The sequence below is a fragment of the Vulpes vulpes genome, chromosome 14, assembly GCF_048418805.1.
Source record: "Vulpes vulpes isolate BD-2025 chromosome 14, VulVul3, whole genome shotgun sequence".
NCBI lineage: Eukaryota > Metazoa > Chordata > Mammalia > Carnivora > Canidae > Vulpes > Vulpes vulpes.
This window is the reverse complement of record NC_132793.1, coordinates 30,402,938-30,547,116: the sequence shown is the minus strand read 5'-3', so window position 1 is coordinate 30,547,116 and position 144,179 is coordinate 30,402,938. Positions and strand designations below refer to the sequence as shown.

General features: G+C 47.8%; 2 protein-coding genes and 1 long non-coding RNA gene across 8 annotated transcripts; 2 read left to right on the top strand and 1 right to left on the bottom strand.

The window, feature by feature from the left end:
• The first annotated feature begins 65,713 nt into the window (after positions 1-65,713).
• ADRA1D (adrenoceptor alpha 1D) lies at positions 65,714-84,483 on the top strand. The gene is made up of 2 exons (XM_026012262.2): positions 65,714-66,973; positions 83,350-84,483. The coding sequence occupies exons 1-2, from the start codon at positions 65,851-65,853 to the stop codon at positions 83,952-83,954; spliced, it is 1,728 nt and encodes a 575-aa protein (XP_025868047.2). The 5' UTR covers positions 65,714-65,850; the 3' UTR covers positions 83,955-84,483.
• Positions 84,484-86,443: 1,960 nt separating this feature from the next.
• Positions 86,444-93,118, top strand: LOC140595383 (uncharacterized). The gene is made up of 2 exons (XR_011996960.1): positions 86,444-88,639; positions 89,102-93,118. It is a non-coding gene; the product is annotated as an uncharacterized lncRNA (long non-coding RNA).
• Positions 93,119-93,343: 225 nt separating this feature from the next.
• Positions 93,344-143,280, bottom strand: SMOX (spermine oxidase). Of its 6 annotated transcripts, XM_072736293.1 has the most exons (9): positions 143,118-143,267; positions 117,556-117,789; positions 113,500-113,726; positions 109,167-109,340; positions 108,247-109,006; positions 107,367-107,527; positions 105,438-105,527; positions 104,821-104,977; positions 93,344-93,823 (listed from the first exon to the last, which is right to left on the bottom strand). In XM_072736293.1, exons 2-8 carry the CDS (start codon positions 117,761-117,763, stop codon positions 104,840-104,842), a joined length of 1,758 nt encoding a protein of 585 aa, XP_072592394.1. In that variant the 5' UTR covers positions 117,764-117,789; positions 143,118-143,267; the 3' UTR covers positions 93,344-93,823; positions 104,821-104,839. The 6 variants fall into 6 exon arrangements, with proteins under 6 accessions (XP_072592394.1, XP_072592396.1, XP_072592397.1 ...); XM_072736295.1 differs by lacking the exon at positions 105,438-105,527 and having other exon boundaries at positions 143,118-143,280; XM_072736292.1 differs by lacking the exon at positions 93,344-93,823 and having other exon boundaries at positions 104,516-104,977; positions 143,118-143,268.
• Positions 143,281-144,179: the final 899 nt, after the last annotated feature.

Here is a 144,179-nt window from a genome sequence, read left to right as displayed (position 1 = left end):
CCCATGACTAAGTGAGTGTAGCAGCTGAGCAAGCATTTTGGAGCTTCCTAGCAATCTGACTACCTAATTTTGTTTTTTGAATTTAATTACACAAAAACTAATGCTTTGTTCTGTGCATTTACTTTTATATTTCATCTCCCTAATAATTCATTTTTATCGTCTTTTACAAAAGCATTGATCCATGGCAGACTGGGCAATTTAAAATCTGGTCCCTCACCACAGATAGTTTGAAAAGCTCTGCTCTGCAGCACTGAAAGGTCAGAGGCCCCAACTGCCCAGGGCTAAGGACAGCACTTTCCAGAAGCATGTCTGGGAAACATGCAGCCCAGTCTCCCCACTGGATATTCAGAGGCTTGCCCCCATCAGTCAGTCAGTCCTTCAGCATGAGGGCAGCAGGGCTCTCCAGAAAAGACCACCAGGAATAAAGGGCCATTACAGTGGGGCTTGCAAAAACTGGGGCAGATGGCATCTATGCTTCACACAGGAGTTCAGGTACTTGAGTCTCTGCTGAGCCACTTGCCAGCTGGGCAACCCTGACCAAGACACGTTCCCTCTCAGAGCCTGTTTCCTCATCTGCAAAATGGTATGAGTACCAAACAGGATAAAGCATATGAAGTGTTCAGCCTACCCAGCATCATGAGGTCTTAAGAATCTGCGGACTCAGAACCAGCTTCTCCTGCTGTGCTCACACCCAGGATGGCAGGATAGATGCTGGATAGGGGAGCAGACCTCAATAGGCCGGATCCTGACCCATATGCCCTCTACTTAGGAACATGATCTTCAGGAGTCCTCAGCCCCACCAGCCTCCTGGATCCCTACAGTCACAGGGCCTGCTAGCCACTCTGCAGGGAACACTCCCACCCAGAGGGACCTGAGCCATTGCCCCTGCGAGCCCTCAGAGAGGCAGGAGGGTTAGCAGGAACCTAAGATCCCACTAGGAATGTAGACATTTAATGGTTCCCATATGGTGAGCTCTGGAGCAACAAATACTCAAAATATTACTCAGCCCCCACAAGGCCCTTTACCCAGAGATGGAGTGAAGGGGAGGTCAGAAAAGCTGAGGTCCAGTTCTGACCACATGGCTCACAAGCTGTGTGACTTCAAGCTAGTATTCTGCAAGATTCATGTTGGGTCATGTTTCCCAGAAACAGAGCCTGGGGCAGGGTGTACATGGGTTATTACATGGATGGAGGGGTTCTCAGGTGAGAGTAAGTAAGGGATGCAGGATAGGGCAGGGGAGAGAGCTGAGCTGGGATGTGGTCTCAGTTGGAACTTAGCTTTGGCCAGACCCCACGTGGAGCTCTGGAGCATGAATGGCATCACAGAGTTGTCCCTCCCAGAGGCAAGGAGGCTGAGCTATTATACTCCCAAATCAGTAGGCCATTGACCAAAAAATGCCCTCAAGTGTGCTCATACTCTCCCATGCTTCTTCCACAGGGCAGCTCCCATCAGCCAAGATTAGTCTCCTGGAGAAGATCCTGGGGGGTGAGTTCTCAGTAGCCAATGCCTGCAGCTTCTGGGGGGTGGGTCCTGTGGCCTGACACCTATAATATCCACTGCAGAGTTATTGTAGGAATTAGTGACATGGTTGATATGAGCACAGCAGTGCCTACACACATGTGGTACTCAATAAATGCCGGTCGCATTGTGTCACAAGATCAGAATCCTAATATTGGCTGTGCATTTTGCTAATGTTCAATATTGTTAATATTGGCAAATATCCTCTTCAGGTACCTTTGCCAAGTCCTTTTCCCACCTCATCCCTCTTGGCCTAAAGCACACCACACAATGGGCAGGGTCTCATGGTGTGCTCTGAGGTTCCTTCCAACTCTCAAGTTCAGATTTCAGGGTTCTATGCATTTCTGGATTGAGGACCCTATTCTAGGACCTCTTAATCTCCCAGATTGAGCATGCCAAGAAATATAGGGAAAGCTTTCTGATAATATGGGAGATCTCACAGAATGCCACCACCACCACCCCCGACCTACTTGCCCCAAATTACCTGCATCCTCCTTGGCCACCCATGTTGTCTAATTTCCCATCATTCCAAAGAGTCTCACTCTGCTTGTAAGTTCTGTCTCGTCCAGGTTTATTTATATTTCAAATGCCCTTGAGAGGGGCAGTGTATTTGATATGTGATGGCTCAGTGATTAAAAAAAAAAAGAAGTTAAAATGTGGGATCACCGGGTTCCTCCACAACTGGAGAGTCCTGGGAACTAGTTGAGAAGGAATCAAAGAGGGGTGGAAGTATTGTTGACAGTGGGGCCCAGGAGGAATGTCTGGTGGAATATGAATCGTGGACCATTCTCAGCATTATCACCACCACTTACATCCAGCCCACAGCAGTGCGCTCTGCTGGACGCCAGGCAGCACTCTTAGAGCTTCTTTCCTCCCCATCCTTTCCCGCACACCAAAACTTACCTCTCCTGTGTACCATCGTCCAACCATGCAAGGTTCTTTGCTCTCTACCAGGGACTGAAGGTAAATGGGCAGATGGGTTAACCCAAGATGTGGCATGAAGAGCAGCACAAGGCAGTAACAGGATCCTGGGGATTGAACTGGGGGTACACTTGCACTCTATTCCCTCCCCTCACATGGTCTGGTGGGCCACCACACTATTTGTTACCATGGTCGATTGCAAAAATGAATGGAAGTTTCTCCCTTCCCTGTACTTACTCTCTTACAAAGTGACTTTGCTGCTCCTGCCACCAAGAGGTGAGGTCTTCCTCCACCCCTGGCATCTGAGTTTGGCTACGTGCCTTGCTCTGACTAGTGAGACAAAAGTGATGTAAGCAGTGACTTGAAAAGGGCTGTGAGGTGCGATTATTCCTCTTGCTGCCCTCCGGAAAAGTATAGCCACCAACCTGTGAGCAAGCCTGGGCTAGCCTTCTAGAAGAAGAGAGACCATGGAGTTCAGTTACCCCCATCATCATGCCAGCCAACAGCCAGCCAATCACCAGTCACGTGAGCGAGGCCACCAAACTTCAGCTGACTGCAGACTCACAGGTAAGTTAAGCAAGATCAACAGAGCTGCCCAGCTAAGCCTGACCAGAATTAGCAACTCATAGAGATCATGAACTAAGTACATGGTGTTGTTTTAAACCACTCAGTTTTGGGGTGGTTTGTTATGTGCGGTAGCTAATTGACACAATAGCAAACTTGCATGGTCAGTGGAGGCAGAGAGGTATGGGCCTGAGTCCTTGGACTGGACTTTACATTTCTCTCTTGGTTGTACCACAGTCTTGGATAAGTCATCACACACACACACACACACACACACACACACACAAAGCCTCAGTTTCCTTATCTTTAAAATGGAGACAGAGTAATGGCCCCTCTTTGAGCTGTGTTGCCTGTCCCTACATGGCCACAGAGCATTGCCCATCTTCAACCTTCCAGGTTTCCTGTACTTGTCCCAAAAACCCCTCCTTCCCTCACCCCCACTGAACCCCAGGGGACTCCAAGAGAATGTGTGACTTCCACCACAGCCCAAGCACCCACCCTTCATGGCCAATCTAAGAAGGGTCAGAGGGGTTTGGTATCTGGTGGGTGTGAGTGTGGGAACAGTTTCTAGAAAAATTTATGAAAAGCAAAACACAAGCTTCTCCCTTGGGAAAGTAACAAGGAAACACTCAACCCTAGTTGAAAGAGAAATTTTTAAAGAAGGAAAGTTTATTTAGAGAATAACCAAGGCCCTAAATCAACAAACTGTGGCCTTATCTCTGAGTATGTGGGTCATTCTGATTCTCTCTGCTCTGCTGACCACTCTTGGCCAGACTGGACCTTGGGGCAGAGCCCTTGGGCCCAAGGTGCCTGAGGAGGCAGGGCCCTGGGGACTGAGCCTTGGGTCCTGCCATGTGCTGAGAGCCAGGGGTGGGGAGGACGAAGTGCCAGCAAGTGGGATGCTGCAGGCTGCTCTGCTGGCTTTTATTTTTAAATCTCCTTATCGTTTCTCTGGAGATTTTTTTTTTTTTTTACTGCCTGGGGCTGCATGCTGAAGGAGGTCCAGGCTGTGTGCCACTATCATCCTTCTGTGTCCCCTGGGGCCCCCACCCCACACATCATTGCTCTGTGAAGACAGAGAGATCATAGGCACTGTGCTTGTTTTCAGGAGGTTTTTAGGACTGTCCAAATGCAGGCAGGACTCTTTTAAACAAATCTTATGTTTGAAAAGTTGATAAACCCAAACAGTAGATTCAAGGTGATTATTCCATTTTCTGAAGAATTTGTAGTTTGACAAAAGGGCCAGATATTTATTCTTTTTCATGGGATGTAAGCAAGAGCACCTTATTTGGCATTAGAGACTTTAACAAAACTAATCTGTTTTTTGGAGCCGACCTTGGGATTGAAAGCAAGGATCTCAGTTGGCAGCAGCATAAAAGGACAGCGCCTCAGATGCAAAGATCTGAGGGTATCCAAGATCCCTTAAGACAAGGATTCTGGAGCAAATAGTTTATAGGAAAATGATTCTAGTAAGCACTGGGGAGTGGGGAAGTGACATGGAGAAAGTTAGAGAAAGCAGTCAATACTGCTTATTATTATGGTTTACAATCCAATCATGAAATGGGCAAAAGACATGAAGAGAAATCTCACAGAGGAAGACATGGACATGGCCAACAAGCACATGAGAAAATGCTCTGCATCACTTGCCATCAGGGAAATACAAATCAAAACCACAATGAGATACCACCTCACACCAGTGAGAATGGGGAAAATTAACAAGGCAGGAAACCACAAATGTTGGAGAGGATGCAGAGAAAAGGGAACCCTCTTACAATGTTGGTGGGAATGTGAACTGGTGCAGCCACTCTGGAAAACTGTGTGGAGGTTCCTCAAAGAGTTAAAAATAGACCTGCCCTACGACCCAGCAATTGCACTGTTGGGGATTTACCCCAAAGATTCAGATGCAATGAAACGTCGGGACACCTGCACCCCGATGTTTCTATCAGCAATGGCCACAATAGCCAAACTGTGGAAGGAACCTCGGTGTCCATCGAAAGATGATGGATAAAGAAGATGTGGTTTATGTATACAATGGAATATTACTCAGCAATTAGAAACGACAAATACCCACCATTTGCTTCAACGTGGATGGAACTGGAGGGTATTATGCTGAGTGAAATAAGTCAATCGGAGAAGGACAAACAGTGTATGTTCTCATTCATTTGGGGAATATGAATAATAGTGAAAGGGAATATAAAGGAAGGGAGAAGAAATGTTGGGAAATATCAGGAAGGGAGACAGAACATAAAGACTCCTAACTCGGGGAAACGAACTAGGGGTGGTGGAAGGGGAGGAGGGCGGGTGTTGGAGGGGAACGGGTGACGGGCACTGAGGTGGACACTTGACGGGATGAGCACTGGGTGTTTTTCTGTTTGTTGGTAAATTGAACACCAATAAAAATTAATTAAATATATATATATATAAACATTTAAAAAAATGATTTATACTGAATATAAATAGATCTATATATTATACAAATATTAAAAACAATGGTCCAATCCTTCTCTAGCCCACTTGTTGAAGAGAGAGATTCATTCTAGAGCACAAGTCAGGGAAGGATGAGGCAGTAAAAGTAGAAATGTCACTTTGTGCAGGAGATATATCACTAGACTAGGAGACAGAGTCATGGTTCCAGTCCTGGCTGTACCACTGACTTGTTTGATTCTCTTTCCAGACCTTGGTGTCCTCAACAGTGAAATGAACTTATTAGATGAGAACCATTTGATCTTCCAATCTTTTGCAAACCTACTGTATTAATCAGGGGGCAGGTGCAGGAAATGGAAACTACTTGAACTGTATTAAGCAAAAATGGATTTAATGAAAGAAACTAGGTACTTAGAAAACTTGTGGGAGGATTGAAGGAAACATGACACTCAAAACAACGTCGCTAAACTAGCTCAGCAGAGGAGCTGCTTTCTATGCTACACTCATAGGAGCACAAGACCTCACTGATATCAGGGGTCACAAGCCCCCTGTACAATGCTTGTTCTAGAGTAAGGGCATGTTCTCTAGACCTCCACCAACAAAACATGGATGCCTTGAACTCTGCCTCTCAACACCCATGAAATTAGTGGCTAGCCACTGGAATATACTGCAGAAAACCCCAGCATAACAGCCAAAGCTTGCTATCCAGAAGAACCAATGGAAGCAGCAGAAAGTTGGCCTCTGTTTCAATCTCGTTCAGAACCCTAGCTTCATGGGAGTCTGGCAAATGTGGATTTTGATTTTTCAGCCCTTCTGTATAAAAAGAGCACTAGAAGGAAATTGACATGGATGGTGAGTCCAGGATACTGTATCCCTCCCAGGTGCTTTGTGCCGGATCCTGTACAGCACACCTGATATTCAAAGAGGTAGGGGACACAGCCCTGCCCCCCAAATGCTTATATAGTCCAATGATGTAGCCTAGAGGTGCAATACAATGGTGCTGTTACCAGATAAAAGTCAGGACTGAATGATGGGGGGGGGGGGGGAAGATAGGCAGGAAAGGGCCCAAAGCAGGGGGGTGGGCAGTTGCCTCCAGGATGACAAGGAAAAGTTCAGAGAGGAAAAGCAGCTTATATCACTCGTGGAAGGTCAATTAGGGAGAGAGGCTATCTAAGGGGAGGGAGCAGTAGAAGCAAGGGCACAGATGGATAAACAGTCATTTGAGAAACAGAGCTATCTGATATGCAGAGCCAAGGCAGGAGGTGCACAGGGTTGGGGGGGATTGGCTGCAAAGGTGGAGAAAGGTAGACCAAGCAAGGTGTTGCAAGCCATGCAGAAGACCTTAAAGTGTGTGGGACGCCAGTGAATGATTTTAAGCAGAACAGAAATATAGGCACAACAAGACTGGTATCAGGATCTCTGTAAAGATAAACCAGAATTCCAGAAATCCAAAAGGCTAGACCAGGAGATTCCAGAGAAAGACAAACTAAGAGAACAGGGATAAGACCATAGGGAACCGGGGTCATGCAGGACACTTCTGGTCAAGGGGGTAGTTTTTGCAAGCACAGCTGTGCTTACTGTCTCATCTAGCTGAGTCAAGCTGAGAGGTCACAGGTCAAAGTCAGTGCCCAGTGCAGTTTCACTAAGCAAGAATACCCTCAGGGACTTGTCCCTTCATGGAACCCCTGCCTCACCTAAAGTTCTAGAGGTGAGGAATGAATTGGGGAAGAGAGAGAAGGGAAGTAGGACAAAGAGAAGGCAAGAAAAACAAAACCTGTGACTGAATGTGTTTTCAAACCATGCTGACTTGTATCAGGACATAGTCCCAGTTCAGAGCTTAGCCCACATGCCTTCTTTGAGAGCTGACTTTGGCTCCTCAAATTGTGAGTCGTTTCCTGCAGTCCCCTGGGACTTGTACAGAGAACCTTTCAGGGACTTTCACTCCCCAGTCTTTGGGAAGCTTTTTTCCATCCATGAAGAAAGAGATCTGTGCCTTCCTCCTCCATATTCCCCATCTCACTGTCCAGGAGCTTTTGTCCTTTCTTCACCAAACACTTCTTCAAGCACGCAAGCAGAATGAGCATGCTCCCTAGGAAAAGCATCTGAGATGGAGATTGGGTGTACATAATCTAGTGGAGGAGGGACATCAGGAGAATGGGAACAAGAGAAGAAAATAGTGCAGAGCACAGAGCCAAGCAAGCATGTGACCTCAGCTGGAGTCTAGCAGAGAGCTCTGGGCATGAATGGCACCACCAAGCAGACATACCTTGAGATAAGAGGGCCAATCTTTTGTACCATGTCAGTTGTTGGATGACTTTGAGGCAAACAAGTGAAGAACACAACTGGTCCCATGGGCCTCTTTCACATGGCTGTGGATATGCCATGAATCCAAGGAGATCTTCTGGAACACAACTTCTCCCATCTTCCACCCTCTGGCTGAACCAGGGTCTCGGGAACCTGTACAGCAGCTGCTCCACAGAAGAGTTTACTGAACTTGCTCTGTGGTCCCATGAGTATTCAGCTTGGCTGCCCCAAGCACTGGGAGAGATGTGCCTCCCAAGTTGAGAGAGCTCTCAGATAGCTTTACATGGACATGGCTCTTCTGGCTAAGCTGAAGGGTAACCATATGAGCTGCTTCTCCAATTCAGCATATGCTATAGAGCACTGCCTTTTTTTAAATAAAGATTTTATTTATTTATTCATGAGAGACACACAGAGAGAGAGAGAGAGAGAGAGATTGGCAGAGACACCGGCAGAGGGAGAAGCAGGCTCCATGCAGGGAGCCCGACGTGGGACTCAATCCTGGGTCTCCAGGATCACGCACTGGGCTAAAGGCAGCGCTAAACTGCTGAGCCACCCGGACAGCCCAGAGCACTTTCTTTCATATTGTCTTAATCAAACAGGTCCTATTAGTAGAAGTCCAACATCTCTCTGTCTCAACCAGGCTCCCCCTTGCAAATTTTCTAAGGAAACTGGAGCCTGAATCAGTTTGAAGAGGGTTCATTCTTGCCTCCAAATGATGGAGAGAACTGGAGTCCCACCAATTTCTAGAACTATAACTTCTCATTTTTTGTCAGTGTCCAAGACGGGGCCTTTGCATCTTTGTCCCTGGCTGACGGACTTCCCCGGCCCAGATGCAGTGAAGGCCTCATGTTTGGGATCCAAGGCTGAGCCATCTTAGTTTCCAGCCCATGCTCACTCACCAGCTCCCAGAGTTGATCATTATAGAGGGTTCCCAGCTCCACACACATTGGGCAGAACAAGTTTTCCCTCGCCAACTCCTCAATCTTCATACTGAGTCCCATTCTCAGCTTAGTGAATTTCAATTCTGGAACCTCATTGCTCTTCCCCCGGCTTGGTCCACCCCCACAGATATCCATAACTTTGAATTTCCAGGAGCAGACACTGAAATCTTTGTTCTTTTCCTCATGAAAGATCTTGAGACCCTTATGCAAATAAGTTCTTCTACCAGGCTAGAGCTCTGCATACAAAGAAGCAGTTTTCCCTCAGTTTCACAAAACAAAAGACTTAGGATAGGTACTCTGTAGTCCTCTTCCATGCTGTTCATTAAATGTTCTGGCTCTTCCTCTTTCTGCCTCAAAATAGAATGAGGGCACTTCTCTGCCCTCTTGTCCAGGTGGGACATGTGATCAGTTCTGGCCAATGGTTCTGGTATAAATATAAGTGACACATATCACTAAGGCTGGCTACATAATTTATAGGGCCCAGTGCAAAATAAACATGTGTGTTCCTGGTTTTTAAATTATTAAGAATTTCAAGATGGCAACAGTAGAGCATTAAAACAAGCGTGAATGGGTACCTGGGTGGCTTAGTACATTGAGCATCTGACTCTTGATTTCAGCTCCAGTCCTGATCTGAGTGGTGAGATCAAGCCCCCCATCAGGCCCCACACTCAGTGTGGAGTCTGCTTGAGATTCTCTCCATCTCCCTCTGCCCCTCCCCCACCTCTCATTCTCTCTCTTTCTCTCTCCCTCTCCCTCTCTCTCTCTCCCCCTCCTCTATATAAATAAACAAACAAATAATAAAAATAAAACAGGCATGGAGCCCTTTGACCCTGGACTCCTATACACAGCCTACATGCCCACAAAGGTGGCTCTACATACCACTTGTGAGTTGAAGCTTTCAATTACCTAGGTGAAACACTGCAGAGATCTTTCTTTTTCTCCAAAAGACCAACAACACTTAAGACTGTGGCTGCTCCGATAACCTGGGTCCCTGACAGCTAGATGGAGCAGAGATCCTCCCCCTGAACCCAAACTATGATGGACATGTAGCATAGCAGTCAATAAGCCTTTATTGTTGGAGATGTTTGTTATTGCAGCATAAGTACCCCATCCTACTTGAGGCACACTCTAACCCACAACAATAGGTTTCTACTTGCCATATATTCAGCCCAGTAACACAGCCATTCATTTACCCTTCCTGAGACCACAAAGATAACAACCTGTCCCATCCTGTCAATCTAGTGAACAGCCAGCAGCTTCACTGGATACAAATCCTTACCTGGTTGTGAACTACTTGCATAACTTTAGCAAGGTGTCTGACCCAGGGTAAGCCCTCAATAATTGGAATTCTGGACATTCTAAATATCTTAAAGTTTTCCCATCAAAATATCCTTAGACTCTTTTTTTTAAAAGATTTTATTTATTCATTCATGAGACACGCACACAGAGAGAGAGAGAGAGAGAGAGAGAGGGAGAGGCAGAGACACAGGCAGAGGGAGAAGCAGGCTCCATGCAGGGAGCCCAACTTGGGACTCGATCCCGGGACTCCAGGATCACGCCCTGGGCCAAAGGCAGATGCTCAACTGCTGAGCCACCCAGGGATCCCTCCTTGGACTCTCACACACATTATAAATGCCAACACAAAGGGTCCTAAACAAGAAGTACCACCTCACATAACTGGAAGTACAGAGCTAGGGGAAGCTCTGGCTCCTTCTCACAGAGATTCTCTCAGCTCTGTCCTCCTCTGTGGGGCTTTGTTCTCGGGCTAGCTTCATGAGGCGGCAAAATGGTGCCCAGCAGGAACAGGGGCAGTGCACTTCTTTGTTCAAAGTAGTGGAAAACACAAAGAACCTTTCATTTAACCTTAAAAGTCCTTCTCTTCAGCCTCATTCGACGGAGCTAGGTCATGTATCCATTCCTGGACCAATAACAATTGCTAGGGGAATGCCAAGTGCTGCTTGTTTTCATTCATCAACATTTATTGAGCATCTGTTGAGTGTTGGGCATTATTCTAAATTCTGTGATTATAGGAGCTTAAAGCTGGCTTCTGGAAATATATATTAAGAGAGGTAGGACAGACTTTCCATAAGTGGCTTAGACTAGTCAGAACTACCCCACCCCCCTTCTATTCCCAGCTGGGGCTGAGATGTGCTTTCTTTACTGACATGGACTGGGGAAGTGGGATTGGGGGCAGGCCACCAGCACAATCTCGGGGTTCTGCCCCGGAATGGAAGAGGGAGTGGATGCTGAGTAGACAACCAACTGCGATTACTCTTTTTTCTGAAAAGATTTATTTTGTGAAGCACGTCAAGACCTAACTTTGCAGTGAAACAGCCTTTTGCATAAATTGCAAACAGGAATGTCAATAGTGTGAACTCTTGCAACATTTTCACCATTATGTAGGAAAAGCCATAAAAATTTTATATCTAAGTGATTTTATGCCTAGTGATTCCAAATCCCCAAATTTGCTAACCAGTTGCCATAGCTCTTTCTCAGATCAAAGCCAAATTCCCCTCCTTAACAGGCAGTCACACTTCACTGCTGTACCACCCTCACTTCCACCAGCCAAGCCCTTAATACACCTGCACTCCTCTTCCCTTCCTTTCTGCCTTGTCCCTAAACAATCTCTTCAGGGCTCCTACTTGCTTCAAGGTTTTGCCATGACACCAACCTCAAGATCCAGGGCTCTTGGTCTCCATTTCTAAAGGGACCATTACTGATCTTAATTATTTCAGTGTGGAACTAATACCCACTCATAGAAAATATGAAAAGATAGAACAGTCAAGTGAATAAAAATCATTATCCACATCCAGCCAATATTTTAGTTTATATTCTTTCAGTCTTTCTCTGTATTTTTACACAGTTGAGATTATGGTGCGTATATGCTATGTCTTGACTTTTACTCTTATGTAATATTTATGCAATACAACATTCCCCGTATTTTCACAAAACCTTTATAAAGATTTTATGCTTTAATGGTAATCTGTCCTCAGATAGTCTGTAGTTCATTCAGTCTTTCCCTTTCTGTTGAATTTGTTTCCAGTTTATTGCTATTATAAAGATGATGAACATTTCATACAAGAGCCTTTTACCAAATTGCCTCCTTAAAATAGGTTCCTAGATCCAGAATGACTAAATCATTAGATATAAAATTTGTATAGTTTTTCCCATGTATTGTGAAAATGTTGCAAAAGAGGTTGCACTGTTGACATTCCTGTTTACAATTTATGTAAAAAGCTGTTTTATTGCATGCATTAGCTTCCTATTGCTACTGTAACAAATTAGCACACATTTAGGGGCTTAAAGCAACACAGATGTGTTCCCTTATAGTTCTGGAGACCAGAAGTCCAAAATCAGTTTGAATGGGATAAAGTCTAGGTGACAGCCACACTGGAAGCTCTAGAGGAAAATCCATTTTCTTTGCCTTTCCCAGCTTTTGGAGGCCACTTACATTCTTTGGCATGTGACCCCTTGCCTTGAATTACTCCAGTCCCTTGCCTCCATCAGCACATCTCCTACTTCTCTTCTGCAGACAAACCTCTCTCCCTCTTATAAGGACATTTGGGATTACACTTAAAGCCAACTTGAATAATCCAGGATAATGTCAAAATCCTTACTTTTATCACATTTTCAACACCCCTTTTACCCTATTAGATAACATTCAAAGGCTCCAGGGCTTAGGACATGGATCTCTTTGGAGGTTACTACTCAGCCTACCACACTGCACTCTTGCCCACATCAAGTACTCCTGTTTTTATTTTACTTTGGACTAATTTGATAGGCAGGACATTAAAATACCAATGATGAGTGAGTTTGCATTTTATTATTTTAGCCATTTATAATTTCCTCTCTTATGACTTATCTGCTCACTCATGTGCCTGTTGAGATATTAATATTATGCTTACCAAATTCAAAATTATTTTTACACATTAAGAATATTGACCCTTGGTTTGGTTTATGTGTGTTGCCAATATTTTAATGCCTGTGTGCTTTCAGCGCCTATTTATTTTCTTTTATATCTCTTTTGCAATTTGTGTTTTTGTTTACGTAGAGGAAGGTTTTCTCTGTTGGGGGTACAGTTCTGAGTTTCAACAAATGCAGAGTTAATTGAACTGCCCTCTCTCTGGATATTGATGATGTGCACACGCTTCCATTACTATCTTGATTTTTGTTTAATTATGATGGGGTGGGAGCAGGAGGAACTAGAGACAGAAATTTTTAATGTTGTATAATAAAATTTGTAACTTTTATTACTTCTTCCAACTTTTTTAACCTGATTAAGTATTCCCCGTCTAGAGATTCCTTCATGCTTTTATGGTCTTTTTTGTATTATATTTGGTTCTTTAATCCATTGAAATTTATTTCGGTGTACAGTAAGATGAGACTGTAAATTGATTTTTCCCTCAAGTTGTAAAACTATTGTCCCAGCACCATTTATTGAATAATCCATTTCTTCCCTACTGCTTTATGAGTCCTCCCCAAGGAGACATTTAAAGGTATAATTTCAGGAGGCTAAATAAACTCTTATAGTTTTTTTAATTGAATTTCTTGTCCTAAAATACAAAAGAAACATACGCTAAATTAAAGAATATTTATATTAATTTTTAACATATCCCGGATTTCCATGCCCAAAATAAATTAAAAGTAGTTGGTTGTTTTAAGTCATTAGTTTTTTTTTTTCAGCTTTATAAGTGGAGCTAAGTGAAAAAGTGACAAGTTTAGACAACAAACTAGTGGTTATCCGTGGAGTCTCAAATAACTTCTGTGTAAAATTTTGTAATTGATGATGGTTGAGGTGTGTGTGTGCGTGTGTGTGTTGTTTGCTTAAGCTCTTGCTTCTCAAACCATGATCCCCCAACCAGCAACATCAGCCTCAACTGACAACTCTTAGGAAGTTAGGATCTCAAGCCCCACCTCAACTTCATGAATGGGGATGTGCATTTTAACAAGACCCCAGGTGCAAGATATCATATGCATGCTAAAGTCTGAGAAGCACTGGCTTTGGCATGGCCTTACTGCTTAATTTGGCTAGGGCTTCCATTTTGTTATTAAATTCTGTCTGCAAAGCAAAGTCTTTTAACCATGGCAAAGAAACAGAGACCCGGGGATCCCTGGGTGGCGCACAGGTTTGGCGCCTGCCTTTGGCCCAGGGCGCGATCCTGGAGACCCGGAATCGAATCCCACATCGGGCTCCCGGTGCATGGAGCCTGCTTCTCCCTCTGCCTATGTCTCTGCCTCTCTCTCTCTCTCTCTCTCTCTCTCTCTGTGACTATCATAAATAAATAAATTTTAAAAAAAAGAAACAGAGACCCACCCAGGTAACTACATTCAAGGGAACCAAGAAACATCAAGGCAGCTCCAGGGACTGAGTTGTATGGTGTTCCTCTCAACCTGGAGAATTCTCTGTTCATCACTTCTGTTCTCCACCATGAATGCAACTCTGCCACTGACCTATCTTCTTATTTTAAAATCACAGTCTTGTCCATGACATTCACCATTTGAGCCCTAAAACCAATCAGATAGAAACGTTTCATCTACTTCTTTTGCCATGGTCCTTCTCCCCTCGCCCTGTGTGTTTGATTTTTAAGCCCAGTCCCTGGGCACTCTTGTCTTCACTCCACATGTAGGTTAATGTCTCAGCTACTCTAAGCTGCTTCCATATCAAGGACATAAGAGCGAGCTTTCCAGGTGGCTGGGGAGGGCAGAAGCTGATACTTCCAACAGCTCATCTCAGACCTGGCCTCTGCTCTCTCCATGCCAGCATTCAGGAGTCATTTTGGCCAAATAGGACACAATGGCTAGTGACCATTTACTGAGCATCTGCCAAGCTGAAGGAAAGACAGGAGATCTAGTCCCCACCCTTGGAGAGTTCACCATCTGCTATGAAGATAAACCAACCTACAGTGAACAGAAAAGCATTTACAGACAAATAGGAGTTTTACTTAAAAGTAGTTAGAAAGGAAAGATCAGGAAGTCTAGCCAGAGTGTTTACCTTAACATTACAATGCTCACAAATAAACTGGTAAAGTCCCACCCTTCAGCTAGCTCATTCATTTTACACGTCAGTTCATTCATTTAGCAACACGTGCTGAGTACTCAGTGTCATTTAACATTGATGATACTGAGAAGCAGACATGATTATTCCATTTTACAGATCAGGAAACTGAAACGGAAAGAGGCAAAATGACTTGCTCAAAGCCACACATTGTAATAAACCTCAGCCCAAGTCTCAGCAGGATAAGTGACAACAAGCACAGGGACAGAGGAGTCAGAGGGCTATAGAAATCCCAGTGATAGGACTGGGATTCAGACTTAGGTCTGCTGTCTGATTCCCAAGCTCCCACTCTCAGCTGTTGCACCCTTGGCTCCTTATCTGGGCTGGGATTCAAAATAACAGGGAAAGAGGGCACTCCTGGAAGGGAGTGGGTTAAGAAAGCTTGCTATTGGAAAAATAGGAGATACTTTCTCCAGATAGATTAACAGCTACACTTGAGCACTTACTGACTCCTATACAAGAATCTGGGAGGTAATAGACATTGGGGCTATTTGTAGGGATCTGAAGTCCAAGTTAAAATGGTACGAACTTGCTTGTGAGTCCCGCCAGCTTAGGGTGGAGGCCCACAAACTCCTTGGGACTTCCTTGGGGGGTGAGGGATGGGAAGAGAGGAGGAGGGGGACCCAGCCTACACAGGTGAGCTTTGGCAGGGATGAAGGTACCCCCATGCTAAGTCCAGTCCCTTAGCCAAGGACAGAGCTGGATGAAAGGCAGAGGCAAGATCAAGCTGTATTATAACAAACCTCAGCCCAAGTCTCAGCAGGGGAAGTGATAACCAACATAGGGACAGAGGAGTCAGAAGGCCATAGAAAGACCTCACATGGACCCAGAATCCTCATCTTCTCTGGGATTACAAAGGCTCATGAGCTCCTTGCCCATATATCCTAATACATCTAAGGAAGAAGAGGTGAGGTAGCTGAAGGTGGAAGCAATTTTATCCCAAAGATCTCAAGCATTCGTAAAAGAGACTGGCTAAAATATTGTATCATAGTAAGTTCTAAAACAGGGGTGGGGGGGATCAGCTTCCTTCAACCATTACTGCATAGACGGGGGTTGATATACAACAACAGCAGAGTGATTACAGACAAACCACTTTTTTCCTGATAAGTGAGTTGCTGGGGAATGTTTTATAAATCTGCCACACACACACATTAGGGTCACATCTAATGCAGGGATTGGTCTCTAAAGAAAGGTGAAATCATATCCAGTGTTTTAAATGCTGTTTAAAGTCCCTTCAGAGGTCACTACACTGGCAACCAGCCTAGCCAAACTCTGGAATAGGAAGCTGGTTCTACAATCGAGCACTGGAAAGAAAAATGTACATCTTTAAACCTTCCACTTGCTGTCGAGTGGCTGGATCCCAGGAGAGGTCATGAGGATCTGAAGGTCACTGAAGGCCAGCAGGGCAAGTGTTCCCATTATGACAGGGAACACTGTCATGGAAGAAGGAGGAAATAACATCTGTTATGAGTGTGATATCCTCATAGAAGATGAGCCCAGAGGTTCCTGGCACTGACAGCATCCCACAGGCTGAGAAGAAAGTGTCCTTGCAAGGAAGTTTCTGCTCCTACAGACATTTATAAATAAGTTCAACAGCCATCTGCCTTGACTGCTTTGACCAACCTGCTGTCTGATCAAGAAGGCATGAAACAAGAGGTCCAGCCTACGCTTCTCCCAGCCCACATATCACAGTTAACTTCCATCTCTCCACTGTAGTGTCTGTGTTCCCTGCAGCACCGATCCGAGCAGCAGACATCGCCCACTCTTCTTCTCCTGGAACTAAGGTGCTGGAGCTCCACATTTAACACCGGAAAGGAAAGGAAAGCAAAACGTGACTATCATCTTCCACTGATGTAAGAGTCATGGTCTTCCCCCTTCATCCATGTTTTTCTCTAACAAACAAAGTCTTGCTGCACAAAGAGCGAATTGCTGAGGGCATCAGAAAAAAAGGATCTGCCAGAGATTAATCAGATTCTTCTATTCTATAGGGATTCTAGAAGCAGGAGGGGCTCCACGGGACTATGTAAATCTCTGGGGCTCAGGGGTAATTCAGCCCAAAGAAAGATACTGGACTGCCATTAATCTGGGTAGGTAAAGACTAAGGCTTAATTTAAATGCTAAAGAGACATAGTCTCACTTGTGCTCTCAGACCAAGCAATGAGTCTTACCCATTATAATATTATTGTGTTATCTCTGTAGATCAAAGCTCAGGAGCAGCCCTAGGAGCTCCAGACTTTCTCAAGGTTGAAATTCATTCATTCATTCAACAAATATTCTGTGTTTGGCACGAAGATTATAGTATTCAACAACAACAACAAATTGCTGTATCTCAAGAAGGTTATATACTGGCAAAGAGATAAACAATAAGCCAATTATTTCACTTTTATATGCAATTAATACATCAAAGGGATGAATAAAATAGAGTAAGGCACTAGAGAGTGCCAATAGGGGGTGATATTTTATATGAATGGTCAAGGCCGTTCGTTCTGAGTAAGAATTCCACATGAGTGAGGATTGAATCAAGCTGACATCTAAGGAAAAACATTCCAGGCAGAGGGAACAGCACGTGCAAAGGCCCTGAGGTGTGACCTTTCTTGGCAGGTTCAGAAAACAGCAAGAGGGAAGTGTGGCTAGATCAAAGTGGGCAGAGAACAGTAGATGCTCAAGTCAAAATGGTGAAGAAAGCCAACCCCTGCCTTGTGTATCATGGAAAGGCTCCATATTTAACTCAGAATGATGAGGAGCCTTTGGTGGGTTTTGAGCAAAGAGGAGTTTATATATGATGTGGCCTACAAGTTTAGAAAGATAAATCTGCTTCTAGTAAGGAAAACTATATTGGCAATCATGAGACCTGTGGGGAAGCTATTGCACTCATCAGGGAAAGAGAAGATAGTGGCTCAAGCTAGGGTGGTGGCAGTGGAGAGGTAAGAGGTGCTCAGATTTTGGATGTATCATGAAAGTTGAGCCAATTAGTTTTGCCACCATATTGGATTTGAAGGATGAGAGAAAGAAGGGGATCAAAGATAACTTCAAGATCAAGCTAGACTTCAGTTTTTAAGAAGGGCAAATATTTATTTATTCCAATTTCCAAAGAGCCCTGGAGAAGGTTGGCCAGCCCAGCAGGTTTTCCACCAAGAAAGAAGATTGAACCAATGGTTTAGGGGCAATCCCAATGAGAAGGGTCCTCTGGAAGGAGGTATTGCTCAAGGAGATATGGCCTCAGCAGCATGAGAAATGGCTGTGGGATGAGAGATAGGATTACTTTCATAGTTTTCCAAACCTTTCCTAAAATTACCAAACTATCAAAATGTTGTATGTGATCAGATCTCTGTGGCTATGGGCTTTGTGCCCAGTCTTCTGTTGGGAATTTGAAGACATTGGTAGGAAGTCTCTGGATTCTCAGCAACCATAAAATTGGGGATTCTGGCCAAATTTAGCCAGATACCCCCAGCACAGGTCCCCTGCCTGCTAACATCAGAGTTCTGAAAAATATTTATGCAAGTGTTTTATTAGGGAGTCTTATCTTCTCACCAAACTGGTAGCTCTCTTGAAGGCAGTGATGACTTTATACTCATTTAGACACTCAGGGACTTACTCAAGCTCCATACAGAACCCTCAAACTGAATCTGATTACATTAGATTAACTTGAATTCCATAATGCTTATGGAAATTTTGGCTTAGAGTCCAGTTCCTTCATTATCTTTGTTTGGGATCTCCCAAAAGCAGGCTGTGATACAAGAATTGCTATGCAAAAGGTTTATTTAGTAGATGATCTAGAACACCTGGGTGGCTCAGCAGTTGAGCATCTGCCTTCTGCTCAGGGTGTGATCCCAGAGTTCCGGGATCAGGTCCCACATCAGGCTCCCTGCAAGGAGTCTGCTTCTCCCTCTGGTTATGTCTCTGCCTTCTCTCTGTGTCTCTCATGAATAAATAAATAAAATCTTTTAAAAAATAAAAAGGAGATGATCTCAGGCAGCACCAAGAGAGGAGTGAGAAAGTGAGACAAGGCAGGGAAGGCAGCCCATGAAGGGGCATCAGTGAACAGGTCACCACGTTGAAAAGCTGGGAGCTCACTTATGCTGGAGAATTCTTAGGGACTGTATAGAACACATCAAGGTGTCCCACATAAGGGAGAGGAAGCTAGTGTTTATCCACCAACTTCTATCTGTCATTAGTTCAGGGTTACTTCCAGGACTCCTAAGCCCCAGTATTCCGGCCTTCCCTACACAAGGAGATTCCAAAGACTAGGAAATATCCTCAGTCTCAAGTGCTTGTGAGCAGAAAGCTATAGGTAGGAAAGGGAATAGTGAGTGCCAAAGAGATAACATGGGCAAGGCATCAATAGCAATCACAAAACTAATTTTCTTCCTTTTAAGTGATAAGGAAAATGCTGGCTCCCAGAAAAACTAAAAAGGGTGGTTTCATCAATTCTCTCTCTCTCTCTCTCTCTCACACACACACACACACACACACACATTCTCTCTCTCTCTCTCTCTCTTTCCATTCTCTGCTCTCCTTGGTGTTGGTTTCACTTGAGCAACTCTTCATGTTTTCATGGGTCAATGGCAACAAAACCTAACATCATCTAACATCATCCTCACATCCAGAAATCCCAGAAGAAAGAACTTAATCTTCCCAAAATATTCAACAAATGTCTCATTGGACCAGCCTGAGTCATTTGCCCATAACAGAGAGGTGTCATGGACTTGAAATAAGCTTACTTGAAAGTCCAGGATTGTGAACCCTACCCCCAGAACCTTAGGGAATAATAATACATAAGGTGAGGAATCAAAGGCCTATACAGGGGTAGAGATTTGCTCAAAATCACACAGCCACTGTGGGCAATGAATAAGAGAATGACAAACCACCCAACAGAAAAATGGGCAAAAGTTTTGAACAAGCTTGTTTTGAACAAACACTTCACTACAGAGATATCCAAATAGTCAACAAACATGAGTATGAGGTGCCCAACCTGATTAGTCATAAGGAAAATGTAAATTAAAACCATAATGTGGGGAAGCCCAGGTGGCTCAGCAGTTTAGCACCACCTTCAGCCCAGGGCCTAATCCTGGAGACCGGAGATCAAGTCCCACGTCAGGCCTTCCTGCATGGAGCCTGCTTCTCCCTCTGCCTGTGTCTCTGCCTCTGTGTGTGTGTGTGTGTGTGTGCGTGTGTGTGTGTCTCATGAACAAATAAATACAATCTTAAAAATAAATAAATAAATAAAACCATAATGTGATATCATTACATAACCACCAGGATGGGAAGATGAAAAATACAAAAAGTATCAAGTATTGGCAAGAATACAGAGCAATTAGAAATTTCATTCATTGCTAGTGAGAGTGAGGTTGCTGAAAATATTTTGGAAAACTACTTTGTAGTATCTAAAAATGCTAAATAGATGCCTACTCTGTGGCCCAGCAATCCTACTCCTTGGGGTATGTGCAATGGAAACGCAAGCATTTATCTGTTAAGACATGCACAAGAATGCAGTAGCAGCTTTATTCATAACAGCTAAAAACTGGTAACAATTCATACATACATCCAAAGCAGAATGAACAAATAAACCATGGTATAGCAATAAAATGAAATACTATACAGCAATGAAAAAGAATGGCCTGTTGTTACACACCATATGGATAAATTTCACATATGTGATGTTGAAGGGAAAATAAAAGACACGAAAGAATATGCACTGAATAATTCCATTTATTTGACTTTCAAGAACTGGCAAAATTAATCTATGCTGTTGGAAGTCAGGATAGTGGCTATCCTTGAGGAGGTAGTGGCTGGGAAAAGAGCACAGGGTAGGGGCTTTGCAGTACACTTTTGTTCACTTTCCAGAGTGAATGAGAGTTCAATTTTTTTTTAATTTCATGAAAGACAAAAAATTATCCATCCTGTTAATGAAAGAACCAGAATTAGTAAAAACAAGGCCTTTCTCTCCCAATCAGAAGATTTTCTACCAAACAAATTCCTCAGCACATCTTCAGGGTCCCCTTTAACCAGCCCCAACAAAGCTGATTGCTTCTGTGTTGTACTTCATTAGAGAATGGAGTCCCATTGCCTCTCTCATCCTTAGCCATGTATGAAGGCAGCTTCCCAGCCTGGCCTGGATCTTTCCTTTGGCAGCTTTACTACCCTCCCTGCTCTGGGTAGGAGGTAGCTGCCAGGATTCCAGGCTCCCTTTTCACCAGCTCTTTCTCTTCTGGAATTTCCTTGAGCCAAATGTTCTTTGAGTCTTTGGCTGGTCTTGCTGAGCTTTTTCCAACTCCTGTTTAATTCCTTCAATGGGTAAAAGTGTTCCAGATTCAGGATGAACAGATGGATGCATGAGAAATGAAATTCACATAGTCACGAAGGCCTTTGGTACTCTTTGCCAAGGTCACATTATAGAATCACCTAGAATTCAGGCCCTAGGAGAGCTTCTACCCCATAGGAGATTTGGGATTATGTGCCCTCAGAGCTCCAGCTATGAGTTGGCTGCACTCAAGGACCCACTTTCTCTTTGCTAGTCTCCTTGAAGTGACAGCATCTGTTTCTGGAGCAATATCTGAAATTGGACATATAGGTTAGTCTAATGGCTTAGGGGTAGTGGAGGAATCAGCCTAGGGCAAGTATGAGGTTTTTTTCTGAAGCCAGGACTGGAGGTAAATCTGAGATGGGGTTAGAGGTCCATCCATGACCCCAAAGGGTAGGTCATAACCACCAATTCAAGTTTCTCTTGGTGGGGAACAGATCAAGTACTGTGTCAGGACAAAGGTATGCAGATGCCTTGGCAAAAGGTACCCAAGCAGCCTCTCAGAAAGAAGATGTGGGTTTTGGCTGGCAAAAGTGGTACTTTCTCCCAATATCCAAACTACTTTGTAGTAAACTTTCCAGTCAAAGCACGTCTTTTGGCAATGCTCAGGGCCTAACAAGCTTCAGGGTCACTGCAAGTTCATCAATCTCTCTCTTCTTTAGCAAAGAGCTTACATTGAGAAACTCTGCTTCCCATGCCCACCTGATCCTTCCCTTGACCTCAGACCTACCCCTAAGTACAACACCTCAGGTCCATCTGGCCCCTAACACTCATTGTCTCCCAGCCCTCATCATAGGCACGTGAACTCCAACAATCTCAGAATGCTTCACAGACCTATACCTACTTGATCTCATGTTGAGGCCACCCACATGGTTTGGGTGACCCTGAATGCACACTTTGAGAAAAGGATTTGAGTGCAAGTTTAATATGGGGAGAAGTGACTGCAGGAAATACTCATGAGAGAGTTGAGAACTGAAAAAAGAAGAGAAAGTAGCCCCAAAACAGGAGTACATTTTCCAGCAAGTTACCCCTGTGGGCTTCTGGAGCTGTTCCTCTGAGCAAGACTGGGAACAAGTCTGGCTGTGTATAAAGCTGGCAAGGCAGGTCCAACCCTGGGAGAACACCCAGCATACCCTTCAAAGTGATCTCACCTGAAGATGAGGAAGTGGCCAACTGCCAAAGGGTCCTTCCTGCTCTGTAGTTCATTGTGGGGGTATGTGTGTTAGTCTAATGTATGCAAGAAGAGGTGATACACACCTCTTCTTGCCCTACATACAGGCCATACACACTCCCCAGCCAGAAAAGGAAGTCCTGGTGCTTGTTCACCACAAGCAGCTTTAGGGTACAGAGTGAATGCTGCAGGGATGTGTGCAGGGCACCAACAGCATCCGCTATCGTCCTCATAATCCTATCGCCAACTCCCATCACAGCAGTGTTCACAAAGGACTGATCAAGAAATTGACCCTGTGCATGGCTGTGCCATGTGGACAGAGAAGAGACTCAGGCCCCAGCCTTGGGCAGACAAAGCTCACACCTGCAGCAAAAGCCAACACTCAACCAGATGGCAAATAGCCCCTGGCCTGACAAGTGACCCTTGCGCACATACACTATGAAGGAGCAAGGGTAGGAAGAAGACCCAGTGGAGGTGCAACCACAACCAAGCCTTGATTAATACACAGGAACTGGGCTGGCAAAAGGTGAAAAGTGGGCTTGCAGGCTCAGAAGGGGTGAGGGGGTGAGCGAGGCTGGGAATGAGTATACAGCTAGCTGTGTGTAGGGCTGGCAAGGCAGGTCCCAAACGGTCTAATCCATCAGCCAAATGTTCATTAGCTCCCACTGCACACATGGTGTGGAAAGCCGGAATGTTAGTTTGATTAATTATGCATTCTGTATGGTTATAATTATTTATGGATTAGAGGGTAAAGAATTATCAGGTGGCGCTGGAATGGCAAGAATTCGGGAAGTTAGCTCAGATGAAATAAGTAATAGGGATCCATGGAAGCTGGTTGAGCAGGGGAGTGGCCTGATGAAGGAGTTATTCACATTTGTGGCTGTGCCCCACCCCCACCAGGGCTTTCAAGCGGCTTCCGTTGCCTGTGTATTCCTGGTAGAGGGTCTCCTTCCATCCTCCAGTGAGCTCTCATAGCTGGTTTCCCTCAGCCCCAGCCAGCAGGCCTACCTGAGTGCACTGACAGGGGAGGGGCTCCCCTGAGCAGAGAGCACATTGGAAGTGCCTGGGAATTTTAGCTCCTCAGCAGCAACCCTCACCCAATGAAGTGGGGGTGGGGGTGGGGGATATGGGGGACAGTACTCCAGCTTCCTCACTCCTCACCCCTCAGGGGACATTCAAGCAGGACAGTTTCCAGAGGGCCCAAACTAACCCATTAATGTGCCTTCCACTGGTGTTTCCTCCCTTCCCTGTCTGACATCCCTACTCCACAGAGTGACTCCTGGGACTATCTCCCAAATAACCCCCTTGGGTCCAAATTGTTCTCAGGGTCAGGTTACAACACATGGCACTAGACAGAGAAAACGTGTGTGGTGTTCACATATGAAAATTGCCTATGAGTAGGAATGTTTAATAATCTTTCTCTGGATCTGAGAGGACTGGTGGGGAATTTAATAGCAGGTGAAGCAGGGTTGAAGGCAGAGAACACTGGAGAGTAGTCACATATTTTCTTGGCCCTTTTTGATGAAGCAAAAGTGGTAAAAATGCAAAGTTATCCATAAATCACCAAGTTAAGGGAAGAGCATCTTAAACAGAACACTTAAATTGTCCAGGGCACCAAATCAGACTGCTCATTGAGGCAAAGCATAAATGCCAGAGGCAGATGCAGCACCTGTCCCAATTCTGTCTGGCCTCAGACTCCCTTCCTGTCTCCCTGGCACCCATCTCCGCTCATGCAGTCACTCAGTTCCCTAGCCACAAGACCAGGGAAAGAGATACTGATAGTGTCCTGTTGAAGGCACCCCCCTTGCCACTGCCACATCCCACACCCAGCTGCCAGCATCCACCTGCTCTCCGGCCACTACAGTCTACTATGCAGCCTACAAATGCCCCAGGATCAGCTCTCAGCCACCACTGGAGTTGCTGGATAACTATGCAGCATTCCCCATGGTTGGGGTAACCTTAAGGCATGCGCTCTACACTGCCTCCCAGGGGGTTCCTGTGGAACTGAGCTCACTGCCCATGGTGGTAACTAGACTGAAATGCCTCCTGCATGGGTTGACTTCCCTTCTCAGTGTTTCTTTCCCCTTTCCTCAGATCACCTCCCAAGTAAGATACTTGTACTCACATGCTCGTTTGGCATCTCCTTCTTGGGGAACCCAACATAAGGTAAGAGTGGGCAGGTCCTCTCTTCTCTCTGAGTCTGTAGTCCAGGGTATAATATCTTCTATCCTCTCAAATGAGGGTGCATAGGACAAGATGAAATTCATTCAACACTTGAACACAGTAGGAGAAGCATCAACATTCATTTGATGATGATAATAATTAAAAGTTTGCTGTGAGAACATCATAGCTATAGCTTCTCAAGTGCTTTGTACAAGTCAAGAATTTGTTCCTCTCATTTGAACTGGATGGCCATCCACTGAGGCGAGGTTTATTATCCCAATTCACAGCTGAATATATTGAGGTTCAAAGAGCTTAAGGAACTTGCTCAAGGTCACAAGGGAAGTGATAGTGCCAGGATTTAGATCCCACTTGACCCCAAACTCTGTTCTCATGACCCTATGCAAAACTCTCTCCAAATAAAAAAGTATCATCTTTAAATCTAATGTTGGTTGTATGTTGTATTTGGGGGAATTACCTTTTCCTACCTTGGAAATTCCTATTTGCCTTCAACATTCAGCTCAGGTTTCATTTCATCATGGAAACATTTTCTGCTCTCCTCCCCAGCAACATTGGGCTAAATGCTCAGGCCCCCACTGGACTCTACAGACATACCTCAAACCCTGCTGTGAGTCTCCATTTATTTCACTGCCTATACTCCTCTCCCTACCCATATCTATACGTTGAGAGTATAGCTTGGAACATGAGACATGGGGCCTCCCTCTCTTCAAGAAGGTTTCTAATCACATGTGCCAAAGGCCTGAGGCCCCTCAGGATACCACAAAGCATTATTATTAATAATAATAATAATAACAACTCAATAAAGAAATGACTATCATGAGGACACAATGTCTCCCTGCACATCTTGGTCAGGAGAAAAGGAGAAAGGATCATTTATTCAACAAGCCCCTTATCTTTTCTGGGGCTTTGTTTCCTCATCTGGTCTCAATGATCCCCACAGCCTTCCACCTCTGACAAGGGGTGATCCTAGAGATGTCCTAGTGCCTGCATTAGTGCCTGCATTAGGACATTAGGATATTTCAGGAGGGATTAGGAGTTTAAGATACCCTCTAAGGACTTATTCTAAGGTCAGGAAGGCAAGGCTCTGAGACATGATGACAAATGACAATATGCAACAAGTATCCAATTGATTCAGACTGAGGGGAAGTTAGAAAAAGAATGAGTCAGAGACATTGCTTTGTCTTCCCCTGTGATAAGAATTCCTGTGAATGGTGGGGGGAATGGTGGGTCCTGGCAGGTGGTGAAGAAATGGGAGTAGGGAGAGGGCCAGGCAAGGATATGGAATCAACCAAAGTGCCAGGAGGCTAACTTTGGATCAGTACTACAGAAGGTTACATCAGGAACAGGGGAGCTGGGGTATTGATACTCCCACGTCTGTCAGTCATTAGTTAAGAGCTGCCCCCAGGGTGTAAATTTCCAACTTTACTTTTGCAAGGTGGGCTCCAGCACCAGGGAGCCTAGAAAATGTAGTTCTCTACAATCTAAAGCAGAAAAGGGAGAAGGATAAGAAATGAATCTGTAAGCAAACCAATGATAGGCATGTCTGATGACTTAGGACTCAGTCTTAGAGTTTGAGATGCTGTTCCCAATTTCTATTTCATGTTTTCAAAAAATAACTCAAAGTTACTCAGTGAGTTCTTAGAATTTCCTGAATTTAGAACCTGATTGCCTATGGTTATGAGATTCCAACATAAATGCCATTCTTTGCAATAGGACAGCTGGCTCAGCCAGGTGGTATGCACCCAGGAACATCCAGCCCCAGAATTTTCAGTTCTCTGAAGTCTCAAGGCCTGGCTTCTTGCCTTGTAAAGGGGACCAGGAAAAGATGTTTCATGCAGAGACAGCTAGAGAATATGGCTAATTATTGAAGACAAACCAAGGTAGACTTTTTTTTAAAAAATTTTATTTATTTATTCATGATACAGAAAGAGAGAGAGAGAGAGGTGGAGACACAAGCAGAGGGAGAAGCAGGCTCCATGCAGGGAGCCCGACGTGGGACTCGATCCCAGGACTCCAGGATCATGCCCTGGGCCAAAGGCAGGCGCTGAACTGCTGAGCTACTCAGGGATCCCTCCAAGTTAGACTTTTATGGTAACAAAAAAAGTGGGCCTTGCTAAAGCTTTTCTAAAAATTATTAAAACCAAAGAAATGTCTGGGTTTTTACTGAGTTCTTTTGGAGCATCAATTTCCTAGGATGCAAAGCAACCTGGTGTCTCTACACTAACAGCATACTAGGAAAAGAAAAACTGAAAGTAGGCAGTAGGGAGCCAGAGGAGCCTGAGCAAACCCAAGACTGCTTGGAGTCCCTACAGACAATGGACCTTGCTCACCTACCATGCTGGTTACCCCGGGAAGCCCATGTCTGTCATGAATTGTGTCATGGGATTTGGCCCCACCTTCCAAAGGCTTAACTAGCTCTGGAGAGTGATGGCAGGGCACAGGTGAAAGGAAGGGGCTCCCAGTACATCCACAGGGTCTCCGATCTCTACCCCTGCAGGGTCTCCCAACTGATGCCTTCAAGCAAACAGAGAGCCACTGCTTTCATTCACTTCTAAACCTTGCTCAACCCAAAGTCCCAGGCCAACTTTAGGGCATTTCCCCCACCTCCATCATCCACAGACCCCACCTTCAGGCCTCATAGTCCCAAAGCTGTCGACTCTTCTGCCACACATCCTTACCCAGTCCTGTTCATTGAGAAATGGCCCAGACATTAATCAGTTCTTCCTTCCTTCCCATCATTAAAGTACAGTGGTCCAGGAAACAGTGACCTATAAACTCTGTTACTGGGATGTTTGAGAGTGATAACATCTTGATATGATCCTTCTTCATCTTTGCCTGGAGATACAAGACCTAGGCCAAAGAAATGATGTGGTAATGGCAAGACTCCAAACATACAACAGGCTCTCTCTCTCTCCCATTGGAGAGATATTTCGGAATGAGGAAGCCCTTCTGGAATAATCAGTCACCAGGTCCAAGGGTTCTAGAACTGGAATAGTGTAGGAAGTACAGCTCCATTTTAAATCTTCCCCAAGTTCTCTGGACACAGCACAGATGCTCCCTTGGCACCCAGGCACATGGAGCTATAGATGCTGAATCAGAGAGCTTTGCAATAAGGAGAGGCGGGATGGAGACCAGATGTCCAACATCATTGCCAGCTGATCAACTAGTAATTAGTGCAAAAATTCCTTTTCCTCAGTTCTTAGTGACTTTTTATTCAGATTAAAATCAAGTCAAGGCCAGTTGCAAGAATATCTCTTTATGATCCCAGAGCAGGCAAGTCCCTGGAAGTGAATAGCCAGAAAAAAAATATTATCTTTATGTTCTGCTTGCAAGCCAAGTGAATGTCAGGGTTCTGAATGCTTCTTAATTCATTAAGAAAAAGGCACAGCTAAACTATACCTTAATCACAAGCCATGACTATCAGAGGACACATGAAATCAGGCAATGAAGCTCTCTGGACTGTTTTGGGATGGCCCATATCAGCACCCAAACTATTACCAGCAGAGGCACTAAGGTAGGGTGTCTTCCACAGCCCCATCATATCCAACCATCCTGATGGAGTCTTCTTGGATATCATTACCACCTCAGTGAGCTTCAACATCTTCTTCTCCTTTATAATGACCAACATCATCACTGGTGACATCAGTCATCTCCCTCATTCCACTTAACTTTGAAGTTCAGTCCAGGGTCACCTTCGCTGGATAACTTTCCCAGCCTTCTTTGCAAGCACAATTGGTTATTCTTCCTCGGTGCCCCCAAAATGGTATACTGCTATGGGGTTGATTTATAGGTCTGCCCCTCCTATCAGCCTGTGAGCTTTCCAAACACTGAGCTGAGTTTCAATCTTTGTTTATCTAACATCCAACAAGAGCCTAGAATACAGTAGGTTCACAATATTTATGTATACAATAAAAGATTGAGAAGACAATTCAACAACATGGTGCATAGTTCTGCTTCCATCTTCCACTTGCCCTGTCTACACAGCTCTAAGTGGGTCCACTCCTCCCTCTCTACAGCCCCCACTATAGCTGCAGGGCCCAGACAAACCATTGTGTTCATTTGTCCTCTCTTCTGGATCTTCCCACCCCCAGCAAGTGGTATGGTCTGCGTGGGTTACTGGAGAAGAAAGGGCTGCTATTGGAAGAATTTGAGAATAAACATCAGCAAGGCTTGATAGCAGACTGGGTGTAGAAAATGATGATGAGGGAAGAGCCAGGTGATCAAGAAGGCTGCTTATTGCTGACAGCAGGACAGCAGATCACCTTTAGGTGATCTGAGAACAGAATGGGGGGAGGGATGAATTCAGTTGAGAATGAGGTGTCTTTAGGAGGTCAACAGCATTCAGCAGGAGATTCTGATAAGTCAATGGAAATACAAGAAGCACACCTAAGGGAAGTCATATGCCTGGAGCTGGGCATGAAGGATTTAGAGTCCCCCACATTGAGATGGAAATTGAGGGCATACAAGATCATCCATTTGTGGTTCCAAGGAACCACTGAGAGTTCCAAGGAAAAGAGAGAGCAAAGAGCAAAGGAGAGCAAACAGGCTTAACCAAGACTGGGCTTTGGAAGCACCATCATGTATTGGGAGCAGGTCTTGGGGATGAGGATCCCAGGAATAAGTTGACATAACAGTGCTATATTCTAGCCTGACGCAAAAGGGAAAATCAGTGATGCTGATCCTGTCTTTAACATTTTAATATTTTATTCATTATGAATTTCTGTATTTTCATTTTTTAAAACATTTCATTAAAATGTTATCTTAAGAGACAGGCTCGAGTATAACAGTCCAGCAATGTCCTTCTCAAGAAAAGGAGAACTGAGGCAGCTGAGCTCTGTGGCCAGAGCCCAAAGGCTGGATCCCACTGCCCAGGATTCAAATCCTGGCTCTAATATCTCTTAGGTTTGTGATCTCAGGCAAGTCACTTCCATTCCCTAAACTTGGCATCCTCACCTGAAAAATACCTTCCTAGCAAAGCTATCATAAGAGTTGTCCTCACCCCCCGGGCACTTAAGATGGTGAGGAACGAAATAAATTGGCTGAACAGGGAGGGGATAGTAGGAGTGAGGAGTCTGGGAAGGAGAGAGGCAGTGCAGCCAGGAAACCAGGCTCATTCTTCTCCACATCTGACAGATGGACACAGCCAGACAGAATTGGAACACTCCATCCACTGTCCACATTTTATATGTTGCATTACACTCTTTTAATATCTGTGACTTCCTTCCATTTGTGTGGGGGATGGAGAATTAAATCCTTCCCACAAGACAGCAAAGGCCCAGTGCTCAGAGTGAGCTCAATACTGGCCGCTATCTGACCCAGTCCATTCACCCACCCCTGTCCTCCAGAAACATTGTCACAGACCCTTTGATCAGTGCCCCCAAGGTGACAACACATAGCCACTACAGCGCTACAACATAGCTCCTGGAGGACTGGGGAGAGGCTGGGTTGGGGAGGGGGCTCTGCCATCATTTCCTTCCCAACCCTCTTTTTTCAGAAGCCTCTAACTCCCCAGCATGTTTTTCCCTGGTGGAAAATGTCCATGTTTGGTGTCTGCCCAAAGGAGAATCTCTATGGAAAGTTTGAGAAAGATTCCCTCTGGCTGGGAATGTGAAAAAAAGCCTGTGCCTTTCCCATTTGGAAAAAAAAAAGGAAAGAACATACTTGAGACGTGGTTATTTTTGTCTCAGATTCAGAAGGAACTGACTTGGACAGTACTCACTTGGCCTGCATTCCCATCGCTTTGTTGGTAAAGGCAGATGGACCAAGCCACACTGAGGTGATGCCGACCCCAAAATACTCACGTCTCTTCTCAAGAATCTTTTTTGTTTTATTCTTTTATTAGATACAGTCTACAAATAATAATGTGGGCACATCTCAAGAATCTTAAGCACACAGCTTCATGAATTTTTACATAGGTATATAACCACATAACCACCGCCCCCATCAAGATCTAAAACATTTCCAGTACCCCAGAAGGCTCCCTCCTGCCACTTCCCAGCCAATACTCACACCCTAAAGTTAACCAATTGGTTTGGCTTATTCTTAAATTCCATATAAATGGAATTATGCAGTATGTACGCTTGACATCTCGTTTCATTCACTCAACATGACATCTATGAGGATCATTGGTGCAGTCACATATTTATCAGTTTGCTAGGGCAGTGGTAATAAAGTACCACAGACTGGGGGACTTAACAACAGAAATGTATTTTCTCACAGTTCTGAACCTGGAAGTCCAAGAGCAAGCTGTTGCCAGGATTAGTTTCATCTGAGGCCTCTCTCCTTGGCTAGTAGAGCCCATCTTCTCCCCATGTCTTCACATATCTGTGCATATCTGTGTCCTAATTCCATCTTCTGATAAGGACACCAATCATAATGGATTAGCAGCTGTCCTAACAACCTCAACTCAATTGCATTTTTAAAGACCCCATCTCCAAATATAGTCACATGAGGTACTGGAGTAGAAGACTTCAACTTATGAATTTGGGGAGAGAACACAAGTCAGCCCATAATATGTATAATACTGAATGCTGGAGGTGGGGTGGTGGATTTTATTGCTGAATTGGATTCCATTGTGTGACTCTGTCACAACTTATGTATTCATTCTCTTATCAATAGACATTTGAATTATGTCCAGTTCGGGACTATTACAAACTTTGCCGCCATCAACATCTCTAGCACATGTCTGGTGTACAGGAGCTCAATTGTTATATCACAAGATATAGGGATGAATAGCTTCAGTAGATACCACAAAGGCTCTACACCTTTGCCAACTCTAGTATTATCACACCCTTTTATTTTAGCCTCTCAAAGAGTCTTAACGATGGTTTCAGAGCAAGTTCACCTGCAAAATCTATGTTCCTGCAAATTGTGGAGGGCATTGGCTATATACATGTACAGATAACCCCAATTTCTTTTGTGCCAAGAACTCTGGTCTTCTGCCTCCACTCCACTCCTGCTCAGGAGTCTGGAGGTTTTTAGTGGAATGTGTCCCTAGTTGGGACTGGCACAGCATAGGATCTGGGGAATGTCTAAGGCCATTGAGTAACTGACCAGAGGAAGAGGAGAATGAAAGAAGTGAAGAGCAAAACGCAGTTAAGAGTTGTTGGCAAATCAAATTCCAATAAAAAATATACAAAAAAAAAAAAAAAAAAAAAAGAGTTGTTTCTGGCCACCTGGGGAACAAAGGCTGTGTTTGTGTCCCAGAGAGAGCTTCGAAGAGCCCCTGCAAGATCTACTGCTTCCTCAAGGACAGTTTCAGCCAGCTTTTTGTGAAAAGGAAATTCTCAGAGTCCCTCACATCCAGGCCCCACTAGGAGGCTTTTCAAAGCAGATCCTTCAAAACAGTCTTTACTCTGAAGGTCGTGGATTCGGGACAGATATTCCACTCCCCAATTGCTTCCCCCACCTTGCCTGCCCTCATGCTGGAAATTCTCACAGAGTGCCACTCTCCTGTGTTACAACATTGTCTTTCCTGGTGTCTTCAAACCTCCGAAGACTGTCCGGTAAGAGAAAGACAAATACTATAGGAGTTTACTCATATGTGGAATTTAAGAAACAAAACAAATAAGCAAAGGGAAAAAAGAGAGACAAATAAAGAAACAGACTCTTAACTATAGAGAACAAACTGATGGAAAGGGAGTGGGGGATGAGGAGAAAGAGGTGATGTGGATTAGGGAGTGCACTTGTAATGAGCACTGGGTAATGTATGGAAGTGCTGCATCTGAAACTAATATAACACTGTATGTCAACTATACAGAAATTAAAATTAAAAAAAAAAAAAACCAACTCCAAAGACTGTCTAGATCTAAAGGGAACAGGAAGGTAACCATGACTTATGCAGGTCGCCACATGCAAGTCTGGCTCCTCAGAACTGGCAGCACAGGGACTTTAAGAAAAATTAAAAATCCTTATCTTGTTCCTTAGGCCAAAATAAGATCCAATTGAAGCAAATATTTCAGCGTAGAAAAGAAACCATAAAGGTACTAGGAGGGAAAATAAATAAATATATATGCTTGTAATCCTGGAGTGCAAAGTCCTTTCTATTTAAATAAAATAAAAACCCAGAAGCCATTAAGGAAGTGATTATACATACAACTACATAAAAATTTAAAATTGTTTGAGGGATAAAAAATACCATTAAAAAAGTCAAAAGATAAACAGCAGACTGGGGGTAAAGCTTGCAACACATTTGTCAAAGGCTAATTTTCTGAAGTCACAAAAAAATATTTGTATCAATTAAAAAGGGCTCATAACTCCACAGGAAAAGTGGAGAAATGGGTAAAAGGAAGTGACAAAAGAAGAAATGCAGATGTCCAACACACATAAGAGAAAATTCCCCATCTGAATCATAAATAAGTAAATGCAAATTGAAATAGTATGATACGGGGGATCCCTGGGTGGCTCAGCAGTTTGGCACCTGCCTTTGGCCCAGGGAGCGATCCTGGAGTCCCAGGATCCAGTCCCACGTCGGGCTCCCGGCATGGAGCCTGCTTCTCCTTCTGCCTGTGTCTCTGCCTCTCAATCTCTCTCTCTCTCTCTCTCTCATGAATAAATAAATAAATAAATCTTAAAAAAAAAGAAATAGTAAGATACCTTTTCAAAACTGATCGTACTGTCAGGAATACAGACACTTAATGGCAGGTATTTGATGAGAGTTTGGGAAAACAGTCATACCTGTGCACTATTAGTGAATGTGTTTACTCATGGAGCCCTTCTGCAGGATGATTTAGTAACACCATCAAGTTCTACAGCTGACATAGCATTTGATCCAGCAATTCCACTGTAGCAACTTAACCTCTAGATATACTGACAAAAGTGTCCAATACATATGTTCAAGATGTTCATTACAGCTCTGCTCTGAAGAAGCAAAAACTGGAAGAAATCTAAATTTCAACCAATGGGCAATAAATTGTAGTATATTTATTGTAATGGAGTATAATATGCTTGTAAAAAGAAAAAATGAGGCAGACCTGTATGTAGATATAAATAAATCACTAAGATATATTAAGTGGAGAATGCAATCCACTGAATAATGAGTGAGCCTTTGTATAAAAAAAAAAAAACTCAAGAATGTAACAGGAATGTTTTTAGCTACAAATACTCAGAAACATGAGTAACAGTGGCTTAAATAATAAAGACAGTTCATTATGTCACATCATAAAAAATCTGAAGGTTGGGAGTCCAGGGTCGGTAACAAAGTCATAAAAGACCTATCTTTCGGCTTCTCCATTCTCTGGCTATTTGATCTGTTATTGTCACTTGCTTTTGCAAGATGGCTACCTATTCTCTAAGTTACCCTCCACATTTAAGGCAAGAAAGGGGTAGAAGAAGTAGAGAAGTGTCTCTTACATTCTTTGACCAGAACTGTGTCGCATGAGTTCCTCCACCATCCAGTTGCAAGTCTGGGAAAGTGAATATGTAGCAAAAAAGGAAAATATTACTATGATTGCCTTAGCCAACCATGATTTGTTTTTAGAGACTGGGCATATTACGACTCTAACCTGACTCCTCAACAGGGATTATTTTGATGATAAACAATATTTTATTATAATAACAATTATTTTAAGTCTAATATAAAAATGTTTTAAATGAATGGGTAAAAAAATCATCAGGCAAGCTAGAGACATGGCTATCGGGTTGGTTTTATTGAGAGCCAAAGATAGATGGTGATAATACATATGTTAGTGACCTTAGGTGGTGGCAATTTAGAGCATCTGCCGTGACAGAAGGGAACAATAATTCTCTAAAGGGCACAGGGTCTAGTTTAAGCAACAAGACCACTCCGAAAAGGCTACTAACTGACAGAACCCCAAATTTAGCAATATCTTGATCATTTTTAGAACATAAATTGGATTTATCTCTCCGCATTCAGGAGACTGGGGACTCTCCATGCAGGACCCAGGGAAGTTGCTTTGTCAAAGGTGCTGACTGACAGGGGAGTTCCGCTTAACCCAAAGTACTCACTAGCGCCCCTGTTGGAGAAAGGAGTGATCCCACAAAATGCCCTGAATCCAAGCAGGATCTGGGTTCTTGCAAGCAGCTCACATTTTCTTCCATGTTTCTTCACTTTAATGGTATTCGGTTTCCTCACTAGTTAAATGGGGCAAGAGGACCCATAAACTCAAAGGCCCTATTCTCCCTCCACCACAACCTCTATGGGATTCACTATCAGAGGTCCTGGAGGTCCAACACACAGGGACTCAAGTCCCAGCGCTCCCCTTCCAAGCTCTGTAAGCCTTAAGCTAGTTATTTAACGCCTCTGAATTCATTTACTCATATAAATTTAAAAAAGAAAAAGAAAGAAATACTTTGCAGGAAATGAGGTTCTACTGGTTTCTACTCCAGCTAAACCTGCTGGGGTCCCTTCTAGGGTCCTAAGTGGCCTCTATGTTGCTAAGCCCAATGGGCATTCTTTAGTCCTTATTCTTCCTTTTTTGCAACATCTGATAGTGTCCCTTCCATCCTCCTCTCATCCTTGAGGCTCCTCTCTCCCCTCTGGGAGCCCAGCTTCTCCTGCTTTTCTTCTTCCCCACTCCATGCTTCTCATTCTCCCTTATGGGATTTTCTTCTCCTCTCAATGCCAATGTTTTTAAGAACATATAATGATGCTCTACCTCACAGCAAAAGGAATGCAAATTAGAACAATGAGAGGTCATTTTTCGCCCATCAGATTAGCAAAACATAAAGAGTTTGGCAATAGTCTGTGAGCAATGATGCAGGGAAACAGGCACTCCTGCACATTGTAGAGGTACAATTGGTAAAACAAAACAAAACAAAACACAAAACCACCTTTGGAAGGCAATTTGGCATAATCAAAATTTTAAATGCATAGAAGGATTTAATCCAGCAATTCCATTTAAAAGAATTCGTACTACAGATAAAATCTACCATACGTCTACCCAAGGCCCATTTTCCCCTTCTTTACAACAGACCCTGATTTTGTTGGCAGAGCAATGAGCCAAACTAACAGATATTTCCCAGCTTCCCTTGAGATAGAGATTGTTGCTTGACACAAGTCTGACCAAGGAGATGTAAGAAAATAATGTCTGGAAGGCTTCTAAAATATCCCCTTAAAAGAATAACAGACTTAGCTCACAATGCACCATTCTCCCCTTTTTTGTCTGCCCTCCCACCTCTTGCCTGGAAAGAGCATGTGGTAGCTGGATCTGAAGCTGCCACATTGTAGCCACAGGAAAGGAACATGGAGACTTTGCTGTGATGTCATTGTGCCACTAACCCAATGCCAGCATTTGCCTACTCCAGATTTCTCATGACATGAGAAAAAATATGCCCTTATATTATTTAAATCTGTTGTTTGAGTTCACTCTTACATGCAGCCAAAATTAATCCTTAAATGATGTTTGTATGTTCAAGGGTATTTTTGCTATATTGTATATAAAGCAAAAGCCTGAAAACATACTGAATTCCCACTTATAAGGAACTGATTAATTAGGTCATGGGACAGGCACATGATGGAATATTATGCAGCTATATTTAAAAACTGAGATAGATTTTTAGTGCTAATAAGGAATAATTGTGAAGATATTTAGTTAAGTTATTTTCTCTAAGTTTTTATTTATTTATTCACGACACACACACACAGACACACACACGAGGCAGAGACACAAACAGAAAGAGAAACAGGCTCCATGCAGGAATCCCGACATGGGACTCAATCCTGGGTCTCCAGGATCAAGCCTTGGGCCCAAGCCGGCACTAAACCACTGAGCCACTGGGGCTGCCCTGTATTTAGTTAAGTTTTAAAAGAAAGATGGAAAGTAAATATAATGTGCTAACATTTGTATAAAATAGAGTTATAGGCTTAGAACACTTCCAGAATACATTAACAAACTGGTTTATCTCTAGAGATAGGATCCGGGCTGTTAGGGATTAGGAGTGAGAGGGCAACTCCCCATTCACTATATATACCCTCTTGCACTGTTTGAATGTTCACCGTGTGCATATTTTATCTTCCCAAAAAGTTAATTAGAATTATATTGCTTTATCAAACAGAGAGAGGGAAGAAGGAAAGCCAATTATTTCCATGACTCATTCTTTACTCTTCCTTTCATTGAATGATCCCCATCCCATGGCCTCAATTGCCACATATATGTGAATGAACGCAAACCTAAATTATTCAATCGTGAGTTCTCAGATGAATGCCACACTTACTTATTGGACCACCCTCTAGACATCACCACATGGAGGCCCTGTACACACCCAGATTCAGCGAGTCCATACCCACAATGCTGCTCCTCCACCTGCGTTCTCGGTAAAGTGACCAGCGGTACCCATTCAGTGGCCCTGCCATCTGTGAAAGGAAGAATCACTCCAAGTCTTGCTTTCCACCCTCTATCTCAAACCTCCCCCCCGCCATCTGACTTCCTTGGGATGCTGCACTAGTCAAAACCTTCCAAGAGCATAGCCAGGTGCCCAAACCCCCTTTTTTGCCTGTCTTTGCATGTACCACTCTATCTGCTTCTTGTTCACTGTCTTCCCTCCTGGACTGGCATTACCATTAAAAGAGACCACATCTATCTTCCTCTGCTGAATTTCTCATGTTGATAGCAGGCTCTGACAGGAGGGGTCACACACTGATTGCATGAGCCAAAACATGTGGCCAGCACCTCATTCTCCCCTTCCAATCCTGCCCCATCTTCCCCACCAGCCCCAAAACCAAAACCATCTCTCCATCTCTGAAGCTATCATCCTAATCCAGACTTTTCCACTTCTTCCCCCAATCACGGCCATGCCCTTCAACAGAACTCCTTACTTCCAAAGTGGCCCCTTGAACACTAATGTCAGAATTGAATATGTAAAATGTGGCATTGTCATGTCACCCATCAATAAATAATAATAATAAGCAAGTATTGCAAAGCTCACTGTTGTGTTCAGACCCCATAACAGCCCCTGGGCCTCCAAGGTGGAGGACAGAATGTGTATGCAGGCATGGAGATTTGAAGCATTGACATTTTCAAGGAAGTGTAAATGGTTCCATGTGGCTGAGGCCAAAGCTCTGAGACAGGCCTGTCCTCCACATGGAACACTACCACCATATCCAATCATCACTCTTCAATCTTCCTTTTAGTTAAGTCCTTCAAACTCAGCTCAAAGGTTACCTCCTCCAGGAAACCATGACTATCCAGCCTCACAGAAGGCCCCTCCCATCAGGTCTGTGAGCTTTTGAGAGAGGGCTCCTCTCTCATTTGACTTCCATCTCTACCACCTAGAAAAGTGTCTAATATATAACTGTTTGCTGAATGATGAAATAATTAAAGTGAGTGAATGAATGGGTTTTGTTGGAATGAAACAAGGCATGTGTGAATTACCTAATACTGTGCCAGGTGCCTAGCTGCCCAGCAAACTTAGTTTCCATTCCTTCCTTCCCCTCTCCCATCACTCAGTTTTTCCCAGGTCTTCCCAGCCCATGCACACCAGTGAGGTCCTCTCGATGGGGAGGACATGCTTGGCCCCACCTGCTTGTGAAGGACACCCCCTCCCACCTTGCCTGCTCTGTGACTCTGAAAGGCCCCAGAGGATCTTGGGAACTAACCCATCAGCTACTTTCACTGCACCAACACCTGCCACATGTGTCCTCCTTCTCCCCAACTCCTCCTCCCAGACCCATGGAGCCAGTCTCCTGGGCCCCGTGCAGGGTGCTATGTCCCTTGCACCTTAGTTTATACTCATAGACCCTCCATGCATGAGATTCAGCTGGTGAGAGGTCGCCAGGCCACACTGTCTTCTACACCCTGCCTTCCCTGCTGCCCCGAGTAGGTCCCTCCCTCTCATACCCACTGAGGGGCTCCCTTTCCACCGCTGGCCCTCCCCAGCAGGGGCAGCACCCTTCCTCCCTGTCCAGATTCCTGGGGCCCACTGGGGCCTCTCGGGCCTGGCCTTGCTGCTGGCCCTGCCTGCACAGCTGGGAGCTTGATCCCTCCAGCCGCCAAGAGGCCAGAATGGACACAGTTTATTCCCATCATTGCTTCCCTCTAAATCTGAACCGTGACCAAAAGGAAAAATAAAAAAATAAAAAAACAACAACAACAAGAGAGAGATGAAAAACCATAGGAACAGGACGTCCTTTTCAGCTGCCTCCCCAATTCTGTCAGGGGCTTAGTCCAACAGAGGCTTTAATTGGTCAAACTATGTGTTTTTCCCTGAAAGAAACTGCCATAAATGAAATATGATTCACATTTGGCATGAGGTGGAGGTAGGGGAGGGGGAGAGAGACCTCATCTTTGTCAGGCCCTTCCAAAGGAAATTGGGATGGGGTGGGGAGGGCCAAGAACCCCCTATGATCCCCAGGGGCCAGGACACATCCCCAGGGACACCCTGGAGCCTGTGTCCTGCATCAGGCCACAGTGGCCAGCACAGCCTGCCCTCACTTCCCGGCTGGGTGCCCAGCACTGACCTCACACCAGCTGCCTGAGTGCATGGGAGGGGAAGGGGCTGCAGCCTGAGAGTTTGTGGCCCATGAGCAAAGGAGGTCATGAGGGAGATGCCGACCCCCAAGCCCCCAAGCAGATAAGTCATCCAAAGGCCTGTGTGGTGTGCACGAACAGGAACAACAACCTATCCTTTGCCTACACTCGCTCTCTTGTCCCATGTCCACACTCGACAGCATCTCATTTAGATAGATAGTTGCATGAAGTCCCTGCAAAAGAGGGGAGAAGCTCCTGTCAGCTGAGAGACAAGAGTTAGACACAGATCTGTCAAAATGACAGAAAAGTATTTCATTCAGTATAAGACACTAACTCATGGCCCCACTTCTTCTGGCAAGTTTCAGGAGCTCCCAGGTAAACTCACCACATCACCCAAACCCACCCCAACAGAGGCCTGGAGTTCCATTAGAGCTCTACTCGACCAACTTGAGATCTGAACAACCTGGGAGAAGGGCATATCAGTTCCCTGGAAGATTTCTGTGAGAAGAGTAGGGACTGATCACAAGAACACAGGAAATCCACTGTGTGTGTGATGACAGGGAGAGAAGGAGGGAGGAGGGAGGGTAGGAGAGGGTGTGGGAGAAAGGAGAGTTCCAAAGAACTGGGGGCAGGGCCCTGGGCCAATCAACCCAGTTCTCCAGGTCTCAGCTGCCCAGGATTGGGGTGGACTGGAGCAGCCAAGAAAGCCTTCCTGAGCGGGCCAGTGTCACCCTTGACCCCCTCACTTATAGCAGGTCTTAGGCCGGTGGGTTGTCTTTTGTTGGAAAAGTCACCTTCTCTGGCTGAGAAGATCCTGGAAGGCCCCCACATGAGTTAGGAAGAAAGAAGGAGATGCCCTCAGCAAAGGTGCTGGCACCTCCAAGAGAAGACCCATGAGAAGCAAACATCTCAGATTGTCCACTTGGACCAAGACAAGAAGAGGGAGCACTGTCCCAAGAAAGTGCCAGTAAAAATAAGTGTATTTCACCTGAGAAGGGAGAGGACCATAAGGTGTCCTCTGGTAAGCAGTGTGTTACCTCTATGAGCAAAGGGAGCTAAATCCTAGAAAGGAGGAGGTGAGGCAGGGAGTTCCCCTGGGGTTGAGGAGGATGGAAATAGTGGACTGGATGAAAGGAGAGGCCAGCAAGATGAAGCCAAGGGAAGAGAGCCAGGGGGAAGGAGGAGCAAAAATGTGCCTAGAGGCCAGTGGGAGCTGCTAGAAAGGTTTGCATGATAGAGCTGGAAGCCCAGCAAGGACCCTGAAGGCCAAGTATGTTCACCTCACAGCTGTGCCTGGCACCAGCCCTCAGAGATGACCAGGCAAAGTGCCCTGGGGACTTGTTAGTGTGCCTGGTATCTTTGGGTCCCCTGAAAGTCCTGGGACTTGCTCAGACCCCATCAGGGCCTGCCTCAGGCTGGCATCCAGGAACCCGATATTTGTTTTCCTCTTTGCAACCTGATTTCCTGAATCCTAACTGGCCCTACTACCCAAGCTAATGTTCCGAAGAGGCCTTGCCTAGCCTCTTGCTATGTAGACCCCACCAGGCAGCTTTCGCATGTGCTCTCCCTCTCTCGTTTCCCCCAAAAGAGAAAGAACCCCAGACAAGGAATCCAGGTCTGGTCAGGCCAGAGGCTAAGCTGGCACCCACATCTGGGCCTCTCTGCCCTTCATGAGGGAAATGAGAGTCGTGATATCGGCCCTGTCTGTGTCCCAGGGCATGTCAGGATGGAACGAGGTAAATGCACGGGAAAGCTCTTGGCAACTTTCAAGTGTTGTGAAGGTTTATTATGATTATTATTCATGTCTGATTTCACTGCCTCTGTGGGGCCCCAGCTCAAGTGTGTGCCTCTTCGATGCCAAAACAACCAGTCAAATCCATCAAAAAGTCACTCAATTGAGTGGGAAAAAATGCAGGCGGCTCTGTTGCAGAGCTATCAAAAAATAAAGCCACCAACATCTCACTGGTGTTTTTGGGAACCTGCAAGTGGGTTGTTCTAGGCACTATTTCTGAGTTTCTCTAAGGCTTTCATCTCCTGTGAACCAAAAACTGATGATGGAAAAAAATCAAGCCCGTCAATAGTTTCCCAGGAGTCAGGATGGCTTCAAGACACCAGACTTAGGGGAGCGAGGGGGACACCGAAATTCTTGCAGGGAAGGACTTGTGTCACTCTTGACGCCCTCTCTCACAGCAAGTCTTAGGCCGGTGGGCTGTCTTTGATTTGCAAGGTCACCTTCTCCAGCTGAAAAGCAACTTTGGAGGTCCCTGCATGGGTTAGGGAAACAGAAGGAGGTACCTGGATGGTGAGCCAAACCAGCAAAGGCTGAGCGACCCCAGACTCTGACCACAGGGGCTGACACCCAGGAGATAGAGACCAAGAGTAGGAGGGGTTGGCATCTGGGAAGAGAGAAGATTCTGAGATAAGATGTTTTTAAATCAGAAATATCCCAAGAGGGTGGCTTCAGAGTGGCAAGCAATTCAAGCCAGTTTGTTTTGCTCCATGTGAGCAGTTCCACTAAGTATTTTGCTGGGACAAAAGATGGAATCCAATTTTTAAGAAGAGGCTTGGCTGTCATCCTTGAGTTTTATTTATGCAGGCCTCTCCAGCACCCCATTCTCATCAGAAGGTATCTGCCTCTAAAATGAAGTTTCTGGATGGAATAGTAATATATGTGAGTTAAAAAATCAAGTCCCATCTTGGATTCAATTTTATCAGTTAGGGACACCTGGGTGGCTCAGTGGGTTAGCCATCTGCTTTCAGCTCAAGTCATGATCCCAGGATCCTGGGATCGAGCCCATACAGGGCTCCCTGCTCAGTGGGGGAGTCTGCTTCTCCCATTCCCTCTGTGTGCTCTCTCTCTCTTGCTCTCTCTCTCAAAAATAAATAAATAGGGATGCCTGGATGGCTCAGTGGTTGGGTGTCTGCCTTTGGCTCAGGGCGTGATCCCAGGATCCGGGATCGAGTCCCACATTGGGCTCCCTGACAGGAGCCTGCTTCTCCCTCTTGTCTATGTCTCTGCCTCTCTCTCTCTCTCTCTCTCTCATGAATAAATAAATAAATCTTTAAATAAATAAATAAAAATCTTTTTAAAAAATTCTGTCAGTTGACAAGCTCTCCCTTCCCAAGCATCTGTGCATTCCCACTCCCTTGTTAGTGGCCGGTTGAGGTAGAGGGTGGGGAGGGGGAGGGGACGAGAAGAAGGTGTCAGGGAGCACCAGATGTACTAGATAGAAGGGCCATACTGTGGGGTGGTAGGAGCTCAGAGGCAAGTATAGGCTGGAGCCGTCCCCCACAAAGTAGGTCTTGAGATAATATTTGGGAAAGATTTTGGGAAACATTAAAGTGTCTATCCAAATATGTATTTTGATCATTATCAGCATATTGCTTGAAATGAAACTTGAAAGATGATTACTGTGGTAGACACTGTCAGAACTCCACCAGTATCCCCTTGGAACCACTCATTTCCATAACATCAGCTGCCAGTACCTGCAACTCTCTTCCTGGGGTGGGGGTGGGGAGTTCTCGAGGACAGCCAGAGCTTGAGTAGGGGGCAGGCTACCAGTGACAGCAAATTACCTTACACCCCGCAGCCATACCAACAGTGGGTGGGAATGGGCAGGTAGATCCCCTACCTCCCTCACCCCACAGATAAGATAGCTCTCTGGTTCTTTTTCTTCCCGGTGGCCCAGAGCTCCCAGAGAGAATAAGCCCTACTTGCCTCCCCATAACTAGCCTGAGAACTCATGTGTATGGGCTGCCTTTCTTCCTCGGTCTCCCCTCACCACTCCTCAACAAGGGCGTCCCAGCATCACCTCCCAGATAAATTCCTTATACATGAATCCTTAGCTCAGAGCCTACTTCTTGGGGAACTCTAATTCAAATTCACATATATTTTTATCACCCTTTCAAGTTTAATTTCATATTTTTTATCCTATTTAATCCTCCAGTTGCCTATGAAAATGGAATTATTTTTTAGATAATGGATTAAGATCCTGAGAGTTAAGATAACCAGCTGAAGATTACAAAATGAGTAACTGACACATCTTGGGCTATGTTTAATATCCAATATGCTGACTCCTGGCCTAGTACTCCCTCCATCGTACCCCAACCACCAGAGTCAACCACCAGGTCTACATCTCTAAATAAACTTTGAAAAATCATGTAGCCTTAGAGTACGTGTTGGCAGTGTCCTGACAGGAGGGGTGTGTGGAATGATATATTTTCTGTGACTTTGCGTATCAAGGCTGAAAATAATATGTTCCTGTTACCTTTACATTTGAACAACTTAGCGGAGCCAAGAATTCTTCGGTAACAATCCTAGAACCCTGCTGATAAATAATTTCCTAAGTACTATAGTGGGAATTATCTATGGACATTAACAGAGGCATAACGTTTGTTTTTGTTTTAAAGACTTTATTTATTTATTTGTTTATTTGTTTATTTATTTATTTATTTATTTATTTGAGAGAGAGAGCATGAGTGAGAGAGAGAGCAGAAGCAGGGAGGAGGGGCAGAGAGAGAGGAAGAAGGGAGCTGAGCAGGGAGTCCAACACAAGTGGGACTCAATCCCAGGACCCCGTTATCACAACCTGAGCCAAAGGCAGACACTTAATTGACTGAGCCACCCAAGCACCCCAAGGCATAACATTTGTAATTGAGAAATATGGGTAAACAAAGATAAACAAAGACAAACCTTATCTTTTTTACTAAATTAATGGACTTTTTAAATTTCGAAAAGTACATAGTCCATAGCATTCCCTAAGCATGTGGTTTTCAAAGCATACCTGTCACAGTCTCCCACAACAATAATGGACATGACATCTGCTTAAGAAATTACTCTCTAGAGGGACCTGGGTGGCACAGCCAGTTAAGCATCCATCTCTTGGTTTCAGCTGAGGTCGTGATCTCAGGGTTGTGAGATCAGGCCCTAAGTAGTCTCTGCGCTCATCTCTGGAGTCTGCTTGAGATTCTCTCTCTCCTTCTCCTTCTGCCCCTCCTACTCTCTCTTGCTCTCTAAAATAAATAAATATATCTTTAAAAAAGAAAAAAAAAAGAAATGATTCTATAGCATTTACCCCACTTTATCAGGGAGAAATCTGAGTCCAGACTGAATTACTTTTCTCGATTTACCCAAAGTATGAAACCTTCACCTGGAATACCAGATTCTTTATCATAGTTCTTTTATTGAAACACAGTTCAGGGGATCCCTGGGTGGCGCAGTGGTTTGGCGCTTGCCTTTGGCCCAGGGCGTGATCCTGGAGACCCCGGATCGAATCCCACATCAGGCTCCCGGTGCATGGAGCCTGCTTCTCCCTCTGCCTATGTCTCTGCCTCTCTCTCTCTCTCTGTGACTATCATAAATAAATAAAAATTAAAAAAAAAAAAAATTTAAAAAAAAAAAAGAAACACAGTTCAGCTCTTTTCTTTCACCGTAATTTTCTCAGTTTATTTAAATTTTTATGGAAATTATTTTCTGTAACTACCTATCTGTAAGAAAATTATTCAATAATTAGAATATTTCATTTTATATCCCATACCCTGGTCCCTGAGATTCTCCAGCCTCCTTTTCTTTTCTTCTCAGAAAACTACATGTTATTTTGAAAATATTGAAAATATTTGGGATCCCTGGGTGGCGCAGTGGTTCGGCGCGTGCCTTTGGCCCAGGGCGCGATCCTGGAGACCCGGGATCGAATCCTACATTGGGCTCCCGGTGCATGGAGCCTGCTTCTCCCTCTGCCTGTGTCTCTGCCTCTCTCTCTCTCTCTGTGACTATCATAAATAAATAATAATAATAATAAAAATATATATTTAAAAAAAAAAAAGGGCAGCCCAGGTGGCTCAGCGGTTTAGCACCGCCTTCAGCCCAGGGTGTGATCCTGGAGACCCGGGATCGAGTCCCACGTCAAGCTCCCTGCATGGAGCCTGCTTCTCCCTCTGCCTGTGTCTCTGCCTCCCTCTCTCTCTCTCTGTGTCTCTCATGAATAAATAAATAAAATCTTTTAAAAAAAATATTTGAATGCAATATATGAAAATATATGCAATATATTCAATATATTTCAAATATGAAAATATTTACATGAAATATATACATATACATTTCAGTAAAAATATTTAACACTTCTGAAAGTATCTCTGTGGGTTAAATAAAGACACACCTATATTCGGTCTAGTTATATTTTACTGGACTTGGTGATATTGTCTAATCACAATTCTTAATAATAATGAAAGAAATGAGGAGATAGATGACCTAGCAAAATTCTCACACTTTTTTTTCTACTACCACATGAAAAATATTTTCTCTTGTATATTTGTACCTTATTATTTAGGGTTGTACAATTCAGCTTTTTTTATCTTCATCATTTATGATCTCAGAAAAACATCCTTTTATGCCTTTAATTCTTGCTTCTGTTCCATTTTCGTGATGGGCTCTATGATTTCTCTTCAGAATTGTCATCTTCTTTCTCGTCAGAATTGTCATCTTCTCTCTCATAAATTTCATCTCTTGACCTGTTGCATGGCACTCTAAATTATCTTAAGTTTACCTGATCCATCACTAATTTTATTTTCTGCGATGTCATTTAGGTTCTTCGCTACTTTCAATGTATATTTTATGCCAATTGAGTTTTTGTCTTGCTTGAACAGATAATGCACACATAGGATGCAAAATTTAAAAGGGAAAAAGCAAACCATGAAAAGTAGATCTCCCTTCCAACCTTGCCCCTGAGGCATTTCTCTCCACAAGGTAAGCACTACTATCTGTTTCACAGAATCCTTTGAGAAATAATCTATACACCTACACACACACACATCCCTATCTACATATCTACCTCTTAGTATGTTCTTAAAGACAAATCCCTATACTGTTGGGAAGAGTAATATGTCTTGATAAATAAATACATTTCCCAACCTCTTCAAGCATCATGTTATCCGTTATGACATTTTGGCATCAATGGGTGCAAAAAAAGAAGATAAAAAGATAGAGCCCAACTAACAGTAGCATATGAGGAAACTAATAGTTTCCAATATGGCAGCTTCCAGAGTAGTTGATTGAGCAGCTCACACAGTCATCAAGGATCCAGATTCCTTTCATCCTTTTGTTGTACCAACCCCAGCATATCATCTTGCTAATCTGAGTCTTCATGGTCCCAAGATGGCTGCAGGATTTCCAAGCATTTTACCAGGAAAAATAACATCTGGAAGCATAAGAGTGCTTATCTTTTCCTTGTGTCTTTTATGAAGAATTAGAAACTCACTTCCAGGAGATTCCAAAAGACAGTCTCTTGCTCCCATTGAACAGAATTTCATCACTTGCCAATGCCTAAACCAAACATTGGATATAAAAAGAGGATTTCCAGGATGGCTTTAACCAATTAGGACCCACTCCTTAAGACTAGGGAAGGGGGGACGCCTGGGTGGCTCAGCAGTTGAGCACCTGCCCCTGGCTCAGGGCATGATCCGTGGTCTCAGGATCGAGTTCGACATCAGGCTCCCTGCCTGGAGCCTGCTTCTCCCTCTGCCTACGTCTCTGCCTTTCTCTCTCTGTGTCTCTTTCATGAATAAATAAATAAAATCTTAAAAAAAAAAAAGACTAGGGAAGGGACAAGCACAAGGCTTGAAGATAGATAGCTAAACCACTACAAAGGAAGGAGAAATAGAGGGGAGGTACAGTGAGGGATGGATGTTGAGTAAGCAGCTAACTATGTCTCTATAGCACACATTCTTCATCATATCCCTTACCATCAGCCTTCCATCAGCTCCCAAATCCCCAGTTCAACAATTTCTTGTGCCTCCTTTTTGGTAATGCAAACAACCACCTCTCCCTGCCCTTCCAGACACATCCAGTGTGTCCCTCCCCTCCATGAGAAGCACTGTGAAACTCCTCTCAGGGCATTCCACTCCCCTCCTGCTTATCAAATCTAGCAACCCCCAAGAACACTCTTTTTGTGAGGCCCTTTCTAGTGGTTCCCTGCTTCATCTCTCACATCCCCAGCATCTCAGGCTGGGGTAATTGCTATGGACTGAATGTTTGTGCGGCCTGCCCCCAAATTCTTATGTTAGAATCCCAATTCCCAATGGGATGGCATTAGGAGGTGGTAATTATGTCAAAGGTAGAGCCCACATGAATGGTATTAGTGCCCTTATAAGAAAAAACAAGAGACAACTTCTTCCCCTCCCCACCTCTGCTTTCTAATAGGAGGATACAACAAGAAGATGGCCATCTGCAAATCAGGAAGGGGTCTCTCAGCAGACAGATCTATTGGCACCTTGATCTTAGACTTCCCAGCCTCCAGAAATGTGATAAATAAATGTTTATTGTTTAAGACACTCAGTCTATGGTAACTTGTTATTGTAGCCCGAACTGACTCTTTGCCTCTTGATACTGATGTCCCCTATAGCTAGTTGAAACTCCAGATCCTTTGAGACTCTGGGCCATATGGTTTTGTCACCCTTTCCTGCTCCTCATTGGTCCCATCCATCCACCTCCTAGTCACTCCTCTCATCTGTTAATAATCATAACACCTAATGACAACATTCATTTCCAGTTCTTGTGATTTTTAACATCCACATGTATATCCCCACTCAAAATCTTTTTCTTAACTGTGATACTTCCTCTCCTTTATTCTTCTTCAGCCAACTATTTCTAACATCACACTCTGGACTTGGGCATCACATAAATAATTTCTGATAACTCTCTATTCTTTTTAAATCTCTTTCACTGACAATACCCAGAAAAACTCACATATGCATTTACTTTTGATGCAGCTATCTCACTTCTAGGAATCTATCCCAAGCTGTGCTAGCAAAAATATGACAAGATATAGGAATAAAGCTAGTCATAAAGCATTATTTGTAATAGTGGAAGGCCAGAAACAATCTAAATATCCAACAACAGGAATGTGGTTAAACTAATTACAGTTCAGCTATATAATAGGGTACTATGTCACAGCAAAATCAACAAGGAAGATCTGCATATACAATTAAAAAGCGATCTCTGAAGTATCTTACATTAAAAAAAAAGAAGCCAAGTACAAGATAATGTGTATCATTTGCTGTGTGTGTATAAGAAAGGAAAGAAAATATCACAGTGGTGGTAGTAGTAGTAGTAGTGTGTGTGCATTTTTATACAAAAAGAAGGTATGTTAGTTCAGGTTCTTCTAACAAAAACATAATTCACTGGGACAAGCATTTATTCCTTACAGTTCTGGAGGCTGGAAAGTCCAAAATCAAGGTGCTGGTAGAGCCTGCATCTAGAAAAAGCCCACTTCCTGGCTTATAGACAGCTGCCTTCTTGCTATGTCCTCACATGGAGGAGAGAGACAGGAAGCAAGACCTCTACCATTTCTCCTTATAAGGGCACTAATCTCACCATCAGAGCTCTACTTCATGACCTAATTATCTCCTAAAGGCCCATCTCCAAATACCATCACATTATATCCATATAATACATACATATGAATTTTGGAGCAACCAAACATTCTATCCATAACAGAAGATACTCCAAAAACTAATTTTTTAAACAGTTAACAATAAGGGAAAAGAAAGAACTTGGGAGATGGAATGGAATTTTGGAATCATATCAATGTTTCATATAATTTTTAAAAAGCAGGGAGCACCTGGGTGGCTCAGTCAGTTAAGCATCCAACTCTTGATTTCATCTCAGGTCATGATGTTGGGGTGGTGGGATCAAGCCCTGTGTTGGGCTCTGAGCTCAGCAGGGGGTCTGCTTGAGATTCTCTCTCTCTCTCAAATAAATAAATAAAACTTTTTTAAAAACTAAGTTAATTCAAAAAGAAAGAAAAGCACTTCTAAAAATAAAAAAGAAGTTTAAACAAATGACTTTACCGTATATAAGGTTGGTGGAATAATCATACAGAAGATAAATATTTCAAGTGACTTAGAAACATAGTATTTTGACCATGTGTCCCTAGTGAGCGATATTTTAAAGGCAAAATGAACAACAAAGAAATCTTAAACTGTGCACAGCAGTCTCATTGTTGGCAGTAAAGTTGGAGTATTTGTTTCCTATTACTGCTATAACAAATCACCACAAATTTAGTAGTTTAACACAACACAAATTTCTCATCTTGTACTTGTACATCTGGACACAATTCCTCTCCTCCATCTGTGAACCTATGAAATTCAAGAAGCAAGTTATCTGCTCCTAAAGTATAATGCAGGGACAGACATAAAATAACAATTATAGACATTTGGTTCAAAGGAGAAGAAAATGGAAGGGAAAAAAAGTCACCTGTCTCAGGCAATTTCAAAATCCAGCCAGAAGTAATCCATTTGGTTCCATGGTCTGGGACTAACCCTTTCCGGGGGGTTAGATGACCCCTTGGAGTCATCTTTTATTTCTTTTACAAAAAATAGCACATGTTTGCAGTCCAGTGGTTTTATCAGCTTGGGTTTTGCCTGTAGAATTTTGGAGGGGGGGGGTCTAGCAACTTTCTTTCATTTTGTCCTTTCTCTGTACCTTTCAGTCTAAGCTGGTGGTGTTTCTGCTGGCATAAATTTGCAAGAACCTTGTGGATCTCCTGGGTCTACCTCAGGGATTTGCTCCAATAGAAAAGAGGCTCCCCTACTGAAATTTCCTGGATAATCCCATCTCTATTCCTGGCTTCTGCTGAAGCAACTGAGGGGCCCATGCGTCACACACCTGCAAGGAGCCCTCCTCATGACTGAATAGTCTCAACAGTGATCCCTCCCAGGCACTAACAAAAGGCTGTCCATCCACACACTTCAATTTCTCTCCAGAGTGTGTTTCCTGACAGTGAATCTTCTAATTTTAGCTTCTTTTGCAATCTGGAGAAACTGAAAACTTCCCAAATTATCAAGCTCTGGTTCCTTTTTGCTTAACAATCCTTTCTCAACCTGGCTCTTTCCTCTTACATCTCACCATAAAAAGCAAGAAGAAACCAGGCCTCCTGTTGAACCCCTTGCTTAGAAATCTCACCTAAATATCTAAATTCGTCATACAAGTTTTGCTTTCCACATAACTGCACAACCCAATTCAGCGTACTTTCAGCTGATTCCCTTTCCATCGGCTACCAAGAACGTGTTTCTCATTTCCATCCAAGCCTTGCCGACAGCTCTTTTAATATCCATGTTTCTATCGACGAACTGCTCACGATGTACCCTCTAAGGCAATTACATTGCTTCTCACTTCCTTCTGAGTCAGCACTAACAGTCTCATTCACATCCATATTTCTATTAACAATCTATTCAAGGAAATCTAGTTTTTTTTTTCCTTATCATGCTCCAAAAATTCTCCCAGCTTCCAGCCATTGCCCAGTTGCAAAGCCGCATCCACATTTTTAGGTTATTCATTTCAGCAGCACCATGCGTCCAGGCCCCAGAATCTGTATGAGCTTTCTAGTGCTGCTATAATAAATTACCATGGCCTAAAACAGTGCAAATTTATTATCTTACAGATCTGGAGGATAGAAGTCTGAAATGAGTCTCATTGGCTTAAAATCAAGGTGTTGGCAGGGCTTCTTTCCTTTCTGGAGGTTCTAGGGGAAACCTATTCTCTTGTATTTTCCACCTTCTAGATGCTTCCCACATTCCTTGACTCATGGCCCACTTCCATCTTCAATGCTAGACCTGGCCAGTCTAATCTTTCTCATGAGCTCTCTCTTTCTGGTTTGGACTCTTCTGCCTCCCTCCACATCATTTAAGGACTCTTGTGACTACTTTCCGTCCACCTGGATAACCCAAAATACTCTCCTTGTTAAGGTCACCTGATTAGTGAACTTAATTCCACCTGCAACCTTAATTTCCCCTTACCATGAAACATAACAAATTCCGTTTCTAGAGATTGGGACACAGACATCTTTGGGTAGTAGGGGGTGTATTATTCTGCCTACCATAGTCAGTATTGTTAGTTTGAAATGTACACACATCTACATATACACACACATACATATACATATTGAAATAAAACAAATAATTTTGATAAGGTTATAAGGAATCAAACTGATTTTTAGCATATGATATAAGAGCTACAAATATAAACTCAAAGTTAAGTAAAAACTCTGTATGGCCAATAAGCATATGAAAAAATGATCAGCATCACTAATCATAAGAGAAATGCAAATCAAAACCACAGTGACATAATCACATTACACCCATTAGGATGGCTACTATTGGAGCACCTGGGTGGCTCAGTGGTTGAGTGTCTCCCTTTGGTTCAGGTTGTGATCCCAGAGTCCTGGGATCGAGTTCTACATCCGGCTCCCCACAGGGAGCCTGCTTCTCCCTCTGTCTATGTCTCTGCCTATCTCTGTGTGTCTCTCATGAATAAATAAATAAAATCTTAAAAATTAAAAAAAGGATGGCTACTATTTAAAAGAAAGAAAATAACAAGTGTTGGTGAGGATGTAGAATGATGGGAGCCATTGCACACTATTGGTTGAATTGCAAAATGGTGCAGCCTCTATGGAAAATGGTATGGGAATTTCTCAAAGAATTAAAAGTAGAACTACCATATGATCCAGCAACCTCACTTCTGGCCATATTTCCAAAAGGATTGAAGGCAGGATCTTGAAGAGATATTTGCACACCCATGTTTGTAGCAGCATTATTCATAACAGCTAAGAGACAGAAACAACCCAGTTATCTGTCAACAGATAAGTGGATAAACAAAATGTGGTATATCCATACAATGAAATATTCTTCAACTTTAAAAAAGAGGGGCACCTGGGTGGCTCAGTCTGTTACGCTGCTGCCGTCATCTGAGGTCATGATCCTAGGGTCCTGGAATCAAGCCCTGTGTCCAGCTCCCTGCTCAGTGGAGAGTGTGCTTCTCCTTCAAACTCCGCCCCTCTCCCCGGCACCCGTGTTCTGGTCCTCTCTCTCCCTCTCAATTAAATAAATAAAATCTTTAAAAATGTTTTAAAAACAGAAGGAAATCCTGTCACATGCTAGAACATGGGTGAACCTTGAGGACATTTTGTTAAGTGAAATGAGGACATTCTGTTAAGTGAAATGAGACAGTCATAAAAAAACAAATACAGGATGATTCCTCTTATAATAGGTATCTAAAGAAGTCAATTCATAAAAAGTAGAATGGTGGTTACCAGGGCCTGGGAAGGAGAGGGAATAAGTAGTTGTTATCTAGTAAGTATAGAGTTTCAGACTTGCAAGATGAAAAAAGTTCTGGATCTCTGTTTAACAACAATGTCAACATACTAACACTCCTGAGCTATACATTTAAAATGGTTATGATGGTAAATTTTGTGTTAGGTTCAAAAAGGTTTATGTTATCTGTAAATATCACAATAAAAATACAAAAGCAAAAGAATCAAGTTTCTATCCTTCTAGTAAATCATATTTCAGAATAACCAAATAACTGATGACAGTTCTTCTTCATAAAGAGATCATAGCTCATAAATGCAGAAGGAATGACAAATTTTAAAAATCACAATTTCATAGCCCCAGAAGAAATAACAAATCTAGACAACAAATGACAACACAAATCTTCAAGTGAAGTTTTGGGGAAAACTTTGTAACAGACAGACCAGGCTGACAGCTCCTGAACCCAGAGTTTATTCTTAACATCCCAAGAATGTGACAACTGGATATTACATAATCCCCAATGTGATGCAATAGGAAGTATACAACACAACCTGTGAAGTATCTAACACAACCTATAAAGTACACTTGCTAAAGAAAAAAAAAAGAAAGAAAAGCACAGAAAACAGAAACACAGAAAAAGAAAATCTAAAAATGCCTAGATGAACATGTTACACAATATCACGAGGAGGTAACACCAGCAAAAATGGCAGAGGAAGGATCTCTGAAAATTCTCTCCCCTATAAAAGCAAAAATCATAAGAATCAACTTTTTCAGAACTCTGCAAATTAACCTGAGTGTATTATTAACAGAGCATTTATTCAAAGAAAACTGGCTGAATCTCATTAGGAACAGTGATCTATGTGGCCTTATAACTTGCCTTCATCCCATCCCCCACTCCACACCTCCAAAGTAGTCTCAAAAAACAACAGCCCACACTTGCAGTGAAAAGTAGCAGCCTGGCAGCCACCAGAAGGAACAGAACAAGGCTGGAGCCCTTTCAAAGCCACAGTCCCAAAGAATTATCATTATTTGACCTGTCTGGTTAATTTTGGAAAATCCCACTTACAAGGCTAGCTGTATTTGACTTGACTGGGTGCTTTCCTAGTGAAAAGCTTTTCTTCCCCTGGGGGGACACTGAAAACAAATAAAAGCAAATGTTTAACTTCAACACTATGTAGGGTGGTGGATAACAGTTGGAACAAACGTTTTAGGCTAACCAAAAAACTTGAAAAGCTGGGAATGAGATATCCATAGGTACTTCGAAAATCTCTGATATATTCCTGGAGGTCTGGAAGATCACATGCATGTATAAGGCTGTGCACAGGCTCGGGAAAGTTCTGAGGAAGCCCCAAGCTCTTGCCTCTGACTGACTTTAAGAATCTAGTGAAGGCTAAAGAAGGGGTGTCAAGGGTCTAGCTGAGCGTTGAAAGTGAGCCCCAATATGCATCCAGAGCTCCTTGGCAAAGACCACAGAATTCACTGTTTCCAGGCCTTTAAAATGCTCTGTCCAGTCTGTCCACTAACCTATCCACAGAGACTTCAGCAGCCACACATGACAAAGAATACAGACTCTCTTGAATTAGTTCAGAAAGGTTACTAAACAAACAACAGCACCTACAACGAATAGGGACAAACACTAACACTGCGGGTGGGAGGTAGAATGCAATTTTCAGACCTGCCACGTTGTATTATTTTAGATGTCTAGCTTTCAACAACAACAAAAAAAAACTATGAGACATGTCAAGAAATATGAAAAACGGACCCACAGACAGAAAAAAAGGCAATCAATAGCAACTACCCTGGGGGAAACCCAGATGATGAACTTATCAGAAAAGACTTTAAATCAGTGTCTTTAAATGGAGTGAAATAATGTTCAGACACAAAAGGAGTGAAGTACTGAAACACATCAAAACACAAATGAATCTTTAAAATATTATGTTAAGTGAAAGAAGCCAATCCCATGATTCCATTTTAATGAAATGTTCAGAACAGGCAAAAATCTATAGAGATAAAAAGTAGATGAGGGGCACCCGGGTGGCTGATCAGTTAACCATCTGACTCGTGACTTTGGCTCAGGTCATGATCTCGGGGTCCTGGGATCGAGCCCCACAGTGGGCTCTGTGTTCAACAGGGAGTCTCCTTGAGGATTCTCTCTCTCTCTCTCTCTCTCTCTCTCTTTCACTCTCCCTCTACTCCTCTCCCCTAGTCACCCTCTCACTCTCTAAAATAAACAAATCCTTAAAAAAAAAAAAAGTAGATGAGCCATTGCCCAGAATGGGGGAGAGTCAGTGTGGGGGAATAGGGAGAGGCCACCTATGACAAGGGGGGTGGGGTTTCACAGTTAAAAGAGTAGCCTCTACCTCAGATGGTCAGTGGGTCAGTCGTGACAAATGGCAATCCCAGAGTGGGAACCCAAGGGTGAATGGAATAGATATGCGCCTGCCCACAGGCAGCCTCAAGTCTAGTAAAAGAGGCAACCACGAACCATCAGCCCAAGGGAGGACCCTAAGGAACAGTAACAATCCTGCAGGCACTCCTGACCAAGAGGCCACACAAGACCAGGCAGTTGAGAAGGTCCAGATGCCACCTGCCTGGAAAGGAGCAGGGGTAACATACTGTTTCCTCATCTGAGTGATGGTTACACAGGTATGTTTATTTCATGAAAATTCATCAAGATATTTACCTATGATTTATGCATTTCTCCATGTGTTATGCTTTAATATGAAAGTATCCCATTGATTCAAATATTCCATTAGAATTAAATGTAGACACCTTTCTGCATCTCTCTCTGGCCCCTAGCTTCCTCTCCAACTGCAACTCATGCCCTCAATCCTCATTCTCTGTGCTCTAAGATCGCCAATCTTCATTTGGTGGCAGGAATGCCAAAATTGCCCTAGCCTGAGAATTTTCTACATGCTTTACTTCTACCTGAAGTGCATTCGTCTGTTCTTCACAAACTTGGTATTTCTAAAAATCCAGTCTCAGTTGAAATGACATTCAGAGACGTTTGACCTCACCACTCCACCTGTGTTGCCCAGTGCCCCACATGGTCCTGTCACAGTGCCCTGTGTGTGTTCTTCATTACACTAGACTCATTGCACTGTTGTGTTTTACCACCTGTCTACCACAATAAACTATGGTATCCAAGGAAGTCAAGGCTGTATCTTACTCAACCTTTTACCCCCATGCCCAACAAAGTGCTTCATGTATAGTGTACACTTGTAATAAATATTTGTGAGTGAATGGGGAAATGGAAGGCATGATCAACCCAAGAGTGGAGCAAAGATGTGACTCTTCAGGCACTGTGGCAAGACAGTAAGTGAGGTTTTGTTGGCTGAATCTTGTGGCCTCCATTCAGTCACCCTTGATTAGCAATAACTGGAGATTACGAATTACAGCTACTCCTAGAGTCAAACTTTCAAGGCGGAAGGAAATGTGTTAAATTGCACAATGAAAGGAACAAAGCCCCTATAATTCCCACCATCTCCTCACACCTACCAACCTAGGAAGCCTGTGGCATCACAGAATCTTGATTCTTAACACAATGGCACAGGGGCAGTTCTGGCTTGTCAAGGGATGTGACTGTGAAAGCATCTTTGTGTGCAGGTGTGATGATACATTTCCCTCACAGCAGGGAGAGATGGCAGGCTGTAATTTAACCCTGCCCTCTATTATCAAAACCATTTTACTTCCTCCCCAACCTTAGAATGTACCTAAAAGTATTCCCCCCAAAGGTACCAGGTACAGCTGGGGATGGTCTCTTAATGTCAAAGGAGATGTTTAGAAAGTTGGAAGAGCTTAAATCAGGGTCAGAGGTAAGGCCAGTATCCCTGGGTCAGCCCTACACCGGTAACATACTCTCAGAAGAAAACCACTGACCAACCCCATCGGCCTGCCCTGACCAGCCACCTGCCCACCAACCCCTTCCCTGAGTACAGCCTAACCCGCACTCCACCCACAGCCTGACCTCCAGCATGCCCACAGCCTGATCCCTCAGCCTGGCCTCAGAAGGGTCCCCCCTCCCCCGCCCCCAATTCCAAACACATAGTCCTGTCCTTCAACGTACATCCTATTTCCTTACCCATACTGTGAACTTGCTGAGGCGAGACACCAATATCTCCTGAGAATCTGAATATACAAATGGACATTGGCCAGACCATACATGACAATAGAACTTTTACCCATGGTCTGCAGCAACCCCCCTGGGGAAGTCAGATGCTCACAGCAATTGGCCTGGAATGGTCAGGAATTGTTCAATGACTTCCAGCTTCTTGAATTTATACACCTGCTTCCAACCCAGGCACCACCAAAAGAAGGCAAAGATGCACCCCCACCAATCACATAAGATGCTCTTCTTCTAGTTGCGTTCCCTCCAGTGTCCCTGTGCCAACCACCTCCAATCACAGCACACCTGAAACCTTCCTTTGTCTTTTTGCTAGAACACTTTCCCAGTCCCTGCCTGCCTTTAAGTCCCTGACCAATGCAAGTAATGGTGGCTGACTCCCTTGCTATAATAGGCTCTGGATGAACTGCTTCTGTTTGTTCTCATCTAGAAGGTCTTTGTTTATGTCCACAGTTTTCCTAAAGGTCCCAACAAGATAGAGTTTGCACTGTGACCCATGGCTGCTGACCCCAGCCTTCGGCCAGGTGTGTTCTACGCAGACCTCATATGAACCCTTTGTGCCTTGCTACTCGCAACTTGTCAGATCTACACCAGTGTAGTAAATCAGTGCTTGGTCTGAACTCCCTCCCTTTGCATTGAGTCCTTGGCCACTTATTATTGGTTTAGTGGGTCTCCTTTGTTTGAAACTATTTTTTTTTAATTTTTATTTATTTATGATAGTCACAGAGAGACAGAGAGACAGAGAGAGAGGCAGAGACATAGGCGGAGGGAGAAACAGGCTCCATGCACGGGGAGCCTGATGTGGGATTCGATCCCGGGTCTCCAGGATCGCGCCCTGGGCCAAAGGCAAGCGCCAAACCACTGCGCCACCCAGGGATCCCGGGTCTCCTTTGTTTGAATCCTTGGTGGAACTAGGCCATTCCCCTTTATCTCTGTTGCTGTCTTTTGTGTTTCCATTTAGTGCCCTTTTGTCAAAATTATTGGCCACAAGATGGAGAATCACAGGGCCCCCTACAGGCAGAGCCCCCCTGTAGACCTACAGGTCAAGCCAGCCTCCTAGAGTGGTTTGTGGTGCTCACTGCATCGGAATCCATTCAGATGAACTGCTGTGGATCACCAATAAAGCTGAGGGAAGATCTTCTTTCATCTCAACACCTTGCCTGGAGAGCATCTTTTCTCTGGTTTTCCATAGGGAGTTGCCAATTGTCAGGCCTACATTGGAAGACAGCCAACTGTCAAGCCGAGGTCCTAAGACACAGGTGTCAATGCACCACCTTTCTACAGACCATTGCCAGCTTTCATGAGTCATCCAAGTCCCCTCCTCCTCCAGGAAAAACTCCTGCCTTCAACAGATTATTCTCATTAGAATCCAAATTCTCATACCTGTCTTTCTAAATAACCTAACTTCACCAAGAATCATTTGGACCTTCAGTAGCCACTCCAGGAAACAAGTGACTTGAACACAATTGTTCATTTGAGAGATACTTTGAAAACAAAAGAAATAAGAAAGATATTTGGATCAGCGTGCAAAGGTCCCCAAAGGAAATTCTGATTTAAAAATCGCTTCACTGAAAGATCCTTTGGCCAAAGCTAATGAGCAATTTGAAAACTTAAGTAACATCAAACTAGACTCATTGCCCTTCATCTTCCCCCTCCTTGTCCTCCAGTTACTGCCCTGGATGCAGCCCTGCCTCTCCCCCTCTTACCCATCCACTGCTCCCCCCTCCACACCGCTAGTGACTCCAACCTCCTCCTCCCTATCCTTTCTTCAACAACTCCTAAGGTCCTTAAATGCCAGTTACCTCTAAAGGTGGCCCATCCATGGGCCAAGGATGCTGACAAATGTAGAATTAACTAATTAATTAACTAACCAGAACTGAATAATAACCAGTCATTAATTAACCAGAACTGAATTAATAAGTATAATTAAAGATTTCCTAAACCCAGAGAAGACCAGCAACTATTCAGAAAAGAATTGAGAATATGTTTAGGTGTGTGTAAGCCAGGGTTACCTGAGATATTACCAATTTTACACACATTGGTTAGTCTTGGATGACAGGTTCTAATTAAACTGGCCTGGATCTCCCTAACCACAGTGAACCTGAGGATCCAGACCAGGCCCCAAAAGTAGAACAAGATCCCCTAAAAACCATATCTGAAATTTTTTTGATAAAAATCCATTGGGTCACAACTCAATCATGGAAAAGAAGAAAAGCTAGGCTCTGGTGCCATTATTTGTGTTGCCGTTTGTGTTTCACACACTAATCTAGACGTGTGAGCGTAGGTATTTTGTAGATGTAATAGACATCAACAAGCAGTTCACTTTAAATAAAGGAGATTACCCTCCATAATGTGGGTGGGCTTCATCCAATCAGCAGAAGGCCTGAAGAGCACAAACTGAGGTTTCCCAAAGAAGAAGAAATTCTGCCTCAAGACTGTAACATCGAAACCCTACCTGGGTTGCCAGCCTGCTGGCCAGTGCTCCAGATTTCAGAGTTGGATTGCAACTTCAACTCTCACCTGATTTATAGCCTGCACTAGAGATTTTGGACTTACCAACCCACACAACTGAGTGAGTCAGTTCCTTAAAATAAACATTAAAAGTTTTGTATATATATATATATATTTTTTTTTTTCAGATACATTTATCCCCTATTGGTTCTGCTTCTCTGGACAATCTGTTACATCTCTGAAGATCAAACAGTTAGAAGATAGACTTCCCAAATGACAACCTTTATTAACAAGGATGCATGTAGATACTGTAAACAAGGCACCCTGGTAAAAGATCAGTCTCTTTTCCAAAAAAAAAAAGTCCCTCAATTTAGGTCAATAGGGTGCTCCAGAGAATGAAACCACTCAATATCCTGCTTTATCCATAAACAACTAATGTAAATAACTATACCTACAGATGGTCACCCTCAATGATTCTTGGTAGACACAGCTGCTAGAATGTATATGATAAACTGTCTTTGTTCACCTTCTTCCTCAGAGTAAACATGCCACCCAGGTGGCAGATATTTCAAATAGTTTACAAAATTTCCCTATCCCCCAGCCCACAATTATAACCCTCGGGCTTTGACTGAAAATCTTTCCTTCCTGCCCAATGAAACACCCCTGACAATTTAACAGGGACAGATTTATTTGGCAAACAGAATTGTAACATTACATGTATACCACAGGGGACTACCTCCGGAGGTTCCAGAGGACCTCTCTACTCCTAATCAAGTTGGGTCTGCCCCAGGTATGCCTTTACCTTCTCCTTTGTAGTTGATAAATACACCTAAAAAAGCCCTCGACACCATTTGTGTTGCTCGAAAGGGAATGCTTTGGCAGACCAGAATGCCAATCTCTGGTGGAGGTGTATTCGCTTCCTGTGGCTGCTGGTACACATGAACACAAACTGGTGGCTTAAGACAACAGAAATTTAGGGGCTCCTGGGTGGCTCAGTCGGTTGTACTTCTGCCTTCAGCTCAGGTCATGATCCTGGGGTCCTGGGATCAAGCCCCTTATCAGGCTCCTGGCTCAGCGAGGAATCTGCATCTCCCTCTGCCCCTCCCCCTCCTCATGCTCTATTTCTCTCAAATGAATAAATAAAAATCCTTAAAAAAAAAAAAAAGAAGACAACAAATTGATTCTCTCACAGTTCTAAGAGCAGAAGTCTAAAATTCAAGATGTTGGCAGGGCCACATTCCCACCAAAGGTTCCAGAGAAGAATCCATTCCTTGCCTCTTCCAGCTTCTGGTGGCATCTGGCAATCTTTGGCCTCCCTTGGCTTATGATCACATCACTGTGTTCTCTGCTTGTCTTCACATCACTTTCTCTGTGTATCTATGTCTCACCTCCCTCTGGCTCATTCTTAGAAGGATATTTATCATTGGGTTTCCGGATAATCCAAGATGTTCTCCCTATCTCAAGATCCTTAATTTAGTTACATTTGCCCATACTCTTTTTATAAAGACTTGTAACATTCAAAAGTTCCAGGGATTAGGATGTGGGCATCTCCTTTGAGAAACCACTGTTCTCCCCGCTACACAAGGTTATGATCCTAACTAAACCACCAAAGAGCAGATCTCTGGAGGGATTCAAACAACTCCTAAGATTCTTAAATGCCAGTCACCTCTAAAGATGGCCATTATAAAACGCCAACATTTAGCCTCTGATTTTCAAAAGGAATGCAAAAAAAAAAAAAACCTGTTTGTAACCTTCACCCACATAATTTCACAGTGGCCAGTTGAGTTGGTGGAACCAGATGATTTCAAATGAGTGTTCGCTGAGCAAGAGTCACCAGTGTTCCTCTGCTAAGTATGTACAGACGCAGAGCAGACTTCTGCCCCTATCAGAGAACTCACTGGGTCCTGCAGTGTCCAATGACCACCTTTCTTCAAAGGCCGAAGGCTTTAGACAAAAACCCAAGCCAAAAACTACAGGAACATGTCAAACACATTCCAACCCTGGGCACTTTCAATTCCTTTTTGGGAGCAGGGGCATGCACCACTTAATCCAGGCCCTGCTGGTGCCTCCCAGAAGCACTCCTCCTGGGAGAAAAGTGCCCATTCCTGCCCTAGACAGACCAGGCTCCCTGGAATGTGCGAAGTCCTCCCTAGTTGCCTCTTGCAAAAGGAACTGGTGCTCAAGGACAGAGCTACACATTCTAACCCTCAATGACACTTAGAGGTGTGTGGTCCTTCATGTCTTCAGTTGTTGATTTACATGTTCATCTCTCGACTGAACAAACTCACTGAGTGACTTCGAGCGAGCCCAGGCCTGTACTCACTGCTGGGCACAACAAGACAAATATGTCACAGTCACTGAAAATCCCCAGAAGGCCACTGTCTCCAGATATCACCAGTAAACAATGAAATTACAAAGGACTGCTGAGGAATAAATCAAAGGCAATGGGGACCCAAAGGAGGAGGTAAGTGAGATTTTTGCAGACACTTAATCCCCAAGTGGGACAGTTATTATCACCACTTTACATTTATAGGGAAATGAAGGATCCAAGAATAGTGACTAACCTGCAGAAGAGAGAGGAAGAGGAATTTGGTAGGAGCCCAAGGAGGGATAAGGCACAGAGAAACCAAAGTGAGGAAGGCCAGTCTCACTTCCTAATATTTTTTCCTGGGATACTTGGGATTGTTTTTTTCTTTCTTTCTCTACCTTCCATTCCTCCAGAGACTCATTATCAAGGGAAATCCTCCTTTCTTCACTGTCTTCTCCAGAGAATCTTGGCCCAGGAGAAAAGGAAATGGAAAATGGCTTTGAGCCATCTTATTTGTGAGCTGGAAGGTTGACATCCCAGCAGGAGTTGTCTTAGCCTCCCTAATTGGGATTGGAGTCATGCAACCCTGCCTGGCCTCTCAAGTTGATTATAGGCCACTTCCTCTGAGTTGACTGGCCTATTTTAATTCTGTGTTAGGAAATCTCCCTCATTAGCATTTGCCGCTCGGCTGGAGGGTCAGAGAATTTGTCAGATTTAGCAAAGTTTATCCCTGGAACTTTCTCATCTTTCTTTTCATTCATACAGAATATCCCCATGGACTGTCTTCCCCACTTTTCTGTTACCCACAATGGGTAATCCGATCTCAGGGGCCAGAGGAGGTAGTAAGATTCTAGGTCACTTGTACTAGGAGGTACAAAGAAAATGCGATGTAACGAGAAATACTGGTTCTTGGAGTTAGGAGACTCAGATTACAGGAGTAGACTTTTAGGCAAGGAAGGTAAGAGATTCCCATCTGCACTGGGTGGATCCTACTAGAAAGGGTTCGCTAATTCTCCATGAAGGTTAAAGGAATGCAAGCTGAGCATCCACTGTCCATGTCAATCTCCTGATGCATTCCCAGAGCTGAATGAATTGGAATTGTCACCATCACCAGCTCATTCCCAAATGGTATTCCCAACTCCCACGTTTTTTTAGCACGCGGTGCTGAAAATGTGCCTGATGGGCCTGGTCAGAAAGGAATAGCCACATGAACAGCATCCACTGGGCCTGGTTGGAGTGTTAGCTGGGGTTCAGAGCAGCCAGCCTACCAGCTCTTTTCACAATCTATCAATGAAGCATTGCCTGACTAATGCCCAGATCAAGTCTTCCCGGGACTCTTGCTGTCCTGCAGCACAGACAGGCTGGGTGGTCATCATATCTGTTCCCTTTTCCTGGACACTTGGCTGAATCACATTTCCTCCTTGCATCCAAGTGAGAGCACGGGCTCAGACAGAGGTGCTGTGTGTGGCTCCTCGTAAGATGTCCGCATAGCCCTCCATGCTCCTGCTCTGTTCTTAGGGCAGCTGGATGTAGACAATTTAGAAGAGGTCTCCAGGATCCTGGAGAATCCCCACACTCTGGGAAAAAGTGGAGCCATGAATCAGAAGGAGCCTGGACCCCTGAGTTTCCTCATGGAGATCTGTCCATGAGAGCTGCCAACCTGGTACATTCACACTGGATGCTGAGTAAGTGAGAATTACAGTTTCATTGCACTAAGCCACTGACCTGTGAGGGTTCTTTATTACAGCTTTTAACCTATCCCAACTAATCTCTGCCTCACTCAGAGAGTTTTCCACCCCAGTGTGTCTTCCAACTTTGTCCAATATGCTGCTTCCCAATAATTTCCTCTTCTAAAGAACATAAAAAGAAACAAAAAGCTATCTCTTAGGAGCAGAAGCAAACACAGCTGCAAAGCAAACAGCCACTGCAAGGGTCTGCAGAACAGCCAGCTCCTTGCCAGGCCTTGAGTAGGATATCATTCTATTGGCGTCCATCCCCAACCTCTACCTTCTCCATTGTGATGGGATATATAATCACTAACCTCCAACTCCATTAATTTTAAGCAAAAATTAGCATAAATAATCCAATCATAACTGATCTCAAGTCTCCTGCAGCTTCAGTTGACAGAGGGATCAGGCTGGCTGGGAGGTTATTAGATTACCAAGCATCTCCTTCCTACAAACGACATCCTTTCCCTATATACTTACTCCCTGACCCAGGACCACTGGGAGGTGCCAGTCCTAAGCACCAAATTCTGCTGTCCTGAGGATGAGGGAAGGTAGCCCCAAGCCCTCACGCCTTCACCCAGTGCCCCTGCTGACCACAGTATGTAACTGGAGTAAATGACACAATTAGGGGGATCAGGAAGGCTCAGGTTGTGGGTCAGTAGGGATTATAGGTCTGGTGGTAGCCAGGAGTAGGGTCAAGCCATAGGAAGCTGAAAGGTCAGGCTAGGACTAGAGACCCATTTGCAGCTGAAGAATAGACTGGATGTCCATGTTCTTCATAGGGACTGATCCAAGTGGCTGCTTTAGCCACATCTTTCAATGATGTGCATGATTTTGTACTCTTTCAGTCTCCACTACTATTCAGGGGTGGGGAGGTACTGAGAAAGGGTTTCTCTGGATTTGGATTTTCTTTGAAGATTTCATTGAAGAGAGTCTCCAGGACTCAGATATCAAAGCCAGAGAAAGCTTCGGTCCATAGCAATAAGACAGCTCTCCTCCTAACGCTTAGTGACACTTTATGCCATTTGAACGTGAGCCCCAGAAGGCATTCTGCGTAATTCAACATCATATCCAGTGCCCGGAACAGTTGCAGCATATAGCTGGTGCCTTATTTGTGCTGAATGAACAAATAAAGGTTGGTGGAGTGGAAGGGAGCCAGGGGAATGCTGGTCCAAAACAGGATATCCATCAGGAACGTCTTCTCCATCAGTATCCTCTCCCATTCGGCATTCTGACTCTGCAAGTGACAACCACCTGTACCATCTTCACAAGAGAGGAGGAGGTCCAGATCTCCTCAAACCCCTTGTGACCTCTAGTAGGGGCTCCAGTTCAGGTTTATCTGCCCAGGGGTTAACTTCTTGGTTGTGGGATGAACTTCTCCTTTTCCTTTATGCTTGCTCTAAAGGGGCCTCATACAGGAGGGGAGATAAATACACATGCTGGGTATCCATCTAAAATCCAGCCTTGCCACTGTATCAAAAAGAACCAAAAGGTCAGGAGGGTCATCAGAGCTCACCTTGCTTTCACTCCTACTCTTCTATAGTAAACTCTCAAAGACCCAAGTAAAAGATGGAAGATGTAATGGGGGAACAGAGGACCTTGGAAGAGCTGTTTCTAAGCTAGGACACTAAGAGCTTTAGCTTCCTGGGCTGGATTTCTAACACATTTCTACCATTTGCTGCTTTGTCTCCATAGCACCTTCTCATCTAGGTCTCTCAAACATTCTGCCCCAGCCATCCACAGCCAGTGGGCTCCAAGGCCCCCAGTTCTCCACTTCTTTCCAGACATCTCTCCAAATAGGCCCTCAGCTCCCTGGCACAGCTCAAGCCTTGGTCACCTTGCACCTACACGGTGCTATTCCCTTCCCCCTGCCACCCAACGTGTCCAGCAGGCCTGATGCCCGCCACCCTGGTTAGTAATTTTATGTGGGTCAAATGAATGATCTCTTTTTGTCTCTCCCTACCCAGTCCTGCTAGTTAGCAAGAGGCTTCCCAAATGCAACCCTCCACCTGCGTCCCTGGTTCAAACCAATTCTATAGATCCTCTGCCCTCCCTGTCCAAGTCCTGCCTGGCCAAGTCCCACGCAGCCAACAAACCCAGGCCCTGCTCTGGGGTCTTAACACATATTAACTAATTCAATGTTCGTATCATTAATTAGACACTACTCTTACCCTCATTTTACAGATGAAGGACTGAGACACAGAGAAATCAAAGAGCTCCTATGGTCCACAGCCCAGATTTGGAGCCAGCCAGTCTGCCAACCCCCCCCCCACCCCCCCACTCTTTAACCATCGGTCCAAGTGCCCTTTCCCACCCTCCAGCACTTAACCCTCCCTTCCCGGAAGGCCACTTAGTGTACCAAGGAAGTTTCATTCCACATCTGATGTGGAGTAAAGTAACAATGCAGAAGTTGGTACATGCAAACCGATGACTGGTGGGCAGGATCCCAGATCCCTAACCAGACAGTCTCTTGTTCCTTTTCCCGTCACAGAGCAGCACTGGCATCTGGTTGCTCCCGGGACTCTCTGCACTCCCCGCACTGCACAGAGGCGTTGGAGACCCTCGCCTGGCCAGTGGCTTGAGAGGAGCAAGGAGGTGCGGCAGATCCCTCCAGGCAGTCCCAGGAGGCGGCAGCCGCGGTATTGCGCGGTCCAGTCCGCAGTCCGCAGATCCCAGGCGCTTGCTGCTCTCTGGCGGCCGGAGCCGGGAGCCGGGAGCCGGGAGCCGGGAGCCGGGGAGCCCCGGAGCCGGGGGACCCGGGAATCGCGCCGTCTCCGCTCCGCGCGCCCAAGGGCACCAGCGAGCGACCCGGAGGCTGGGGGCAAAGGGCGGGAGGAAGGGGGACGCCGCCGAGGGGAGCAGAGGGAAGAGGCCCGGGAGGGGCGCGGCCAGGGGCGCAGCGCGGACGCCGACGAGGGAGGGCGGTCGTGGGCGCCGGCGGCGACAGGGGTGGCTGCCGCCGGGCCGGCGCGGACGCCCCGCCGCGACCCCCCCGCGCGCCCGCACTGCCCCCCGCCCCGCGCGGGGCGCCCCCTCCCTCGGCGCCCGCCGCCCCCTCCTCCTTCCCGGCGCTGCCCCTCCTCCGTCCCGCCCCCCGCGCCCGGTGGAGCGCGCCGCAGTGGCTCTGCCCGCACTGCCCGGCCCCCGAGCCGCCGCTCTGCCCGCTCGCCGGCCCCGGCTCCTCCGCCGACCGCGCCGCCAGCCCCGGCAGCCCCGGCAGCCCCGGCCGCCGCCCGCCGGCCCCGCTCCGCGACCCAGGAACTCGGGCGGGGCCGCGCGGCTATGCCCGGCGCCCCGCTCCCGGCCAGTCGCTCGCCCTGCGCCCGGGCCCGGCCCCCGACGGCCGCGCGCTGAGATGACTTTCCGCGACCTCCTGAGCGTCAGTTTCGAGGGTCCCCGCCCGGACGGCGGCGCCGGGGGCTCCAGCGCGGGCGGCGGCGGGGGCGGCGCGGGCGGCGCGGCCGCCTCGGAGGGCCCGGCGGTGGGCGGCGTGCCGGGGGCCGCGGGCGGCGGCGGCGGCGGCGTGGTGGGCGCGGGCGGCGGCGAGGACAACCGGAGCTCCGCCGGGGGGCCGGGCGGCGCGGGCGCGGGCGGCGAGGTGAACGGCACGGCGGCCGTCGGGGGGCTGGTGGTGAGCGCGCAGGGCGTGGGCGTGGGCGTCTTCCTGGCCGCCTTCATCCTGGCCGCGGTGGCGGGCAACCTGCTGGTCATCCTCTCGGTGGCCTGCAACCGCCACCTGCAGACGGTCACCAACTACTTTATCGTGAACCTGGCCGTGGCCGACCTGCTGCTGAGCGCCACGGTGCTGCCCTTCTCAGCCACCATGGAGGTTCTGGGCTTCTGGGCCTTCGGCCGGGCCTTCTGCGACGTGTGGGCCGCCGTGGACGTGCTGTGCTGCACCGCCTCCATCCTCAGCCTCTGCACCATCTCGGTGGACCGGTACGTGGGCGTGCGCCACTCGCTCAAGTACCCGGCGATCATGACCGAGCGCAAGGCGGCCGCCATCCTGGCCCTGCTCTGGGCCGTGGCCCTGGTGGTGTCGGTGGGGCCACTGCTGGGCTGGAAGGAGCCGGTGCCCCCGGACGAGCGCTTCTGCGGCATCACGGAGGAGGCCGGCTACGCCGTCTTCTCCTCCGTGTGCTCCTTCTACCTGCCCATGGCCGTCATCGTGGTCATGTACTGTCGCGTGTATGTGGTCGCGCGCAGCACCACGCGCAGCCTGGAGGCGGGCGTCAAGCGCGAGCGCGGCAAGGCCTCCGAGGTGGTGCTGCGCATCCACTGCCGAGGCGCGGGCGCGGGCGCGGGCGCGGCCGACGGGGCGCGCGGGATGCGCAGCGCCAAGGGCCACACCTTCCGCAGCTCGCTGTCCGTGCGCCTGCTCAAGTTCTCCCGCGAGAAGAAGGCGGCCAAGACGCTGGCCATCGTCGTGGGCGTCTTTGTGCTCTGCTGGTTCCCCTTCTTCTTCGTCCTGCCGCTTGGTGAGTGACCCGTCTCCCACGGGCCCTTTCCTTTCCCCCTTGAGCCTGTGGCTCTGCCTTCCCCCCGGCTCCCAGACGGGCTTGGCCTTCCCAGGCGGACGGTGACTGTCCACCTGCGCATGAAGGGTTGACTCGGTTGAACTCCCTGGTCTCTTAGGCAAGTGCACTTTGTGGTCGACAAACAGGGGGCCCTTCGTACTTGCAGGATTCGCTTCGCAGGCTTCTGACTTCTTTCTTTCCCCCTCTGAATTGCCATGACAGGCCTTGGGCTTGTTTCAATATTTCAGAACCCCCTAAATATAAGAGATCTGTGGCATCTGTGCGGGCATCTGCCCCATAGTACGTGGCCAGCAGTGTACACGTTCCTCTACATATCCCCCAACACAGACACACACACACACACACACACACACACACACACACACACAAATGCCAACCTCCAGAGGTGGGTGCATAATGGGTGGGGTCTCCACTGAGGTGCAGCAAGCACGACAGCAGCAGGTACGAGAAGCCACCTGCTTTCTCCAGGAACTTCTTCAGTTCCAAATGGCCAGGAGACCCTCCCCACCTGCTATCCAGGAATGCCCTGGATTCTCACTGTTGAACATCTCCTTCTGGAGGTAGGGTGCTGTGTGGGATGAGAAGGAAGGGGATAGAGACAAATTATCAAATGAAAAGTTAGTATCGTTCATCGATTTTTCTGACATTTAGTGGGTCCTTTAGCTCTTTTGAGAACTTTCCTATTTGTTTCATCAGCTTCCCTGCAGTCCTGGGAGGTGGGCGGCAGTTCTCAGGGGCTTAGTCCCACCCCTGAAGGCTCCTCCTAGAGGCATTGGGGCTGGGTCAGCAAAGGGAGGCGAAGGGGAGCACCATCTCTGGGGATGCATTTGCCCTGAGTCATTTTGCCCATGGCTCCAACCTCAGCCGGCCCCAGCTAGGCCTCGCCTGCCTTTCCCCGACCCTGCGGCTGAGTCAGGAAGGGGACGATGGCCTGCCTCCTGCTCCCCTGCAGGCCCTCTCCACATAGTGGCCAGAGTGAACTTTATATATTATAAATTATAGTGTCGCTCTCTACTAAAACCCCCTCGGTGCTTTCCAACTGCCCTGGGAACAGACTCCAGACTCTCCACTATGGCCTATGAGAGGGTGACCTTCAAATTTATTATTGTCCAAACCAAAATGAGACATGATGAATATTTATGCTGGGATCACAGGCACGAACCGGGACAGTGGGAGCAAACCCAGACATGTGGTCCCCCCTCCCGCAAGGAGGGCCTGGAGTGATGGCCTCCTGGCTTTGCTGCCCCTTGCTCACTGCGTGCTTTGGCTCCTCTGACCCGCTCCCGATTCCTTGCCCACAGCGAGCTCATGTCCTTGCACTTGCTCTTCTCTCTGTCTAGCCTGCCCTGTCCTCCCTCCTCCTGGCTAACTTTAGGTCTCCATTTAAATGTCCCCTCTGCAGAGAGGTCTTCCCAGATGCTTCGGCTTCAATGTGTCCTCCTCTGTGCTCTCTCCCTTGGGGCACAAGTTGCTCTTCCTTTACTGGCTCCTTAGCTCTAATTACATCTGCATGTTGCTTGGTTGGTGTCTGACTTGCCTGCACTAGCTAGCCCTGAAGCTCTTCAAGGGCAGGGCTGTGTCATTACCAAATCCGCAATGCCCAGGACAGTGCCTGGTATGTGAGGAACAACGTAGTGCAGCAATGAGGAACCACAGGCTCTGGCACCAGGCAGCCTGGGTTTAAATCCCAGCTCTGCCCCTGACTGGCTGTGCAACTTCAGGCAAATCCCTGAACCTCTCTGTGCTTCTGTGTCCTCATCTATAAAATCCAGATGATGGTGATAGTAACAGCACCCACCTGCAGGGCCTTCATGAGAGTTCAGCAAGTTATTATCTGTAAATATCACCATTCCTTGTCATGAGTGCCCTGTGAGCTATTGCTTTTGTAGTAGCTGCTCACTGAATAAATCACTGTTTTGAAAAGCAGCCAGCCAGAGGCTGTGGTGGGGGTAGAGGGAGGCATGGACACTGAGCAATATATACTTGTGGGGGAGGGCAAGTAAGCAGCCAGAAGAAAGCCAATGTGTCCCTCCCCTTTAAAACCTGCCCAAGATTTAGTATGACCTCCCACCAGGCTCCCCACCCAGGCTCCTTTCTCCCACCAACCAACCCCTGCCCTGTCCCTGCCCAGCCGTGCCCCACCCCAGGTACCCTCATTACCCCCTGCCTCTCACTTCACACTGCCTCCCCGCCCCCCGCACCACATAGGGAATGATCAAGCTGTGTACAGAATGCCAGCTCCCATTATGTTATTTTAACTTCTTTTAAAATTTCGAGTTATAGAATGATGCACAGAAAAGGAGAAAGGGGTATACCAAGTGTCTCTGTACCCATAATCACCCTTATTGAACAGATGTTAACATTTTGCCATATTTGCCTCAGATCCCTCTCTCTGTTTCTCTTTCCAAAGAAATAGAGCACAGCCAAAAGTACATTCCCTCTTGTCCCTTCCTCCATGTCTCCCTCCCTCCTCAGAGGTTAATCTGGAGTCTGTCACCCCCATTCATATATTTATACTCTTACCACAAACATCTATATCCACAGTAATATATGGCATTGTCTTGTGTGTCTTTAGGACCTAGATAAATGGCATTATGCCATGCACATCATTCTTCAGTTTGCCTTTCTCGTGCAACATTATGTCGGTCAGATTTATCCATGCTGGTTCATTTTAGCAGCAGTATGGTATTCCATTTGAGAGTATTCCATGGTGTGTTGATGCAGTCTTGTGCTGAGCATTCAATTTTTCATATTTTTCACTGTTACAGTCAACACTGCAGAGGGCTTCTGTTTTTTTTTTGAGGTTTAGAGCATGTGCTCCTCTTCCAGGAAGTCATCCCTAAATTTCCATGCCCTTTGGCTCTTTCTCAATCCCTCCATCTCTGCTGCTCCCCACACTTAGCATGGGGCCCCCACCGTGTCCTTGTCTCCTCCTTCTCACCAGTCTGCATTGTGCGCAGCCTCCTGAGCCCCAGAGCAGAGCCCAGGGCTGCTGGTGGAGCCGAATTGAGTGGAACCTGGCAATAATGAGCAAGCAGGACAGAGGCCAAGCAGGGAAACAGAATATTCTGATCTGCCTGTGTCATGGTGTGGCTTGGAGGGCGCAGCCACAGGGAGAAGTGGGGAGCAGAGCCTACAGTGCAGGGCAGGAGTGGCTTGAGGACTGTGCAGAAGGGAGAAAAGATCAGGAGGTCCTGATACCCCAGCACCGGGCCCAGGCCTGGGAGAAGGGAGAAGGCCTTTGAAGGATGAGGAAAAATTCTGAGGAGCAACTTTTAGGATGAGGGAAAATTCTGAGGAGCAACTTTTGGGAGGAATGTGGAATCCAAGGAGCTGGCATATCTTGGTATGGAAGGGCCAATAGATGGTCGGGGTGGAAGATGTTAGAAACTTAAAGAAAGGGGACCAAGTCAGGGGTGTTTGCCGAAGGAGGAGCATGGGATGCAGTCTTCCAGAAAGAGGATGGAGGGACAAAGAGAAGAGGGGGGCTGGGGATAGAGCTTCAGGGAGCACTCACTTTGAAGGAACCAGAAGGGGGCCACCAGGAGGAGTGACAGCTCCCTCCACCCAGGCCCTGGTCTTTATGCCAGGTGTGATGAACCCCAGAGGTGGAGAGATTGAGAAAGAGCAGTATGTGCCAGCCAAGGCTGTAGCCCATAGAAATGAAGACACCTAGTAGGGCCACAACCCAGGAGTTGTCTGAACAGACCAGGATTCCCCTCCCCCACTCATCCACACACAAAACTGAGTAGAAACAGGAGCCACACCCACAGCAGTGAGCAGCCCAACTGCCCAGAAGACATGGAGAGGCTTAGGATGGGGTCCCAGGGTCCCAGAGGGTCATTGGCACAGGGGCCATGCACTGCCATCTATATACCTGAAAAACTGTGGGTCAGGCCTGAGTGGCAGCAGAGAGACACAAACTAGATGTCCTGAATCGTGGAACTTCTGGAGGCCCAAGTCACTGGCTAGAGGGGACTGAAACTCAGATTTTAAGCACCTAAAATCCTGAGGGGCCAGGAGAGGGATCTCCTGCACCTCCACTGTTCCCCTTTCCCCATAAGGAGCAGCAGCAGGGCATGTGACCGGCAGGCAGAGCGTTAGCTCCATGAACCTGATGTTCATTCTGTCTGTCACTTGTCTGACCCCTAGATGACAGTCAGCAAGGCCAGCAAGGGCAGCATTGGCTCCTGCCGGGGCACCCAGGGAGCTGTGTATAGACGCAAGAAGCGTCACTTGCCCTCATGCCCACCTGACTGAGTGTTCCCTGCTGGTGCCCAGCTGAGCCACCCGCTCCACCAGAGTGCCCATGCACCCTGGTTTGCCCAGGACAGCCCTGGTTACACTGGCATGATCACTGGTTATGCTTCCCTTTCACTCTTAGAGCTGTTCCAGGCTGAACAACAGAATATGTGGCCACCAATCCTTGGGGAGGAGGGGCTCTTCGTAGCCCTGAGCATGACAGATATGCACCCCCTACTCTCACCTCAGCGAGCTGACATGGAACTGGGTGCCTTAGAAAGTCACAGGACATTATGTAAAGGTTCCTCCTGATGTCTGGAGGAACCTGCACCTCTGGAATGCATATGGCATTCCAGTTGGTGCCTGCTGCCCACAGACTTCCAAGGAGAAAGGGGGCGTGGTGGGGTGGGATGGATTGCAAGTGCACCTCATTAATCCACCCCAGGGCACTTTGTGCAGGAGTCCTCTAACCCTGAGAGGTCTGGGCTAGCCTCTTGAGGTAGAAATCCCCATGAGCAAGAGGGGAACAGAGAAACTGAGGAAACCAGCAAGCACCTATCTGCAGAAGAGCTCCCTCCCTCTCCCAGCCGCCTCCAGACACCACCTCTCCCCCTTGATGTTCTCATGGCAGCAGTGTTTCACTGTGTCTGGCTTTGGCTTGCCTGGCAGGTGCCCCCTGAGCCATCCCCAGAGGTGGACCTGTCCCCTGGGACCTACACACACACAAATACACATGCATGTACATGCATGACAGCACCACCTCCTATTATTCCTAGAAACCACAGACAGACCCCTGTCCTGTACCCTAAGCTCCCTGTCGTTGGGCAGGTCCCTGGGCCTCTCTGGCCTCTGAGTTGGCCTCCAACTGTGCTCAGTCATGCAGAGAAGTCTCAGAGGCTCAGAGCCCACAGTGGCCTCCCAAGTCCACATCAAGGTACCTGGAGGCTCAGATATGAGAAGTCCCAGGACAGTCCAGCCACTGTCCCAGGCCCCCATCTCCCACCGTCTGTGAGCCATACCTGGGCCTCCCACCCTGTACTGTCAATCTCGGCCCTGTGATATCGCTATCCCACCTGAATACCCCTGGATTTAGTTAGGTACTCCTTTGTGCTCCCCAAATACACTGCACAGGCTTTGATCACGGTACATTGTAATTGCCAGTATCCTTACACATATTACAAAGCATGAGGACAGAGGAAACTACATATGTAGGTGCAGAAAAGTGTAGTTATTTGTGGGGTGCCCTGTGGCTTGGGAGACATGGAATGGAGAGCCCACAAGAAGAGGAGTCATGAGATGAGACAGGATGCCATCAACAGGAGGAGGGGTAAATAAATTGTGCTGTTTTCATAGGGCTGGGAAAAATAACAAGTGTGCTGCCTACAGCAAGGTAGATGAATTCCATGGACACTATACTGGGAAAAATAAGCCAGATCTGCAACTAAAGGCATACATAATACATGATTCTGTGTGACAAAGTTCAAAACCAGGCAAAACGAATTGATGAAAATTAGGATAGTGGGTATGTGTATTGACTGGAAGAGAGAGCGAATAAACCTGAAGGGCTGAGAATGTTCTAGATCTTGAGCTGGGCAGTGATCACATTGATATGTGCATATGTAAAGTCATCAAGCTGTACTCTTAAAGTGCATGTGCTTTATCACTTGACTGTCATTATCTTATGTCTTAATTAGAAATTTCTGAGAGAAGGCGGGTACATGCTGAAGAGAGACTTGAGCCATGCTGAGGAGTTGGTGTCCAGATTGGAAAGCACACACTGGCAGCCAGCTATACAGGGTAGATTTCTCATGTGCATGTAAGAGTGTTGGCCAAATGCCAAAGGACTCATCTCCACAGGTTCCCTGACGTGGTGGGGGAGTGGTAGGGGATGCTTTGTGGCAGGTCCTCAGCAGTGGCATCACTGTCCTCTGGCCCAAGAGCCTGAAGAAAGGGCTGGCATGATATCTCCTAACTGTGCCTTTGCAGCACCTGGCACATAGTAGGTGCTCAGGAAATGTGTGTAGAGGGAGGAAGTGGTGGAACCCATGGCCTCTTCACATCACCCCATGCCAAGGGTGTGAGTGGTAAAGCACCAGCACTCTTTTTTTTTTTTAAGTTTTATTTTATTAGGATAAAAACACTTAACAGGAAGTGTACAATCAATACACTATTGTTAACTGTAGACACAGTGTTGCACAGTCCATCTCTAGAATTTATTCATCTTAAGTGAAACTTTATGCCTGTTGATTAGCAACTCCTTATCCCCTTTCTCCCAACCCCCAGCCTCCACCCTTCCACTCTTTGATTCCCATGACCCAGCTCAACAATGTCAACCCAAGGCCAGTCTCTGTGCATCACCACCCTCACCTGCTGTCCCAACACTGAGGATAATTTGGAAGAACATCCAGACACCATATCTGTTCACGTAAACTCTTCAGTATACATTTCTAGAATACAAAAGCTTTTTGAAAAATAATCACAGTCCATTATAACATGTAAAAATAATTGTTTAATATCAAATACTGTCTACTTAGTGTTCAGATGTTGCCAGTTGCCTCATATATTTGTAGTTTGTTTGAATCAGGATCCAAAAAAGGTGCACATGTTGCATGTGGTTGATTTGCTGGCTAGGTCTATTCAGTTGGTAAGATTCCCCTCTCCCCACCTTTCCCTTGCAATTTATTTGGTGAAGAAACCAGATCAGTTGTCCTGGAGTATGGCCCATGGTCTGAGTCTGCATCCCCATAGTACCATCTAATGTGTCCCTCTGTTCCCTGTACTTCCTGTAAACTGACTTCATCAGATTCAGGTTCAATGTTTCAGCCAAGAATTCTTCTCTTTGGGGCTGTTATGAATGGTCAGGGGCTCAGGTGCCCAATACGATGGTTCAGGCTCAGCTTGTACTTTTCTTCCCCCGAAACCTGGAAGCAGCCATTTCTCAAAAGAGCCTTCATCCCTTTTAGTGGCAAATGATTATTTAAAGACCACAGTCTGAGCTCTCAGCTTTTCAGGGATACTGAGTTGGTCCCTGATCCAGCAGACAGAGCTAGGAAGTATATTTTATGTTTTATAAAAGAAAAATACACCACTGACGGGATATGCCTAGGAGCTGCCCTTCTGCCTACATCCTCATAGCTACAGAAGAGTGTCCAGGACCAGACAAATAGTTCTCTGCTGGCCTCTCAGAGTTTATGGGTCCTGAGGCAAACATGGGGGCACAGGGCTTCTATTCCTGGTCCATCTCGAGCCAGAGGACTTGCCAATTACCTCTCACCGTGGAAAACTGGCAATGCAAGGAATTCAAGAGAACTGGCTTGGCACAGCTGGCACCACTGTGCCCTCAAACCACCCCTTCATGTTCTCACAATCCATCTGAGACCTGGCCCCTATCCAGGTCACCTCTTTCTGATGGCCTTCCATGATTGTGCCCACGTCAAAATGGCCTTATCTCCTACCACTCTCCCCTTCACCTTCTCCGTTCCACTGATCCCAACATCTTGGTTGTCCTCCAACTTCTCAAGTTCCTTCTTGCTTCAGGGCCTTTGCACATGCACTTTCCACTGTCTGGAATTCTCTTTCCTCAGATGCATGGCTCAGTCCCCCCACAGCATCTTCAGGTCTCGGCTCAAGTATGCTTTATTAGAGAGGCTTGTCTGACCCTATAGGGGTCCCAGATGTCCCAGCCTCTCTTGACAGAGAAGCTATTGAGCTCCAGAGTCAGAGCCACTGAATGAGCAGTTGAGAGAAGTGGAAGAGAGAAAGGGAGTATAGAGTGGGGAATTCCACCTCTCCTAGCCTTACTGGTGAGAAGACACCTGAATATCTAGGAGAGTGTGGTATTTTCAACCCCACTCTATCTCTCTGGCCAGAGAGAATGGCTGCCTGTGGATGGAAAAGTCCCTAGTGATGGAGAGGTGGGAAAGGGGGCAGGCCGGGATGCAGCTTGATATTTCATGGTCCGCTGCAAGTTATGAGCAATGCTGGCTGTGAATTCTGACATTCTGCCAAGAACAAGTTCCCTTCTGGTGATGCCAGAAGAGTGCTGTTAATCACACAGTCTGCCCCATGGCTTCAGAGCTGTCACTCCTTGGTGAGACTTGGCCACATTGGTCAGCTCCAGCCTAACCAGCATCTCAGTGACATCTCCTAGACCTGGACGTCTCTGGTCCTGAGGAGTGGGGACTGGCTTGTGATCATCAAGGCTGCAAACACAAACCTCATGGGCTGCCTCAGTTTCCCCAACAATGTGTGGGCCAGGCTGACCCCGTCAACATGCCATAGAGTGAGCCTACCTGCTGACATAGGAAAGGCCCTGCCTTTAATGACTAGTGAATGTCCAGCCCCACCCCTGCCCCGGACATTAGGTTAGACTCCTGATAGAGATATCCCAATATAGGGAACAGGAGAAGGCAGGTGGGAGCAAGCCTGATGGGAGACCAACATGAGAGCAAGGTCAAGAAGAGAGAAGCAGGCAGGAGTTGGGTCTGTGCTCATCTCCCACCTGCATTCTTACTACCTCTCCTCACAGGCACGTAAATGTGACCCCTCCCCTGCGATGAGGAGGAAAAGCAAGCCCAAAAGCACCCCTGCTCTGCGTCAGGTGCTTGTGTTAGAGGATGAAAACAACCATCATTTGCTGCCTCAAGAAACTGGTAGTGTAGGAGGGCAGATAGAGCAGTAACAAATTTTATTAAAATGCACACTTGGGATGCCTGGGTGGCTCGGTGGTTGAGCGTCTGCCTTCAGCTCAGGTCATGATCCCAGGATCCTGGGATCAAGCCCCACATCAGGCTCCCCACAGGGAGCCTGCTTCTCCCTCTGTCTATGTCTCTGCCTCTCCCTCTGTGTCTCCCATGAATAAATAAATAAAACATTTTCTAAAAAGGCAGACTTGCATAAAAGGGCACATAACCCAAGCTTGGTGGGGAGGATGCCTGACCCAAGACTCAAGGCCTGGTTGGGAGGAAATAGTCGGGGCCAAGCAGAAAGGCAGAGGAGGAGCCCAGCCCCTATGGGAAGACCTGCTCGCAGCTTCATCCTCTGGCTCGTGGCCACATTTGAAGGGGAGCTAGCTGGAGATGGCACTGGGTCCTGAAAGGCCTTGAATGCAACACAAGAAAGCTTGGGCTTAGTCCTCAGAGCCTCTGGAAGCCACTCGTGGGTTTCAGAGGTTTAAGTAGAGAAACCAATTTTAGAAAAAGCCTCCAGCTGTGTGCAGAGTGGAGAGGCCAGAGGACCCTTGGGGGCTGTCACAGCCATGCAAACAAAACGAGATGCCAGACTAAGCAAAGGCTTCAGGAGCAAGGTGAAGGCAGGGACCCCACCAGAGAGAAAACTGAAGGCACCAGGCGTGATGGCCAGTTGGACCTTCAGGGTAGAGAAGAGGGACTCACTGAGCAAAGTCAGCAGGAGTTCAGCACCTACAGCGTGTTAGATGCACTCAGGAAGGCTTCGGGGCCATGGGAGTGTTGTGCCAAGCAAAACAGGCACAAGTCCTGCCCTGGGGACTTGGCTGCAGAGAGAGATGATGGACAAAATGAAAGCTAACTCCAACAGTATGGGAGGAGGCCGTGAGTGCCACGGAGAGCTACAGCACCAGTTGGGGGATGGGGGGATGGGGAGTCATGGGTGGGAGGGCAACACAGTTTTACCTGGGAAGTCAGAGATACCTCACTGCAGAGGTGAGGGCACGAGCCATGTGGCTATCTGGGGGAAGAAGATGAGGAGGAAAAGCAAGCCCAATGTGGGAGCGTGTCTGGCATATCCAAAAAGCAACATGGAGGGCAGTATGGCTGGAATGGAGTTGGGGGTTGGGAGGGGATGGCAGAAGGTTTGGGGGAGCCACATGCTGAGCTGTGTAGGTCACAGGCTCTTACTGTGAGGAGAAAGGGTAGTTCTTAGAGGGTTTGGAACCTAAGGAGTGAGTTGATCCAGTTATGTTTTTAAAAAAAATCACTCTAGCTGCTGGGTTGAGGACAGAAAGCATGGGAGAGTGGAGAGGCTGCTGAGTACTTGAGGTGGGAGATGCTAGTAGTGTCTTTGACAGGGTAGAAGAGCACAGGGAGGAGGGTAGCTGTGACTTCTGACCTCACATCCTTCCTCTCTGCCCTCAGTCACTCCATTCTATAACCACCAGCCTCATCATTGTTCTGCGAACATACCAAGGCCACCTCAAGGGCCTTTGCACTTGCTGTTCCCTCTACCTGATATGCTTTTCCCCTAGATGTTCACATACCTCTATTCAACTCTTTACTCAAATATCATGTCTTCAGCAGGCCTTTCTTGGCCAGCTTATCCAAAAATCTATACCGCCACTCCCAGCCACACACAGACACATAAACACATACTTCCTATCTTTCTTCCCTACTTTACTTCTCTTTAGCACATTTTATTATCTGATGTGTTTACATTTTCCTTGTTTATCCTATGTATTGCCAGCTTTGCCCAATGAAATATAAGCTTCATGAGGTCAGGATAAGTATGAAATGCTGGTAGACACACAGACACACACCCAAGTGGAGATATCTGGGAGGTAGTTGGATCTGAGTCTGGAATTTGGGAGAACAGTCTGAACTGGAGATAGAACTATGGGCATTATCAATCTGAAGTCAGTATTTAAACCCATGAGCTGGGATGAAATTACCAGCAGAACGTGAAGGGAAGAGATTCCAGACTCTTCTGGGAAGGAAGGGCACGCCTACGTTTAGCAATGGGGACTGACAGAAGAAGCAAGCAAAGGAAACTGATACAGAATAGAAAATCCAAGAGCGTGGGACCTGGGATCCATGAGTGAGATGAGAGGAGTCTGGGATGGATGAGAGAAGTGTCCACAGGTTGGGCCCTGGGAGGAGCGGGGCTGTACGGCAAAGCAGTGAAGAGCAGGTGCGGAAGGGAAGTAGGCAGGTGCGGACAGAAAGGATAGAGAGAATGAGGTTTGTAGCCCGAGAACCAGCAGAGAGGGTGCAGCTATGACAGGTGCATGCCTGAAGGGGACTGATGGATGGAGAGTACTACCACACAAGCAGGGATGCTGACCTTGGGCAGGAGAAGAGACCTCTTTCTCACGGAGGAGGAGGAGGAGGAGGAGGGGGAGAGATGAGGAAGGCTTGAGCACATGCCCAACTTCTTTGGCTTCTGTTTTCTCCTCGAAGCAGGAAGTAAGATCAGCTGCCCCGAAGGAGGCGAAGGGGCAGAGTAAAGGCTCACAGAGCTGGTACAGGACCCGGGCAGAGCAGCAAGGTCACGGGGAGCTCTGGATGGAGCTGAGGTCGGGGACCCTCACATTCAGGGAATGGGCAAATCACTCCAGAGTTAGAGTCTGGCTGGATAAGCACAACCCAAGTCCAGAAGGATGTGAACATTCGAGGACTGAGAAGGCAACTTCAGAGGTGTGAGTGGCTAGGAGTTAAGAAAGAGGATAAGAAGCTGCAGTGGAAAATGGGTTTTATTTTATTTTTTTAATATTTTATTTATTTATTCATGAGACACACACACAGAGAGAGAGAGAGAGAGAGAGAGAGAGAGGCAGGGACACAGGCAGAGGGAGAAGCAGGCTCCATGCAGGGAGCCCAACATGGGACTCGATCCCGGATCTCCAGAATCACACCCCGGGCTGAAGGCGGTGCTAAACCACTGAGCCACCCAGACTGCCCTGGAAAATGGGTTTTAAATGAAGAAGTGAAATATTCAGGCTTATCTTTTTAAAAGGATCCCTCCAGGGGCGCCTAGGTGGCTCAGTTTGTTGGGCATCTGATTCTTGGTTTCGGCTTGGGTCATGGTCTTGTGGTTGTGGGCTCGCCCTACATCAGCTCCAGGCTCAGCAGGAAGTCTGCTTAGGTATTCTCTTCCTCTGCCCCTCTCTCCACTTGCTCGTGCTCCCTCTCTAAAATAATGAGTAAATCTTTTTTTAAAAAATAATTAATAAATAAAAGGATCCCCCAGCTGCTGTGTGAACACGGTGCAGGGGTACAAGGCCAGGAGCAAGGAACCCCCTTAGAACAGCACTTCAGGTAGATGATGATAGTAGCTGGGACCAGGGGGTGGCACAAATTGGGGGTGTGTTCCAGGACCAATAGGAGTTGATGGATGGGATGCAGGCTGTGACAGAGAGGGGGGTTAAGATGTATGGAGCAACTATGGTGTGCCAAGCACATGTAGAGAGCTCACCATTTAAAGATAAGATAGACCTGGGGTGCCTGGCTGGCTCAGCCAGGAAGAGCATTTGATTCTTGATCTCAGGATCATGATTTTGAGCCCCACATTGGGTATACAGATTAAGTCAATAAATATTTTTTAAAAAGATTAGACAGGAAACTGATAGTCACCTATTGTGTTCTTGGCACTTAGAAATGAGAAGATGTGCTATAGGGAGAGTACCTCTAACTGCCAGGTTGGGAAGGGTTGGTATGAAGAGAACTTCCAGGTGGAGGTGCCAGTGGAGCTGGCAGAGGAAAGAGGAAGGGCAATCCCAGAGGAGCAGGAGCAAAAGCCCCCAGGCAAGACTGGGGAGCCTGCTGGGGCCAGAGGGCAGCAGGAGGTCAGTGCAACCATTTAGCTGATGCACAAAACCAAAGTAAGACTGCTGAGGGGAGCAGGAGCTATAAGAGAAAGAAGAGCAAGGGTGTGATGCTGGGCACCAGTACAGAAAGGTGGGAGGCTGAGGGAGGGTGTCCCACAAGGTTCTCTGTTTCCAATGACAGCTGCCAAGTTGAGTTAGCACAGCTGGGCTTTCTGCCTGCAAGGAAGGCTTCGGAAGAGGGAGCCCGGTCAGGACAGAAAAGAGACAAGTGGCCTTGCCTCAGAGCCCCCACCTGCTCACTGAGGCTCTCCTGTAGATGGGCTCAGGAGCTGACAAAGTGTGTGCCAGGCCGCTGGAGAGGGATGAGAAGGCATACAGGCGAGGTTGGCCCGAGTAGCCACAGGTCAGAGTGGCTGGGGGAGCAGGAAGCTGGGGTGGCCAAAAAGGGGCTTGTCCACTGATGCCCCCACAGCCGGGCAGCATTGTGGGGACAATGCCCATGAGCCAGGAGCCCATCCTCAGGGGCCTCAGGGCAGTTCCCCATATTATCCATGCATGCAACGGACAGGGATGTGCACACAGCCCCCTCTGACCCTGGAGATCTTTGCCAGAAGTTCGACCTGATGAGAAAGTATTGGGGGGAGGGGGGAGGACAGCAGGGAGAGTGAGGCTGTACAGGGTGGTGTGGGGGGCAGACAGCAGCTTTCTGGGCAGAGGGGGGTGTGGGGCTCAGAACTGTGAGACAGAGGTGCTATTGCCTGTAGAAGCTGGAGCCCAGGCACAGGCGCCTGTATTTTCCAGGCAAGATGTCTATACACAGTGGGCAGAGAACACATGAAACAGTTGTGCCACATGCTGTCAGTGTCCCCTCCAAGCCACCACCCTCCCCGGACCTTCAGGGCACATCAGCCAACTTCCATCCCAACACCTGCCTGCACCTTTGCCCAGGGGCTCGCTCTCTCCACCCACCAGAATCCTCATCATCCACCCACACAGCAGGCCGGGGAGAAGTGTGGGAAATTAATACCTCTGGGAGTAGCCCAACCGGTGACTGATGGGAGTGGGGGTATAGATACTCCACCTCCCTCATTCCCCTGGTGGGATAGCTCTGAGATTCCTGAACTTCATGGTATCATAGGATTATGCCCCAATTGCCCCCAATTAGTGACTTGCACTTGGATCCTTGTCTCGGGGTCTGCATCTGGGAGAGCCCAAAGTAAAACAGAACCTCAGTGGGACACAGTAGGAAAATCTTGGGGCAGAAGCTTTTTTTGTGTGTAGGGCATTCCCAGCCTGTAGCAAGCATCTGCACAGGTTGCTTGAGCATAAGTTAGAATAGTGTTTATAACACGGTCCAGGGCATACTACAGTATGCCATGTCGCCCACCAATGTGAGTAAAAACAACACTGATAACGATGCTGTTTGGCCAGCTTCAGGCTTGCAGCTGAAAGCATAGTCCACTGATTTGTCATCCTAGGCTAAATATAAAAGAACTGTGGCCTGAGTCAGAGTTATTTTCAGCACCGTGTCTTACTTTGGAGCCATTGAGGGATGCTATTCAGAGGGCCGCCTTCCTGGAGGGTGAAGTCAACCCTAGTGGCCCCCACATTCCAAGGACAACTGTCTAACTCCCCTCCTAGGGGAAGTTGTCTGCTCAGCATATGCTGACTGATGCCCCAGCCTCCCCCAAAGCCACCAGGTCTTGGCTTCTGTTTCTGATTACTCTCCAGAGCTGGAAACTGGGTCTCTTCCCCACTGGGGTGGAGCTGCCCTCTTTCAAAAGCCACCACGTAGGAAGAGGGGAAGTAAAGAGACACCAGTGTTTAAGAGCCCGCAATGTCCTGCACTCTGAAATGCACGCATTTCACAGTGGAGCTATGTGACCGCAGTTTCAAAGGCCTGTGCCTCATAACACTCGTGACTCTCCTCCTCTGCCACCACCACCATGTGTCTGTCTCAGCAGCAGAAATTCTCTATCTTGTAGGAGGTGGGTGATGGGCAAGAGCTCCCAGGTCAAAAAGGGGAGCATGGTGCCTCTGCCCCCTCAATAGCAGACCCTGCTCTTCTTTCTTTAGGGGCGGAAGAAGAGAGCAGGTCCCATGATTTGTCAAGGACCCCTGTCCCTGGCCTGCTCAGTCTCAAGGGCACCTGCAACTTTTGCCTGGGATGGGACGCTCTTGCCACCTACCCCCTCCATCCGCTGCTGCTGAGGATGTGAGAATGAGAGTGGCTTTTGCTTTTAGGGTCATGCCTTTGCATTTTGTCAAGTACCTTTTGAAGACAGGACCCCTTACATGGTGGAGATGCCAGGGGAGAAGTTTGTGAGGAGGAGGGTCTTTCTGACACAGCTCAGGTCTTAGTGCACCCACCCTCTCCTGCCTGGCACTCTGCTCCCGCAAAGCCATCCGAGAAGCCTTCCCTGACCAATTCCACTGGGACAGCCCCAATGACCTTCGTTCCAGCCACCACTGGCATTGTTTACTGAGGCTTAATTCTAGGCTCCGTTTCTTGCCTGCTTGAAACTATCCATGGCTCCCAACTACCCACAAATAATTGTGTAAATTCCCTTCACCATCTGTCCCAAATGACATTTTCTCAGCGTATCCCAGAGGACATTCCCAGGCCCCAAACTTGTACTCCTCTTGCCCACCTGACCCCTCCACTTCTAACACCCTCCATCCCTCCTCATCCTGCCAGGCTCCTGTCCATCCTCTAAGAACCCTGGAAGCCTCCCACCCCATCCCACATCCTGAGCACCACCATCACACCATCTTCATTCCCTTGGTATTTTATGCACCTAGCTACTCAGGGAATGGGGCTTTGTTTGATGTGAGCCCAGCACAGTGCCTGACGTGAGGCAAGCCTTGGTCAACATTTCATTCAAAGGTTCTTACCCTTTTTGTGCTACAGACTTCTTGGGCATCTGGCAAAGCTTATGGAGCCCTTCTCAGAGTTATGCTTTCAAATGCTTAAACTAAAATACAAAGGATTGCAAATAAAACGGATTTCGTTGAAAACACCAAAACATTTGTGAATGAAATCTCTGGCTTAGAAAGGAATGTGCTTCTAGGTTAAGGCATTAAGTAAGAGAATCTAGTGGTAGGTTCTGACGACTGTCATTTCCAGATAGGAGCAGACAGTATTTCAGAGCATCTGCAGCAACTGAATGTGATAGGAAAATATCTGGCAGGAACTGCTGAGAGTCAGGTCGCATCCTAGGAAACTGCCCATCTTGCACCAGTTTTGAGCTAGGAGAACCGGGACGGCTTAGGGCTCCTCTCCCTCCTACTTGAGTTTGTTGCCTACACTCGTCATTCAGGGAAACTGCTCAGTTATCAAGGAGACGTCAGTAAAACGGAAGATGATGATTTTTTCCTCATCCAAGTACACGGACCCCTCGAATTACATCAGGGACCCCCTTGGGGAGAGATACGTTGGGAGCCCGAGCTGGCAGCCCAGCCCCTAGTTGAGGACTTTGCGCCCAGGGGGCTGCCGGGCCTCCCTCTCCTGGAGCATCTAACAGGCGTGGGTCTCTACCCCCCCCCCCCCCCGCAGGCTCCCTGTTCCCGCAGCTGAAGCCCTCGGAGGGCGTCTTCAAGGTCATCTTCTGGCTCGGCTACTTCAACAGCTGCGTGAACCCGCTCATCTACCCTTGCTCCAGCCGCGAGTTCAAGCGCGCCTTCCTTCGCCTGCTGCGCTGCCAGTGTCGGCGTCGTCGGCGCCGCCGGCCCCTGTGGCGCGTCTACGGCCACCACTGGCGGGGCTCCAGCGGCGGCCCGCGCCCCGACCTCGCTGCCGGCCGCGGCGCCGCGCCCCCCGGGGCCCCGCTGGCCCTCACCGCGCCCTCGGCCCCCGGCTCCCCCGGCTCCCCCGGCTCCCCCGGCTCCCCCGGCGCGCCCGAGGCGCAGGCCCCCGTCGCCGGCCGCCGAAAGCCGCCCTGCGCCTTCCGCGAGTGGAGGCTGCTCGGGCCGTTGCGGGGACCCACCACCCAGCTGCGTGCCAAGGTCTCCAGCCTGTCGCACAAGATCCGCGCCGGGAGCGCGCAGCGCGCGGAGGTGGAGGCGGTGTCCCTCGGAGTGCCCCAGGACGTGGCGGGGGGCGCCGCCGGCCAGGCCTACGAACTGGCCGACTACAGCAGCCTCCGGGAGACCGACATCTAAGGACGGCGAGCGGAGCCGGGGAGGGGGCTGCGGGCGAGGGGCGAGGGGCGGTGCGGCAGGGCGCGGCGGGGGCCAGCGGGGCTGGCTTGACGCTGATCCGGGCTGCTCCCGGGCCTCCCCGAGAAACTGAGGCTACGGGGTAGGGCCCTGGAAAGGTAAAAAGTTATGGCCTCCCTCCCCGACACAGGTGCCTGGAGCTCTTCCTTTCGGAGGAAGGGGCTGTGGGTTCCCGGGGGGCCGGTTGCCCCCAATCCCTGTTTGAGAAACACTGCCCCATCCATGCCCTGAACCCTGGACAGACAGCCTCAAGAGGAGGGGCAGGCCTGCCTGGCTGTCCCCAATGCCTCCCCCAGGGAAAAAGTCAGTGGGACCAGGGGGACTTCTCAATGGACACAACTTCTCCTTACTGCCGACTGGAGGAACCCAGTGGACCAGCCCAGCCACCAACAAGCTTTGGTGGCAGATTGGATGACCATCCCACAAGCCTGTTGTATTTACCCATGGACCCACTCCCCACTACAGAGGCTCCTCCATGCATACCCCACCACCTGGCCCTGCCCCTCATTATGTCCCAAGGGCCTTACTGTTTACACTCTGTACATAGTGCCTGTGCCCATCACTTCTTGCGAGGATCTGGAGCCATCAAATGGGGAGAGCTTTGTCATTTTGAGACATATTTATTGGTAAGAGTACTTCTATTTTGTCCAAACTGTGCAAACTGTCCCTCTTTAGCTTGTAACCCATAAAGAACTACTTTTTTTTTTTTTTTCTAAACTCCTTCAAGTTCTAAAGCCCAACAAGAGGATAGTCAGGTCTGCATTCACCTTTCTAGTTTCAACCCAACTATCTGTTTAACGGATGGCTGTTCTCCTCTGGGACTTTTAGCATGACCCTTAAAGGACTTAGGGGGTTTTGTTGGCTTTTAAAATTCATATGATGAGTCTTGGGAACCAAACAGTAATCATAAGCATAAATGTTCATTTTGTCAGTCTCCCCAGATGTATCTGTGATACTCTTGGTCTCAGTGAGGAAGATGGCCATCAGTTAAATGGATAACACATTACATGAAAAAATATAGAAGCCCAAGTAGACAAGCATACATGGTATGAGAGAACACCTACTTAGGAATAGTGCTGTTAGCTTTGAGTGAAATGTCCAGCACTTGTCACATACTCAAGAAATTGAGGTAATTCAGTCTTCAGCTGGATAATATCAACCACACACATACAGCCAGAGTGGGGGTGATAACTGTGGTCCAGTGGAAAGCTGGTTAGGCAATACCCCAGGGTGTCTGGAGTGGGAATGTTCTAAAACTAGAAGAGCCAGTTGCTGGGGCCAACATGGACCAGTAGTTTGAATCAAAAGTTTCCATCCTGTGCTGAGGAAGTAGGCTATTTGAAAGGTAACCACGATTTTAGACCTCTCACTCCAATTTTATAAGGTAAAAAGATAGCCAATACCAGGGCTCAGGAGCAGACATTTCATACTGTGGATCTACATCAGGTTCTAGGCCTGGCATCCCTGCAAGGCACAGGAAGGGTAGTTAAAGGCGGGTTCTAGGTACATGCTGTACACCCCAAAGAGGGCCCACTTTACAGGACATTGGCCACCTAAAGCTGGGGACACTGGAGGACAGCCCTTGCTATCTTCTCACAGAGGTGGGGGCCATCCCTCAAATCAGGAGTCAGCAAAGGGGCTGACCCCTCATCAGAGAACTGAACATTGGGCTTCTGGGCAGAGGTTCCAACAGCAGGGGAAGGTCTCTGAGCAGGCGAACATGGGCTCCCACATGCCAGGGCAGTGGAGCCCACAGGAGGTCAACAGTGGGGATAAGGGAGCAGGTTGGGGAGGGAACATTCATAGGAGGACTTTAGGGGGCCCTCCCTGCCCTGGATAACCCAGTAGGTGTGCAGGCAGGTGGAGCTGGCAGCTAGCCCAAGTACTTTCTCTAGGCCCAATGATTAATCTGCAAAACATGTCTCATGTTCAAGCCTCAGCCCTCATCTCCTGGCCACAGGGGCCCTCTGCACACAGCTGTCTCCTCCTGTACCCCCATACTAAGCCTTCAGGACATAAGGGGGAGCTACAGAGCTCCCCAAGAGGCTGTGCCACAGGGACCCCCCACCACCACCACCAGGGACCCAGTTCTAATCATGGATAAAGCAATGAGTTGCTGACCTTGGGGTCAGGACATGTCCAAATGCCACAGAGTGGCCTAGAGGAATGGAGGGAAGAACAAGAGCCATTCTGGATGAGGGAGCCTCTTGCAAGTGATTTGGGGACATCTGGAAGAAGTGTGTTCACTGTACCATTCGTTTCCTGGGTCCTCAGGGGCCCCGGTCCACACATCTGATTAGAGATACCAACTCTGAGGTACATACAGAAAATGAGGCCGTGATCTCCAGGAAGCCTTGTGAAGTACCAAGGTGACCAGGAGAGTGGGAAGACTCTCTGTCAGTACTGATCAACCTGGGAATAAGCGTTCCTTTATACAATCTGCTAGGAATGGGGTGAGGCCTTGAGGAGGTTTGTGAGTGGGAAAGGGATGGCCCTGTGAGATGGGACAGGGACAGAACAGGCCTCCAAGAACACTGGCATTTGCCTAAGCCCTTTGTCCCTCACCATCCTTAGAAAGCCCCATTCCTGCTTCCCACACCAGTCTGCCCACCCTCCCTCTCAAGCTGGGCTCTTACCACCCATCTTGCCTTGCTTCCCACACTCTTTCAAGGACCTCTGCCCCAGTATCCCCCAGAGCTGCTTTTGCAAGTCACCTGGGACGTCTCATTTCCTCAATCTCCTGCCCTCTGTCTCTGCCACAGTCTACTCTGGTGGCTGAAATTTTCTTCTCCCTGCCCGAGCCACGCCCCTGGGATCTCTTCTGGTCCCCTAACCACACACTCTCTCTCTGTCTCCTGCGCAGGCGCCTCTTTCTGTCCTTATATGTCCCCCAAGGTTCTCCTCTCCCTTTTCTCAACTCTGCACACCATCTCATCCACCCCCAAATCATCTCAATGACCACTTGTACATAAATGGCTCCCAAGGGTTTGTCTGTAACCCCAGATGTGTATTCACCTCTCTTTGGGTGGTTTCCAAACACCCCAAATACAAGTCCACTTGCCTCCTGCAAAACCGTCTCCTCGACTCCATATAGGCATGACAAGGCCACTGGTGCTGAGGCTGGAAGCTCCTGGAAGCCCTCAGCCTGCCCACTTTCTCCACTCCATCATCTTCCCAAGATCTTTCCAGATTCCCTGCTCAAAACTGAGCCCCAAGTGTCCCTCAGCCTCATTGGTAGCTCATACCAAGGTCATCCTGGCTTAGCCCACTGATAGAATCATACCTGTGTATAGGAAGAGGGCTCCCTGTCTCCAGAGCTGCTCAGGGCTGGGTGTGAGTGTTCATTAAATCCTGGATTGTTGGAGTTGGCCCACTGACGCTTCCCTGGGACACTGCCCCACTGCCCACCTAATGTTCAACATCACTGTCTTTGCAAGACTCTAACCCTTACTGCAGTCCTCACGAGGCTGAAGCCTGTATCCTCCCCCAGCCAGAGAATCAGCTGTGCCAGGGACTTCTACGGGAACACCTGCTCTGTGTGCCTTCCAGCCCACCCAACCCTCCACCTGGAGCCCCACCCCAAGCCCCTAGGCCCTCCTGTTCCAGGCGCTGACAAGTCCTGGCAAAAGGTTTGGGACCTTGGTTGCCCTCCCTTCAGTGACCTGTCAGAGCCCCGACTCCTCAGTGCCCTCCTGACCCTATTTCTATTTCCATCCTGTTACACCCCCAGGGAGTTACATGTTCACCGTCCACTTGGAAAGAATTTCCTTTTTCTTTTTTTTTTTTCTTGAGGCTCCAGTGAAGCACAAAACCAGATGCTCATAAAGGCTAAACCAGTCCCGCAGCCTCTGCTCAGAATGGCTCTCTGGGGAGCCCAGTGGGCCCAGGTGGTGCTAGAGGTGGGGTCTTTGGGCAGGGGGCCTGCACTGGCCTCTCCCCCATTTGGAGCTGGCTTTCTTCCCTTCCCCCACCCGCTCTTGGCAGGAGCAGGGAAACAAAAGAAATGCTGAACAGGACTCCAGCTATATTCTCCAATTGCTCTAGTCTGGGGAAGAAATAAGCAGGAATTGGAGGATACATTTAGAACTAAGAAGAAATCCCGGAACTGGGGCCACAACAGCCTGAGCTCTTGGAACTGGAGCTGAAGGGAGGGATCCATTGGAGGCCGTGCCAGAAACCTCCCCTGTGACACCTGTGGACACCCCTCCAAGGCCTCACCATTCACTTGATGCCACTGCACCGTTTGTGTCTACCTCCTTCTGTCCTGCTGAAAAACCAAAGAAAGGAGTCCCCATTCCCACTCCTGAGAGTGACCCAGATTGGTCCCACTTATATCTTGAGTCAAGCCACATGGGTCTCTGGTCAGCCTGTGGACTGGCTAATTTGGGGGTCAAGCCTGATCAGCTGGGCAGGCAGATGGAAGTGGGTCATATCACACAGCACAAAACACAGCTGTCCAGGTGCCAGCATCCACAAGGGAAGTGATGCTCCCAGATTGGGCAGGGACAGACAGCTATGGACATCTCCAGCATGTCACAAAGATTAAGAATGCAACTGCAAGTAATAAGGAAGCTGATGGATAGCTGCTTAAACTCTGGACCCGTTATTCTCACTTGTCAAGTTACAAGGTGGGCAGTTGCTAACATTATCAGTTGCAAGTCTTTGCTTTCTAATCTCTGGTGTGATGACTTATATCTTCTTTGTTGCTTAATCATGATCAATGTTTCCATAATCCACATTCTTATTCAAAACAGAGGGGAAAAAAGAAAGATCTGCTTTTATCAAGATAATAAAAGCTTTCCCAGAACCCCTCCCTCAGCACACCTCCACTCTGATCTTATACGCCAGAACTGGGTCCTATTTCCCACAAGGGTGACTGCTAACACCAAAGGCTGGGTGCTTGAGGATGGAGCATTCAGCCCACCACCTAATTTTGCACAGCCCACAAACTAAGAATGAGTTTTACATTTTTAAATGGTTGGGGCAGGGTGGGGGGCAGGAAGTCAAAAGAATATGTCACAATAAGAAAATTATACGGAGGTTTCCTCTTGGCTCCCAAAACCAAAATCTTACTGTCTTGCCCTTTACAGGAAAAATTTGCCAACCACTGCTTTAGGGCAATGAGGATCACTGCCTGTCACTGGGCACACAGCAATCCTGAACAAAAGCAGGATTCTGGCAACAGGAAGAAGCAAAAAGGATGGACCTGGAAGGGACAGCTCGCAGTGCCTACTACCTATGCCAGTCAACACATTTCAAGCCTGCATCCAGTTATCTAATCTGCAACAGCAGAACGAAGAGTCCCCATTCTAGCTAGGAACCTGGCACAAAGGGGTTTTTCTGGAAGCCCTCAGCCCTGAGGACATCTTCCCAGACTGACCAAATGTATAAGATTTTGAAAGAGACCTGTGAAAAGGAAAGGGGGATACCAGGAAATATCAGCACTGGCTGTGTCTTGAGAGGCTCAAGGGGCTATTATTTGCTCAGTGAACTCACCCCCAGCCAAGGTGTTGGTCCTTGATATTATAGGTCTAGAAAATGGATCTGATCAGGATTCCAGAGTTACCAGTCTCATAAAAACTGACAGTCTAAGTCACTAGGATGTGAAGTTCATAAGCCCAACACCAATGTGCTAATTTTTAATGGGAAGTACAGCCTAACTATATATATACATACCAATGTTCTCATGGTGACAAACAAACTTGATGGAAATCCAAACTGTGGTCTGAAAGTCCCTTAGTGAGTTCAGAGGCTGAGCAGGGAAGTTGATAGGAAGAGTTGTTGATTTAGTGCATCAGCCATAGGGCTCCATCCCCAGTTCACATATTCACTTCCTGTGCATCCTGCCTCTGTTTCCACGGTACATCTGCCCATCCAAATGACTCATGCTTCAATCCCAGCCTTCAGTCTTTCTCTGTGCCTGTAAGTTCCCTTTACCTGTCTCCAGTCTCATCCATCATGGACCCATTTCAGACTGGAACCTTCAGAAACCATTCTTGAGAGCTTTTATGTCTCGCCTCTTGGGGAACATCTTATGGTCATCCTAGGGCAAACCTACAAGCATCAAATGCCTGGACCTCTTAATTAGGCAGCTGGTGTTCCCCCAACCCCAGGTGTGAACTGCACAGGTGAGGACTTCTGATGCCTTTCAACCAGCTAGCACTTACCAGCCAATAACAAATGGCCAGACAATGGTCGCTGCATGTATTTGATAATAGTTACTGAGTATCTATTTATGTACCTGGTAAATGAAAAGGCATCAGTGTACAAAAGAAAAAAATCTCTGCATCCACAGCATCCTCATTTCAGAAGAGAAAGGAAGGATGGGTAATAAACAACAATAAACAAAATATACAGTAGATGGTGACAAGCAAAAGAAATATAACAGGGAAAGGGAACAGAAGTGTTGGGGATGGGGCAGATTGCACTTTTAGATCAAGTACCCAGGAAGGTCCTCAGGTAGAAGGTGATGTATGAGAAAGGCCTGAGATAGTAAAGGAGTGAGCTATGCAGATACCGGGAAAGAGCATTCCAGGCAGAGGAAGCAGCAGGTGCAAAAGTCTCAATTTAGGAGGAGACTTGGTATGTTCAAGGATTAGCAGAGGAGGGGAGTAGGCACTCAAGGTGCCAGAGGTAGTAGGTGACAAGGGCCCAAGCATACAGGGCAGTGTAAATCACAGTAGGACTCTGGCTTTCCAGGTGGGTCAAGGTGAGCCGGGTTGGGGAGGCGGGGTTGCTTAGGCAGGCTTGACAAAAGTAGAGATAGGATTGGTCTTGAGGTGAACAGGGTCACTCTGGCTGTTGTGTTGGACTGATACAGAGAAAGAGGGACTAGAGCAGAAGCAGGAGGCCAGTTAGAGAGAGATAACTGCAACAGTCCTGGCAAGAGATGGTGGTATTTGGGCCACTGGCCACAGGGATGGAGATGAGTGATAAGAAGAGGTAGAGCCTAGAGATTTTGCAGATGGCATTTCCACATGCCAGCTCCACACTCAGCATTCCCAGAGTTCCAGCTAGACCTGCCTGCCTTGTTAGAAGCCCCTAACAACTCAGGAAATGTTTTCTTTTTCCTGCTCTTCTTCTGTCTCCGCCAATATTTAGGCATTTCCTAAAGTTCTATTCTCAGGTTCTCTCTCTTTCTGTGTTGCCATCCATAGGAATGTCCACATCTCAAATCCACATTTCCAACCCCAGCGCTATCTCCAAACACAAAATCTGTAGTTGTCCATATACAAATTTTCTCCTAGCTTTACTACTGAAACTCATACACACCAGTGGTGGGGGAAAGATCTTTTTAATCAGGGACAGACACTTCTGACTTAAAATGACATCCTATCAAACTCTCATAAGGTTTTTCCCCTTAAAACCAAGAAAGACCTAAAAAAGCGGGTAGAAATTCAAAACAGGTCTGAAAAGTAAGGATATCAGCCAACCCCTTGGAAACAGTGGGGACTCCAAAGCTGAGGAAGTTCAGCTCAGAAAGAGGCTCAGAGGTCCTTGCCATAGCTTTGTCCTCTGTAACTGAGGCACCACTGACCAGGAATTGGTTAAGAAAAGGCTCTACCCTCTTCACTGCATACCTCCCAGCTTCCCACCTGTAACCCGAAGAAGGGTCTGCCCACCTATCCAGTCACTGCTCCACTGTCCAAGGACTGCTTTGTGAGCAGCTGAGGACATAGTAATGATGCCCCATCCTCCTGACTCCCTACAGGAACTTTCCGCCTTCAGCACAGATTTCCTGCTCAATGGATTGTTCAGGCTTATGGATCTGGGATCAGAAGAGACCTGAGAGCAGAATAGGACGGGATAGTTTCTCAGATGTTCCATTTGATGGAAGAAAAGTAGCCAGCAACTCTGACATTTTTAGAACATAGTTCTTCCTCATTAGCTGAGAACTAGTTGAGGGCAGTTGGGGGTAGAAGATCTTTCCTCAGTCTGTTAGAATAGAACTAAAAGAATGTCCACTGGCTTCTGTCTCCTCCAGCAATTTTAGCCAGAGTCAAGCCATATAATGTATCCTCCAAGGGAACTGAATCCCCTTGGTCCATTCCTACCAGGCCCCTTTGTGAGAATGAGCCACCTTGGACCCTGGGTGGCTTCCCCATCTATGGGCCTATTGCTCGTTCTAACACCAGTGCCTAGAAATATCCCTCTTGGGCTGAGCGACTTCCCCAAAGAGAGGTGTATCAGTCAGCTATTGCCATAATGTTGCAAAACCAGCCACCCCTAAATTCACAGGTTACAGGAGCAAGTATTTGTTCTCTTTGCTTATGTGCCTGTCTGTAGGTCCTAGATTTGGTTACAGGTTTGGAACTATTCCCCTTTCCTCCACATTCTCCTGAAAACATCAGCTATTGGGGGCATGTTCTTCTCATGACAAATGGCAAGTACATGAGAAGTGAAACCTAACTGTGTGAGCATATTTAAAACATCTGCTCATATCACATCATGTCTGTTCACATTCCATTGAGCAAAACAAGTCAGATGGCCAAGCCTAAAGTGACTGGGGCAAGAAAATAAACTGCTCCCAGAGGGAAAGGAAAGTGATTGAATATTTGCTGAATAATCTTCCAATGTATCACAAGTAGCTGGGTTAAGACATCAATATGTGAATCTGAGAGAAACACAATTCAATCTCTTTAGTGGGAGGAGATACAAGGTCACGTGGCAAAGCAAGGGGTCATAGGGAGAAGCGAAGAACCAAGGTCACTTTTATCATCATTTACAAGTGGCAACACCAATCTAGTCCTTACCCTAAGCTAGAACAAACACTGGTCCAGACTGGAACACCCACTCCTCCGGCCTTGAACAAGGACCCCATCATCCCAAGCTCTAGGTTTCCTTGTCTGTCAAGGAAAAGACACAGCTCACATTTTTTGTGAGAAGCAAATGATACCCTATTGCACATGTGCTTTGAAGAGCAGAGAGAGTTATAAAGAGAAACTGGTTTTCTAAGCTAAGTAGGGTATCATTCAGGCATCAAGGCAAGAGGCAGATATTTCCAAGCATGAACGAACTCTTCTTTTAAAACAGTACCCTTTGAAAAAAATAAAAAAATAAAACAGTATGCTTTGAAAAAGCCCAGTCACCATAAACACAATGAAAAAGAATATACCTGAAACAAAAGGAGGGTATGACTAATTTCACACAGAATACTGTGGACCATTTTGAAGCAGTAAATGTTTAAACCATCACGGAAATGCCAATTTCCTAAGAAAATATAAATTGCCAAAATTCATCTCCCCCCCAGAAGTAGGAAATGTTAACAAAGTTAACCATAAAAGAAATTAAAACATCAAAGTTCTACTTCCAAAATAACCAAGTCCAACCAGTTTTGTAAGCAAGTTCTTTAAGTCTCCAGGAAACAGATAATTAACATTCTATACATACTTTCCCAATGTACACAGTAAAAAGATGTAAATCCACCCAAATTATCTTAAAAGCCTAAGAGGGGAAGAAAAAAAGCCCTGGAAAGCCCAAGACAAAAAATCTTAGGTCACTCATGAACATAGATACAAAAGCCTAAATAAATATTTGCACATTAAATCCAGCAACATATTAAAATAATAATATGCCATGACTTGTGTGATAGATTGTATTATAATTATGAAAACATTTGTTGCCCCAACTCGCTGGGTACTTTTCTGCAGGAGGATTATATGCCTATTCACTGACATCAAGCTCAGCCACTGACTGGCTTTGACCAATGAAATGTGAATAGAAGTAACATATGCCACTCCTGAGTAGAAATGTTAAGATGTTCCAGTATCTCTCTTTTCCATCTACCATGAGATGCTCCATCAACGTGGGTCCTAGAATTAAGAAGACATGAAATTAATCCTTAGTGCTCATATGGCATGAGCAGTAAATAAATTTCTATTGTAATTCTCTAAAATTTAGGGATTGTTTGTTACCAGAGCAGAATTTAGCTTAAGCTGACTAATACAACAAAGACTGTCCCCAAAACACAAAGAAAATATTAGAAATATTAATGTAGTTAACACATTAACAGATAAAAGGAGAAAAGCCCTATGATAATCTCAATAGATACAGAAAAGGCATTTGATAAAATTCAATATTCATTCATAATAAAACAGTTATGAACTTAATATATAAGGGAATTTCTTTAACCTGATAAACGGTACCCACCAGAAACCAAAAGCAAACAGCATACTTATTAGGAACTTCAGAAGCATTCCCATCCATGAAAGTCAGAAACAAGGCTATGATCCTCCTATCACTCCTTTACTCAACACTGTACCAGTAGCTATACTAATGCAATAAGAAAAGAGAAAAAGACACAACAGGTACATTGTTGACAGTAAAGAAAACAGGACTATCAACCTTTGCAAATAAAATGATCTTCTAGCCAGAAAACCCAAGAAAAGTAACTGATAAATAATTAAAACTAATAAAAGAGTTTATAATTTAGTCAAGGATTAACCAATATTCAAAAACAAATAGCTCTTCTATTCCCCAGCAATAATTATTTGATAACATTTCAAATGAGTGGGGAAAGGGTGGATCACACATCAGGTAATATTGGGATAACCAGCCAACAATGAGAAATAAGCATAAATCCAGATCCCTGCCTCATACCACAAGTCCACTGAAGATCTAAATATATAAAATAAAAGTTTAAGGATTATTTTAAAAAACATAGAATATTAGCTTTATGGGTTGGGGTAGAAATGGATATTCTTAAATAGGTTATAAAAAGCACAAAATTGATGGGGCATCCGGGTGGCTCAGTTGGTTAAGCATCTAACTCTTGGTTTCAGCTCATGGTCATGGGATCGAGCCCTGCATAAGGCTCTGTGCTGAGCATGAAGCCTGTTCCTCTGCCCTACTGCCTCCCCACTTGTACTCTGTCTCTCTAAAAACAAGACAAAACAGAGTATCAATGTTTGTTCATTTTTTAACATAAAGCTTCTACATGTGAAAAGACCTCATAAACAATGCAGCTGCCTGAAGGAAATATTTGCAATTCATATCATGGACAAAAAGACTATTATCCTTAATATAATTTTTTAAACTCATACAAATCACTAAGAAAAAGACAATACCACAAATGTGGGCTAAGGTTTAGGCCAGACAACCCACAGGGGAAAAAAGACCTGAAATGTCTAATAATCATAGGAAAAAATATCACTAGTTGGGAAATGCAATTAAAACAAAAATGGGGCACCTGGTTTTACATACCTGGTGACAAAAAATTTTTTTTCACTACACAGAACGATGGCAAAATTGCATAGATACAAGTATTCTCATATTCTATTTGTGGGAGTGTAAATTTGGTAGATCTCCTTTCAGGATAATTTGGCAGTATCTTCCAAAACTGAAAATACTATGCCCCGTGATCCAGGGGCCTTTACACATGTGCACACAGAGGCATTGTCTATGTTCATCATAGCATTGTTTATAATAATGAACAATTAGGAGGCAGCCCCGGTGGCGTCGCGGTTTAGCGCCGCCTGCAGCCCAGGGCATGATCCTGGAGACGCGGGATCGAGTCCCACGCCGGGCTCTCTGCGTGGAGCCTGCTTCTCCCTCTGCCGGTGTCTCTGCCTCTCTATGTGTGTCTCTATGAATAAATAAATAAAATCTTTAAAAAAAAATAATGAACAATTAGAATCAACAAAATGTTCATCCTTGGCAAAGTGGATACTTAAATGAAGTGTGGTCATACAATGAACTGCTATCTATCAGTTAAAAGGAATACACGAGACCTATAAACACAGAGAGTTCTTTTGTTGTATGAACAAAAAGCAAATTAAAAGAGAATGTGTATAGGGCAATTGCAATTCCATTTATTTAAAAATATATGTACATACAAAATACTATATAATTTACATTCACATATTGTGGATGTAGAACTATATTTTGTTTTTGTTTTTTAAGATTTTATTTATTTATTCATGATAGACAGAGAGAGAGAGAGAGAGAGAGAGAGAGAGAGAGGCAGAGAGGCAGAGACACAGCCAGAGGGAGAAGCAGGCTCCACCCCGGGAGCCCGACGCGGGACCCAATCCCAGGACTCCAGGATCGCGCGTCCTGGGCCAAAGGCAGGCGCTAAACCGCTGAGCCACCCATGGATCCCCTGTAGGAATATATTTTGATGAGACAAACACCAAATTCTTCTTCTTCTTCTTCTTCTTTTTTTTTTTTTTCACAAACACCAAATTCTTAAGGGGTGGTCAGAATTAAGGAAACGATCACAGGAAACTCTAGTTTTATCTGTAAAGTTCCTTTACTTTTAGGAGAATATTTTTAAATTAATTTTTTAAAACCTGAGGATCTTACACCAATTATATTGTTACTTTCATCCACTTAATAAACTTTTTTTGCATCCTTATTAAATACTTGGATGCTATGGGAATACAAAGATGCAATCTCTGTGAAGACACATGGTCACATTATTAGCAAACAAGACAAGTGTAATGATGGCAGTAAAGAAGCAAACCAAAGTGCTTTGGGAATTCAGAAGACAGAAATTTACTAGAAAGGGCAGGGAGTCATACATGAGACAGTAAAATCACCAGAAAGCTTCATTAAAGGGAATTACCCAGATGCTGGGTCTGAAAGCTTTGACAACTTGAGAGACAATCTTGAGAGGAACAAGAGAGAAACACAATTCTGAAGACAGCAGATTGCACAGAGGCCAGAAGAAAAGCACAGCATTTAAATGCTGAAATAAAAGAGCTGCCAATCAGAATTCTACATCCAGGGATGCCTGAGTGGCTCCGTGGTTGAGCATCTGCCTTCGGCTCAGAGCATGATCCCAGGTCCGGGGATCTGGTACCACATCAGGCTCCCTGCAGAGAGTCTGCTTCTCCCTCTGCCTATGTGTCTGACTCTGTGTGTCTCTCATGAATGAATAAATAAAATCTTTTAAAAAAAAAAAAGAATTCTACATCTAATAAAAATACCCTTCAGGAATGAAGGGGATGAGAGGAGCCTAAAATGATCCATGTGGTGATAAAGATATCAGTAAGAATACACACTTAATATAGATACAGATAGTTACATATAAAAATATTCATAGATATTTACATACACACGATTAGTAGACACATAGCTCTGTCTGCTGAGAGAGCCTAGAAGGGACATCTCCACAGCAACAAGCACACCTAACACCCAAATCTTGGTTTCTAACACCAAAGAGCTAGGGTTCCATAAAGAAGTGGCTGTTTCTATGACTGGAGCAGGATATATACGAGATGAGCCTGCAATATCTTGTAGTGCCAGAAAGTAAAAAAGTGTTCAAAAAAGAAACACACTGGGACACCTGGGTGGCTCAGTGGTTGAGCATCTGCCTTTGGCCTAGGTTGTGATCTCAGGGTCCTGGGATCGAGACCCACATCAGGCTCCCTCCAGGGAGCCTGGTTCTCCCTGAGCCTATATCTCTGACTCTCTCTCTGTCTCTCATGAATAAATAAATAAAATATATTTTTGTAAAATCTTGAGTTAAAAAAAAAGAAACATACACATGCGCGCGTGCACACACACACACATACACACACACACACACACAAACATTGATGAGGGTATGTCAAAGGGACATAGGAGCCAACTAAAAGAGCCAATGGTCAAAGCTGGGACAGTTTAATAACAAAATTAAGTAGTATTGGATAATCAAAAGTGTAAAATCAATACCCATGAGTCCGTTTTGATACATATAAATGATTGAATAAATTAATAAAGGGCTAAGGGAGAGAGGAAAGAATTCTCCTGTGCAGAAGAATTCCAAATAAATTAAGGATGATACTCTAAAGAAAAGGAGCACAACTCCTTACTTGTAGCTGCCCATAAGGACTTCCTTCCAAAGAGGAGAGCATGGAAGGGGGGGGAAGAATCACTTTACAGTGCAGAAACCTGACAAACACAACCTCTGTCAAGGGAGCAAGGTCAACACCAACAGTCATAAGTCATGCTGATAATGTATACCACTGATACAATGAGATGGAATGGTACATGATTCCTGTGGTTTTCCTCCCTGAAACCTATGACCTCAGTCTAGTGATGTAGGAAAACATCACACAAATTCTAGTAGAGGAGCATCCTACCATATACCTGACTGCACTCCTCAATACTGATAAGATCGTCAAAAACAAGTCTGCAAAAATATCACAACCAAGAGGAGCCTGGGAAAATATGACAACTAAATGTAATGTCACATCCTGGGTGGAATTCTGGAACAGAAAAAGGACATTAGGTAAAAACTAAAGAAATCTGAATAAACTATAGACTCTTGTTAATAATAACGCACCATCATTGGTTCATTGTTGTTCATAACAAACATATGATATTAATGTAAGATGCTTATAACAGGGAAAATAGTTGGAGGCAGGGGACTCTATATATTTATTTTTTCTTAAGTCTAAAACTGTTCGGGATCCCTGGGTGGCTCAGCGGTTTAGCGCCGCCTTCAGCTCAGGGCATGATCCTGGAGACCCGGGATCCAGTCCCACATCGGGCTCCCACATGGAGCCTGCTTCTCCCTCTGCCTGTGTCTCTGCCTCTCTCTCTCTCTCTCTCTCTCTCTCTCTCTCTCTCTCTCTCTGTGTCTATCATGAATAAATAAATAAAATCTTTTTTAAAAAAGTCTAAAACTGTTCTAAAACAGTCTATTGATGTCACCATAAAAACCTGATAGAACTGAAAGGATAAATAAATACATAATTCTAGTTAGATACTTCAACACTATTCTCTCAACAATGGCTAGAACTAGCAAAGATAAAGAAGAAACCAACGTCTGGAACCAGCAAAGATATAGAAGAAACCAACATCACCACCAACCAACATAATCTAATCAACATCTATAGAACACTCTACCCAACAATAGCAGAATACATATCATTTGCAAATCCCCATAGATTATGTGCCAGGATAGACCATATCCCAGACCATAAAACAAATTCAACAAATTTAAAAGAATTTAAATCCTAAATCCAACTTTTGCTTGAGAAACAAGAGTTCAAACTTCTTATCTATTTATTTACTTAGTGAATGTATTTATTAAAGTACAATTAAATCTTTTTTTGAGGCTGGCATACAAAAGGAAGACACTAAAAGCCTGATAGAGAAAGGGAGGGAGGAAAGAAAGAGAAAATCTTATCTTGGACCTAACAAGGTCTCTTTTTACTCTTAAGAATCAAAAATCAGTGATACTCTAGAATAAGTTACAATCTTATTTTATTCACTTATTCAAGTAAATTAAAGATACTTTCTATGATTTGTTGGGGGTGGTGGTGGTGTTGAATTCAGAAAAAAACCCCGGAGAGAAACCAGTACACACGTTCTCCCTGCAGCAAGAGGGCTGTAGTCCCATATGGCCAGCAGATGGCGCCCGAGGATTGTTTTGGACCATGAGTTGGTTGCTTCCGGACAGCCGGGAGTCCAAAGCCCATCCTCCCCACCTCCCCTAACCTTGGTGAGCGCGGGAGCCTGTGTCTCTCTCAACCTAAGGATCCTCAACAATAACCACTAGGGTAAGGATAGTGAGAATGCAGAGAGAGCAAGTGTAGAAAATGCCAGCGAGAAGCTTGGCTGAAAGGAAGGCAAGAGACGGTGGCAGAAAGAGGAGGGGGGTGACAGGAAAGACAAGGGCATCTTGAAATGTGGATGGGAAGGATGGAGTAGAGAGAAGAGGGAGAGGAAAGAATGAGGCAAGGTCCCTGACTTTGGGACATGGGATGCACAAGGGAGAGTCACATACTTCCTCTGTGTCAGGGGGATTGGGGGCGGTCACTATCAGGATGGGTGTGAAGACTAGCTCTTTGTAGATTTGGCAAGGAAGTTGCCTCCAGTGGCTTATGTTGAGACTATGAAGCAGGAGACATTGTTGTCTGTTGACAGTGAGGACACAGGGGGTCCATAGTAGTATGAAGGGAGACTGCTGACAGGGGAAACCTGGGCGGGGGCAGAGGGCAGTTGTCTCAAAATTGCTCAAATACTGAGCTTGCTGAAACAAAATATGCCTGACATTTTGCATCCCCTAATAGAGAGCCAGGTTTTGAAAATCAGTGCCTGCAAAATCGGTGTTCAACAACCACTACCAGAACCATGAGAGGCGAGACCAGCTTTTGTATCTACAACTCCAATTAAATAGTATGAAGCAGGGCTGTGATCAACCCTTAGCTTCTTATGTTAGATGCCCACCATGAGCTTAGATGCCCTGGATGCCACCTTATTAGGACCACAACTCCTCCCATCTGTTGAGATTTGATTACCCTACACAAATCAGGAGTAGCCTCAACAAACAGCACAGCCAGTCATTACGAGAAAACACAGCCTCTTGTAACTCTACCATTATGTTTGGCAGACCATTACTTAAGCAGGCAGTTCTCTAGACCTGAACCAGCAACCCACCTCGCTCTGCACCTTGAGGTTACTCTTGGGCTCATCTCAACAGGCCCAAGTAAATGCAGGGTGACTCAAACCAGAAATGCTTCTCTCCTTCATTTGCCTGTGGGCAGCGCAGACATTCCAAGCACCTCCCACGAAATAGGAGCTAACTGTTAACCTGTCCCATAGCAGCAAAGGTGAGAAGACATAGTACCTGCCAAGTACCCCAGGCCCTTTGAAGAACATTTCTGAGGCTTCCACAAGACCACAACTGAATTCCTTCCTCATGGATTCACTGATGCCCATAGCACAAGACATCACGCAACCATCCTACTAGAATCTTGTGCCAGAAAAGATATTTCCTTTCAAGTGACTTTCTATAGGTGACTTTTTCTATAGGCTCAGTGGTTGAGCATCTGCCTTTGCTCAGATCGTGATCCTGGAGTCCTGGGATGGAGTCCCTGCACTTGGCTCCCTGCAGGGAATTGTATAACAGGTGTTGACGTGGGTGTTGGCCTGCGCATGCCACATTTGCCACCCCTGATAGAGTCCTATGAGTGTCCACCAATGCCAAGGCTGCTTCAGAGACTTAGTCACAGCAAGGAACTCATCCTATGTTCCCAGTACATCTAGTCTGTCTCCCTTCAGAATGGCCCTTGCTTTTATCTGCTTCAAATCTGGTTTCAGAGGTGCAAACATAAATGCTCCCCACATTATGTGATTGTTGTGGAGGCAGCAACTGGAAGGCTGTGGCAAACTCCATGGCCATGCTTCCCACACCTGTCCCCACCTTCCTCCCAGGGTAGCTCCCTCCCCCTCGGATGGCATCCTCTCCAAGCTGCATAGCTTTGAACAGTCCCACACAGTTCTAGGAACCTCCAACTCCTCTGCAGTGAAATAATCCCCACCTCCCTCACATGGCTGCAGATGCCCAGATGAGGGGACGCAGGCAAGGGGTCTGATAAATGGTGACATGCTAGTAAACAGTAAATGTAAGGCCAGTGCTTATCACCAGGCAGCCAGAGGGACAGAAGTAGGTCCTTCCTCCCTTTATCTGTCTCAGGATGTGTCATCTCTGCTGCAAGGAGGAAATTCACTGGGTCAACACAACTGTGTATTTTGGGATGGGAGGGTGGGGGGAAGGGTGTCTTCAGACTCTTTTTAAACTTCTTAAATTGAGTTATATCATACACACAGAAAAGTGCATAAATCTTCAGTGTATAACCCAACGCATTTTTAAGAATGTATATACCCAGGACACCTGGGTGGCTCAGTGGTTGAGCGTCTGCCTTTGCTCAGATCGTGATCCTAGAGTCCTGGGATGGAGTCCCTGCACTGCGCTCCCTGCAGGGAGCCTGCTTCTCCTTCCACCTGTCTCTGCTTCTCTGTGTGTGTCTCTCATGAATAAAAAAATACAATATTTTTTTTTAAAAAAAAGAATGTATATACCCATTCAACCACCATCCAGGTCAAGATACAGAACATTTCTGTAACCCAGGAAACACCCCCATACTTCCTCCCAGGCACTACCCATTCCCCCCATATCTAATACTATGCTTGGGTTTGTAGGTTCTTGAATCTCATATTAAAAAAATCATACTGTCTGTAGCCTTGGTCTGGCTTCTTTCATGCAACCCAGTGTTTCTGAGATTAATTGACATTGCAAATACCAAATTGTTCTTTTCTATTGGTACAGAGTATTCCATTGTATGGATGTACTACACTTTGCTCTACTATTGATGGACATCTGAGCTGTTTCCAGTTTTTGGCTATTATGGACTATGTTGCTATGAACATTCTGGTACATATGTTTGGTGGGCATATGCATTCGTTTCCCTTGGGTGTATAGCCAGGAGTGGAAATGAAATGCTGGCGGATGCATGCCAGCTATATAGTAGAATCTGCCACACGGTTCCCCAGTGTGGCAATCGCATTTCCACTCTCTCCAGTAATGGCCTCTATTTTTTTTTCGGCACCAACCTCTTCTTTTCAGTGCAATAAATAGAAAGAGCCTGCAACGTGGACTCAGATCTCAGTGACCTTAGGTGCCATTACTTGACTCTTACAGGATTTGTCTCCCCGTGGGAATAAATTGCCTTCCCCAGCCTGAGTTGGCATCCATATCAAATTAAGAGACCCATGCGCCCTGTATTAATGACTGACACCCTGCCTGGTAGGTGGCTGGCTCTAAGTGAATATTCTCTCCCTCCCTCTTTCCCACACCTGAAGCTCCTTCAACATGCAATCACAGAATAGACATTTATAGCCCTTTCACCCTCATGAACTTCTTTAGAATTCCTCTGCCAGTGATCCTGAGAATCTTCTTACTATTTTCTTCCCCCATACTTATGTGACAGGCCACTTCTATCCACCCCTACCCCTTTAGTGGGGAAAACCCAGGACACCCAAGGTGATGTGAACAGAGAGAGCTTCCTTTGCAAAGTAACTGTGGGCCAGGAAGGAGACACACCCCTTGGCCAAAGAAAGTCCAAAGTCCAAACTTACAGTGTCTCTTTAAGCACCATTATGAAAGACCTCCAAGATTCATTAGGTTAGGGCACCTGGGTGGCTCAGTGGTTGAGTGTCTGCCTTTGGCTTGGGTCATGATCCCAGGGTCCTGGGATCGAATCCCACATCAGGATCCCTGGAGGGAACCTGCTTCTCCTTCTGCCTGCATCTCTGCCTTTCACTCTGTGTCTCTCATGAATGAATAAATACAATCTTTAATTTAAAAAATTCGTTAAGTAAAACAAGCAAAATGCAGAATGAGATGAATACTCTGTCACCTTTGCATAAAAAGGAGAAGGCCCTGCATTTATCTTGACATACTAGAAATAGATACACAAGGCATTAATCGCAAGGGTTGTGGGGAGCAGCAAAGCTACTGGGGACAGCTGGGGGAGGAGAGGTTCCCACAACCCCTTTCATGACTTTTGAGCTTGCACCACATCCACAGAACCTCTTCTCAAAAAATGTTTATATACTTATAATTTTTTGTTATGTGTCAGGTGATTATGAATCCCTGACAGAAAGTCCAGGTGGATTGACCTTGGCAAACCAAGGATGCCTATGAGCTATGTGCGCGTAGTAGTTGTGCGAGCAGGGGTGTGTGTGGAAGCGGATGCAGGTAGGCCTGTGTGTAGGCGTGTCTACGTGTTGGACAGCTCCAGCATGACCAGAGGTAACACGGAAGAGGATATAACGTCCTATCAGGAACAGTGTCCCACACGTCTGAGAAGGGAGCCCCACCTAAGTTCACACAGTTAGACTGGGGGCAGGGAGGCACCTGGATTTTCATAACTTCCTCCACCACCCAAATCCCTTAATTTTATATAATTCAAATTCTATCACTAGCAACCTGGAGCAGGAAATGGCTAAATGTTCTTTAAGGTTCTACGCCTGTGTATAAGATGTAGCTGTGTGTAGGTATAAGGGTGCAGGGTGGTGTATCATGTAAGAGAGAGTGTATGGAGGGGTGTGTGTCTGTGGGTGCATGCATGTATGTGTGTGTGCATATGCAAGTGAGTGTATGTATGTGTGCACATGGAAGTGAGTGTGTGGGAGGTGAGTGTGTGTATGTGTGCTTTCACGCAGCAAAAAAAAGCAGAGAAGAGTATCCTCCCCCCAGTAAGTGATAGGCCTTGGAATACAGCAGGTGGGTAACACTTAAGGACATCCTCCCAAATGACCAGACTATCCACCTTCCCAGAAGTTAACAGCAGCCACCCCGAAGGCCGGACCTAGGGCCCCATGGCCAGGTGATACTCACTATTAATACATCTGAATTTAGCATAGAGCCACAACAGATGCCCCCTCCCCTAGAACTCACCTTCACTCCATGTGGCCATGCCACCCAGTAGGGCTCTGAGAAGTCCAGCAAAGTTGGCCAGTGGGCAAACAACAGGCCCATCCTGAAGGAGCTGAGCTGAGCAGTGAGGCGCCCTGATCCCTGAGGGGTCTCGCCAGCAGGAAGGCAAACAACCACAAGCAGATTGAGGTGAGGAGGTACTCCTTCCAGTAAAGGCAGATACCTTACCTTCTGGGGGCACAGCCAGGTCACAGCCCTCCCATCATCCCCTCATTCAAAAAGGATGTGCTAAAAAATACTAGAGACACACATACACACAAAGAGGCTGAGGTAAATGGAAGAGAGAAGCTGAGGAGCAGGAAAAGGGCAAGCCTCTTTTATTATCCCAAAATGCAAAGTATTGAAGGCACTTACAATAACAAGGCAGGAGGGGGGTGGGGATCAGAGCACAGAGGTAAATCATCGGGTCCCCTCCCTGGTCACCACCCGGCATGGAGAAGAGGAAAAGCTACAGGACCAGATCTGAAGCCAGTCGGGGTGTCTACCTCTACAAAAAGTACAAATCCATTCTACAGAAGATTAGAAAATGAGGAGCACACAGCAGCAAGGGGCAGGGCTGGCAGTCACAAGTTAGTGGCTCTGTAAGGAACACACTCGGCAGTGAAGAGGGCCCTCAGGTCCCCTGCTGGAAGAGGTCCCGGTACATCTCGATGAGACGGGCAGCCTCGCGCTGGCCAGAGAGCAGAGCACCATGGGTGGTGGAGTAGTACTTGCGGTGAGTGGCCTCACCCGAGAACAGCACCTGCATGGGCTGGGCCAGGGGACGGGGAAGTGAGGGTCGAGGAGCAAGAAAGGCTAGGAGGCTACCTGTCTGCCCCCAGAAACCGACCCCCCCCCCCCATCCATACTACAAGTCAGAGAGCAAGCATCTGAGATGCAGGTATTGCTGCTTCCACAGGATGAGGACTTGCCCATCCCACCTGGCCACCTTCCCCTGTTTCTTCCCCAGACATCCAGGCCTCAGTTCTTTCTGCTCCGAGGCTGTCAGGAGTCCTGGTTCTGTAGTCCTGGAGGCTCACTGTGCCTCTTACTAGTGAACTCAGGGCAAGTGGCTTAACCTCCCTAGACCTTGATTTTGTCATCTGCAAAACAGGTTTATACCACCTACTTCTGAGGATGGTTGCAAGGGTTAATTGAAATAATGTATCTAAAGTACTTAGAACCTGGAAGAACATAAGCACTCAATAAAGTTAGGCGGTAATTTAACAAACCTTTATGGAGCCCCTATTAGAGTCCAGGGACTGTTCTGGGCACTTGGAAGATAAAAGGTGACCGGGCTGCTGCTTTGAGGAGTTTCCTTGCTGGTGGGGAAGCCAGACACGAAACCCAATTACTAAAAGGTGCCACGTGTGACATGACGGGTGTTTGGGCAAGGTGCTGAGAGCCCAGAAAAGAGGCCCACAGTACGGGGGGTTGCACAAAGTTTCCCAGAGGACAAGACCATCAGGCTGCTTCTCAGAAGATGCTCGGTAAACAAATAAGCAAATGACATTTCAGGAAGAAGGAAAAACGGGGGCAAAAATGCACCAGAGCAAGGGACAGTGAGAATTTTGGTATAGCCAGGGCTCAACCTTAAGAAAGCAAGCTCTCTAGGTGGGATCCAGGTGAAGTACGAGTGCCTGCATCCCAAGCTTGAGTTCAGGCTTTTATCTCACTATATCTCAAACTGAATGTGCAAAGGCACCAACCGAGGACCCTGGGAGAATGTAGTTTTTAATTCAGCAGGTCTAGGGAGTGCTGTGAGTCTGCATTTTGAAAGCACTCTCACTTGATGCTGGTGCTGCTGGTCCACAGACCACTTACTTTGAGTAGGGAAGCTTTAACCCACCAACAAGGAGGCTGCAGAGGCAGTTAAGCTGTAGGAGGGCGGGGTGGGTGGGGTGCATATTGTGGCAGAAGGCAAGTTGCCTACTCCCACATCCATTCTCCTCTTTCTCCTAGTAACAAAGCCCTGATTTTTAACTGGGTCCATTGTCATCCAGAATAAAAATGATACTTCCCAAACCCTTTAGCAGCTGCTATAGACAGGTGACTAAGTTCTGGCCAATCAGCTTCAAGTGCACTGTTGTTTAGAGGCACTGACTCAGCCCCGAGGGGTTCCCCTCTTCTGTCCCTCTACCTGTCACAGACTTGAGAGTGGCAACCTTACAGCCCTCTAGAACCACAGAGTGGCCCTGAAGATGGAGCTGGGTGCCCATGATACAGGGTCCTGACATCTACCTGGGATTTCCCTTTGTATGATAGAAGGAAACTGTCTGGTTTAAGCACCAGTTACTTTCCTGTTGTGTTGCTTTGTGCTGTAGGCACTAGTCCTAACCAATGCAGGTGACAAGTGAAGGTTTGGTTTTCAGGAAGGTGGCTGTAGCAGCAGGAAGGGCCTCTTCCTCTCTCCTGCTGAGCATCTCCAGGGCATGCACAACACATTCTGGAAATCTTCTTCACCAATTACACCAAAGAATCGTCTTAAATATAATTCTGTTGGGGTTCTAACATTGATTGTATGTGTAGGCTTGGTGGGGGAAACTCAAAATCCACTTTATAAGAACAGAAATATATACAACGTTTCTCTCAGATTTATTATTTTTCTCTATTATTTATTATAGACTTGATATAATTTGGGGGAGGGTATTTTTTATTTTATTTTCTGAAACATATTAGGGGGAAAAGTAAATAAAACATATTGGGGAAACTTACTTCTTATTGAATCACTGCTGTCCAACAGAACTTTCCATGATGATAGAAATGTTCTCACACCGCAGCCACTAGGCACATGTGACTATCAAATTTGAAATGTGGCCAGTGCAACCAAGGAACTAAATATTTAATATATTAATTTCAATTTTAATTAGTTAATTTCAATTAAATGTGGTTAATGGCTACCATATAGGACAGCAGAGCATGAAATGGCTCAGCTCTTACAACCTCAATAAAGCGTTTAACATCTCAATTTGATCCCATCTTTTCTTCCAGATGTTAAGTGCACGTCTTTCTTTTCTCCTTCAACACAGAAGTTACTCCATCCATCTCAGCTTGGCACCCCTCCGTGAGCACCGCCCGCCCTCTCCCAGGCCAACCAAACCCGCATACAAAACCCCTGCCCCCAGCCCCACAGGCCCTCCTCACCCTGCACCCATGCTCACCGCCATCTTGGAGCTCTCAGTGTATGGCAGAGGCTTGGCCAGCTTCTCTACGTCTGCCCCACTGGAGCCCACCTGCGTGTACGAATAGGAGCCTCGGAAGTATGGGTTGCTGCCCCAGGCTGAGCGCAGGATTCGCCGCGGTTTTGGAATGTTGGGGTTCCCTGTTGGGGAAGAGCCAAGAGGAAGGAAGATAAGAAATGGCTGCACACAGAAGACACCACTGAGCAGGCAACCACCAGTCCACCAAGGCCAGGCCCCTGCGGGGAGGCAGGGGAGACGCAGGAGGAGGGAGCAAGGCTTGGGCTCTAGCTGTTTAGCTCAAAGTGCCTCCTTGTGGAACCAACCGATACCCTGCTATCCCGACAAAACAGCTCATCACTTAGGAGCCCTAATTTTCCTACAGGAAAAAATATTCCAGCTCATCATGTTTCCTCTTCCCATTTCAGGGGCTCTCACCAAGCTTTTCTGGGACAATGGATGAAAAGTGTTCAACTAAAAGAATCAGACAATGAAATGCAAATCCATCTCAGAGCAGGACAGTATGAGTAGGAAATGGGCAATCTGAGGTTTGGGGGTGATACCTGAGTTTTTTTTTACCATCACCCCTTAGAAGAAACACAGTGCCCATGGTTCTGCATGTTTCAAGTTCCAAGGCGGATAGTGGGGAGGAGCCTGCCATCTATGAGCCCAGCCCTGCACCCCTTTAGGCAGCTCTCCCAGTAGGCATGCCCCTCAGCTCAGTGGCACAGTCTGGGGCTGCGGAGAGATCCAGCAGGTGCAGGAGATGCAGAGGATGGAGCAGAGGATGGGACAGGACCAGGGGCTGGGGGGTGGACCAGAGCTGGGAGGCCAGTGCAGGCCCAAGGCACGGAGAACATACCTGTGAACTGCCGCAGCATCTCTGTGCAGATCTCAGCCACCGCCTCGTCATCGCACTTCTCCATGACAAGGGCCTCCTCCCCGCAGATCCAGCCGCTCAGCACGTGGCCATAGCGCTCAGGTGGGTAGAGCACGTCAAAGCCACAGATCTTGCGGTACCAGAGCTCAGGTGGGTAGGTGAGGGTGCGGCTCTCCGCCTCGTCCTCCCACACAAACTGTAGGCTGTTGCACTCGGGGCCCCAGAAGGGCTCCTCAAATTCCAGAAAGATCTTGTCAGTGGTGCCGATGCCCAGGCGGTGGATGGCAGCCACCTTCTCAGCAGGCAGGCCTGGCCGGAAGAAGCTGGTGTACTGCCTCTTGAGCACACCCAGCGACACGGTCACGATCACATGGTCCGCCGGGATCACCTCACAGTCCTCACACTCCACCAGCACTGGCCACTGCTTGTCCTCATCCCGCCCATCCCCCTGGGGCTCCTCTCCCCCCTGGTCGCCCTCCCCGGCGTCAAGATTGTGGTCACCTTCGCCTCGGGGCTCAATCTCAGGGCCCCGGGGGCGGGCCGAGGCCTGGTCCCAGTGCACACAGCGGACAGGTTTCCCCAGCTGGATGACATGGGTGGGGATGCCCTCAGCCAGCAGCTCCACAACCCGCATGAAGCCGGAAGGGATGATATGGTGGGCCCCGGGGATCTCGGTCCACTCCCCAAAGGCGCTCAGGGACACCTCGTCCATGCTGTGTGAGCTACTCTCACAGCTCTCCACCTGTGGGAAGAGCCAGAGAGGAGCTGGGTGACCACCAGGGCCTGGCCGGGGTCAAACAGGGCCTCAAAGCAGCACCACCCCCTTGGACCCAGACTCCTCAGAATCCATCTTCCTCCCACTGGCACCCGTATTCAACAAAGCTCTGGGCACACAAGGATACCTTGAGGTACTGTTGGATCATGGCGAGCTTCAAGCACTTGGTGGCCTCCGGGTCCTCAGGGTCATCCCTGATGCGGTTGCGCACCTCCTCCCGGGTGAACACCCCCACGCTGTTCTGACTCTCAGCATTGACAGGTTTACCATGCCGGAAGAACTCCTGGGTCAAGTTATAGACCTGCCAGAGAGATCCCAGGAGACTGGAAACACACTCCCTCGCCCCACCTCCATCTCAGGCCAAAGAACCCCAACTCAAAAGTCCACACCTTCCAGGTGTCCCCAGATAGGCTGAGCCCACAGCTCCTCTTCCTTGGTGAGTCAGTGTGGCACTTAGTGCTGCACTCAGGCTGTACCAACAGGGCCAACGTTCAGGCTGGCAAGCTGCCCTGGGTAGCCAGCCTCCTTGCTTCCAGGACTGCCCTCTAGGACCTTCCTGGGTCTGTGAGGGAGGAAGGGAGCCCTGGAGGCTCACTTGCTGGGCCCTTGCTGAAAATAAAGTGGAATATTTGGTACCTAGTGGGAGAGGAACCGTGTGGCCACGCAGACCAACCACTAGAGAACCCAGGTCTGCATGCATTTCTTTTTTCTCAGAACCACATACCCAAATCCTTTCCCTGCCACTCCTGCCTGAGCCTTTCTGCTTCACCCTCTCCCAGGGGGCCAGTGTCTGGGGGGGAAAGGGAGCAGAAGGAGCCCTGAAATCTGAGCTCCCAGGAGATCCTCCCAGGCTCTGCTTGGGTGCACACGAAGTGCCCCTTTTACTTCAGAACCAAGACTTATGTTGGGGCAAGATGTGTGGCAGGAGGGAGGCCCCAGTGTGCCGAGGAATGAAAATACATTTCACAGGCATATTCTGGCAAGAACTTCAACCCACACCTTATCAACAGAGCAACAAACAGGCCCTTGGAGCACAGTCCTGCTGCCTCTCCTGCCTGCGGGGTACATAACTCCCACCAAACATTGGGCTGGTCTCCCTGAGGAAAGTGTAAGTGAGCCTTGGTTCAGGCATGGCATCCCCAAAGGGCAAGCTCTGAGCCCCAACATTCACTCAACAAACATGTACTAGGCTGTGCCAAACACAGATTATAATGGTGAGCAAGATGGACATTCCCCTGCCCTCACTCAAATGGTTTCTACATGATGCTCTGTGACAGGGAAGAACACAAGGGTTGTGAGATCAGCCCAGATGACCTCGGACAGGTGGCAGTGAGAGAGAGAGGAAAAGATGAGGGAGAGGAGAGAGAATGCAAGTGGCTCAGTCTTGTAGAAGTGGACAGCGAGGAAAGAGAAAGTTACAAGAGATAACTTTGAAAAGACAGGCAGGGGGTGGAGTAGGAGAGATTAAGAGTCATGTCAAGAACTCTGCACCCTGGTATCACTGAAGGGTTGTGAGCATGAGCGCACACCCACTCTCCCTCCCAGTACACTGACAGATGTGGGCTCTTTGGCCAAACTCTGTGACTGGTGCCAATTTGTGTGACTCCCCCTCCTAAAGTGAGTTTGAACTTGGTCAGCCCACGTTCATGGCAATGATGTCTGCCCTGTACCCCAGCCCTGGTATAGGCCCTGGGGCTGCACAGTAGAGGAAGGAAGGTGACATTGCCCATCCCTCACCATTCCACTCAAGGGAAAAGCCTCTACATGAGATAGAAATATGAATTAAACATGTCTCTGAGTATATAATATAAAGAAGAAAAGGAGTTAAATTGTTTGCTTTTCCTCCCTACAGTCACAAGATGCTGGGCATTTGGCCTTAACTGGAGTCCTCAGCAAATTCCTCATCCGGCAACTAACTGCCAAGGAGTCAGGCTTTCAGCTTGCCTCCTCCTCCCTGGGTTTTTTCCTTTGGTGATAAGCAACATGGTAGCCAGTCTTCAGCTCATGTTGACTAAAAGCTGGAATGTACAGCTGGGAGTGATAAATTTAGTCTATCTACATGATTCTTTGTGTCAAAAACCAACCGGGTCAGCCTTAACTGAACATGGCTTTGTCATATAACTAGTCTCCTGTCCTGGATTAAATTACATCTTCCCAATGTGACCAAAGGAAATGGTACAAGCCTGTGACAACTAATACTTACCCCAATTTTCATTAAGCGCTTTTCATCAGGATCTCATTTAATCCTCACAACACTCTGAAGTAGATTTAACTATGTCCATTTTACAGGTGAGGAAAGAGTCAGAGAGCCTCAAGAACTTGCTCAAAATCATACAACTAATAAATGATAGAACTAGCATTTGAATCAAAGTAGTCTTGCTTCAAGGGACCAAGTTCTATATGATACTAGTGCACAAACTCATTTATTTGTTAACCAATATAATAGATTCAAATGAGCAGCCCTTCAAAATCATCACCTTCAAAGGAAGGCTGCATATTTATTATGAAGCCACCCTCAGGCAGGACTTCACATGCTTAGAGCATGCCTCTTCAGAATGGCCTCCAGCATTGGTTAAGGGCCACACAAGGAAATCTCTCTTTCCTCATGGCTAACACTTCCTCCTTCTGAACCAAAGTATCACGGCTCCAACTGATAACCCACCTTAACCATCCTACTCTCCACAGCTCACACTCCTAGCTTTCAAAAATCAAACCCACAAACAGACGCTGATGATGATCTACTTTTAAGCACATTTAAGAGAATGAGCAAGTCATAGACCCTGAAAGTCATTCTCAAGAGGCATCCATGCTTAAAGCACTCACAATGACCTGGAAATCAGGATGTGACTAATTCTCAGTAAGCCAGAAAGGTCTACTTTGAAGAATACTAGTCCTTATCTGCTCATTAGCAATTTGGTCTCTTTGTCCATGAGCGAGAACAAAAAATACCATGGGACTGCATGCAACATATCTTGTGGGTGCACACACAGAAGTCACTGTGTGCCTGCCCTCCACTGAGCAAGGACTATCCCCAAAGCAAGAGTCATTTCTCCTTTCCCATGCCGGAGTGACAGAAAACGTGCAACTGGTGCTTGTTGGCCAATTTACTGACCTGAAGTGAAAGATCATTACACTACAAATGACAAGCTATCAGAAGGCAGGACCTACATGCTACCTTGCTCTTTAAGTGCAGTTCACAGCACCACTGAAAGATACTAAAAGCGTGAACATTTTTTTAAAAATCTGAATTAGGGGCTCCTGGGTGGCTCAGTGGTTGAGCATCAGCCTTCAGCTCAGGTCATGATCCCAGGGTCCTGGGATCAAGTCCCACATCAGGCTCCTTGCAAGGAGCCTTCTTCTCCCTTTGCCTATGTCTCTGCCTCTCTCTCTGTGTCTGTCATGAATAAACAAATAAAATCTTTAAAAAAAAAATTTTAAACCTGAATTAGACAAAGATGTGTGCCATTGCCACTTCTATCCAACACTGTACTGGAGACACTAGCCAGTGCAATATGGCAAGAAAAGAAATAGGTTGTCTCAGGCTGTGCTGTCCAAAAGAGTAGATACTAAACACTGGTAGCAATTTAAAAGTAATTAAATACTTAGTTCCTCAGTATTAGTAGCTACATTTCAAGAGCTCAAGACTCACATGTAGCTAATGATTACCCTACTGGATAATATGGGTCTAAAGCATCTCCATTATTATAGAAAGTTCTACTGCACAATGCAGGCCTGAGGATTAGAAAGAAACAAACAAAATTATCATTTTTTGTATAGTATTATATACACAAAATTCTAAAATAATATTAGAATATAAACTAATATGTTGACATAATATTAGCATAAAAATAATACTTTATCAGGGTAGCTAAAATTAATATATAATAATCAGTTATAGTTCTATATGCTGGAAAAATTAGAAAATAAAATTAAAAAAAATCACCACTTACAAGAGTATCCAAAAGCAATAACAATAATCACCATTGAAGCACCTAGTAATAAATCTAACAAAATATTTTTTAAGATTTATTTATTTATTTGAGAGAGCAAGGGGAGGGGCAGAGGGAGAAGGAGAGAAATCTTTAAGCAGTCTCCCACAGAATGCAGAGCCCAATGCAGCCGATCCCAGGATCTCAAGATCATGATCTGAGCTGAAATCAAGAGTCAGATGCTCAACCAACTGAACCACCCAGGCCCCCTCTAATAAAAGATGTTTAAGGCCTTTCTAAAGAAATATTTAATCATCTATATCAATGGTCTCTTACCTACTACTTCTCCACTCATAATCTCCATTCTGTCCTCAAATTGTCCTGATTTTCCAAATACAGGACCCACAGAGTATGCAAAAACATGGCCAGAATCACAGAAGACCACCACAGGTCACACAACTCCCCCCATTCTGCCAATGTGCTCCCTGCCTCACACAACTCATGTGCCCGGCTGCCTTGCTAACACCTCACCTCGTTGTATAAATCGCTGAATTCCTCAACCACGTCCTTGGGGATCCTGCGGCCACGGTTGGTGAGGTAGCAGGCCACGCCATTCTTGGAGTAGAGGCTGATGCGGCCCACGCTGCGCTCCCCATCAGTTGTCTCTTCCAGGAGGCCATTGGCTTCTGCTAGATGATAGATGGGATTCCCATGGGAGCCATGGATCCAGGTGGCTCCCAACTCAAAGGTGGCGTGTCCTGATGGTGACAACAATAGGCCCTTAGAGGGGCAGGGACTCCTTCAGAGAGGGCCAGAACACTACCTCACCCTTCTTCCTCCAAGAGGATCCTTTCACCCCCACAATAGGGCAGGAAGGGAGTCAGGTCCTTGTCTGGCAACCAATCAAAGTCTTCAGGGAAACGTTCCCAGTGGAAACTACATGTAGCACAATATGGGTTCTGCTTCACGGCTGAGATAACTGCCACCCTGAATAACTTTGCGATTGCCCCAGTTACTTCACTGGACTAGTTAGAAGGCTCTCTTTGTCCATCCTGTCTTTGTCTAACACAGCACCAGACACTGGACCCTCCTTCCTCATTGGTGACTCAGGAGATATTCTGTGGGCACCTGAGGATACAGTGGTCCCAGTAAGGGGAGTGAAGTTACCTGAAATACCCAGTAAGGAGACCCAGGAGGAGGGCCTCTGGCTCAAGGTCCTCATCTGACCTTACTCCAATTCCTCAACATCTCCAAGGGCCCCAGACTCTAAGCCCCGTCACAGACAGAAAGTGGCCCCCCTCCCAACTCAGTCTGGGGCAGAGAAGAGACAGTTAACATTCTAGTTTGGAATACTTCTCCCCAAGGACTCCCCAGGCAGTCTAAAATAGACTTCCAGAGATTAATCTCTCTCATCCTAAGGCAGAAGAACATGACAGAACCCTGGAAGTCTGACTAGGGTAGGGGGCAACTCCTGGACCCAAGCTGAGACTGGACTAGGGCTGGGGCTGGTTCTACCACCCCATCCACAGCGAAAGTACCAGATGCTTTGAGGCATGCTAACTCTGGACCTCAGTTTCCTCTTCTGATGCTACAGGGACTGTGGCACACTGTCTCCTTCCTTGCCTAGCTCTCAAGGAAGCTGAAACAATGAAAGGAGAAGAGAGGAACATATTTTTTGCATTTTGTTTTGTTTTGGAGGACTGATTCAAGAAATCATGTGCAGTTAACTTTTTTGCCAAGATGATCATAATAATTCCTCCTATCTGTGTACACATGGCCCTTTGCAACGTGACCTTGCTAGTCCTCCCATCAAGAGGTGGGGTCTATTTCCCCATCCCCTTGAATCTGAGCTGGACTTGTGACTTGCTTTGATTAATAGAATGCAGTGATGTCTGTGACTTCAGAGCCAAGGCCTCAAGAGATATCATGGCTTCCACATTCCCTGTCTTAGAATGTGACCATGCTGGAGAGGCTTATCCTGCTGGAGATGTGTGGCTCAGCCAAATGCCAGTGCCAACCAGCAGACAAATGGGCAAGGCTGTCTTAGACAAACCAATCCCAATCAAGCCACCAGATGACTGCAGCTGAATGGGAGATCCCAGGCAAGAACAACAAAAGAACCACCTAGATGAGTCCAGCCCAAATTCTTGACCCACAGAATTTAAGCAAATAACATGATGCTGTTTTAAGTTGCTACAATTGGGGGTGATTTGTTATGCAGCAATAGCTATCTGATACACCATAACAGACAACAGTATCACCCCTCACCACAGGAACTGGACATTCCTTTTTGTGTGTACCTTCCCTCTCCTGGGTTGTGTCTAATTAAACTACCAGTTACTAAAAATAGCCCTGTATATGCTATGTGCCAAACACACACAAGAGAAAAGGCAATCAACCTCATGCCACAGCCAGTGAGACAGAATTTCCCAGTGTCTATGAAGGAAGAGGCAGGAATGTGTATGTCTCTTTGTCCAGGAAAAGTGGGCAGACTGAAGGCACAAGAAAACGAAAAACCCAGTGCCCTATCTCCAGGCTTGGGGTTCCCCAAGGTATCTTGCCTGATTTTGAGCTCCCAAGAGAAGAAGGGGACCAGCACTTGGTGAGGAGCATGGGTCCTCCCCAGGGCATGCCAGGGAGCTCCAAATTACACAGTCACTGGGTAGGAACATCCAAGCCTGGGGCACCCTTCCTGGCTCCACACGTGGCACAAGCAGGAATGAGGTGAGCAGCTTGAGGTCAGCAGCAAGGTCAGCATCCCACCGCTATTTGTGAGGCTCTGTGAGGACGCAGGGTGAGCAGGCCCCAATCTAAAGACCTCTTCTATCTGCCCCTCTGTGCTGTGATCCTTGACACCCCTGAATTGAAGGGCACCAGCGCCATCTCTTCATCTACCCCACAGCATTCCCGGAGCCTCTGGCCCTCGACACCTGCTCAACACCCCTGAGATTGACAGCTACCATCTCACACCGCAGCAGGTCCAGCTGCAGCCTGGGCTTTCAGCCCTGCATGACTACACACAACACATGCAAATTCGTCCTTCCCTGGGTATGCTCTCCCGGCTCCTGGCGGGGTCTGCCTCAATCTTCTTCACATATATCACTCTACACATACTGCCCCTTCCTTCTTCTGCTCACCCAACTCCCCCGATCACCAAGCTCCCCCAACTCAGGAAGGCTTCTGCCACCAATACATGGTGCATCCCCCTCAGTGTCCTGTAGCTCTGCACTTCCACCTCACTGCCTGTACCATGCACGGTAAGTCTCAGCTATCAGTGACCACCAAGACTGGGACATGAGTCCTCTTATCTTCTGCTTCTATGTCACACACTGAATGTCTTATCAAGACTCAAGAACCACAACTGGAGCTGCCCCTTCCCTAAGGCTCCCAGCCAGCCAATCAGATGTCGAGCAAAGAATCCCAGGGCTTCCCTCCTGGCTGTCCCCAGGTTTATGAGTGCCTTGGACAGCACTTTCATCCTCACTGCCAACACACACTCCTGTGTGTGCCAGCAGAAGACAGACGCAACCTCATATACGCCTTCCAGGAAATGCTCTAGAAGACTCGCAATGTATCAAAGTTTCTGAAAGAAAAAAGGGCCCCATATGTGTCCTCAGCGTCTGCTCATTCTAAGCCTGACCACCTATGTCCCAAAGTCAGTTTCCACATCCATCAAATGTGGGCACATAATGTCAGCATGGCCTTGCTGCCCCATGTGGGAATAGACACTGATACAAAATCTCCTGGAGGGTCAACATAGCATGTGCTTTAGGCCATCATGCATGGTCCCTACCCACTCAGACTCTCAGTGGTCAGATCCCCTGGCTGGGAGACGCTGACCTCCAGCTACATTTCAGGCAAGTTCCCCACCCTTTAGGACCCCTGGTGAAATCTATCCCTGGTGAAATGCAGAGTCTTCATTACCTGCAACCTAGACAGAACCTCTTCCCAGACAAGCCTAAGATCTGCCCATCACCCACAAATCCCAACCACCTCTATTGCCCTGAGCCCCTAATTGTCCTAGGACTAGCTCTCAGTCACGATATACTAATTCACACTCAAGAGTTAATGACTGGGGATCCCTGGGTGGCGCAGCGGTTTGGCGCCTGCCTTTGGCCCAGGGCGCGATCCTGGAGACCCCGGATCGAATCCCACATCGGGCTCCCGGTGCATGGAGCCTGCTTCTTCCTCCGCCTGTGTCTCTGCCTCTCTCTCTCTCTCTGTGACTATCATAAAAAAAAAAAAAAAAAAAAAAAGAGTTAATGACTAATAAAAACGTACAGAATTCCTCTTCTTGTGAAGTACAAACTGGTCCACCCACTGATAAGACAGTTTGGTCTGGGTCCTCTCCTTCCTAAACACTGTGATCTTAGGTCATGTTCTAAAAACAAAGGCCAGAGCCCCATCCCGCCCACCTCAGAGGGCTGCTCAAAGGGCAACGGAAGCTTCTGGTAATGCCCAGCCAGCATGTATGATGGAACATTTAATGCAGGGGGAAAACCAAAATAATGAGATTTCAGGCAGGGTTGAAGCACTGAAGGATAAAAGATGACCTTGGCTTAGGAGTCAGGGAGTGGAGGCACTTACCAAGTTTCACACTCTGCACACGGCCTCCGATGCAGCTGGAAGCCTCAAGCACAGTGACATCCGTGAAGCCCTGCTCCAGAAGTGCTTTGGCTGCAGCCAGGCCAGCCAAGCCAGCACCAATCACCACCACACGAGGCTGTCCCCTTCTCCGTAGGCCACAACTGAGAGGGTCATCCGCACTGTCGCCACTGGATTCACAACTTTGCATACCGTCCGCACTGGCCTCCTAGGAACCTGCAGGGGGCAGGGGTATCACAGCTTACCTGCTCTGCCTTCACTGCCCACCTGCCCTAAGGAACACTCGTGAGCTCTGTCCTCAAAGGGGGAGAACTCGAGCCCTCCTGTTCCTCCTGAGACCTGGACCAGAGGAGCCATGTCCCAAGAACATGGCAGGGAGGAGAACAGAGGGAAGAAAAGAGGTAGGGAAGATACACTGTGAGCCCCCACGAGCAAGCAGGACTGCTGGAAGCCCACTCTAAGCCCCTGAAATCCATCAATCCCATCCCAAGCCTGCTAGGCACTGCCTCTTCCTCACACTTGTGACAAGAGCCAGTTAGGAATGACCAAAAAGGCCAAAGTCAGGAGAAACTGTTGACACCACTGACCCTGAACCAGCCTGCCCAAATACAGCTACTGTGGTCCAGGTCACACCAACCCCAGATCCTCACACAGACCTTAGGATGCTCACATGGACCCCAGGATGCTCCCACAGACCTCAGGACTCTTGCATACACAGCACTGGAGCCTCTACTTTCCCTCCCTTGCGTGGTTCTTCCCTGGCACTCTCCTTTACCTCCTTCTCTCCTCCTCCTTCTCTCCTCTCCTTTCTGTTGTCTTTCACAGCCTGAAAGAAGTGGCAATTTGGTGGGCAGGACAAAGCCCTCCCCCCCCCCCCGAGAGAGTGCCACGAGGCTGGTATCGGACAAGCCTCTGCTATTCCGGGTAGGTCTCTGGTTGTTTTCTCCAGCCACCCAGCCCCTCAGTCACCGCAAAGCAGCAAGGAGCCCAGGAAACGGTGGACTGTGAGGACCCATGGCACCAGAGGCCAGACATCAAATTGACAGTTACACTAGCCAGCTTGTCCAGAGACGCCAGGCTAGAAAGCTGATGGCTGGGAGGCCAAGGGGGGTCCCTGAGTTACCCCAGTGCTGGGAGAGGCTACCCTTCTATTCCCAGAGTGACCACAAGGGTTTGAAGGTGTCTGTGGGCCATCCCAAGGAGCCACTCAGCTCTGATCCTGTCCCTATTCCCCCTCTGCCCCAAGCAACTTTGATTCCAATGGTCTTTGCTGAGGTTTCAGTGGCAGAAGCTCCAGACTCTAACAGCATTTAGGACCTAACAATAGAGGAAGAAGGGTGGGCGGAAGGTGGCTGCTGGGCGGTGGAGTGGACAGGGGGCATAAAAAACTGTCTCTCAGGGATCCCTGGGTGGCTCAGCAGTTTAGCGCCTGCCTTTGGCCCAGGACGCGATCCTGGGGTCCCAGGACTGAGTCCCACGTCGGTCTCCCTGAATGGAGCCTGCTTCTCCCTCCTCCTGTGTCTCTGCCTCTCTCTCTCTCTATGTCTATCATAAATAAATACATCTTTAAAAAAAAAAAACTGTCTCTCATACCTAATAAAGCTCAGCATAACCCTTCCAATGACATAGCAGTCACATCCCCAAGAATAAACCCAAAAGAAGCAGGGCAGAGTCCATCAAATTGACATGCTAAAGAATGTTCATAGCAGCTTTATTTATAAAAGCAAAAAAAAAAAAAAAAAAAAACCCAGAAGCAGCCCAAAAGGTCCAGCCACAGACAGAAAAATGGACAAATAAATTGTGTTATGTGTAGCATTTTCATTCAAGGGAATATTCTTCAGCAAAAAAAAGCATCAAATCATGGATACCCTTGGCCATTACATTGAACAAAAGAAGCCAGAGACAAAAGAGTACATATTGTATGACTCCACTTAGGTGAAGCTCATGAAAAGGTGAGGACAGAAGAGAGATTGGGAGGAAGGGAACCACTGAAAAGGGAATGACTGGAAAGAGTCAGGAGGTGGGACGCCTGGGTGGCTCAGTGGTTGAGCATCTGTCTTTGGCTTAGAGCCTAATTCCAGGGTCCTAGGATGGATCCCCTAATTGGGCTCTCCTTAGGGCACCTACTTTTCCCTCTGCCTATGTCTCTGCCTCTCTCTGTGTGTCTCATGAATGAATGAATGAATGAATGAATGAATCTTTAAAAGAGAATAATGTCAAGAGGAAACTTTCTGGGGTGGAAGGAATATGCATCTCGATCTGACTGGTGGCCACACAGTGTACATTTAAACATCCACTGACTGGGACGTTCAGGATTTGTGCCATTTGTTATATGTATGTGTATACCTCGATCACTATTCGGAAATCCCATTTCTGGCCCAAAACGGGGGCGGGGGGTAGAAAGCAAAGAAGCTCCCCCACGGACTTCCTTCTCACGCCTCCTGGTCTGACCCCTAGAGCTCCCGTCCCACCTTGCACCGCACCCTCCAACATCTCTTTCGCATAGGTTTAGCAAAGGGGTTTTTTTCTAAGTAGGCCGAGGAGGCTGCGCAGCTGCTCGGCCGCCTGCCGACGCGCTCGGGCACCGGCACCGGGGCTAGGACGCCACGTCCCCGCCTCCCGCCCGCGAACAACCTGCAAACCCGCAGACCGAGGCCGGCCGCGGGCGCCCAGCGCTTCCCCAGGCGGCCGGGAGGTGGCGCCCGCGGCGGGGCCCTCCGAGGCCGGGTCTCCGGGGCCGGGGTTCCCCACCCTCCTTCCAGGGGAGCCGGTCGGCAGTCGCCCCTGCGGTCCCCTCCCTCCTCCCTCGGTCCCTCCCCGCCCCCTCCAGTGGGCGCTGTGGGGTTCTGGGAGCCCGGGCTGCGGCTCGCGTCCTGCCCTCCCACCCGCGGGCCCAGGTTCTCCTTCCGGGGACTAAATTTAGAGGAGAGGGTGTGGCTGCCCGCCCCGGGGCCAGCGCGCCTGCGGGGGGAGGGGGGGTGTTGGGGCGACGCGGCCGGCGTCAGGTTGGTAAACACGCACCGGCGCTCAGAGCTGCTGCTGCCGCCACCTGCCCGGCTGCCCCGCTCCCCGCTCCCCGCGATGCGACCACCACTGGAGCCCCCCGCCCCCCCCCCCCCCCCCCCCGCACCTCAAGCCAGGACCGGGACACTGCGTGCTGCTCTCCGGGCTCCATCTGCACCCCCTGCCCCGGGACCACCCTCCAAAACCGCCTCGCTTGTACCACAAAAGGGGACTGCCGCAGGGGTCTCACACCTGGTACCCCCCCACACTTCTTGAAAAACTCCCGTGGGGTCCAGAGCGGCGGGGAGGGGGGTCCCCACTCCCTTCAGAAGTCACTTCATAGAACCTCCAGTCTCTGTGGGCCGCTGCTTCTGAAAACCCCGGGTCTAGTTCATCTGGAAGCTGAATAGGGGAAGGAACAGATGGGATGCAGCACCTTCCCAGCAGGCTACTTGAGCTTCCTGGCTAAACTCAAAAGTGGCCGGCTTGTCCTCACTACCTTGTTGTGATAGTCAAATAAGTCCCTACGTGGACGTTTGTCACAAGATTGGCAATATTTGCCAAAGCCTCAAGTGTGAAAGGCATCTGTAAATTATAAGCAGGGTGCCTTTGGGTTGGGGTTCAGAAATGCACAGTGGGATGTGGCAGGTGGGTACTTTGCCTTTCAGATGAACACAGGAAGACCCTGAGCTCCCAATGTTACCAGACAGAGACTTAAACTTGAACACGGGGCACACGGTAGAAGTAGGGAAGCAAGGGCCAGGTGGGTCACCTGCACCTCTGATTTTCACAAGGAATCCCACAGCCCAGTTCCCTCCAAGGCCTTGTCCCAGATGGGACTGCCAAGGAGCCTGAAAAGCCCTATGCACAGCCCACAGAGGGCAGAGGGATGAGGAGTCTATCCCAGGGGCCCCCACATCAACCCATGGAGCCAACACATCCTTGTGTCCAAACTGAAAGAGGCAGAGAAAAATCATGTGCAGGAACACCTACTGTGTGCCAGGCCCTCAGCTAACCCCTGAACTGGACCTTCCAGTGCTCTGTTATCTCCAGCCAGAGTGTAGAGGAGGGGGTGAGAAGCAACTTGTTTTCTGTTGGTTTGTGGCATCTTTTTCTATCAGGTTTTTTTGTTGTTGTTATTGTTTTGTTTGTTCATTTGTTTTAATTTTATGAAAAAGTGGCTTATGGAGGAAGAAGACTCACTTAATGCTCCTTCATGCCTGCCCGTCCTTCTCTTGCCTTTGGGAAATAAATAAATAAATAACATCCGCTCCTTGATCTGTATGCACAGGAGAAACAGAACACCCTGTACTTTTCGAGCAGATAAAGGAGAGAAGAAAAAAGTGCTGGCTCAGCCAGGCAGGGAGGAGGAGGAGGGGTGGGAGAGGAGGGAGGTGCAGGGCAATAGACACTTGTCTTCTTGCTCCTGCTTCCATGGCAAAATGAGAGTGGGAGCCTGAAGCTCCCATGTCCTCAAGCAGCCCAAGCCTAGTAGCTTCAAGAAATCAGGCCAGCCATGGCATGACCATCCCACCCTCATTCAGAATGCCCTACTGCCTCCCTCCTGACCTCTGCTCAGGCCTGCGAGCCACCACCTCCCCCTGCTGCCCAAAGCCAACACTGCCCTGACTGAACCTGCCCAAGAAGCCAATCTGGAAAGAAGGCAGCAGGCAAAGAGATGAAAAGAGGGAAGAAAGGCGCTGTCCCTGTGGCAGAGTCACCCAAGAAATAAAGATGAATACTAGGAGGCCAGGCCACAGGAGGGGCATTAGCAGCCAAGCTTGTGTCCACTGCCATCCCCCCACACACACTTTCTCTCAACACGCTTACCAGTTTCATTGCATCACCCTCAATTTTACCCTCCAAGAAATGCCTCCTAATTGCCAAATACCAGAGACACACTTTAGTCCTGGCCTCCTCCTGAGCCCCTCTTGGAAATGCCCAGAACTGAGCTGGGGGCACTATCTATCTCCTTGTGCTTCCCCATCATGGTTAAAACCGCTGGACCATGGCAGCCCTGGTCGCTCGGCGGTTTAGCGCCGCCTTCAGCCCAGTCGGGCTCCCTGTGGGGAGCCTGCTTCTCCCTCTGCCTGTGTCTCTGCCTCTCTCTCTCTCTCCTCTCTCTCTCTCTCTCATGAATAAATAAATAAATAAAATCTTAAAAACAAACAAACAAACAAACAAAAACGCTGGACCACCAACCAGTCCCAAGGCTCAAAGTTGAATGCATCCTTAGGGGAAGACCAACCCTCTTCCATCAGGTCAAACCATGTCAACCCCACAGCCAGACTCACTGTCACCTCTACCCTCAATTTCCCCACACACTCGCTTGCCTCCATCTGAACTATACCCCTAGAGAATTGCTAGGCCTGCCCCAAGTCACACCCAGGCCCCTCACTGACCAGGAACATAACCCAGCAATTCACTGAGCACTAAACCATGTACCAGCATGGGGAAGGCCTCAGGATGTCAGCCCTTTACCCTCTGAACCCAGTTGCCCTTCTGGCTTCAGTTCTCACTCAGATGACACCAAACATAGATACTCCAACTTCACTGAAGTCTGAAGATCCCCAGTGCTGCCCACCTGAAGGCCTATAGGAAACATCCCTCCCTCACACATGTCAGAGAAGCTGGCTCTGACTTCTCTTAACATGCACCCCCTTGTGCAGGGCGCTGGGGCAGGGCAGCTACCTGCCTGCACAGCTGTATGTTGTTGAACCCACCAGCAAGCCCTGCTCTTCTGATGTTTCTTGAAGCAACAGACACCTTGGAAATGTGAGTTCCTTGTACTAGTTGGGCACTGTGCTCACTCTCCCATACACTCACCCTCCCACACCTATCACACTTCTCTGTTCCCAAAGCATGATCATCTCACCTCAGGAAATCCTGTGCTATGATTCAGTAATGAGGCTGCAGCCCCCCGTCACTGAGCAGGGTATGGTCCCAGGCTACACTGGTGACCCCTCCCCAAGCCGTGGGAGTGAACCTAATGGAGGGCCAGTTACCTAGCTCAGTGCGGGGCGCCCTCCCTCCTCAGGATTGGAGTCCACTTCAGCTCACCTAGCAATCGGCAGGTCACTTCCCTCCCTGATGATGGCCACTACAACAAAACCACTGCCACAAAGGGCTAGCCTCCCAGGTGCCTCATGCCCCTCCAGGGTCTCCCCTCACAAGAAACAAACAAAACAAAAAACCTTACCCATCCTTGGCTCCCCTCTGAACATAGGCTACTCCCAAATGTGTCTGCCTCACTGTCGTTTCTCAAGGTCACCTCATGATGAATGACCCGTTTCCCAGAGGAGAACAGTATGGCCAAGGCAGTTAGCCCACCTGGCCCACCTCACCTCACCGTTAAGGGTCTAGACTCCACCAGCTGAAGCACTCCAAAATAGGCCCACCACTTCTAACCAGTTGTCTTCTCCCTTCCTATAAACCCCATGTTTGCTCATGCAGGCCTCTGGGCGCCACCTGGACCCTTCCCTAACCAATCTTGGGGACTTACAAGTCTCTCCTCTGAACAGATACTCCTAGTGCTCAAGGACAGCAGCCCTACCTCAGTTTCCCTGGAGGGACCCCTCTCTGCTTCAGGCTTCTAACAGAAGAGAGGGAGGGGAAGGAAGCTGGAGGGAGGCAGGGAGCTGGTCCAGGGGAATCTCTTTGGACTGCCTGGCAGGTCTGGGAGGGATTTGGATTCTCCTGGGCCCCCCAGACAATGCAATTATTCTTCAAATGTACAAAACGCCCAGAAATCCCAGACCAGCTGCTTTGCACAGCGACCCAGACAAAGGGGCTCTGTGTCTGCACTCGAGGCCCCTCCTACCCCCAACCCCAGGGAGGGGCTGGGCCCAAACCCCTCCCAGCCAGACCCTCCCCAAGCCTCCTCACCCAGACCAGGCAGCCAGGAAGTGAAAGAGGCAGGGCTGTCAGGCCAGGCCTGGCCAACCTCAGGGGCATGAGGGTGGGCAGTGAGAGGGGGTAAGCATGGGGTCAGGGCAGGGGCAGCCTGGGAGCCCAGACACCTGGGTTCAGGCCCCAGTTCAGTCTTTCTCTTACCAGGTAACCCTAGACTAGTGTCTTCCCTTCTCTGGGTCCTACCTGGCCAATACCCTTGAACTCACCCCAAGGACACAGCATCTGTATCCCACCTCCTGGACACATTGGTTTAAGCCCCCATCTGATGCTTAACTGCCTCCTTTAGTCTTCCAGCTTTCCCATCTGTAAAATGGGCATTGGTACCACTATATGGTAGGACAGCTGGGAGGATTAAATGAGATAGTGTAGCCAGAAGGTGTGGTCCTGCCAGGGCCACCTCTGAGAGAGCAGAGAGGGAGAAGACCCCTGAAGAGACCAGGACAGAGACGGGAGGCCCGGGGGCTTCTCCTGGGGCCCAGGGCTCCATCTCACTTATAGAAGAACCCCAGTCAGCATCTGAGCTCAGATCCAGGCCTCAGCCTTGGCTCCAACCCTAGTATCAGATGAAAACCTTGACCCTGACTCAATCAGAGTACACCACAGCCTGTGTTTCACTGACCCCCAACTCTGAGTCAGCCTACATCCTACCCAATTCTGGAGGGTCGGGCATCAGAGACAATGGTCATCAGCTGACCCCAAGCCCATAAAAGGGACAAGGCGTGGGAGCCTCATTCCACAGAGCCCACCCACCAGCAGTGTTCCCTGGCTTTCACAGGCTAATGTGGGGAAAGTGCTCTGGGGGCCCCATCTTCCTTCCTGGCACTTAGACTTCTCTCTCAACACAATGTCTTTGTTACCCATATCTCTTCCTCACAACCAGATGTGTAAAGTCCCTGAAAGCACAACTTTGAAAGTCTTTGTAAGCCTTTTCAGAGCAGGAAGCCTACATGCATGGAGAGAGAGTGCCCTAGACCTGGCATATAGGGAGACAGAGCCAATGGCACAGCAATGGTACACAGGCAATAGTAGGCAGGAGGGGGAGGCATTCCTGAAGAGGTAAGCACTGGGGCCTGGCCTCTACTTCCCTGGATGCTGTGCAAGGCAGGATAGACCCAGGAGGATTATTCCAGGACCCCAGCTTATAGCCACCTACAGAGACAGACCATGGAGATGACCCAGCCCATGTTAGAAGCCTAGCTGGGGGTGGAGGAAGGGAAGCAGGCCTGGAAAGAAGCCAGAGAAAGGCTAGAACTCTGATGCGCAAAAAGCTCAACTGGCAGCCTCAATGACTGTGTAGCCAGAGAGAAACAGAGGCAGAGATGGGCCAAGGCAGAGCTCAGGACTATATTCTCGCCCCCATAGCCACACTCCTTTAGCTTTGCTCCACACTCCACCCTTGATAGCCTACCCCAAGCAAAAGTAAGTGAGTGGTTTACAACCAGATAAGGGCTGGTCATGACTGCTTCTAAACAATCAGCTATGAACCTCTCCAAATCTGGGCCAGCCCACCAGCTCCAAACTCTGCTTCCATCTCCAACCCTCACTTCTCATACCCCACGCCCTGGGTTCCCATGTTTGTGCATGACTGCATGCAGACATCCTCTCTGGCCAGGTAGGCAGCCATCTCTCTGCAAGTAGGGCCCACGTTCTTCCCCTCAGATCCCAAAACTTCCAGATGCAAGCAAACCCCATGCTCCCTCAGCCTAAAGAGGGGTCAGGGGTCTGAGATGATGACTGCCACTCCTAGATGCTGCTGGAGAAGATGAAATTTCCCAGAGAGCAGCCTCTGCCCCAACCAGTATGGTCTTGGCGGAATCCATTAGCCCTTGAGCCTCAGTTTTCCTATCTGGAAAATGGGAATAATAAAATAGCAACAATCACTCCTGCCCTGAGTGAGGCCAGACCTGACCCCAGACCCTATTAGCCAGCCTCCAGTGTCCCCCAGCAAAGTCCTTTAGGTCTCACCGTGGCTCCCTTCAGTAGCCCTTAGGATAAGATCTTGTGGCCTGGATTTCCTCCCTCTGATCAGGACCTCATGCCCAAACTCCGAATCCTCCTCCAGGAAGTCATCAACCACACCAGTGCAGGAGACCACAGAACTGATCACTGTCCTAGTGACCATACTGGTGTTGAGACTGCTCTTGGTGACAGAAGACCAGGCTGTGGGCAGAAGAGAGCTAAAGGGAGATGGTTCTCACAGTGACTCACTCCTCTGAGAGGAAGATCTCCTCGGGGTGAACTTGAGAGAAAATTAGCCTCAAGACAAAGTTACTAGCCCGATTTTGAGGCATCCAAGTCACTGTGGCCCTTGGGGAACCCCAGGAAGAGATACTTACATCCCTCCCTCTTCTACTCTCTCTGACTCTCACACACACACAATCACAAAAATATACTTCCTTATGATTCACTTGATGACCTAGCTTGACAAATAGTCTCCTCCTTTGAAGACATGCTATAGCACTACGATTTTCATACAGGCCCTCCCTGGGATCAGATCACTTGTTTTTTAATACCAATGGTTTGAATCTTTACCACTAATTAGATGAGTGACCCAAGCCTAAGTATCTTCATCAGTACAATGGGGATAGAGTGCCTGCCTCACAGGGTTGAGTGTGACAATGCAAACGACTTAGCCCAGAGCCAGGCATGTAGCAACAATAGTTCTTATATTTGTTTTCCTCCAGGCCCAAGTGCATGCTAGTCAGGATCATTGGTTGGGGATTTGGCCAGGAGACCAAATGTGGTGGGGAAAGGGGAAGTTGAGCCAGTAGAAAAGTCTCAGACCTTCCTAAAAGATGACTCCAGAGCAAGACCTCCAGGCCTCAGAGAGCCACTCCACCCCACAGTCTGGTGACAGGAGGAACAGAGCATTAGGAGAGAAGGGCCACCCCACTTACTGGGGGTGCTTGGACCTCCCAGGCAAAGGCTATAAGGCTGAAAGTGAAACAAAAGGACAATCCATGTGGTCACCACCAAGATGGCCCTCAATGACTTTGCTTCCTAGTACTTGTGCCCTAATGTGGTCCCCTCCCACACTGACCTGGGTAATAGGATATCACAGAGGTGACAGAGCATGACTTCTGAAACTGAGTCAAAAAATATACTGTGGCTTCTACCTTGCTCTCTTGGACTGCCTACCTGAGGAGAAGCCAGTCACCACCTTGTGAGGACACTCCAGAGATCCTATCAAGAGGCCCGTGAGGCAAGACACTGAGTCCTACCAACAGCCAAACCACCTTGCCAAGCTGTGAGTGAACCACCAGGAAGCAGATCCTCCAGCCCCAGTCAAGCCTTCAGATGAGTGCAGCCCCAGCTGACATCTTGACTCAACCTCCTGAGAGGCCTCGAACCAGGAGCACCCCCCTAAACTGCTCCCAAATGCCTGACCCACAGAAACCAAAAGGACAATAAGTAGCCTCTTTAAGCTACTATATTTGGAGATCACTTGTTATACAGCATAGGTCACCAATCCAGCCAACAATTCTGCCTCCCTAGAGAGCCCTAAGGTAGAAACGCTCCAGGCAGACTTCCCCATTCTACTCAGGATCCCAGCTCCCTTTTTTCTGAAATGCAGGGCTGTGCTAGAGTAAAAGAGAGGCTGGCCCAGGCCCTACAACCTACAAGCCCAGGAGACAGGAACTCTTTCCCAACCAGTGCATTAGGCTCCCAGGAGATTTTTACAAATGACCAATACCCACTCTCATACTGGGTCACTTAAATCAGACTCTTTGGGGTGGGAATGGGCATTTTAAAAGCCCTATATGATGCTCACATATGCCAAAGCTGAGGACCACCGCTCTAGAGCAGGCTCCCAATGTAGATTCCAGGTCAGCCTGGAACACCCAGGGTCTGCTGTGCAGGAGGAGGAGGCAAAAAGAGCAGCAAGGCCAAGAAGTACTCAAGATCCACTCCCTCCCCCAGCTTGGGCTTAACACCTTCCTTTGCTTCCTCTCCCCTGCTTCCCTGCAATGCCAGCCTCCACCCCCACCCCATAGTGCACCTCAAGCCAGACAAGTCCAACCTCTGCCCATGAGGACTGCTCCCCTAGAGAGGACCCAGAGCACAGGACAGGGTGTAGCTCTCAGTGATCCTGGGGAAGATCTATTTCCTCACCTATAAAATAGTAATTGCCATCATGTCTGCTCTGCTCTCTCATGGGTCCTAGGCTCCCCATCAGATGTCTTCAAAGATTTAAATGTTTTGTTTCCCCCGAGATGCAGCCCTGACTGGCATTGCAGTTCTCCCCCTGGGGAGAACACAGCAATGGATCAAAGAGAGAAGGTAAAAAAAGAAAAAGAGAGAGAGAGAGAGAGAAGGTATGACAGGGATGTGATAAGAGCTATGATGCTGAATGTGGGAGAAGTTGGGACAAACACCTAATGGAGACAGGGAGAGGAGTCAGAGAAGATTTCCAGGAGAAGCCTGAGAAACGAGCTCCAGCGGGGGCAGTGCAGAAGCTCAGAGGCACTGCTTACAAGATCAACTCTCAATACCACTTTTCCCTCCTCCAGGTCTCATCATCCTCCAAGCTCCAGGCCAGGGAGCCCCTGTCCCAACGTGGCCATATTCATCTGACTTTCCTCTGCACTGAAACAGCCACCACCTGAGCCACAACTGCAGCCACCACCCTGAGCTTCCTCAGGTGAGTCAGCCATGCCCATAAGTTGCCCCCATGGGGACACCCAGGAGAAGAAGCAGGATAGCACTTGCCCCTCAGAGGGCATGACACTCCTCAGGCAGCACCCCAACCCTCCAGAGAAAGGGGCAGGATGCAGCCCTCAACAAACAACACAGGCACTGTAGACCCAGCAGAGTGCAAGGTGAAAAGCAGTGAGAAGTCTGAGGCAGAGGGGCATAGGACCTGGGGGTGGGGGCAGGGGGAGGATGTCTTAGCTGCATCCTAAAGCATGGGGGCATGTTCCAGGCCAGTGGGGAAGACCCTGGAGATAAGCACGAACAAGGTAGGAGAGAAAATGAGGCCTAAGGGGAGAGGGGTGAAAATGGGGGCGAGAGGAAGCAGGAGACAGATTTTCATTCACTCGTTCAAAATTGTTTGTCCTTACACCCATTAGGATGGCTGCTATCAAAAATAAATAACAAGTGTGGGTAAGGATGTAGAGAAATTGGAACCCTTGTATGCTGTTAGTAGAAATGTAAAATGGTATACCTGCCATGGAAAACAGTGTAGCAGTTCCTTTAAAAATTAAATATAGGGGTACCTGGGTGGCTCAGTCCATTAAGCAGACTATGCACTCAATGCACAGAGCCTACTTGGGATTTTCTCCCTCCCCTTTACCCCTTCCCCTTCTCACACGCTCTCTCTCTCTAAAATAAATAAACAAAATCTTAAAAAAAAAAAAAAAGATTTTCCCTCTCCCTCTGCCCCTCCCCCCTCGCTTATTTGAATGAATGAATGAGCGAATGAATGAATGAATGAATGAATGAATGAATATGAAATTTAACTATAAAGTTAGCATATGATCCAGCAATTCCACTCCTGGGTATATATGTGAAAAAATTGAAACCAGGGTCTTAAAGACATATTTGGACACCCATATCCATCAAAGCATTATCCAAAATAGCCAAAAGGTGGAAGCCACTCAAGCATCCATCAACAGATGATAAACAAAATGCTGTAGACACATACGATGGAATATTATTCAGCCTTAAAAAGAAGAACATTCGGGGATCCCTGGGTGGCTCAGCAGTTTAGCACCTGCCTTCAGCCCAGGGCGTGATCCTGGAGTCCCGGGATCGAGTCCCACGTCGGGCTCCCTGCATGGAGCCTGCTTCTCCCTCTCCCTGTGTCTCTGCCTTTCTCTCTCTGTGTGTCTCTCACGACTAAATAAATTTAAAAAAGAAGAAGAAGAACATTCTGATACCTGCTACAACATGGATGCACCTTGAGGGCATCATGTTAAGTGAAATTAGCTGATCACAAAAGGACAAATACTATATGATTTCACATATATGAGGGACCTAGAGTGATCAAATTCATAGACACAGAAAGTACAGTGATGGGTGCCAGGGGCTGGGAGAGAGAGGAGAGGGGGAGTCATTGCTAAATGGGAATAGCTTCAGTTTTGAAAAACGAAGAAAAGTTCTGGAGATGGATGGTGAGGATGGAGCACAACAATGTGAACATCCTTAATACCACTGCATTGTATACTTAAAAATGGTTAAGAGGGTAAATTTAATGTTATGTATATCTTACCTCAGTAGATACATGAACAAAAATGTTTAGTGCTACTCTGTGGCAGGTACTTGGGACACAGCAACAGCCAGAACCACCAACCCCCCAGAGAATCTAGTAGGTCAAGAGTGTGACAACTGTCACCAAACAAAAGAAAAGCAGGGTGAGGGGAAAGGCAACTGCTCTGTGTGGGGGGAGGTCAGCAAAGTCTGCTGATAAGGTGACACTGGAGCAGAGGAAGTGACAGGCAGGAGGGGAATAGAGGATGAGAGTGCTGTGGTGACCTCTTGGGGACTTGCTGAATGACAGGATGCGGGGGTGAGGGCCAGGGCAAGATCAGGATGACTTGGGTGACCAGTCATGACATCATCAACCCTGACAAGTTCTGTGTCAACTGGCCACCCCCTCTCCCCTTCACCACAAGTCTGTGGATAGGAAGGAGGAGAAACTGAGAAAAGAACTTGGTATAGGATCCTCAGGTGAGAGGGGGGCCCAGGGCTGCCCCGGCTCCCAGCAGCCCCTGACCAGACCGGCATGGGCCGCCCCACACAGAGATCCACCCATTCTGCGGATGGGGCCCTCGGAGCCTGGGAGGCTTCTCCCCTCTCCCTGCCAGGAGCCGCAGCCGCCTCAGTTCTGGGGTGAGGGAGGACAGCCCAGTCAGCACTTTCCACTGACTCTTTCAAAACCACTGACAAGAACCGAGGCTGGGAGGCAGACTCAGCCTGGGCACAGCTCCCCCCGGCTGGCCCCTCGTGACTGCACAAAGCCCATCTGTGCTTGGACTCGGAGCCCCGGGAGGAGGGAGGTCTCCTGCAAGCCCATCCTCTCTCCTGAGCCACGGGGTCCCCACTCCGCCTCACTGAGGACACACCCCCACAGAGGCACCGCAGCCCTGGCGACACAGCAGGGCTGCCCACGGCTTATGGGGGTCCACGCAGTACTTGTGGGGACCTGATATGCCTAGCATGACTCCATACCCCCTCCACTGTAAACTCTTCTGGCAAAGCTCCCTCTCCTGCGGCCCCCACCCACCATTGTTTATCACAGGGCGAAGGTGGCATGCATGACCACGAAATGAAAAAAAGGAAAACATCCTCAAAAACCCAGTCACCAGATACCTTCCATAGCAAACTTGTCTTACAGAGCCCTTTGCGTGCCAGACCCCATGCTGGGGACTTGCCAGTTCACTGAATCATTTAATACAACACCCTGCTGCCCATTTTACAGATGACGAAACAGCTGGAGAAAGGTTCACAGATGTGATGGAGGCCGCCCTTGATGGAGTGAGGGGCCGAGCAGGGCTTGACAATGCTGAGCTCATCTCTTTCTGCCCAATGTTCGCTGGGTTCTCAGGCTCCCACTCAGCCTCCCGAGGCAGCAGGCCTGAGGACTGCCCTCGGCTTGGCACTTCTCCTGCCTTACCCTCCCTGCAGACTGACACTGAACACATTGTGCCAGGCACTTGGGGCTGGCAGGAGGTATCCCCGAGCCTGGCAGCTCAGCCCAGCTGTACTGCCAAAACCTGGGGCTGCCACTGGAAGGCCACCTGCCTCCCAGCCGAGGCACTGGTGGGGCACCCTTAGCCTCCCCACCGCAGGACTGGCTGGCTTCAGGCTCACCAGGTACTACACAATGCCAGGCCATAGCCCTTGGCCCTTGGTTTTGTTTCCATAACTAGACACAGGAACAGAGGTCTAATTGCTTTTGCCTGCACAAAAGGAAATTCTAAGACCAACTAACTCATGCTTTCCTCTTGACAGTCACCTCCCTTCTCACTGGCCCAAGACATTCCCCACCTGGTACCTTCAGAGTGGTTTACCTGTGCTCTCCTAATGAGTCTTAACACAGGATCACCCAAAAGGGCTCTCCATAAAGTTCAGCCCTGAAGCCAGAACCCCCACCCTGGACCCCTGCCCCAGCAAGAGCTGGAACAAGATCTGGAAAGCCAGTGGTGTGGGCTTTCAAAACACCTGTGTGGGCCCTAAGCCCATGATTTCATCCATAAAACACCTACGGAGTTAAGACGCTAAGCTTGGACAATAAACATATTCTTCAAGTCCTTTAGTTGAGTTCAAAGACAGACTTAATAACTCACCAACTTTTGAGATCAAGAAACATCTAAGTTCTTATAAATTTTGTCATCATCATTATGACTACTTTTGCCAAGCACAGGTGAGGTACGAGCCCAGGGCGGAGGAATATATCCATTGATGCTCACATCAATACCCCCATTCTGCAGAGGAGAAGACTGAGGTTCAGAGAGCTTCCACAACCTGCCATCTGACATAATGCGCTCCAGAATTCACTTAGCAAAGATCTCAATGCTCAGGCTCTACTCTTTGATAAAACCAAGAAATGAGTCAATCTGGTTCTTTCCTTGAGTCACCTTTTCAGATTAACTCAAAAGATTTGCATTAATTGCGTATGATTTTTTTTAATTTTCCAAAATAATAAAAAGAGAGTAAAAGAGATCTGTGTGTTTAACACTTAAAAGCCCCACTTAAAAGTCTTTCTTGAGGATGTCTGCACATTGAGGGTATTGAGTTGCCCCCTGCTTGAGTCATCTTCAAATCTAGATGACTTGAGGTCTCGTTTTAGGCCAATCTGAAAGAAAGACCCATCAGCCCTTCCTTCATCTGGAGGAGTCTGGAGTTTGGGGGGCTGGGCTGGGCTGGCGTGGAGAGGAGGCCTGGTTGTATAGGGAGGCATGGTTGAAGGTTTGGGGACAGGCTCTCCGGGGGCTATGAAGGAGAGAAAGAGTACTAGACCAGACATTTTAAAACCTGGCTTTGAGGCCCAGTCATGCCATTTGCTGGCAATGCCAAGTGTCTCTGTCTGTGAAATGGGGTAATAGCTCATGCCTGGGGTGGGGGGTGTGGAGAGGAACAGGAACTATGGGTCTGCCAGGGCCAGGCACAAAGTTGGCAGAGACTGGCTAGGTTCTTTCTTCTGTTTTCTAATAAATTACAAATCATTTCCCAGTGCTGCTTCTCTTGGTCTTAAATTACCTTCCTTAACATTCTTCCCCTAAGAAGCAACTAAAAGGGTAAAGGCATCTGGACTAACTGAGGGGGCAGGGGTACTCCACACACCCCAAGCCAGGCTGCACCTAAATGCTTTTCTTCATCTTCTGTCCTCTCAGCCTCTGATGTAGAGAGAGCAGGAAAAGCCCTGATGCCCACCTGTTTGGGGAAGAAAGAGCCGGGGCAGGGACACCTGGGTGGCTCAGTGGTTGAACATCTGCCTTTGGCTCAAGTCATGATCCCAGGGTTCTGGGATCAAGTTCTGGATCGGGCTCCCTGCATGGAGCCTGCTTCTCCTTCTGCCTGTGTCTCTGCCTCTCTGTCTGTGTCTCTCATGAATAAATAAGTAAAATCTAGAAAGAAGAAAGAAAAGAAGAAAAGAAAAGAAAAGAAAAGAAAAGAAAAGAGAAAAGAAAAGAGAAAAGAAAAGAAAAGAAAAGAAAAGAAAAGAAAAGAAAAGAAAAGAAAAGAAAGAAAAGAAAAGGAAAGAAGGAAGGAAGGAAGGAAGGAAGGAAGGAAGGAAGGAAGGAAGGAAGAAAGAAAGAAAGAAAGAAAGAAAGAAAGAAAGAAAGAAAGAAAGAAAGAAAGAAAGAAAAAGGAAGGGAGAGAGAGAGAGGGAAGGAAGGAAGGAAGGAAGGAAGAAAGAAAGGAAGGGAGAAAAGAAGAGAAGGGGAGAAAATGAAAGAAAAAGAGAAAGAAAGAAAGAGCGAGCGAGCCAAGGCAAAGGAGGAGAAGAGGCTGGCACTGGGCTGGGCCAGAAAGTTCACGGAGCATCCTCTGCCAGGGCCTCCCTGAGTGCCGAGCGCCTTCGTCAGTCCTGAGCCTGTCCGCCCCAGCGCACCATTACAGCAGCTTCTAGGTCACTGCTGGGGCGGCCACACCCCGTCTCCTCCACCTGAGCTGCTGAACAAAGAGCCCTCACACCTCGGAGGAAATGAGATGTGGCAGGGGGCAAAACGGGGTAGCCTCACTGACAGTCCCCACCAGTCACAGGGGAGCAGAAAAGGAGAGGCAGGGAGTAGGGGCCCACCCCTCCTGCACTTGCAACACCCCTTCCAGGAAGGCGACAGGGTGAGACTCTTAACCTTTTGGGGAAAATGACTCAGAGCTCTGAGAATCTGGGAAGAAGGGTCATGGAGGCAACCTGACCCCTCCCCATGCTTTGAGCCATAAAGGGGCATAGCCATTCTGTGAGGAAGCCCAATGTGTGTATTTTAAGGGGGTCCTGCACTGCCACCCCACTATCACTGCACACCCACACCATGTGTCGCACTAAAGCACCATTCTGATCAAACCACTACCCTGCTCAAAGACCTTCAATGGCTCCCCAGAGCTGGTTTCTGTCACCTTCCTGCTGCCTTTAGCACCCCATCTCCCACACACATACCCCTTACTGGGTCTTCTGACTCCCACCCCCAGACTAGGCCTGGGAAATCTCATTCTGTCAAAATATCCTCACCCTGCTGGCCACTCCTCCAAGCAGCAGATCCAGGCTACCCTCGCCCTCACTTTCTTCCCTCCTACAGAAGATCACTCCTCTGGTCTAATTGGGACCCACCTGAACCCTAACCATGCTCCCTGCTGGCGTTTGTACCTCCTCACGTCCCTGACAATGGTCCTCTTCCCTGGGTTCCTCCTGGAGACACTGCCTACAGCCACGTCAATCACACAAAGAGCAGCCAACCAGTATTCGAGTGTCACAATGGCCCTACAAGGGAGGTCACATTATCCCCCACAGTCCAAATGAAGAAACTGAGGCACAGAGCAGTTTCACTTCTGGCCCAGAGATCACAAACCCACTCTCTAAGGTGAAAGGCTAGGAGACCTTGCAGAGCAAGATGATGGCAGGGGAGGGGTGGGAGGAGGCCCTCCCAGCATCACAGAGACCCAGGCCTGGCTACCGTTGGGTCCTGGGCAGCACAGTGGTCCTCCAGGTCCCTTCCTCAATCATCTAGTCCAGTGAAGCAGAGCTGTTGCCACTAGAACCCGGTGCTGGCTCCGGGCCTGGATACCTTCTGACCAATCCTCCCTCTGCAGTACCCTTTTCTTCCACTGACTGTCTAAATAGTACCCATCCCACCAAACCCACCTCCTTCAGGAAACTATCCATCCATCTGTCTTTCCCTACCTGGTACTTCCAGGCTCACCCATCACCCATGTTTGTGGTCTCTTGTGGAGCAGCATCTCTCCACAACAGCCCTTCCCACTGAGTGTTTTCCTGGTCAGAGGGACATATTATTAGGAAGTCTTCCCCCCCCCCCCAAAAAAAAAAAAGATTTTCATGGTCAAATCAGTTTAGTAAACACCAAAAGGCGGGCAGCCCAGGTGGCTCAGAGGTTTAGCACCACCTCCAGCCCAGGGCATGATCCTGGAGACCCAGGATGGAATCCCATGTCGGGCTCCCTACATGGATCCTGCTTCTCCCTCTGCCTGTGTCTACCCCCACCCCCCACCCCCGTCTCTGTCTCTGTCTCATGAATAAATAAATAAAATCTTTAAAAAAAAAAAAAAAAGGAAACACCAAAAGGTTTCTCTTTTTTTCTGTAGGACTTGTCAGAACCTTTAATTCTCTTAAATGCACTCTGAATCTCCCATAGACTGGTTATTTGCCAGTTTCTACCCTTATCTGTCCCAGAACCCCTGAGGTTTTTCAGAAAACTCTGAGAAATGCTGCCCCCTCCTACCCCTTCAGAACAACCTGGCACAGCAGAGGGCACACAGGCAAGGATCACAGGGTGGGTATCCTTTGAGGACATATATGGGACATTTGGGGAACTCAACCTGATAGCCCCTCTTGGCACTTTCCTGTCTGTCCCTTCCACCTTCCTTTGGGTGAAGTGACTGCCTACCCTCCTGCCAGCATCTGGAGGGACCTCATCTAACTGGAGCCCTCAGATACCAACCTCCTCCCACCCCACCAGTCACATAGAATCCAAACAGCAAGGGGCCCTAGGAAATCCCCAAAGCAAGCTGGACAGTTCTTTGGGCAAACTACTTATTCTACTCTATCATTAGCATTGAGTTTTAATATGAGACCAAAACTAAAACGTATTAAGCTACTGTTCTAGAAGATGCAGTGCCCCACCGGCAAACCCTGTAGCCCTCCCCCACCTGCTCTCCAGGGAGGGGACTGAATCCTTTGATTTATAGGAAACTAGGGCCTCAGAGGGAAGCAGACACTTGCCTGTAGCAGCCCAGTCAGGGGCAGAGCAGAGAGAAGCATCCAGATCCCCCCACTTCCAGGTATGCAGGGAGGTGGCCCAAGAGGGATGAGACCCCAACAGCGGCTCACGTAACCATCAGTGCCAGCTGTAAGGACCCACAGATGCCAGAGGAAGAAACGCTGCACACCCTGGGGGTGACAGCTCAGCGGCTGGAGTGAATTTGGGCATTTTTAAGAGAGGGTAGCAATGTCTAGGACTGGAGTCAGCTGTTTCCCCAATCTTCTTGGCCCCACCCTCGCTGGAGGAAGAGTGCTTACCCCAGATTGGCTACCCACAGGGCCAGGCTCAGCTGTCAGCAAAGATAAGATGCCTTATATGCCAGCTGTGTGTCACCCTGCCTTGGGGCAGTCACCTAAGACACCCTCTCATGGTCTTGAGAGTTCCTCACTGTCAAGTACTCTGAAAATCAGGCCAACGTTACAGGTCTGAGACCCCAGAGGCCTTTACCCAGCCCCACCTCCCAGCAGAGTGGCCATTGTATTCACACCCTCTATCTACTCCGCTCCACTGGGCCCCCACACAAGCAGCTCCTATGCCAACTACAACACAGTCCACAGGAGCCAGGATGGTCCCCTTTACCTGTTCTAGGTCCCACTTGACCTGCACCTCCCCCTGTACCTACCTGTCTGGGCCCCTGAGTCCCCAGTCTCAACCCTCACTACACAAAGATGGCCCATGGACCAGCAGGTCTGTACCATCCAGGAATGTGTGAGAGATGCAGAGTCTCAGGCCCTGGCCTTGACCCACTGAATGAGAGCTTACATTTTAACAAGATGCCCAGGTGATCCATGTGTTAGAGTTTGAGAAGCACTTTCATAGACCACTGGTCTAATCAAGTCATCGCATCCCGAAGCCTATAACCTTCGATGGCTCCCCAGGGCCCAGGGAATCAAGTCTAGACTCAGCAGCTTGGCAGTTAAGCCCTTCCCTGACCTGGCTTCAACCCAGTTCTCCAAGCTTGGGCTCTCCCTCCACCTTGGGAGTACCATCTCCTCCTCTGTTGGCTAATCCTGCCCAGGACTTCAGGGCCTTCTATAGCATCACCTCCTCCAGGAAGCTGGTCTGAACCATACTTCGTTATATCACATCTGGCATGGCTCACTCATTTCCTGCAGAGTGGAGATCTTATCTTGTGTTCCCAGTGGCTCTGAGCACCAGACTGGGGCACAGGTGCTGACCACAGGTAACAAGGTCCAGATGAGGGGGAAGTCCACCCTCAGCTCCAGCCTGCCAGCCTCCAGCTCTGCCACTGTCTTCACCTTGACTCAGCACACAAGGACTCAACATGGACAAGTCTCCCTGCCAGAGGAGGGGGCACTCCCAAGAACCATGGGCCTGGTGAGCTTCTAGCAGCAATGTGCCTCCTCTGTGCCTCAGTTTTCCAAAATGAAAAGAACGCCACCAACTCTTCCTCTTTTCCTGGGGGACTGGCAGGATCTGCCGAGATTGATGAGCAGACTTCTTAATCTGTAGGGCTCAGAATTTGGAGCAAAGAGACTCCACTCCTGTATGGCCAGCAACCCTTGTTCAGCCGGCCAGCCAGCCAGGCCCCAGGGAAGCCAAGTCACCTGCCCAGAGCCATCCTCATGACCAAACAGGAAAGCCTCGAAGGACAGGGCTGCCGCACCCTCTGCCCACCTCCCTCCTTCCTGGCCCAGTTCCTCGGGGCTGGCACCTCGTGGGAAGTCCTCACTCTTATGCTAGGCCTGCAAGAAGGCACTCAAGCATGTAACCTCGAGGAGTTCCCAACCTCCACAACTTCTGGGGGGCAAAGAAAAATTCTTTCCAATCCCATTTTACAGATAGACAAGAAGAGGTAAGGACAAAACCAATAGAGATGTGGATTAAGCTCTATTCAGGTCTCATTTCTCTGTTACCCTAGCTCTGCTCAAACCTCCATCTGCACTCCCCAAGGCCAAGTCTGAAGCTCCACCTCACAACATTCTAGAAGTAATCCAAAATAGACAGCTTATCTGCAGAGCCCCTATCTGACCTCCGGAGTTCTCCAGAAGCAGATGAAGAGGGTAATGGGCAATGCTAAATCCAAAGGGGTGACAATCTTTTTCTTTTTAAGATTTTATTTGTTTATTCATGAAAGAGAGAGAGGCAGAGACATAGGCAGAGGGAGAAGCAGGCTCCCTGTGGGGAGCCCGATGCAGGGACTCTATCCCAGGACCCTGGGATCACAACCTGAGTTGAAGGCAAACACTCAACCACTGAGCCACCCACATGTCCCAAGGGGTGACAGTCCAGTAGCATCCCAAGCAGGGAGCTGTTTTTGTACCAGCTTCCCCAGCACCCCAAAATCACAGTATACCTGATGCCCAACTATTTGGCCTGGACCTGGAGCCCCTCCTAGAAAAAATGTGCATGAAGCAAAGAACCTCAGCTGCCCACTCAGGTGAGGACCCCTTCTGCCTTAGAAATTCTGACTTCTTTCCTACCTCCCCAGCCCCCAAGGTCAGGCATCTCTGGGAGTCAAGAAAAAACCCTTGTGTGTAAAGAAGTCTTCAGCTGTTGCAGATCTGAGTGGCATAGGAGAAGTGGCAGAGCGGAGTGGGTTAAGGCACGGATTCCAGAGTCACGCTCCCTGGGTTCAAATCCTCACTCTGTCACTACTGAGTTTTATGACTGTGCCTCAGTCTCCTCATCTGTAAAATGGGAATAAGACCTACCTTATAGAGTATTTGTTAAGAGGATTAAAGGAATTAATGTTTGCAAAGTCTTTACAATGCATGGCACCCCATGAGTATACCAGGCCCTGGCCCAGCTTCTTGTGCTCTGCTTGATTTCTCCGGCCCAGGATATTCCCCTTGCTCTCACCTATCTCAGCTCCAGCTCCTAGTTCCAGCGCTCCTCTCAGAGCATCCCCTTGGTACATCACCAGTCCCTCTACCCAGGACCCTCCCAGAGCTGAGGTCCCTTGGCTTTCAGCTCTCCATTTGGAGATCATTAGCCACACAATTTAATTCTCAGCTGACTCCTTTATACAAAGAGGAGAGCTGTGGGTGGAGAGACAAGGGTCTATAGAAAGACCCCTGGCCCCAGCTTCTTCCTCCCCTTCAACTCCCTGCTCCCAGGGCTGGGCACCCAGCAGGCACCCAGGGAGTAGGCCTGAAACAAATCTCTTGCTGCCCAGACCACCCCTATCTCCTGATTTAGATAACACACATACACACACACACACACACACACACACACGGCCCTCTGTTCACCTAGCCTGGATTTCCACCAAAGAGAGCAAAAGAAATCATTGGTGCCCAACCCACCACAACCTCCACCAACTCTACATCCCCCAGACCTGCCCGATCTCCCCCTGGGCATGCAAACCTGCTCTTGAGCTGCTTGTACCTTTCTCACTTTCCTGTTTCATATCCCACCAGCCCTTCTCAATTTTACAGCAATCTGCACAACTTCTTTCTGGAAGGAAAATTAAAACCCTCAGGTCATCTAAGGGTTAAAGTAGGCTCTTGCACTGACCGCAGTACCCACGTCTTTCTGCTTAACCCAGCCCTGACCTTCCCACCTGGCTCAAGACTTCCTGAGAGCCAGTTACATGCCAGGGATTGTGCTAGATGCTCCAGATACAGCAGCGGGGCATTCAGTTAAGGTTCAGCCCTTGAGAAGCCAAAAAAGTAAAGGGACAACTGCAACAAATGGTTAGGGATGGTGATAAATATAATGAAGAATGGAAACCAGGTGCTATGACGAATTACACGGCAGTGGTGAGGGGACCTCTACCAAGATGGGGAAGACATATTTAAGTTGAAATCTTAAAATTAAGAAGGAGCAGAGCCAGCCCAGTAGAAAACCCTAAAAGAACACTCCGGGCAGAGAAAACAGAACAAGCAAAGGCCCTGGGCAGGAAAAACCTCAAGGGGCAGAAGTGATTCAGATGTAGCTATTAGGAAGAATGCAAAGGGGACAGTAGTTAGGAGAAGGCCGCAGGAGGTCAGCAGTGGCCAGATCATGGAGGGTCTGATAGGTCTGACAGGAAAGTTCTGAAAGTTTATTCCAAGTACAATAGGGAGCTTTAAGAGTTTTAGAGAAATATTATCTAATCACTATATTTCTAAATCATTCTTGCTGCTCTCTTACAATAGATTAGAGGTGGGCAAGTGGGAATTTTGGGAAAGCAGATAGTAGCTACTACAGCATTTGGGCAAGACAGAAAAGGTGGCATGGCCTGGGGCAGTAGCCTGGGGCCATAGCAGTGGAGTCAGAGCATGAAGAACAGGCCTGAGATTTTGCAGAAAAAGCCAAAAGGACATGCTGTTGGACTGGGTATGGGGAGAGAAGCAGAGGGAGGAGCTGGTGCCACCTGTTCCTGTCTTTAAAGGTGGGTAGGTTATGAGCTGTTTAGAGAGATGGAAAGGCCCATGGAGGGTCACATCTGGTGAGTGCAGTCAGGGTTCTGTGTCATCCATATGAAGTTCTCATACCTACAAGACATCCAGGGAACCTTAAATCATCATCGGGTGGGTGGCTAGATAGAGAAGCTGGGGCTGGTGACAAAACTTGCTACTTAAAATCACAAGAAGGAAAATGATGTACACTTAAAATCAGTGTGTTTGTAAATTAATGCTTGATTTTTAAAAATGTAAGAGAGAATGAGAGCTGGGAGGACAGGTAATTAGAGTGGAGTCAGGAGAGAGGAGGGGCTGAGGACAAAGCTCTGGGATCCTCCAACATTTAGAGCTGAGTAAAGGAGTTATCCCCAAAGATCTAAGGAAGGGCTAGCCAGGGAGGGAAGAAGAAAACCAGAAGTAAAGAGAGAATATTGATTCTAAAGGAGAGAAAATCAACAAGACCAAGGGGTCAAGGAAGACCTGCTTGTGGGGGCGTGGAAATCCCCAGAGACCTTGACTGGGGCGGTTTCAGGGAAGTGGTAGGACCAAAGCAAAGGAATGTGCTCCAGAAGAGCAGGTGCAGACAGCTCTTTGGAGAAGTTCTGCTGTGAAGAGAAGTAGTTCTGCACACCGAGGGAGAATGAAGGATGAAGGCAAAACAGAAAGCTATAAATGAGGGAAGGAGGGTGTCCAGGCATGTTCTTATCCTGTTGTGAATGATCCAGGAAAAAAAAAAAAAGCCACTTCTAGCACTGGAGAGAGGGGAAGTAATTCAAGAATGTGGGACAGGGAGCACCTTGGAGCCCAAGTGGAGGTATGGGCCTGTGGCAGGAACTGAGATGCTTCCTCCCCCCTCACAAGAAGGGAGGGGAGCAGAGGCGGCAGATTACAAATGCGGGCCTTCACTGGACATGCTTCCAGATGCACACCTCCCCAACTCCCCATTCAGGCTTACTCCAACGACCCCTGGGGCACCTGCTGTTTTCTGCCTCTTGCTCCAAACACCAAGTTGCCCCCGTGGCACGGAATGTGTCACCAGCAGCAGGTTCTGCAAACAACCTGTGGGTACATCTCACCATTCTTCCCAGCCACTGCACTCACCTCATCGGGGCTGTGCCCCTTCCTAGTGCTAGCTCTGTGGGGGTCCCTCACCTGCCCCACCAGAGCCCCCCGCCCCCAACCCCGAGGCGGTGGCCTCTCCAGCTCCTCCCCCAAAGGAGCAGTCAGTACACCCTACCCCTTCCCTAGCCTGGCTCCCTAGTTGGCCCTTGGGAGAGAGCTGCTCTCCACCCCCGCCCCCCACCCCAGACCACCCGGCCAGCCGGAGGGAAGGCGGCCCAGCCTCTCCCCGCGCCCCGGCTGTAGCCCCGGAGCCTTCTCTTCCCTCCCCAGCGCCCACCCCCTGGACCGCCCGAGTCGTCGCGGGGCGCCGGCTCCCGGCTTTGTCTGCGCCCACCGAGCGCGCCCGCCGGGCGCCCCGGGCGCTCCCCTGCAGCACGCGGCTCGGGGGTCGGCTCGCCCTCCCCTCCCCCCGCGTGCGCTGGCTCGGCCGGCGCAGCCCCGGCCCCGAGGTCACCCCCCCGGCCGGACCACCGCTTCCCGGGACGCCGCCGCCGCGAGCGAGGGGGGCGCGGCGCCCGCAGATGTCCGCGAGCCCCGGGCACCTCCGCGCACCCCAGCCCGAGCGCCGCGCAGGCTGCCGCAGCCCCGGGCCGCCGGAGCCCCTCACCCTCCCGCGGGCGGCCGCACCCCCCGCGCGGGCGAGGGCTGGGGGCTCCCGGCGGGGTCCGGGGCCCGGGGGCCGGGGCGCGGGGCGCGGGGCGCGGGCGCGCGGTACCTTTCCCTGCTGAGCCGGGGAAGTGAGTGTGCGGCGAGCGGCGCTCCAGCCTCGGCCTCCTCCGCCTCCCCTCCTCCTCCAGCCGCCTGGCTTCCTCCTCCAGCCGCCGCCGGGACCGTAGGGGCCCGAGCCAGCCGCCGCGGCCTGTGTGGGGCCCCGCTCCGCCTCGCGTCCCCGGCCCACCCCGCCGGGTCCGCCCGGCCCGGCCCCCCGCTCCGCCTCGGGGCGGGGACGCGCCCAGCTCCTCCCCGGCCCGGCCCGCCAGGGGCGGGGAACCGGGCGGCCGCAGCCCGGGACGGCCGGGCCCCCGCCCCGGAAGCCCCCGGCCCAGCCCTCCGCACCTGGGCCCCACACCGCCCCCTCCAGCCGGGCGCCGAGCGTCCGCACTCAGCTCCAAAGGAAAAGTAGCTCGCCCAGCCCTGCCCGCCCTGGGCCGGCGTACTTCAGGCCAAGGCTGCCGCGGGGAGACGCGCAGAGCCAGGACGCGGGCCTCAGTTTACCCGCGCGGAATCCAGAACCCTGCTTTTGGAGGGAAGCCCCACCCCCTCCGGGAGCTGCCTTCACTCGCGCAGACCCTACCCTGGATCTCAGTTAGGGATCAGTGGATTCATCCCCGGGGCGCCCACTAAATTTTTTCTCCCCAACACCGGTGCCTCCACTGCCACTGCCACCTGCCCCCAGTCCACCACGCCTCCGAGACTTCTGTGCCTCAGTCTCCAACCCTACACAGTAGAGGGTGGGGCAGGGGGGCACTCAAATTGCCGCAGCCCGTCCCTTCGCAGCCCACTAAGCAGAAGTGGCCTCTTTAGGAAAATAGCCTTCAGTGGTACCCACTGCCTCATCCTTGATTTAATAAAAATCAAAGCAAATAGCTGTGAGGGTCACTTTTCATTCTCTTTTAAAAATCATAGTTATTGGGGCACCTGGGTGGCTCAGTGGTTGAGCATCTGCCTTTGGCTTATATCGTGATTCCCCGCTCCCCATGGGAAGCCTGCTTCTCCCTCTGCCTATGTCTCTGCTTCTCTCTGTGTGTCTCTCATGAATAAATAGGATCTTTTTAAA

Coding starts and splice junctions, on each gene's coding strand:
- ADRA1D (XM_026012262.2), top strand. CDS start 65,851: ATGACTTTCCGCGACCTCCTGAGCGTCAGTTTCGAGGGTCCCCGCCCG. Junction 66,974..83,349: donor CTTCTTCGTCCTGCCGCTTG/GTGAGTGACCCG, acceptor CCCCCCCCGCAG/GCTCCCTGTTCCCGCAGCTG.
- SMOX (XM_072736292.1), bottom strand. CDS start 117,763: ATGCAAAGTTGTGAATCCAGTGGCGACAGTGCGGATGACCCTCTCAGT. Junction 109,341..113,499: donor TCAGCGATTTATACAACGAG/GTGAGGTGTTAG, acceptor TCTCTCTGGCAG/GTCTATAACTTGACCCAGGA. Junction 105,528..107,366: donor CTGAGAGCTCCAAGATGGCG/GTGAGCATGGGT, acceptor CTTCCCCACCAG/CAAGGAAACTCCTCAAAGCA.